The sequence below is a fragment of the Girardinichthys multiradiatus genome, chromosome 2, assembly GCF_021462225.1.
Source record: "Girardinichthys multiradiatus isolate DD_20200921_A chromosome 2, DD_fGirMul_XY1, whole genome shotgun sequence".
NCBI classification, from domain to species: Eukaryota; Metazoa; Chordata; class Actinopteri; order Cyprinodontiformes; family Goodeidae; genus Girardinichthys; species Girardinichthys multiradiatus.
Genome location: NC_061795.1, coordinates 6,627,628 through 6,751,581, shown reverse-complemented (window position 1 = coordinate 6,751,581; position 123,954 = coordinate 6,627,628). Strand labels below are relative to the sequence as shown.

General features: G+C 41.4%; 3 protein-coding genes across 8 annotated transcripts; 2 read left to right on the top strand and 1 right to left on the bottom strand.

Moving 5' to 3' along the window:
- Window positions 1-11,478: 11,478 nt before the first annotated feature.
- Window positions 11,479-81,441, bottom strand: LOC124883948 (GRAM domain-containing protein 4-like). 2 transcript variants are annotated; one of them, XM_047391451.1, is made up of 20 exons: window positions 81,306-81,441; window positions 68,842-69,078; window positions 68,646-68,751; window positions 64,270-64,390; window positions 64,127-64,194; window positions 63,890-64,022; window positions 63,771-63,796; window positions 63,386-63,477; window positions 54,736-54,827; window positions 52,879-52,927; window positions 52,654-52,725; window positions 51,746-51,789; window positions 51,499-51,608; window positions 37,301-37,455; window positions 34,196-34,343; window positions 33,955-34,048; window positions 33,693-33,783; window positions 32,286-32,354; window positions 29,540-29,647; window positions 11,479-11,744 (listed from the first exon to the last, which is right to left on the bottom strand). In XM_047391451.1, the coding sequence occupies exons 2-19, from the start codon at window positions 69,025-69,027 to the stop codon at window positions 29,540-29,542; spliced, it is 1,764 nt and encodes a 587-aa protein (XP_047247407.1). In that variant the 5' UTR covers window positions 69,028-69,078; window positions 81,306-81,441; the 3' UTR covers window positions 11,479-11,744. The 2 variants fall into 2 exon arrangements, with proteins under 2 accessions (XP_047247407.1, XP_047247415.1); XM_047391459.1 differs by lacking the exon at window positions 11,479-11,744 and having other exon boundaries at window positions 28,417-29,647.
- Window positions 81,442-81,569: 128 nt separating this feature from the next.
- Window positions 81,570-95,050, top strand: LOC124883959 (cytosolic 5'-nucleotidase 1B). 3 transcript variants are annotated; one of them, XM_047391491.1, is made up of 7 exons: window positions 81,604-81,740; window positions 84,818-84,861; window positions 85,688-85,801; window positions 90,592-90,727; window positions 90,828-90,950; window positions 91,172-91,302; window positions 93,449-95,050. In XM_047391491.1, the coding sequence occupies exons 2-7, from the start codon at window positions 84,835-84,837 to the stop codon at window positions 93,695-93,697; spliced, it is 780 nt and encodes a 259-aa protein (XP_047247447.1). In that variant the 5' UTR covers window positions 81,604-81,740; window positions 84,818-84,834; the 3' UTR covers window positions 93,698-95,050. The 3 variants fall into 3 exon arrangements, with proteins under 3 accessions (XP_047247438.1, XP_047247428.1, XP_047247447.1); XM_047391482.1 differs by lacking the exon at window positions 84,818-84,861 and having other exon boundaries at window positions 81,570-81,740; window positions 93,452-95,050; XM_047391472.1 differs by lacking the exon at window positions 84,818-84,861 and having other exon boundaries at window positions 81,570-81,740.
- A 4,484-nt stretch (window positions 95,051-99,534) lies between these two features.
- Window positions 99,535-120,276, top strand: rfwd3 (ring finger and WD repeat domain 3). Of its 3 annotated transcripts, none has more exons than XM_047354249.1 (14): window positions 99,535-99,706; window positions 99,880-99,946; window positions 108,762-109,051; window positions 109,138-109,391; window positions 109,517-109,581; window positions 112,763-112,960; window positions 113,071-113,162; window positions 114,377-114,491; window positions 114,729-114,972; window positions 115,518-115,668; window positions 116,309-116,485; window positions 116,635-116,849; window positions 118,014-118,228; window positions 118,923-120,276. In XM_047354249.1, the coding sequence occupies exons 3-14, from the start codon at window positions 108,762-108,764 to the stop codon at window positions 119,064-119,066; spliced, it is 2,160 nt and encodes a 719-aa protein (XP_047210205.1). In that variant the 5' UTR covers window positions 99,535-99,706; window positions 99,880-99,946; the 3' UTR covers window positions 119,067-120,276. The 3 variants fall into 3 exon arrangements, with proteins under 3 accessions (XP_047210205.1, XP_047210197.1, XP_047210189.1); XM_047354241.1 differs by having other exon boundaries at window positions 99,880-99,968; XM_047354233.1 differs by lacking the exon at window positions 99,880-99,946.
- Window positions 120,277-123,954: the final 3,678 nt, after the last annotated feature.

Sequence of the window (123,954 nt, the reverse complement as noted above, 5' to 3'; positions counted from 1 at the left end):
AGAATCTTCGTGTTAATTTTGACCAGGTCATTTAAATCCCATATTAAACAGGATTCTAGGATCTTCTTCTTTCACCTCCAGAATATTGACAAAATTAAAAATATCCTATTCAGGAGTGATGCTGAAAAACTAGTCCATGCATTTGTTACTTTAAGGCTGGACTATTGTAATTCTTTACTATCAGGATGTCCACAAAATGCAGGTAAAAGCCTTCAGCTGATTCAAAATGCTGCAGCAAGAGTTCTGATGAAAATTAAAAAGAGAGATCATATTTCCAATATTTTAGTTTCCCTTCATTGGCTCCCTGTTAAATCCAGAATAGAATTTAAAATTCTCCTCCTCACACATAAAGCCCTTAATGATCTAGCTCCATCATACATCAGAGATCTGACTGGTCCATATATTCCTAACAGGGCACTTCGTTCTCACACTGCAGGTTTACTGGTGTTTCCTAGAGTCTCTAGAAGTAGAATTGGAGGCAGATCCTTTAGTTATCAGGCTCCTCTCCTGTGGAACCAGCTCCCAGTTTTCGTCCGTGAGGCAGTTTACTGAAGGAAACTGCAGGTTAACGGTGTTATCTGCTAAGCTGCTGCTGCCAACAACTTAATGTTCTCTTTCAATAGATGATACACTTTGCCCTGTCTTTCAGTGTTTTTCCCTGTCTCTCTGGTAGACATAGCTATTGGCTGAGCTTTTACTGTGACTAACTGTATGTGCTCCCTTTCATACTGTAGACTTGAAAACTGGCTCAGTTTATTTGCTTAGCTAGGTTTCTCTCCTATATGAAGTCACTTCAGGAGCTACTACTACTGTTAACTGTTCTTCAACATGGAAAGTACTCATGAATCAGTGCTTCTGTGTTACTTTGCCATGGCAGATGGCCACTCACACTGACCCAGGTTGTGGTTCTGGTGGACGTTTTTTTCTGTTAAAGAGGAGTTTTCCTTTCGGCTGTCACTGCCTGCATCCTTATTATGAGGGATTGCTGCAAAGTAAACAACACAATGCAAGTCACTGTTCACCGTTTCTACATGCTCGTCCAGAAGTGAATTCTGCAAGTCAAATACTTGATGCAATCTGCTGAATTTCCTTAGATAGAACACACACGAACAGAGCAGTCATGTGTGAATAGGGTGAAGAGGACAGGGCTATCAGTAGGGCAGATGTGGGTTTCTGTATCCTCAACACCTGGGGCCTGTTGGTGAGGAAGTTGCTGATCCAGAAGACAAGTGGTGCAGATAAACCTAGGCTGTGGAGCTTCATGGCCAGCATGTCAGGAAGGATGGTGTTGAAGGCTGAGCTGAAGTCCACAAATAGCATCCTAACATAGATGTTAGGGTGCTGCAGATAGTCAGGGCCATGTGAAGAGCTGGCGAGACAGCATCCTCTGTGGAGCGTTTCTCCCAGTAGGCGAACTGCAGGCTGTCCAGGCCACCAGGGAAAGCGTCCTTGATGTACTTCAGGAGGATCCATTCAAAGCACTTCATGCTGGTCGCTCTGCTTATAGGCTGTGATGGATCTGAAGCCTCACAAACATGCGTGTGTTGTCGTTGTTGAAGTGCTCCTCAATGTGCCGCTTGTACCTTTGCTTAGCCTGCTGGATTCCCCTTCTCAGTTCTCTCCGGGCCCAGCTATAGGACAGTTGGTCACCTGATCTGTAAGCTGCATCTTAAGGTCTTAGCAAGGTCCACACTGTGCTGTCTACCCATGATTTCTGGTTAGGAAAAACCCAGATTGTTTTGTGGGCAGGGCAGCATCAGTGCAAAGTGAATATAGGACAGCACAGATGATGTGTGTTCCATCAGATCAGCATCTTCTATAAACACTCCCCAGTCTCTGTGCTCAAAGCAGTCTTGTAAGGCTGAGCAGGCATCTTCAGACCAAACCTGGATGGTTTGGATTATGGGATTGGTTTTGCAGATTGAAGGTTTGTAGGCAGGATTCAGGTCCACAGAGATGTGATCTGACATTCCCAAGTGATGAGCTGCTGCAGCTTGGATGGAAGGATGTTTCAGTAGCTGGTGTAAAGTACTGTGCTCTCTGGTTGGAAACTTTATAAATTTGTGGAATTTGGGGCACACAGCTTTTAATTCCACATGATTAGTCTCCAGCGACAATCACAGGTGCCTCTGGATTATTGTTCAATTGGCTGTTGATGAGGCTGTAGAGCTCCTCCAGGGCTAGCTTAGCATTAGGTCTAGGTGGTATGTTGGCTGCTATGATTATAACAGAGCTGAGGTCTCTAACCAGTTTAAATGGTCTGTACTTCACTGCCAGATATTCTAAATTGGGGGAGCAGAAAGTTCTCATTGTTTTTGTAGCTTTGCACCAAGAGTTGTGAATGTACAGTGCCAAACCTCCATCTTTGATCTTCTCTGCAGCTGTAGTTCTATCAGCCTGGAAGAAAGCGCGGCCCGCCAGCTCCACCGCAGCATCGGGGATGTTATTGTCCAACCAAGTCTCGGTGAAGATCGCCACACAGCTGTCTATCATACGTGAGACGATCCTCAGTCAAATCTCGTCCAGTTTGTTGGCAAGCAATCTAACGTTAGCCAGGAGGACACTGGGAAGAGCTGGTCTGTATGGGTTAGCCTTTAGCCTAGCTCAGTTTTGGGAGCCTGTAAAGTCCCGCTAGTTCCAGCGGTTCAGCCATTCCATACTGGAACAATGCTTGGAGGGGTTAAAACACGAAAAAAATCACACAAACGAACAAAAAGAGCCAAGAGCCTCAAGCTGCTACAGTAACCCGCCACATATGGCTATCTAGTAGTTTGCTTGCTCGTACTTTATGTTTTTCTTTGTCTATTTCCACTGTACTTTGCTGCTGTACTGTTGATACTTTCCCCAGAGAGCAACTCCAAAGTATCAGGCAGTCCTCTCTGGGCAGATTTTTATTGGTCCAGAGAGTTTTTCTGAAATCCTGGTTTGAAGACTTTTACCTTCAAGTCAGCGCTACAGAGCGCTGTCTGCTAAAACCAGCTGCCACAGAGACAGTTTCTTCCCCCAGGCTGTTTCTCTGATGAACACTTGACAGTCAGAGTTCCAGAACAATACCATGCATACTTGGACTGATCTCACGTTATATTCTATTGTAAAGTCAACTGTTTATATATGTACATTAAAAAATGTTTCTTTATTATTGAGAGCAAAGTGTACTGGAGTCAAATTCCTTGTTTGTCTGAACAAACTTGGCAATAAAGCTGATTCTGATTCTGATAACCCATCTAGACACGGGAAGCACTGAAGTACTTTGTGGCATGTTGCAATAAATCATAATCATCAAAGATATTCTTTATTGAGGGCAAAGTGTACCGAGTCAAATTCCTTGTTTGTCTGTACAATTAGCAATAAAGCTAATTCTGATTTTGAAACGTTGCAGCTCTCTGTCAAGCAATGCCAGGACTGCATACTATATTCCCGTCTATCCACCTGGCTAATGTCCACTCCCTGGTAAGCGCTCCTTCTCATCACAAGAACTCTGACTTCTCTGGATCTCCCACCCTCTGTTTCCCTGAAACCTGGCTCGGTAAACATATGCTAGACCGACCGAGTCAGTTTTAACCTCTGCTTTTATATAAACAGAGGTTGGTGTACTGATTTCACATAGTTAAAAAAACATGTAGTCCTCACCTGTAGTAATTTTTATAAAATGTAAACTTTTTATTTATTGAAGGAGTTCTCCTTGTTTGTTCTGGACAATGTTTACATCCCACCAACGGCTTGCACATCAGAGGCTGAAAAATACTTTGCTAAGCTGATAACAGAAATGGAGAGAAAAACAGCCAGACTCTCTTATCATTGTTCTTGTTTAAAAGCACAAACGTCTCAAATTAACCGCTAAAATACAAACAGCATGTAACGTGTCCCACCAGGGATGAAAACACAATGGGCCACTGTTATACATTCATAAAAGAATCATACCGTTCAGTTTTATGCTGCTTTAGGACTCTCTGATTACTGCTTCATCTCATTCCAACATGTAGGCAAAAACTATAAACCTCTAAGCCTGTGGTTCAGACTGTTTGGAAGTGGGCTGATGAATCAAAGGAGATGTTAGAGGCCTGCTTTTGGCTGCAAAGATTGGAGTGTTTTTAAAGCTGCGGTCATGGACCTAAATGGATTTACTGATACATGACATTATACACCCGTTTTTGTAAGAACATGTGTGTAGTCCAAGACCTTTCGCACATACAACAACAATGTTAAACCATGTTTTACTTCGCATCTGAGAAAGATGTGTCTGACCAAAGAAGAGGCTCAACAGAGTGACCAGGTACAGTGACCAGGCACTGTATAAGCAGGCACGAAACAAACTTACCAAGATCAAGACAGCTAAAAATATATACAGCGAAAAGATAAAAAGCAGCTTCTCAGCTAGCATGCCTCTTCAGTTTGGAGGAGCTTGAAAACCATTAAGAGCTACAGGAGCCTGTACCCCCACACTGTGATTACCCCGCAACTGGCTAAGAACTCAACAGCTTCTTTTGCAGCGTACACTAAAGATCATTGAGGAAAGCGTCAGGACTCGATGGTATTCCCCCTCCCTGCCTAAAACTCTGCACTGAACACCTGGCCTCCATCTTCCCTCAGATCTTTTATAAGTCTCTGGAGCTGTGTGATGTTCCCTCCTGCTTCAAATGCTCCACCATCATCCCGGTCTATAAAACAAATCACCATCATGGCATTAAATGAATCCAGACCTGTTGCCCTGACGTCTGTTGTCACAAAATCCTTTGGGTATCTTGTTTTGATGCGTTTGAAGGCTCCTTGCTGGAAATAAAAGCTACAGTTTACGGGAACTTTCTATATCTGATGGGGCCGACCCATATGGCTGGCATGGCCTGGCTCAGGGATGGCTGTTAAATACTTGACCAAAGGAAGTCAACTCCCTCTGAAAAGCTACGGTTGAAAGGACCACAGTGTAGTGAGACCTGGAACTGGCGACGCACAGTTCCTCCTGGTTTCCCTCTGTAACACTGAGGCCAGCTCTGTGCAGAGTTCCAAAATAATTGTCTTGGGCAATCTAAACCGGCTGATAAGCCATGCATCATGTGCCAGCAGGTCTGTACAATCTCTGCAAAAGACGCTCCCTCCGACTTCCTTCGGCGATGTCCTCCAGCTGAGCCAAAGCTGCCATCGTTCCACAATTACACTGACTTTATGCAGCTATTTATGGACATGTGGTTGTCTACAGCTTCTCAACCGTCACATCAAACCTGTGTTGGGGCCATCCATTTTCGTCGCACATTTTGACGTACGCAGCTCAACAGACGTCGCAGCTCTGACGTCACTGGAAGTATAAATCGGCTGAGATGCAGAGTCTCGGGGCCATTTCTGCCTGTCGCAGGACAGCGTGTAGGAGGCGCATTTCTGGTGAGACAAGAGCTTGCAGGCGAACTTTTGCTCCACAAGGCCATTCTCGGAAGAGCTTGAAAGCTGGAAATCTGTCTGATACGAGAATATCAGAGGATTTATTTGCTGATCGAAGACCGCGCCACAACCGGCGCAGGTGAAAAACCTACAGAGGTTTTATGTCCAAGGAGAAGAGTTTCCTCCTTGTGTATGCAGTCGACTAAAGGTTCTTCATCTTTTCCCCTCGTGGACGGATGAGAAGTTACCATTTTTTTTTTCTTAATTCGATCACGGACGCATGATCCCTTCCCTCCTTTTCTTCAGACCTGATCCATCCTCAACCGGTGGAGAGCAGAAATCAACTTCAAAGTAATTTCGTTCTTTTCATATTAAACCGGATAGGTGCATTTAGAGGTCTGGGCAGGATGAAGCAGTTAAGGTGATGTAGGATCACCTGTAGTTAATCTAAGGTATTAACTTGTTGCATGCAATACTGATTGAATTATGTTTTGCTGAGCTGTATTTTTATTTGCTGCGCAAGCGCTGCTGAATCGTGCGTGGTTAATGTTTTGTCCGGCTGATCCCAAATCAGCCAGGAGTTAGAAGTTGGACTTTTAAAGGTTTTTCATTCAAGGGAGCTGCGGTCTGGGCCTCACCCAACCACTCTTTGTTCCAGTTTTATTGCTGGACATTTTCCACTGGGTTCCCGCCTCAAGAATTTTATGACCCTTTGTCAAGATTTGGGGCGATCGGCGGGTCGTGGCTAAAGGGGCGTGGCCCCACTGTTTCATCAGCTGATTGCTGCGATCGAGACATCAACACGACAGGAGGATTTCTTTCTATTTAACCCAAATTACACAATTTGTCCATAAACTGCTGGTTTGATCTTCATAGACACTAAATGCATATATATATTTTTCTTTTATCATTATTGTTAGGTAGTCATTGTTATTCCCTTTGTGTAGAACGGTGCTTGTTAGTTAGGTGAAGGTTTTGGACCAGAATAATGGTATATCAGGATTATTTGGCTTTAATAAATCTTCAAATATAAAATTAAGAGAAGTGTTTATTTCGTGCAAGAGTGATTTATCTGTCAAAACAAGGTCGAATTTCCCAACCTTCATTGAAGCGGTTGAATAAACAGTGACAGTTTGTGGTTTTGGTTAATAATTTGTAATTATTAAAGAGCTTTGAGCCCATAATCACACAAAGAAAAAAATCAAAACTTTTTTTCTAAATGAATTGCAAAACACCATCAAAATCCTTCAGAAAATTCTAGGAGAAGCCCCAGGTTTACTCATCCATATCTTCACTATAACTGCAGCAAATTTGGATGGAATCAGTTGAAGCATATTTGTTCCACAAAGGTTTTAGTAGCCAAAACTGTGCCGAATGCGTTTTTCATCTTACAAAAGGGAATCTGGTCAAATAAAAGTGCTAATTTCCACTGTAGGACTTCTTCTGCATATGACATAACCTTTGGTCATGACATTTACCCTGTATATCTTAAATGTACAATAGGGCACAGCATAAAATTAATATAATGAAAATAAATCAAACAAAATTGGATCCTTTTATCCTTTTAACTGGAAACATTTCATTGAAAAAAAAAGAATTAGCACTGAAAAACATTGCAAACAAATGTGCAGAAACAACTATCAATAAAAAACTATACAAACAAATGTGCAAAAAAAAAAGCCAACTACTAAGTTGGTGACCACAGGAAATACATGCCAGCGCAAATAGGAATTATTATGTTCCGGATGGTGCTTGCACTAAAAAACAGCTTCAACAGGGTCAGTGGTGACCATGATTTTGTGGTGTCAAGTCTAGGTCCTGGACAATGCCTCTGGGTAAATGTAGGAACTTGTGCCTCAATGTCAGGCTCACCTGGAGAGTGACACTTGTCCTCGTTGTCATCACCAGGTCCAGAGGTAGCCTGACTCACCCGCCTCGAGAGTTGTTGTTGGCTTGGATGAGCTGCTCCTTGTCCTTGGGACAGAAGCTACCTTGCATTTCATGGGCCTTGAGGCACTATGTAGCTGAAGGGCAGGTGGCTCATACTCCTCATCTTCTTCGTTTTCTGCACCATCGTCACTGCAGAAAGATATAAAACTAAATTTATCTAATTGACTTAGCTTAGGAACACAATGGCAACACTGTAATGACATATTATGTTTATTTTGTAACCATAATAGTTTGAAGAATAAACTTCTCACCTTGAAGAAAAGGATATAGCCTCAACCCAGTAGAAGGCTGGGTTCTTTCAGTGCCAGATGTTCCTGCCTCCTCCTGGCTGTATAAATATAGATAATAAATAATTTCCTACTGTACAAAAAATAAGAAATTAACATACAAAAAAATGTACAAAAAATAAGAAATTAACATACAAAGAAATGTACAAAAAATAAGAAATTAACATACAAAGAAATGTACAAAAAATAAGAAATTAACATACAAAAGCAATGACGTAATTCTGTGTGAATCAGTCACAAATAAAAATACCGATGCTTCACACAACAGTAGTTACAAATGTAAAAAACGGTAGAGCGTTGTTGAAATAGCTGACATGTAATGTAAAGTTGCTGGAAATAAAAAGCAACATTATAACTTACTAGTGAACCAGGTCCCGAAGAAGTTTCTCATCTTCATCCACTACAAAATCCAAGTTCCTGTCCGAAGAATCTTCTACTTCGAGGTCACTTCCCTGCAAAACTGTTTCCATTGCGTAAAACAAGCTGTGCGTAAAGCAAAAGTTACTCCCAGATTTATAACCTCAGTTACGCACTGGAATTACGTGACCTGAAATCGTCATACGAAGACGTGCAGAGATGCAACATCAACAAGAGAAATGTTCATGGCCTACTTCTGTGAAGAGGGAGCACTGCCATGGCAGCATATGGAGTAGTCATGTCCTCCACAGGATGGACCCACAACGGCTCTTTTAAGAGCCACTCATGAAAATCTGAGCCTAGAGCCCAGTATCTATATTTACTCATTTATTTTGTGTAGCGGACTCAATACTGAACTAACTGAATGATTACAATGTAGAAATTATTTTAGCTTCATTAAACAATCGACTTCTTGTATCTGATAGCCCTGCTGCAGCTTCTTCTGGCTCTTCTGGGTGGTTGTACCCAGCGGTGTACATGTTACTGGCGGTTTCACGCGGAGTGATTAAGGGGTCGAGAAAGGACAGAACCGCCAGGTACTTCCACCTCTGTGCTGTCCCTGCTGCTGCACCACTCTTTTTTCTGTCCTTCTCCGTCTCCCTCAGGCTCTTCCACCATTTTCTGCACATTTCCTCTGAATAAACACATTGATTTGTCAGCAAGAAACTAGTAGTGGTTGAACATTGCTGGACAGATTTTGCTAGCTAAGAGCCGGGGAAATATTTACCGTGATCAAAGTTTTATTAACTTGCCCGAGATCCCGATCTCCTCACTAATTCTCCAACAAGCAAGGTCCTTCCTATTTTTGTCTCTGTAATGGTAGCTGGAGTTGTCAGAAAATAACTGGATGGGCACAAACGTCCAGACGCGCGTCCACCATTGAGTTTGCAGGAAAACCAGACTGCCCTGATGCTCAAATCGCTTTTGTTCTGAACGCAGCATAATACAGTGTGGGATTCCATACTTTCCATTGGTACCAAAAAAGACGGGATGGGGAAAAAGCATATATGTTTCTTGTAGCATTTTACGTGTAGACTCAGAAATGAATGAAGGAACCCTAAGCATCATATTGTATGTAAAACCAAAAGTATTTGTAAAAAACTAATTTGATGACTTGTTTTTATCAACATTAAAGCCTCCTCCTCCAAGGTGCTGAACATGTTATACTTACTTTTACAGAAGACCTCTGCTTATATCGGTACCGGTATACTCAGGCCTAAAGGTTGTTTTAAAGCCTTTAGCCTAAAAAAGTGATATATGAACAAAAACTAGATCATATTGGAGCATGAAATGAGTTAATTTTAACTATCCCTTTGTGAGATTGAAAACATTTGAAGCCAGTAGAAATCATGGAGAACCATGCAAGATCAAGAGAGGTAAGAAATTCAGGGTCCTGTTTGTTACTACTAAACGAAACGTCAGAAGTATGATGTAGAAGAGAGTGATTTCTCTCTAAGGTCACATTGTAATCTAATTAACGTGGGTCAAAAACGTATTGTGATTTTAACATGAAAACACAAAGAGGCATGAACAGTTCCTAAACACTACGGAAAAGTTGTCCCTACATAGTGGTTGGTGGTAGTATAATGCTGAGATACTCTCCACCTTGGGCATGAAGACTGGTCAGAAAGGAAGGACCAGTGAAGCCAAACACAGAGATCTTAAAAGAAACTATGCTCCGATCCCTTCTAATGCAAATAATATATCTGGGCAGACCTATAGAAGTCAATCTAAAATTTGACAATTTATAAAGGCTTTGAAACCAAGCTACTGTTGAGGTAGGAAAACTTTACTGGCCGTCAGTTAACTCTTACATTACTCCTCACCTCTCCCCAACTCTTTTATTTGGCACCCAAAGGACAATCCTCAGTCAGAGATCAGTTGTACGTTTCCACAAGTTTATAAAAAAAACAATCTGAATTCAAAGTGGGGACACACACTTACACTGTTACCTGGAAACGTCTGTGTGTTGTCCGTTTTGGAGGGGCCACAAATACCTTTATATACCCCTCGCTGCTATGCAGTACACATACACAATCATTCTATCTGTAAATATCTCCCCAGCAACCATATAACCTCATATCCAAATAAGGAGTACTTCTGGTCCTTCTCCTATAACAAACTTATCGTGTCTGGCTCCAGCCCTGTCTCTTTCCCAATTTATGACCTTGCCCTCTCTGTGCGCTGTTCTCCCCTGTCTTCTTCTCCCCCATCGGTGATTCCTTGTCCTTCACTAATTTATGACGTTGGACTCTCTACTTCCCTCCCTAAGGACCTTGCACTTTCTATGCTTCACTCCCTAAGCTTGACCCCCCTATGCTCTATGTACACATGCCAGTTACACACAGAGATAGTTAATATTACACACATAGTTTATATTCTACAATCCCCCTTTTGAACTCTAATAAAAGAGTTCACAATCTAAAATGTCCTTCTAAAAATAAATAGAATTAAGTAAAAATATTACTGTACTACCTGTAAAAGAGCAAAACATTAAAAAACATGCATACATCATATTATGCGTCCATGAATTCACACTCTGAGTCCTCATCCACACAAAGTTAAATCATAACCTGAAAAAGATACAGAAACATCAAAATGTAATATAAAATATAAAATGTCCGCCAAACGGTGTCTTCTGGGGTGGGAGGGAAGTTCCACCACTCCCAGTGAGAGAAACTCAATCATTCCGCCTCTTCTTCTGTCTTTGGGTTCAGTGAGGTGTCAACATTTACACACAGTATTTAAAGAGTATGTGGGTGTTATCTCAACTTAAAAGAGGTTATGCTTTATGGCCCTGAGCCGTCCTCGGGTACCCCTAGAGGGTCCTCCTCTAACACAGATGTTCTGAAGAAAGAGAGGTAACCTAAAGGTCATACACTTTGGAACACCTTAGAGCACTTAATACAAGAATTTCCATTACAATTCCTTTCTTCTGGTACTGAAAACAAATTATAACAATGGAAATGAACACATTTCAAATTTGTACCATAATGATAGATATCAAGCAATAAACATGAAAGTTAGATAAAAGCATCTGAGATTTCCTTCTCAGTCAGTTTCGCTGTCAAAGTGGGAGAAAAGATTTTGGCTGACCCTTGCTGTCCAGGCAAAGGAGCCTAATAGCCACCAAATGTTAAGAAATTAAGGAGAATAAGCATCATGGCGCATGTTTGACTGTCTCTGTTGCAGACGTCGCCAGTCCATCATCCAGGGAAAGGTTATGTGCAAATGTGTAGAGGTCTTCCCTGTATGTTTCCTATGTGTCTCTCACTGTGGTGTGTGTGCAGTGAGGCAAATGACCTTATGATTTCTAACTTTCAGGCAATGCGATGGCCTTAAGTAGATTCTGAAATAACGTTGCACTGTCCAAGAGATTATTGTGCCCTTGTAAGAACAGTGTTCTTCAGCCACCTCTTCAATCACTCGCCAGTGATCAGCTTACAGTTCTTTGTCTTGTGGTGGTCCGCTGTCCTCACACCTTTCAGGCCGTGGATGATCCAGTTGGAAGATGACTTGTGTCGTGTAAGCCAGATGAAGCTGGGGAGCTTTCCTGCAGCTTTCCTGGGTGTCTAGTAGAATCTGATATGGGCCTTTCCAGCGCCTGTGGCTTCCAGTGTTTTCTCCTAGATTCTCTGAGCAGAGTCCAGTCGCCAGGGATAAAGGACTGGAGGGTGGAAGTGGCTGTTCCTGGTAATGCAGCTTTCACTGTCTGTGAAACTTGAGAAAACACAGTGGGCAGGTTTTGACATTAAACAACATCCTATCTTCCCACAGATATGTGGAAGAAAATGATCTTGGCAATAACTCCATGTTAATTTATTCTGACATTCCCCCCTTCTGGCGCAGGGTCCAACCCCTGCGACAATCCAGCAAAAAGTTTAAACAAGAATGTTCTAGTAACCAAGATCACATTACATAGCACCAAAGAAATTAATTCTGACATAACTACAGGTCCTTCTCAAAATATTAGCATATTGAGATAAAGTTCATTATTTTCCATAATGTCATGATGAAAATTTAACATTCATATATTTTAGATTCATTGCACACTAACTGAAATATTTCAGGTCTTTTATTGTCTTAATACGGATGATTCTGACATACAGCTCATGAAAACCCAAAATTCCTATCTCACAAAATTAGCATATCATTAAAAGGGTCTCTAAACAAGCTATGAACCTAATCCTTTGAATCAACGAGTTAACTCTAAACACCTGCAAAAGATTCCTGAGGCCTTTAAAACTCCCAGCCTGGTTCATCACTCAAAACCCCAATCATGGGTAAGACTGCCGACCTGACTGCTGTCCAGAAGGCCACTATTGACACCCTCAAGCAAGAGGGTAAGACACAGAAAGAAATTTCTGAACGAATAGGCTGTTCCCAGAGTGCTGTATCAAGGCACCTCAGTGGGAAGTCTGTGGGAAGGAAAAAGTGTGTCAGAAAACGCTGCACAACGAGAAGAGGTGACCGGACCCTGAGGAAGATTGTGGAAAATGGCCGATTCCAGACCTTGGGGGACCTGCGGAAGCAGTGGACTGAGTCTGGAGTAGAAACATCCAGAGCCACCGTGCACAGGCGTGTGCAGGAAATGGGCTACAGGTGCCGCATTCCCCAGGTCAAGCCACTTTTGAACCAGAAACAGCGGCAGAAGCGCCTGACCTGGGCTAAGGAGAAGCAGCACTGGACTGTTGCTCAGTGGTCCAAAGTACTATTTTCGGATGAAAGCAAATTCTGCATGTCATTCGGAAATCAAGGTGCCAGAGTGTGGAGGAAGACTGGGGAGAAGGAAATGCCAAAATGCCAGAAGTCCAGTGTCAAGTACCCACTGTCAGTGATGGTCTGGGGTGCCTTGTCAGCTGCTGGTGTTGGTCCACTGTGTTTTATCAAGGGCAGGGTCAATGCAGCTAGCTATCAGGAGATTTTGGAGCACTTCATGCTTCCATCTGCTGAAAAGCTTTATGGAGATGAAGATTTCATTTTTCAGCACGACCTGGCACCTGCTCACAGTGCCAAAACCACTGGTAAATGGTTTACTGACCATGGTATCACTGTGCTCAATTGGCCTGCCAACTCTCCTGACCTGAACCCCATAGAGAATCTGTGGGATATTGTGAAGAGAACGTTGAGAGACTCAAGACCCAACACTCTGGATGAGCTAAAGGCCGCTATCGAAGCATCCTGGGCCTCCATAAGACCTCAGCAGTGCCACAGGCTGATTGCCTCCATGCCACGCCGCATTGAAGCAGTCATTTCTGCAAAAGGATTCCCGACCAAGTATTGAGTGCATAACTGTACATGATTATTTGAAGGTTGACGTTTTTTGTATTAAAAACACTTTTCTTTTATTGGTCGGATGAAATATGCTAATTTTGTGAGATAGGAATTTTGGGTTTTCATGAGCTGTATGCCAAAATCATCCGTATTAAGACAATAAAAGACCTGAAATATTTCAGTTAGTGTGCAATGAATCTAAAATATATGAATGTTAAATTTTCATCATGACATTATGGAAAATAATGAACTTTATCACAATATGCTAATATTTTGAGAAGGACCTGTATGTGTCTCTATGAATTTAATGAAAGCCACATAAATAAAATCCAGATGTTTTTAACTGCAACTCAGTTCCATTAACAACAAAACACAAACTTCAGTCGTTATACAGTTCATCAATATTTCACTTAGAAATAAGTCACACATCTTCCTGATTTGTCTTGCATGAAGATAAGTTTTAGATTAATGTAAATCTAATGTAATTCTGATGCATACACTCTACAAATTTAATCTAATAAATAATTTCTGTCAAGTATGAAATCATAACTCTGATTCTTTATCAAAAATATATTCCTTACTTTTGGCATATCTTGAACTGTCAGTTAGCTTAATGGCACCAGGGAAAACTTTCAATCTAATAAATCACCAGTGATTCTGTATGCAAAACTAATTCTTCAAACTAGTGTAAACTATTTCATTAACCTTTTAATAGTAAAACACATAAATCTAAAAGTCATGCTACATCCTTAATTATTATACAAAAAAAAAACAAACATGTTTTTAAGGCAACAATCACTACAAGCATTTTGATTCTATTGTCTCTTAAACAGTGATAAGGGATAAGGGAGGTGCTGAGCGTTACCATGACAACAAAGGCATGAACCAACCTGGTAGGTGGGCGGAGTCAGGCAGAACTAACCTATGATGGACAGCCTATGGGTGGACCCACAGTTTCTTCATTCCAACCCATCTTAGTATACCTTAAACTGCAAAACTGTTAACATATCTACCTCAGAAACAAGCTGCTTCTTAACTCTCTTGAAAACTCAAAGTTTTAATCAATCTAGGATTTAGAAACATTATTCTAAACATGGATTATTGTTTCATGCAACATATAAACATACATTAATTCCAACAAACACAAAGACAAAAAATCAAAGACAGAGAAATGGCCAAATTTGAAGCTTCAAGAATTAAAATAAATTTTTAACAATCTCTTTTCAGAATATGTTTTCTCAACCATCTCTTTTAATGCTGTAATTGATCAATTTTGTTATGACAATCTTCAGGATCGTTTTTTTTTTTTAAATGAGTGCACATAGTCCAAAAAGATCTCAAAGTATTTAGAAGCACAGCAACATTTTCTCTAAAATGAATCCAAATTCACTGATGCTGAAACCTTTTGCTAATTATTTGTACTGTAACTCTATAATAATAATAACTACAATCCTGAGAGTTATTGTCATAATTCTCTTTTTGTTTTGCTCAATTTGATCGCAGCTGCATTCAAGAATTTCTCTGCTCAGGTTAAATGCAAAGAAGTATTTTAAGCCGGCGTTGACATTTTTATGGTCTACCCAAACAAAACAAAAACTGCAGTGTTTGACTTAATCAGAAATTAAGATAATAAACTTGACTCCAAACTGGACTTTTTCCACATAGTGTTTCAAAGGGAAGACATAATTTTCCTTAATTTGGCTATTTACATTTTGAGAGTTGGGGAGAAAATTATTACTAGAACCCCTCTTTAATAATCCAAATGCTGATAAATGTTCCAATATTTTATGATTTAGTAATCTGAAATTACCTTGCGTACCGTTGTATTGCTAGTTATTCTTTTAATCTTTAAACCCTAAGAAATCAAGCAAGGAACCTTTATTTCTTTTCCTAAAATGAAGGATTTTCTTTATCCCGTTATAAAAATCCTAACCTTGATTCCAAAACAAAACTCTTCAACCCCAATCTGTGTTCCCCAGATTAGAAATTTTGAGTATTATTGCATTTCAAAGCCACCAAATGACTGGAACCCATCATTGGCTTAGATCTGTTTTAATAGGTAATCGATTTACCTTTAATTAAGTATTATAATTTTATGGACCCAAAATCTATGGCTCACGGGCTTCAGGAGTCCAGAAACCACAGGTTGAGTACTACTGCATTGAACAATGATGTTAACTTTCTGCAGACTGAAGAGAGGAGTGGCTAAATAATACCAGACCTGTTAGTGTATTATTTCTGCTTGGACAATAATCAGATTTAAAATCACTAGTTCACAGCTCCTAATTTACCTCAGATCATATTTGCTCCTAACCCAGTTCATAAGAAGCTTCAGACAACATTATGCTAAAAAAACAACACAAAAATACAGATCTGTTAAAATAAAGAAAAAACATGCTTTAAAAAAACTTGGTACTGTGTTGGAAAATAACTCCATGGTCCTGAAGACCTTTTCTATGCAGAGTCTTTTATGGAACATGAGATTAGTTTAATTTTTGTGTGGTACCACTGTCCAATCAGGTTCTTTCTTACCTTCAAAAATAACCCAATTTTTCCCATTCTCATTTTAAAGATTTGTTTTACCAAGGAAAATGTGTTTAACAAAACCAATTACTCTCAAAGTTTTAAAAGTTTTAGCTGGTTATATCTTAGAAAACAAGTGTTTTAATATTTCTGTGCAGCACAGAACTGATTAGGTTTCCTTTCCTTCCCCATAGGGAAAGAAACTGCAGAACCAAGCCTTTCGTAGTTTTTGTCAGGATCTGATATAAGGTACAGTATAAATCAACACGCTGCATGAATCAGAAGAGGGGAGAAAAAAATTAATATAACCTCTTCCCAGCAGCTGCTGTGAAAAACAATGAATTTGTACTTTCCACAAGCGTCAGTTAGCACTTGCGGACAAAATTGCACCAAACTGTAAGTACTGTGTCAGCGACTGTATGAAGACCATCTGCAGTAAAACTAAGACTGTTTTAATGAGGTCTCTAACCATTAGATTTATGGGATACAAACTCTGACAACAGAAAATAATACCTGAAAGAGACCCCATCAGGTTTTACGCATGCGCTGGGTTTTAAAAATGCTCCTTTATGAGATCTGTCCTGAGAATAACATAGAAAACACATGGTTACTGCTGAGTTTTGGAGATGTAACTTTCTCTGCTTTTTAATAACTTTTAATAACTATAATAATTGACCGTGAATATTCCACGATGAAAGAGAACTTGCTTCTCTAAAAGAATTAACTGGAAAGTATCAAATGAGTTAAGTTATCACCATTTTGAAGATACTTTTCTAACCCTAAAATAATATTTTAACCCGTTATATCTGTCAACGTCAGGCCAGCGTGTCACATGAGCAGCGGTTAATAAGCGTTCTTCGTTGCAGAAAATAGGAAAACATTTATGCAAATGTGTGTGTGTTTGTACGTTACCCCCATCAGTTTCTTAATCGCTCCAGAGTCAGACTGTCAGGCACACAGTCCTCTATCAGTCCAAAAAACACCCCAGGCCCTTCAGGTCTGTTGGTGAGACATTAAATCCTTCTTGTCCATTTTTAACTTCGCGAGGAGGGAGAAAGAACTTTGCTCTGGCCTGTTTCTCTTCTGCCCGCATAAGATGTGCTTTCAATATAAATCCAGTGGATCGCTCTTCTGGCTCTGGCAAACAGCATGGATTGTTGTCCATCTCAGTGGGGCCAGACTACTTCTGAGTTTCGTTCTCGTGGAAACTCACACTGTGATTTACAACAAGCAGGAAGGCAGACAGGCAGGCAGGCTCTCTCTTTCAGGCCGTGCTGAAGAAGCGTTGAGTAGCCATGGGAAGGGCAGGTTTCTAAAGTCCAGACTCAAAAACGCAGATGTTGCACTCAAATCCCATACATGTGTGTATGTGTGTGTGTGAGAGGCAGATGAGAAATTTAGTATAGGTTCAGATTTTGCACACAGAAATATTATCAGTCAGTCAGTCAGTTGTCCACCATAACATGCACTATACTCCTTTCTTTTCCGACTGATCGCAATATTTAAGACAAACAAAACTTCCTGCAGGAAAGTTTTAACTCTTTAACACCTTAATTGATGCACTTTGTGCTTTTTAATCTTTTTCTTATGTTTCTTATTTTTCTCATTTCCATCCATCAACTGTTTTACTTGAAACTCTTTAAACTATTTAACTTATTTACCCTAAAATGTCCACTCTGTGAAAAACCAAACTTATCTTCCCAAATTAAAGCATATTTAACACAATCACGCAGAGGGCCTTAAACCCTTCCACTCAGCGGGATTTTTCAATCTCTCCTGGTCCAACCGCTATGATGCCAAACCCGGTTTGACACCTAGGAATCAACCCTCCGTTGACTCCCTGGAATTCCTTTTCCTTAATCTTATTACAGTTTCACCATTTAAGTATCTCAACTGTCTTCCCTCACCTGCCAGTACAGGGTCTCAGGGTCCTATTCCTGGCCACTTTGAGGCGTCCCAATCCCTCGGGGAGGCTCTTACTAACCCCAGCCTAAATACCACAGTCCTCGTCAGGACTGAGTTTGGATTGCCAAATCCAGAACTTATTTACTTCAACACCGTCACCATTTAAGTTTCTTCGGTGAAAAGTATGTTATAGCCTCAACATTCAAGTATCTCGGCTAAAATTTATCTTGTCTCAATCAACAAATATTTTTACGCACTATATCATTTCTTTACCGTAATCCATTATTTCAACCAACAAATATTTTACCCAAAACTGATCAAGACTGTAAATTTAAGAGAAAACAGATATCTATTCCACAACACCACCTACACTATTAGCAGGCAAAAGGAGAATAAATATAGATCTCCTTACCTTTTATTTTGGGTCGACCCTGTGGTGTTGTAGAACGACGTCCGCCTCGTAGTCAATTAATTATCCTTTAGTCCTTTTTCACGGCACCAATTGTTGAGGTAGGAAAACTTTACTGGCCGTCAGTTAACTCTTACATTACTCCTCACCTCTCCCCAACTCTTTTATTTGGCACCCAAAGGACAATCCTCAGTCAGAGATCAGTTGTACGTTTCCACAAGTTTATAAAAAAACCAATCTGAATTCAGAGAGGGGACATCACACTTACACTGGTACCTGGAAATGTCTGTGTTGTCCGTTTTGGAGGGGCCACAATATCTTTATATACCCTTCGCTGCTATGCAGTACAAATACACAATCATTCTATCTGTAAATATCTCCCCAGCAACCATATAACCTCATATCCAAATAAGGAGTACTTCTGGTCCTTCTCCTATAACAAACTTATCGTGTCTGGCTCCAGCCCTGTCTCTTTCCCAATTTATGACCTTGCCCTCTCTGTGCGCTGTTCTCCCCTGTCTTCTTCTCCCCCATTGGTGATTCCTTGTCCTTCACTAATTTATGACTTTGGACTCTCTACTTCCCTCCCTAAGGACCTTGCACTTTCTATGCTTCACTCCCTAAGCTTGACCCCCCTATGCTCTATGTACACATGCCAGTTACACAGAGATAGTTAATATTACACACATAAATAGTTTATATTCCACACTACAGAGTGAGGAATTTCAAAACAGAAATGTAAGGAATGGGGATAATTTTCCGAGTTGTTCATTTTTGACAAAATGTAGGGTGAAGAATTATGAATAAACAGTTAAAATGCACAGAGGCGCAGTTGGTAGCACTGTTGCCTTGCAGCAAGAAGGTCCTGGGTTCGATTCCTGGATCTTTCTGCATGGAGTTTGCATGTTCTCCTCGTGTGTTGCCCTGCAAGAATGTCGACCTGTCCAGGGTGTACCCCACCTCCCGCCCATATGGAGATAGGCACCAGCTTCCCCACGACCCACTATGGAATAAGCGGTAGAGAATGACTGACTGACTGACAGTTAAAATCTTAATTGTGAAAAAATTAAATTTTCATTAATCATAAGTTGGTAATGTACATTTTATATTAGGATTTCTACCATAATGAGGGGGCACTATGGAGCAGGGAGCCAACATGGACGACTATACAGAGGCCCTGTGCGGCCAGGCACAAAACTCAACAAAAAGTCCACTTCGTGTGATCCAGTAGAAACAAAATGATGTGCAATCAAGGTAGAATACATATTTCAAAATGAGGTCTTGAGATGCCAATAGTTGACATGGCAGCAGGCCATTAGTAAAATATTCCAGGATGTCCCCTCATTGGCTGAAGCTGCAAGTTATCAGTTATCTTTCATCCTGGAAAGAAAGCACGAAACCCTAGTAACACCAGGTTTAACAACACAATGATGTTCAAGGTCACGTTAGCAGACACTTTTACTTTTTCTATTACCATGCTCCCTAAATATGTGGTTTATATGTTCAGTCTTTCTTCTTTTTTGTTGTTTTCAACATTTCTAGGACATTACATACACATTTTGTATTGAAGCTACAGTAAATTGAACCCAATATCAATAGTGACACCAACAAGCAGCAGCAGAACTGCACCACAAACGAACGACAGCACACAGTCTGTGTAGAATATCCATTTTTACTTAAATACAAAAATGCACAACACATTTTGACCACAAAAAACTTAATTACAAAACTTTTCAATATTACTTTATATAAACCCCAAACCATGAGACAAAGACATGTTTGCAGAAGTTACCTTAAAAAGACAACATTAAAGTCTAACATACAGCACACAAAAAAGTGCAGTAAGTTTTAACACTAAACCAGGACGTCTGAGACAAACGTCTCAATGAGGCAACAAGGCGTTCAAGTAAAAACTGGCATCTATTTTGCAAAAATGAAGATCTTTTACCCAAAAACCAAACAAAGGAAATTAAAACTTAACAAAACAAACAAAGACATAAAGCATAGAGATATACCTATACTTTGGGCTTCATGTATAGTATTGATTCATGCATGTTTTGGTAAGTAGATGTTCTTATCAGAAACTAGTAATAAAAAAGTAGAAAAGTGGTGATTTTCTTTGAGTTTTTAAACAAAAAATATTGAACTGAAATACAAGCAGTTTTTTCTCTTTTTTTGTGTTAGAAAGAGAAGAGCAGAAATTACAATTTGGTTGGATATTTTTTCCAGTTTGAATTAAAGACTAAGTCACTACAAAGTAGTCGCCAAAAATGTCCTCTTTTATCATTTTCAAAAAGGAACCCAATCCTGCAAACATCGCGTTATGCAGCTGTAGGAGCTGCTGTTTGATCGGTTCAAAAGTGTTGCCTTTTAATGTACTTTGCTTCTGCATGTTTGTGTGTGGATGGTATAAGAAACAAAGTTGTCATTTATAGTTGCCATTTTAGTAGTACTTTTAATTCTTCATTGGCTGTTTCTGATGACATAATCTACCTAAACTTCCACATACCAGTACTATTAGGAGATTTTTGTTATTTTAAGTTTTACTCCAAAAGGCATTAGAATGTGCAGCAAATTTTAATACGTAAATATATTTAGGACAAAACGAATAGAACTAATAATATTCAGCAAGTTTGGCCCAAATTGGGCCATCATCAACAACAACAATTATCCCAAGGAAATAGAATGGCTGAAAAAAAGTCAAGGAGTTGGACAGTCAAAGTCAAGACTTTCTGTCACCACTGTTTATTGTTTTTGTATCATGCGTCTTAGTTTTTAGACAAGTTCTCAGATTTCTAATCTAATTTAGTGTTAAATACTGATCAGATTATTGTAGTGGAGGATTGTGGCATTCATGTCAACACTGAAAGTGATGGCATAAATGTAGCCTTAAATGCTAGCCTACTTTATTGGCTTTGCTCCATAGAGCTACACACTTTTGTCTTCATACTTTGTACCTTGTGCTGACATATGGCTTCGAGAATGAACAAATAAATGAATTTCCTCATAACCCTGTCCTGTCTGACGATTTTGACTAACCTTTGCATTTAATCCAACTGAGTAACCCCCCCCAAAAGAAAATGTCATTATAGTAGATCTTTACCTGACAATGCTGTAACACCTTTTAAAGAATCTGTTCCATTTTTTTATTTGCTCACTTTTACAGAAAACACAGCAGAGGGCAGCCATTTCATTTCTAACCTTTCACAAAATGATGTTCATTTTCATATTGTTACTTCCTTTATTGCGTGTGGCTTTAGACAATGGAGCTCCATTGAAAAAGGAGGTAATTATTCATAGAAGGCCCGTCTCCCTGGTTTAATTCAGAGCTGTGTACTTGAAAGGACAACAATAGTAAATTGGCGATATTCCTAAGTTTCTTTTTAGTACAGTTGCCAAACTTATACAGTCATAGCTCTGTTAAAGCTACTGTTTCAGTTAAAAGTGTTAAGCTGATCCAAAACACTGCAGCAAGAGTTCTGATAAAAATGAAGATTTCTCCCATTTTAGCTTCCCTTCATTGGCTCCAGATGAAGGGAATATCTAGTTGTATCCAGAAAAGAATTTTAAATTCTCCTTCTCACATATGAACCCCTAAAAATCAAGCTCCATCATAAATCAGAGATTTGATGTTCCATATGTTCCTAACGGTGTACTTCAGTCAGATTGTAGGTCTACTTGTGGTGCCTAGAGTTTCTAAAAGTAGAATGGGATGGAAATCTCTTAGGTATCAGGCTTCTCTCCTGTGAAACCAGTTCCTAGTTTTATTTAAAACTTTCCTCTAAGAGTGCCTTGTGTTATCTCTGTAGTTATGCTACACATTATATATATATATATATATCTATATATACATATATATATATATATCTATATATATATATATATATATATATATAGATATATATATATCTATAGATATATATATCTATATATATATATATATATATATATATCTATCTATATATATATATATATACATATACATACACACACAATACTAACAAAAGGATGGGATTATTTGGCTTTCAGGAAATTTCAAGATGAACCTAAAAAGCCTTTACAGGTGAACTTAATGTGACCTCTAATGTGTCTCTAGACTTTTCAATGAACGTCCAGCTGTTCAATGTTTTAGTACAGAAGTGGATATCCTTTGGCCACATCTAACACTGATGACCGCTTCACGATTCAAAGCCGTTTACATTGGTGTTGTCTGCATGCTAGATGACCTGCAAGCATACCTGACCACACCACCACGCACAGGCATCATTATCTTGGCTGTACCAGGGAGCATTTATGCTGGACGTGGGCTGTTCTCTGATGAAAGTTGATTCAGGCAGATCAAAAATGACGGCCGCCAACAATGTTAGAGACATCAAGGAGAGCGCTATGCATCATCCAGTGGTGTCACCAGACGAACCTTTGGTGGTGTTACAGTGGGGGCAGGGTTGTCTAGTCAATAAAAACTGCCCTACGTTTTGTGAATGGTAAAGTGACAAGCCCATACTACCTGAATAACATCAATAATCCTTCATTGTGCCTCTGCATGAATACCACAGGCCTAATTTCATCTTCATGGATGAAAAAGCTCAGCCACATCACGGTTGCTTCATTAGGGGATGGCTGCTGGAGACTTGGGTACATAGAATGGAGTGGCCTGCACTTTATTCAGACTAGAATCCTATTGAAAACCTATGGGATCAGCTGAGTCACCATCTAGAGGCTTGTAACTCTGTATCCCAGAACCTCAATGACCTTAGGACCGCCCTTCAAGAAGAGTGGGAAGCCATGCCTCAGCAGACAGCAAGTCGACTTGTGAACAGCACGAGACGTTGATTTCAAGCTGTAATTGATGCACAAGGGCCATGATGCGTTACTGAAACATTGACATTTTTTGCAGTAGTATACCCACAACTGTTGTTGGCTTTTGTTTCTGTAGATTGTTTGACATGAGGAAATCAACATTGCATGCTTCAACTCAAATGCCCTACTTTCATGATATAACTGTACAGTGAACTTATAACATTTCATATAAATTTTACCTGAAAGCCAAAGTCCCTAGCTTTTGGTGAGTAGTGTGTATGTACGTATGTGTATGTGTGTGTGTATATATATATATATAAATATATATAGATAGATTCAAAATAAATACTGTAAATGTAGGAAATACCAAGATACATTTTACACTACATTTGTTTTAAAGCTTAATATCTAATATGATAAAATAAAAATTAAGTACATAGCTGACTTGCACAGACGATACCTGTTCAGAACTCAAACAGTTATAATGCATCACTAAAAAATACATGAACTTACTGTGTGGCTTAGCTTCAACAGTACAAATGAGAACAGTATTATAAAAACATACAAATGAGCTTAGAACACATTTTACTACCTATTGGTGGCAACAAAATTCGTTGCCTGCATTGTTATTAAGAGAGGAAATGAACGACCAGTCTTTGTTTTAGCAGCAGAGACCAGGTCACTCCATGGCAAGGTTTTACTACAATATTGAAACCAAAGACCAAAGGATTATAAAGAGGATTACATTGATAGAATTACTAAAACATCACTCTGTGTTAATTACTGGAGAAGGTAGACCTTTACCTTAACTTCACTGTAGCTTGCTTGTTTTCTAAAAATACAGGTCCTTCTCAAAATATTAGCATATTGTGATAAAGTTCATTATTTTCCATAATGTCATGATGAAAATTTAACATTCATATATTTTAGATTCATTGCACACTAACTGAAATATTTCAGGTCTTTTATTGTCTTAATACGGATGATTTTGGCATACACCTCATGAAAACCCAAAATTTCTATCTCACAAAATTAGCATATTTCATCCGACCAATAAAAGAAAAGTGTTTTTAATACAAAAAACGTCAACCTTCAAATAATCATGTACAGTTATGCACTCAATACTTGGTCGGGAATCCTTTGGCAGAAATGACTGCTTCAATGCGGCGTGGCATGGAGGCAATCAGCCTGTGGCACTGCTGAGGTCTTATGGAGGCCCAGGATGTTTCGATAGCGGCCTTTAGCTCATCCAGAGTGTTGGGTCTTGAGTCTCTCAACGTTCTCTTCACAATATCCCACAGATTCTCTATGGGGTTCAGGTCAGGAGAGTTGGCAGGCCAATTGAGCACAGTGATACCATGGTCAGTAAACCATTTACCAGTGGTTTTGGCACTGTGAGCAGGTGCCAGGTCGTGCTGAAAAATGAAATCTTCATCTCCATAAAGCTTTTCAGCAGATGGAAGCATGAAGTGCTCCAAAATCTCCTGATAGCTAGCTGCATTGACCCTGCCCTTGATAAAACACAGTGGACCAACACCAGCAGCTGACACGGCACCCCAGACCATCACTGACTGTGGGTACTTGACACTGGACTTCTGGCATTTTGGCATTTCCTTCTCCCCAGTCTTCCTCCAGACTCTGGCACCTTGATTTCCGAATGACATGCAGAATTTGCTTTCATCCGAAAAAAGTACTTTGGACCACTGAGCAACAGTCCAGTGCTGCTTCTCTGTAGCCCAGGTCTGGCGCTTCTGCCGCTGTTTCTGGTTCCAAAGTGGCTTGACCTGGGGAATGTGGCACCTGTAGCCCATTTCCTGCACACGCCTGTGCACGGTGGCTCTGGATGTTTCTACTCCAGACTCAGTCCACTGCTTCCGCAGGTCCCCCAAGGTCTGGAATCGGCCCTTCTCCACAATCTTCCTCAGGGTCCGGTCACCTCTTCTCGTTGTGCAGCGTTTTCTGCCACACTTTTTCCTTCCCACAGACTTCCCACTGAGGTGCCTTGATACAGCACTCTGGGAACAGCCTATTCGTTCAGAAATTTCTTTTTGTGTCTTACCCTCTTGCTTGAGGGTGTCAATAGTGGCCTTCTGGACAGCAGTCAGGTCGGCAGTCTTACCCATGATTGGGGTTTTGAGTGATGAACCAGGCTGGGAGTTTTAAAGGCCTCAGGAATCTTTTGCAGGTGTTTAGAGTTAACTCATTGATTCAGATTATTAGGTTCATAGCTCGTTTAGAGACCCTTTTAATGATATGCTAATTTTGTGAGATAGGAATTTTGGGTTTTCATGAGCTGTATGCCAAAATAATCCGTATTAAGACAATAAAAGACCTGAAATATTTCAGTTAGTGTGCAATGAATCTAAAATATATGAATGTTAAATTTTCATCATGACATTATGGAAAATAATGAACTTTATCACAATATGCTAATATTTTGAGAAGGACCTGTATAGAACATTGCTTATGGTGTCATTTTGGAACTGAAGTCTGTTATCTTGAGTGGATGTAACTGGATCTCTGAGATTAAACAGTCTGATCTTTTTAAGATGGGATGATCCTAATTTTCAATGTTTTCTTTAAAAATATTAATACGTTTTTGCTAAAGTTCTAATACAACCTCAATGAGTTCCTCAAATCATTCAGAGCTCTTCGACTCCTTTGATTATTAAACGTAATAAAGAAGCTGAAAAACAGGCTAATGTGGTGAGTACTGTGTTTTGCATGCACAGATGTCTCCACAAACCATAGACGTTAATCCATTTCTGATTTCTGCAGAAAAATGCCTAAATGTAATCAGTTTACAGGGTTTACTTATCTTTTTTGGCTCATAGTGCTAACACACTCACATTTGTGCTCCCTGTGAAAAATAGAAATAACATTCATTGTCCCTCAGTGGGGAAATTCAGGATGTTTACAGGAACTAATGTTTTCTGTTTATTGTTTCAGTTCATTAACAACCACAAAAATAAACAGCTGCCTTAGGTGGCAAATGCTATTACTCAAACCTGGTGGCAAATGGGCATCCCCTCCAATCAATGCTTTAAAGTCATTTATTGGTCAAAGTGATGTTATCCCTGAACGCAACACTTTTATATGTGTGTAAAACCGACTGCATATTGAACTCTTTGATTTATAAATGAACTAAAATTCAAGAAAACTATTCTTTCTAGTTTCTATAGTGCCCACCATTGGTAAATCTTGGCATTAAGGGAATAAAAGAAAACATAACAATATAAAAACATTCTTGTTAATCATTTTGGTACAAACATACAGCTGGAAATACAGAGTGGAAATAAGTCTTGATCAAGGTAATTGAAATTACAACATCTGTAAGTAGTAACGTGATTCAGCAGTCTGATATGCTGCAATGGGCTTTTACTAAAGGTTTTCTCAAAGCGTGGGGCATGCCTCCTAAGTGTGGTGCCATGTCATGACGGGAGGGCACGACCTTCTTTATAGTTATTATTTTGTTTCTTTTTTTCTTTCTTTTTTTCTTTTTTCCATAGTAATGACGCACAAAGAGCCATGTGACATCAGATCCAGAAAAGGCTGGTATTACACATTTTGATTAAGTTAAGGCTGCTGGAGCAGTCAGGTTTTTTTTTTTTTTTTTTGTAGTTCACACTCTGCTTCCTTATTAAAAAAACAAACAACAAACAGTCCTGAAAAAAAGAACGGAAAAGTTGGTTTGCTTTTTTGGCAAACAAAAGTGGGAGAAAAGAAAATAAATGATACAGAATATAATAAACCATTTTTGTGTTGCTTAACTAAAATAAAACCTGACATATGTTTTTAGCAAATTACTGCCACTTTCTCAGCAAAGAATAAATCCTTATTTCAGTTTTCTAACTTAATACTTATTTTCTTGGTTTGAGGTTTTCTACACAGGTAACCTGGTCTTAGTTTCCAGACAAATCGGTTTTAAACAAACGAGATTTGATGTTAAAAGATTTTCTGTAGGTGTTATATGAATACAGTCAAATGTAAAATATAAAAAATATCACATCTACCACTATATATTGATGATGATTTTAATCAAAATTTGTGCATCCACTCCATCGATAAAAAATATTTTTTTATAAAATAGGTTTTATGAATTAGTTGGGTTTCTTTGCACTACAAATTAACTTTTTGGTTCTTTAATGGTTCCATTTTTTCATTATTAAATTTTATCAAATGAAAACTGTATTGATTGACATTATTGTTCTTATATTATTTTGTTCTATACCTTAACTTGAACTGTAGCCATTTTTCCAGTCTTGTTGTGGGGGAGTTGATTTGGTGTCACTTGTTCATGTAAAGCATAATGGGTTACAGAAATATGGTAGATATATGGTGCATCCAGAAGGTATTTACAGCACTTTTAACACAGTTTGCTATCTTCGAGGCTTTTTGCAAAATGGATAAAAAGGTTTTTTCAGCAAAACTCTACACAAAACACCTCAAAAAGATAACCTAGTGTCAAAATAAGGTGAGATCTATAATCCATGCAACATTTAGTAACTGCTCAAAGTTAACTCAATAAAAGTTACAATAAATGTCCTTATGTGTAATCCATGCAATAATTATTAAAATACACAGTTGAAGCAGTAGGGAGTGAAACAAGCATGTTCTCATATTCTGGAGCTGAGAGACTGGAGAGGCCTGTGTGGAGCCACATATTATCTGTCTTATCTTTTGCAGAAGTATAAACAACAAGTATCCAATGATGTATGATGATTTTACATTCTTTCACATGTATTAAATGAAATTAGTAATCTTTGATTAACAAGTTAAAAGATGTATGATTGAAATATGGTTAAGAACTGAGAATTAGAGTAAAAAACATTAAGGTTTGACATTCTCAATCAGCTATATATGAAAGAGATATAACGTTAATCATTTGTGAAGCATAAATAAAAAGAATGGAGTGATTGTTTTGCAACTGTGTTTTAAAGCAAATGCAGAAAGTTGAAGAATGGAATGTGTAATACTGTGTAAAGTTTAAAACTGAGCAGATTAGGGAAAGAACTGTAGGATGACTAGGAGTGACGAGAGCCAGCTGCATGCTGACAGTGAACATTTTGAAGGCAAACGAGAGGAAGGAAGGATGCGACTACAGACCAGCGTGGCTATTATCGGCATCTCCAAGGCTGAGAAACAGAATCAGTAGGTCACAGTGACCATGACTAAAGTATTGAGCAATAATCAAGAAGCTGAGCTGAATAGGTTGCGCAATAACTGAGAAGCCTAATAAGGGGCTGACTGATGAAAGCATCAACCACCATAAAAGCAATGCTGAAGGAGGTTGTTTCCTCGCAGAAGACAAGCGAACAAGATCGGACGGAGAAAAGAAGCTTAGATGGAAAAGGAACAGAGACACAGCCCCACTGATCGACTGCATTAAAAAAGAGGATCAACCCGTGGACCCAGAAAGGACTGTGCCTCAAGATTAAGAATCTGATTTCATCTAAAGCCTTTTTATCCAGACAACAGAAGTGAACTTAATCGGTGAACAGCTGATTGCTCTAAGTTTCAGGCTTCTGGAAGTCCTGAATCAACTTCTTAACTAATTTGAATATTAGACTGAACTTAACTGCAATGTTAAGTTGCAGTTAAGTTCTAGGATTAAATTGGAATCTGTCTGTGATTGGACTGAACTGTAAGGTGCTTTGGGATGGCATTTCTTGTGAAATGGCACTATATAAATAAACTGAATTGAATTGAATCTGGTGTGAATTTTAACAAAAATATTTGAAATATATTCATACAGAAAAATGTTGACGTGTTCAATACTTATTTTACCTATTGTTTATTGTGCAGCTCTGTAAACAGAAAATTTGATCTAGCCCTTATGTCAAAATTATCGAGGCTCTTTTCTGGTCAAAGTTGTGAGGGTTAATGCAAAAGGCTATGACAGTGTATGTTAAAGCAAGAATAAATCAGGTTCAGCTATTAAAGGACCAGCATTTTAAGGGATTATTTTTACAAATTTTGCTTCTGAATTTTGCGATGAAACAAAACTTGTGTTCTAGAAAACCTTTAGCCTGTTGTTACCAGCTCAACTAGTATTAGACAATAGCTCCTAAGAAATGACTGATTGCATTGACTAAAACGTCTGAACCCCTAATGGTTTCAAACATTTACCATTAAAAAAAAAAGAAAACGGAAAAAAAGAAAAACACACCCTAATGTTAGTTATTTAGATTTTCACCAGAAACTGAATATTATAAACATCAGACCAGCAGTTAAATTAAAAGAACAGCATGTGTTTCAACATGCAGAGAGAAATGGTTCCAGGCCTTGCAGTAAGGCTGCCATCTTGTAAAGGAGATTGTGAAGCTGAATTTGAAAACCCCAGCATTATCACCTGCTGTATTATCATCACCCACTTGCTCAGCTACACTCACCTTTTATGTGTAGTATGCAATCAAAATTATGAGGCCCTGCTGAACCAGACTGAACAGAAAGCTTCTGTTTCTTATGGACAAGCCTCCAACAGTGGTGAATTTACAGGCTAAGAATCCACAGTTTCATAAACTACTTTAAAAGTAAAACGTACAGGACAGAGGACAGCACACTGGATCCTCAACAGTATGTTGAAGGCGGTCTCTAATAGTACCTATGTCTCTGGATTTCTGGCTCCAGCCTTTTCAACCATCTTTGTTCGCTGGGAGAAGATGGCATCGAATGCTTCGTCTCTGTGCATCATTGCACCGAACACCATTGGCTGTAAAGATACACGCAGCACAGGAGCATCAGATTCTACTTAAACATACATATATTTTTATGAAACTGACATAACTAAAAATAATCCTTAACTATATTCTCTTTAGTCTCATCTGTTCTGTAAATATTATATATAGGATGAATTTTTATAGCTTTTCTCAGCATCTCTGCAAAAGGAAGTACAACGATCTGAGGCCACCAACAAATACATACAGGCAGAGCCTTGGAAAAGCATTCAGACCCCTTGAATCTTTTTTAACCAAAAACCTCAGCGTATTTTATTTATTTTACGTGATAGACCAACACAAAGCGATGCATTGGTGTGAAGTGAAAGGTTGGAAGGATTCATGGTTTTGAAATTTTATAACAGAACAATTTTAAAAATTGCATCATGCATTTGTTTTCTGCCCCTTTTACTCTGATATCTCTAGAAAATCCAGTCAGCCAATTAGTATATTATTGTGTAATTTAACCTGAATCTAACTGCTGCTGTTATGGTTCTGGTCTCAGAGGTTTGTTAGAAAACATTAGTGAATAAACAGCATCATGAAGACCAAGGAACACAGCAGACAGGTCAGGGAGAACATTGCAGTTTAAAGCTGGGTTGCATTCTAAAACAATATCCTAAGATTTGAACATCTTCCAGAGGTTTGTTTAATCAATCATCTGTATATGGAAAGACGATGGACCAACTGCAGACCTACCAAGACAGACGTCCACCTAAACTGACTGGACTAGGACAGCATTAATCAGAGAAGCAGCCAAAAGGCCCATAGTAACTGTGGGGGAGCAGCACACATCTACAGCTCATGTGGGAGAATCTTTTGGAAGGCTATTAGTTGTGCACTCCACCAATCTGTCTTTTATGGAAGAGTGTCAAGGAGAAAACCTGAAGAAGTCTCGTGGACAATTTGCTGCAATCTTTGGCTGCAGAAAAACATGCAGTAAGTCTTTGTTCAGGACAAATTCAACTTTCAGGATCTGACAGTTATTGAGTATTAATCTGTGTTTCTAACTGTGCAATAACAGTTTAAACGGCAAAGCAAAAAACAAACCAATCTGATCAGAATTTTCAAGCTAGATTCCATGATCAAAAGGACTCATTAAGACTTCAGTTTACCATTTTAGTTCACAATTTGTGTCCAATTAATTTTAATGATCATTTATCCTAAATGTGTTTGTCAACATTTCTCTTAACAACTTTGAATGATACAAAGAAACATGTTTCTTTCTTAGTTTACCTTGTGTAAATAGAAAACAGAACAACATAGTCCCATGTCCAGATTAGCTGACTCTGATCCGCTGTCTGTACCTGACATTGTCTCAAATGTCTGACATTAATTACAGCTCTGAGTGACATTATGTAATTGATTTGGTTCAGTGTCCTTCAGGTGTTTGCTGAACAATTAATTAGCTTGGCAACTTGACACATAAAGAGCAAACGTATTACTTTAGCTCCAAGCATTTACTCAAAAGCAGAATCCAAATCTACTCTGTGAAATTGTTTCTCAGTCCTTGAAAGGTCCGCACAACTGCGAGCAAAAAGATACATTTCCTTTAAAAACTAGTTTATAAAATGGAAAACTCAGCCATCCCACATTTTAGCAGTACAAACGTAGCATAATTGTTTGATTTTGATTTGGTTATTGTTGTGGGATGGCTAACCTTTAATGAACTAACCTTAAACTTTTATTAATATCTTTAAAACAGAAGCGGCACAAATGAACCTTTTTTAGAGCAGAAACATTTGACACCAGTTTTGGTTAAATGTGATAAGGTAAGGAGCAACTAAACTAGGGCATGTAAGAAACACAGCAGACACGTGGAAGAAGGTGATTTGCTTAGAAGAACAAAACCTACATGCAAAATGCAGCTTCCCCTCAGTGAAACAGTAGGGGGAGCATTATGCTATGGGGATGATTTTCTACAGTAGGGAAACCACTCAGGGCTATATACTAGCCAATCCTGAAACATAACCAGGCAGAGCTAAAACAGAATATTAACATCAAAACATATCCATGTGTTACAATGACCCCTTTTAAGTCGAGACCTAAATCCAACTGAAAATTTGTGACAGGGTATGAAAACTCACAGATGCTCTGCATCTATTCCTACTGAGACTGAGCTGTTTTGTGAAGAATGGAGACCTGCAGCAGAAACTGCAGTGAAAGCTGTTTCTACTGAATACTTAGTCAGGGGGAAGAAAATAAATGTACACCACAATTTTGGGAATTTTATTTGTTTCCTCCCACTTCACTATTATGCACTACATTGTGTTGGTCTTTCACAAAAAAATCTAAAAAGTAATATTGACATTGCACAATATTTGGGCAACGTTAAATTTTGTTTAATCATAGCATTTTCTGTCACCTTTACCAGGTTGCACAAAGGATTTTGATCCAATACAGAATTATTTACCATCACCTTTATACTTATTTTCCATAAACACATACAAACTGATGATTGGAAACTTCATAAATTATTTTAATCTTACTTTTTAAATGTGTATATTGTATAGTCTACAGTTAGCCACCTTACATTTCAGCCACTTTAGCAAAGAAGGCTTGAGTTTTCTAAACTATAGAAATTAGCAAAACTATCAATCTGGACTGAAAACATGAGAAAAACTGCACTCTTACCTTTAGGGTGGAAGGTGTTGCTATGGAGATTCCCATCCCTGAACCAGGCAACACTGATAAAACCTTGTACTGTGTGGTAAAGAGTTGAAAATAAATCACTAATTCAGTCATTCTCCTGTGTTAATACACACACGCACACACATACATTATATATATACATGTATACATATATACATATACATATATATATACACACACACAAACACACACACACACATATATATATATATACATATATATATTAAACCAAAAGTATTCACTCGCCCATCTAATTAATTTAAATCAGGTGTTCCAATTTCTTCCATGGCCACAGGTGTATAAAATTACGCAACTAGTCATGCAGACTTTTTCTGCAAACATTTCTGAAAGACTGGGTCGGTCTCAGGAGCTCAGTGAATTCCGGCATGGTACTGTGATGCCACTAGGATGCCACCTATGCAACAAGTCCAGTCGTAAAATTTCCTCGCTCCTAAATATTCCACTGTCAACTGTGGGGGGCTGGTCCAAAACAGTGAAAGTGATTGGGAACGACAGCAGCTCAGCCTTGAAGTGATAGACCAAGTATATTTACAGAGAGGGGGCAGAGGAGGCTGATGCTCATAGTGCGCACAGATCGGCAACTTTCTGCAGTCGATCGATATAGACCTCCAAACATATGGCCTCTAGATTCGCCCAAGAACAGTGCATAGAAAGCTTCACGAAATGGGTTTCCACGGCAGCTGCATTCAAGCCATATATCATCAAATGCAATGCAAAGCATCAGATGCATTGGAGTAAAGCATGCCGCCACTCTAGAGTAGTGGAGTCGTGTTCTATGACATCACAAATGTGCTTCTGAAAGAATGGCCAAAAATTCCCATGAACACGCTCCTAAACCTTCTGGATAGCCTTCATAGAAGAGTTGAAGCACTTATAGTTGCAAGGGATGGACCAACGTTATATTGAACCCTTTGGATTAACAATGAGATGTCACTTAAGTTCATATGCCAGTTAAGGCAGGTGAGCAAATACTGTTGGCAATATAGTGCATTTATCTAAAAAACAATTAATAAAAAACAATATTTTAAAAAAAACTCCCGTTCAACCGTACACCATGTCAAAAGGTGGGTGTCCCATAGAAACTGTGGTAACAGAGCTTCCAGCATTGTTATATGATTCACTATTATGCTGAAAATAAAATCAATTTAAGTGACATGAATGTTTTGACAGAGGTGTCAGGGGGTGGGAAAAAATGTGTATTAGGATTACTTTGTATATGTTACATTTAAAATTTGATTATTTTTCAGTGATACAATAATTGATCAAAAATTATATAAACTGAAAAGCATAGTGAAAAAAAAATCACTAGAAAGGACTTACAAACAACAATTATTTATCAACTGCACCAAACCTTCAACAAACACCTACTTTCTGGATTTCAGTGATTTCAGTCAGTTTGATGACTTTGTTCCTCTTTGAGGATCCAGACCTTGAGCTGGAGCTCTCGAAACACAGGTAGCTGTAAATTAAGAGTACACTAATTAAAGCTCCTTTTACAAATAACATGATCATTTCTGTCAAATTATCAGATTTTGTTTGCATATACAAAGGTTAGACAGCATTTTTCTGAATAATGACAGCAAGTAATGAGAGATATAACAAAGTGACTCAAACAAAGGGAGGGGTTTACTTCTCTGTGACAAAAAGGACTCCATGACGGATGTAGTCTGTAGGTGTCTTCCTGTCTCTGTTGATGAGGCAGCAGCGCCAGCCGTTCTCACACACTAAAAAATGAAACAGCAAATACAACACTTCTCAAAGCACCATTAACATTATCTGCTGTACTAATATGTTAGGTGCTGAACAATCAGTTCAATAAAAACATTGTTTCTGTACAAATCTAGCCCTCCTGCAGCAGTTCTGAGTCTTACCTGCCAGAGGGCGCTCACTCTCTGGAAGGCTAAAGACCTCATGAAAAGCCCCTCTCTTAGTGCTGTAGTATCGCCCTCCGTCCTCATCTCGGCTGCCAGCTAGAGGAGCAGCAGCAGGAACGCTCCCTCGACTCCCCACCGTTGCAACCTAAACAGAAGAGAGGGGCATAGCAGCGACTCAATTAGCAGATGTTCTCTAAACTCTTTCAGTAGGGTGTTGGTTATAGATTCTGATCTTTTCTGCCATTTTTTGCCTCCTCCAACTTTCTAACCACACTAGTAGCATTAAAATGTATAGCTCAGAACAATCACTTATTAAAAGAATTATAAAATCTGTTTCTTGGATATGTAGTTTTAAAAATCACATTGAGTATTTTCTGTGTTAGGAAGGACTGCATTTTGGAGTTATAAAAAATTAATTTGCCTTCAGGGTTGAAAGTGCAAGTCACCAATCTAAACATGTTGATTTAAGAAACAGCAATTAGGAACAGTTAGCAAACATCCTGGTAGCAGCAGGTTATGTGTGAGATATTAACCTGCTTGAAAACCACAAACTGGAATTTTTATTCGGTTTTCATGAGCATAAATTAAAGTTTTAGTGCTCTTCAGGTCATTTTAAAAGGACTAGTAATTTAATACATCTAAAGAAATCAAGATTCGATGCTCTAAGTTAGCAGCTAAATGCTAAGCTACGCCGTTAGTCCGCTTCGAAAATTAAATAAATAAATAAACCTTTCACACAAATAGAATTTTAAGGGTGGCTGTCTTTGAAATGACACAGGGCTTAACTATATTTTATTTTATGTAATCTGGATCTTTAGCAAGGCTAATATAGGAGGAAATTTGCTTTTGTAAAAATAAAAAAAGGAACTAGCAAGGTGGGCAAGGAAGAAAAGGCTACAGTCTAAGCACTATATATGGGGACTGCTCAAATGTATTTGGTGAGGGGAGACAGTGCCTTGCAAAAATATTCAGTTCCCTTGAGCTTTTTCACATTTTACCACATTACAGCCATATACTTTAATGTGTTTTATTTTGCTTTTAATGTCAAACATAGTATTGCTGAATCCTGAAGTGGCATAGAATAAAATAGAATAATCTTTGCTCCTGGAAAAACATTAAATGAAATGGTGGCATCTTCATGATGTGGGGTCATTTTTCTTCAGCCGGAACAGGGAAGCTGGTTGTAGTTTAACGGTGGATGAATGGACCTAAATCCAGGACAATCCTGGAAGAAAACCTTTTATATGCTGCAAAAGACTAGAGATTGGGGAGGAGGTTTAACTTCCAGCAGGACAACGACCTGACAAAGACAGCCAGAGATGCAAGGGAATGGTTGACGTAGATCAAAGAATATGGATGTCCCAAGATCCAGACCAAAATCTAACTGATTTGAAAATAGATGTTCTCTGATGCTCTGCAGTTAATCTCAATTTGACTGAGCTTGAGCTACTTCGCTTAAAGCAATGGGCGAACGCCTTGTGATAGACTGGGGACAAGGGTGTACCCTGCCTCTTACCCAATGACCACTGTAGATAGTCACCAGGTACCCTGTGACCCTGAAACACGTGGGTATAGAGGGAAGATAGGTGGATGAATGGATGGATGGACAGACGGATGGAGGCAATTGTGGCTCAGGTGGTAGGGGGTGGTTTTCAGCTGGTGGTTTGCCGCTCCATTCGTCTCAATCATTGTGTCCTTGGGCAAGACACTTCACCGGTCTTCCCTGGTGGTGCCGATTGTATGGCAGCCCTACTTCTGTCAGTCGTACCCAGGGCAGTTGTGGCTACAATGTAAAAACCACTGTCAGTGTGTAAATGGGTGGATGACTGATTGCAAGGTCAAGCGCTTTGGAGTCCTGGAACTTGATAAAGTGCTATACAAATACAATGGAAAAGACATACCTTTCTAGAATTGTGCCCCTCAGGGTGGCAGCATGTTAGAGTAGCTCTGTTATTTTGGTTCTTATATCTTGAAAACTCAAATTCTTCCTTTTGTGGATGAAGACAGATTTTTTTAAATGATTAACTACCTGACAAACAAAACACAGTTTGTGGTCTGTTTGGGAACTGGTGGACTGCTTTGTGGCAAGGTGTAGAAACAATCATCTCATCTTGAACGTAAATAAAACAAAAGGAGATGATTGTATATTTTAAGAGAAACAACACTATTTCCGTCATGGGAGAAGAAGTGGAGGTGTTGAAGGAGTATAAATACCTCAATGTTCACCTGGACAACAGACTGGAGTGGAGATGCAACTGTGAAGCCGTCTACAAGAAGGGACAGAGCAGACTGTACTTCTTGAGGAAGCTTAGGACCTTCAGTGTTTCCAGCAAGATGCTGCATATCCACTTTAAGTCTAATGTGAAGAGTGTGATCTCTTCTACCATCATCTGCTGGGGTAGCAGCACAGAGCAAGGGACTGAACAAGCTGATAAAGAAGACTGGCTCTGTTCTGGGGACTCCTCTGGAACCTCTGAAGATCATTGTACAAAGAAGGATTATTCCAAAAATAAAGAACATTATGGAGAATCCTGAGCATCCTCTTCATGAGACTGTTGTACAACAAAGTGTCTTCAGTCAGAGGCAGGTAAATATAAATGTTAGCCACTCATAACATGGAAAGCCATGTATCAATTTTGTTTAATTGTTTATGATTTTATTGTGAAAACAAAATTGACAAAGTTGTTTGAATGCTTCTGCAAGGCACATCTACAGCTCACACTCATTGTCTCTACAGCACAAAGCTGCTTGTGCATCTGCACTGCAGCTCACATGGACAGTTACTGAGGACTTTAGAAAGGTAGTATCTGCTGCTGATGTGTACCTACAGCACACTCGGACCTCTACAATATGACTGTACAGCACACACAGCTGATCCTACCTGTTCACACTCAGACAGCTGAGAGAGAAGAATAAAAAAAAAAACAGAGGTGAAAGAAGCTGTCCAGTCTGTGCTGGCTTCCCATGCAGCAGAAAGGACAGAAGATCACAATGCACATTTTCTTCCTCATGTGATGTTATTTCTACTTGTAGACCAAAGTAGACCCAGTGATGCTACCTGGAAGGTGGCATGTGTGAATTTTTTTTATACTTCGGACTAACCCGCCTGCTCAGCGTGGTGTTGCTGCGCTCCTTCAGCTGCAGGTCGGTAGGTAAATTGGTCCAGATGATGTAGGGGGTGTCAAAGCGCTGCCGTAGCTTGGGGCAACTTTTTAAGATGAAGTCAATGATGAAGAACTTGATACCTGCATAAACACCTGAGGAACAGAAAGATAAAAATCACACATACTCAGCAGTATGAAAAATTACTCCAGCAGATAAAACATTGTTTAACAACACTGTTTGATAAATTTGGTATTATGTCTGGCATACTGTAGGAAATATGATCTGACTGTTAAGGAACAACAGCAAGGTGTTTAAGAGCATGCAGTCATAACTTATGTTTTTGGTGCACATTGTGAACTATAATGAATGTGTGCAAACTTGAGTAAAATTTTGATAATTATTGGTCATGCTATTGTTGGCTGAATTTCTTTGTTAATCTGCGTATACAAAGTGGTGATTCAGAAGAAAACTGTCTCAGATAAGTGTCTCAGCTTTGTTTTAAGCTGTATAACAGTTGGATACGGTCCAAAACAATCTCCACAAACGAGGTGATCCAAAGGCATCCAATGACCAACTGGCTCCTTTTAACAGTAGTGTAGTTTCCCTTAGATGTTCAAGCCCCTTACTTCATTTGTAATTAAGAGGGACGCACAGAGCAATTAGCTGGTGACCAGAACTGGCCGATTTTCAACTTGCTTGGCTTTGATAAAAAAAAACATTAAATTTTTTCCAATCAGTGAATGCACCTAACCAAGTGCTACCAGGTCACACAGAGTGTGGCTCTGGGACTGCAAGACACCAGGGTGGCTACACATGGCTATCACTGACATCTTGATGTACAGAAAGCTCCTGCAATCACTCAAAATTTTAAAACATATAGTGTTAAAAATTGTGCAACACTGATGCTCTTTATGGGAAGAGTCAGAGCAGACTTTACCTGCTAAGGAGACTGAGATCTTTTAAGGGCAGGAAATGCTCCTTAAGACCATTTTTGACTCTGTCATGGCTGTATCCATCTTCTATGGTGTAGTATGTCTGAGCAGCAGTTTATCTACAGCTGAGAGGAAGCGGTTAGATAAGCTCATCGAAAGGGCCAGGATCCAGGACCTAGTGCAGGTGGTGGGAGGCAGAAAGACTCCAGCAAAACTAACATCACTGTCTCCCAGCTCTTGCATGAAGCTGTTGCAGTACTGGAGAGCTCCTTCTGTGACAGACAGCTGCATCAAATATTGAGATTACTCAGTATTGTTGTACGCAGATCTAATGGCCTATTAAAGGAAGTAAAGGAGCTGAAGACCACAATTACACAGATCTGAGGAATGAAATCTTGGAACAAAGAATTGAGGATGTGGAGCAGTACTTTCGTGTCTCAATATTAATTGGTCAGATACCAAACACCTGAGCTGAGTCAGGGCTGGCGAGGAGGCTCCATCTTAAGAACTTGATACATTAGAACAACAAATTTTTTAGTAATTTACCACTAAAAAGATTTATCCAGAGATAGTATGTTTCAGATCTTCCACATAATGATAATAAAGCTAAGTCAATAACTGTAATGTAGTTTGCTAAGAAGCACAGGGCTGATGTCTTGAGACAGCATAAGAAGCTTAAAGGCACTAGAGCTTATAGCTTAATTGACACAGAAAGATATTGGCCATACATTCAGAAAGCAAAACTTAATATAAGCAATGGGAGAGGAATGAAAAAGTGTTTATGAAGCTAAATAGATACCAAAACCAGAATCATACTATGCTGGTTTCTTCAAAGAATTGTAGACGATAATGGCTGTGGGAAAAAATTATCTTCAGTTGCTGTCGGTATCTGTACATGCTCAAATATTTCTCCTGAAATCTGTAATCATCTCCACAGTTTTTTTTTCACAGAAAAGATGATTGTTGATTGCTTCCACACCATGCCACAAAGGGGTCCACAAGCTCTCTACTCAGCTACTTGACCATCTCTGATCCACCCCAAGACTGCAGAGTCATCAGAGTATTTCTGCAGATGACAGAAGTCTGTCTTGTACTGGAAGTCTGAGGTGTACAGAGTGAAAAGGAATGGTGAGAGTACAGTCCTCTGTGGTGCTCTTGTGGTGCTGACTACCTGGTTGGACACATGACCCTTTAGTCTCTCTTTAATCTCTCAAACAACTGTGGTCCGTTTCTCAGGCAGTCTTTGATCCAGGACATTGTGGAGGACTCCACCCGAGTCTTCTGGAGTTTCTAACAAAGCGAATCAGGTTGAATTGTGTTAAATGCACTAGAGAAATCAATTAACATAATCCTCACACCCCAAGGGGTTATCAAGGCCAAGGCCGCCATCAGCATCCCCAACAACCTCAGCCATACCTGAACTGGGGCTACCGCTCCCAGATGAAAAGACTGGAGCAGGGACCGAATCCGGTCCAATCGCACTGCGGTGAGCCTGCCAGTATGGCCACCAAATCCAGGGCGAATGGCAGGACTGCAAACTAATAAGCCTTTCCTCGAAAGGGTACAGTTCCGGATGGATGGGAACATGGAAATATGCGTCTCTTAAATCTATTGAAGAGAACCACTCTTCTGGGCGGATAGCCTGAAGAACGTCGCGGGTGCAAAGCATCCGAAAAGGCAGAACTTTCAAGAAACTGATTCAGACAGCCGAGGGCCAGCCCTGGCCGAAGGGAAGCATACTTCAAATAACATCCGTCGGCCTGCACATGTGGAGATACGATGACCATGGCCCTTTTGTCCAGAAGTGGCTGAATTTCCTGCCACAAGACCTTGACCCCCGATGGAGGTGGGGGCCAATGGTGGAACTGCGGCCTCTAACCTTGGGATATGGTTGTAAATTCCTAATCATCTTGGCAATGCGCCTCCCAGTAGGCCAGGTGCCACTCTGAAAATCTGCCCGCCCATGGCCCTTCGGCTGCGTTCTGGTGCCTGTTCTGGCCATGGGGTGGGGGGTTCTGTGCAGCTGCGACTGCGCCAAGTCTCCAAGGCCTGACTGGACTGCCGACAACCTTCCAGAGCCCTCTCAGCCTCGGGCCCGTACAGCTGGCCCAGCAGCTGCTGGCCTGGCAGACTCCGCAGGGTCTGACTGCAGTCGTCAGATACAGGAGCCTGCTCCAGCCAGACCTGACATCGCATGACCACCAAGTTGGCCAACAGACGACCCAGTTCCTTTGACATCAGTCCAAAAGCCTGCAAGGCTGCATTATTGGTGTCACCCAACGCCGCCCCATCCCTGGCTGCAGCATCTGAGACTGGGCCAGCAGAAGCATGGATAGGGAATTGCCGATACAAGCCATAAGAGCTGCAATGTCGTAGGCTTGGCACAGAAAGCTGTCGGTCACCCGGCATTGGGCGCTCGGACAGCGGCCTTTCCCCTTTAATACATCATTTGGGGAAAGAACCATTGATGCGATGCAGTGATCTGCCGGGGGCATGCGGTCAAGCCCACGGACCCCCAGATTGTGCATGGAGGCCAGGGTTCTCACATCCCTGCCATGGTGAGAGAATGTCCTTGGATCCATCCAGCAGCGCTATTCTTCCAAGAAAACCAGCAACAGTGGCACCTTCAAATGGAGGGGACATTGGGACAAGGTGGAAAAAAGGATTGCCAGTGGGACGGGCTACCGGTGCATCATCCAGCCCTGTTTTCTACCGGAGCAGCCATAATGACTCGCAACAGGCAAGGCTCTTCCCCCAGGTCGGCCCTCATCAAACTCCTAAGGGAAGTTGACTTCATTGACTTCCATACTCTGTGGCTCAGCCTCTCGACCCCAAAGGGTCTGAAACTAAGAATTATAGGCCCTCACAGACATGATGTCGTCCAGATCGCCACCCGACTCCCAGGCATCCTCCTGGGGGGCAGGCAGTGTGGCTGGAGATCACTTGGGACATAGCTTGTGGCCATCCATGAAGAGGAGCCCCACAAGAAGTGCACGCCAACATCCTCCGTTTACCAGCCCAACCAGTAAGACTGAGCGAGAACTTTAATTAAACCGAAAAACGCAAATCAGTGTGCCACCAATAACTACCCCAGCTAGGTAATCTGAGCGAGAACTGTGGCAGCCACAGAGCGCAGTCAGAACATCCAGCCACTTACCTTATCTTACCAGCTATCACTCTTGACCGGCTAGAGAAAGAAGCAAGCCGTATCAATGCTGGAAGCGGATGAGCCGTCCACCGCCGGACGCTCTAGCACCTCCAAACACAAAGAAAACAGCGCAAAAAAAACATATAGCCAAGAACAACCTTACATAGCAACAAAAGAGCTTTCCGACAGATAAGTCACAGGCAGGATGACGGCAGACAGCACAGAAACATGCGCTTGACTCTATTAGACCTGCAGAAACCACAAGGTTCCAAAACACGGACTTATGGAGCAATCAACTTGCGAAGCACATCAAGTTGGCAGCGAGAGGTTTAAAGTGACCAGACGTAGCCTCCCAGGCGCTACTTATAGACGCAGCACCCAGGTAGGCTACTCGTCATGTACGTGACTTTGTTTACATAAAACCTCGACCTGCGCAGAGCGCAAGGGACATATCAACTTTGCTTATTACCAGTGACAGTCAGGAAGAATGAAGCAGAACTATCCTTTATTTATTTTTGCAGTTTGAACTATTATATGGTTAAAACTGCGAGGATGTATTAGAAGCAGCAATGCTAGCTCAAAATGGACAGTTTTTGCCTTTTGTTTAGGAATTATCAGACCCCTCAATAATGAATTAGACTAATTCCACTTGCTTACCATATGCAGAAGCAGTATATACCCATTGTTATGCAAAAATTCCTTTCTTACGTCATGAACAAAAACAAAATGTAAATCTCATGAAGTACCAGTATTGTGAGCTGCTTGTTAGGAACACTTGTACATTATCGAGTGCACTGTTTGTGTCAGATCCTGGAATCATGTTACCTCATGTAACCACGCCAGACTGTGTTTGAAATGTTCAAGTATTCACAATGTGTGTAAATTTTCTTGTGATTTAAGTCAGCGCATATGTTTGTGTATTGAAGCCTCAATAAAATCCAGATCACATATCTGCTGATGAATGTTCTTGTATTGATGTGAACGTTTCAAACAAATTACTATAAGCAAATGAAATGAATGAATTGTAGTAGGAGGAACTAAAAACCACATTCCATAAAAGCTAGCAACTGGGGTACAGCACTGGTGGTGTAGGGGGTTAAGTGCGTGATTATATGGAGACCATAGTCCCCAAGGCTGTCCCAGGTTCGAGTCCCAGCCCCGCAACATTTGCCACATGTCTTTCCCTCGCTCTCCATCCCCATTTCCTGTCTAATTACTGTCAAAAAATACTGGGGAAAATAAAGGCTACTAGTGGGGGTTAAAAAATAATAATAAAAAAGCTAGCAACCCATACTAGTAACATACTGTGACATTTAATGGAGAGCTCCTAATATTACTGCCAAATAAACACTAATAAAATTTTCAGAGCCACAATTACGTATCTGTGTGTGCTCTACTGGGAAACATACTGTATGTGGAACCTCTCAACAAAGGTAAGCAAACAAATCAGGAAAATAATCAAGTCACATTCAGACAAACACATTTCAGGTACCTACAGGGACTGAAATGTGTCAGTCTGGGAACCGGCAATACTCTGTTGGGAAGGATGGAGAGAATCGCATTGAACAGCAAAAGCAGTGCATAAAGAAAAATGTTTCTGGAGTATTGATCCCAATTAAGTCCTTGACCTAAAGGCCAGGGATAAGTATCCTTAAGAGGCAACCAACAAGCAAGGTTCATAATAAAATGAAGAGCGTCAGCGTTTGTTATGAAAGGTAAGTTTATAACAGCAGAGAAGCACAATATTTGAAAATATATAGTTATAGCAACATCCAGCAATGTTAATGTATGTTGTCCCAATACTGTACAGCCCTATATAGCAGCGTGTATATGACTTAAGTGAACATGCAACATGTCTGCCATCTAAACATTGTAGATGGGAAACTGCATTACATATACAAGAGCAGAAGGGATCTCAAAGAACACCTTGCCAAGGTAGTCGGCACAGCTGAAGAGGCCAGTAATCTGTTTGAGCTCCACGCCACTGACTTGGAGGACACTTCAGGTGGGGAAAAACCCCCACTGCCATCGACAACACTACTACTGGCCTGGAGGAAAAGGGCAAACATTAAAGAGAGGGAGGAGTACAAACCCATAGAGGTAAGAAGAAGGTGAATCACACCAGATTAGACATTCAGCATAATGCAAATAACTGGCCCTCTTAACCAGCCATTCCCCTTTTCACAGGTGAAACAGCCCTTGGAATTAGCGGGGATGGATCTTGTGGGTGAACTCACTGTAACCAATGGTAGCAACCAATATGTTTGTGTAATGGTACACTATTTCACCAAATGGGCAAAGGCCTACCCATTAAAAACAAAAACAGCAGCTGAGGTCACCAGTTGTATAATTTATTGCTTTTATAAATTTGGTGCAGAAGGCTGCTAACAGACCAGGGTTCAGAGTTTGTGAACAAGGCACAGTAGTGACTTTTTTCCCCAAAGGAAGGTACAGTAACGACAATTATTCGCAAAGACAGTGGCTATAGCAGTGCTGACATGTTATGTCATACGCTCATAGGTCAACTATGGGCTGTGTCAGAATTCAATATAAAGTGGAGTTTATGCTCATCGTACCACCCCCAAACTAATGGGCTTGTAGAAAACCTGAAAGGCACAATCCAAAGATTATTCAAAAATGTTTGTCATCAAAAAACATTCTGCAGATGTGGTCAATTGCTGGATACATACAGTGAGGAAAATAAGTATTTGAACACCTTGCGACTTTGCAAGTTCTCCCACTTAGAAATCATGGAGGGGTCTGAAATTTTCATCTTAGGTGCATGTCCACTGTGAGAGACATAATCTAAAAAAAATAAATAAATAATCCGAAATCAAAATGTTTGATTTTTTAATAATTTATTTGTGTTACTGCTGCAAATACGTATTTGAATACCTGCCAATCAGCAAAAATTCTGGCCATCAAAGACCTGTTAGTCCGCCTCTAAAAAGTCCACCTCCACTCCACTTATTATTCTAAATTAGTAGCACCTGTTTGAGGTCGTTGTCAATCTCCCTCGGACTGGGGCTCCATGCAAGATCTCACCTCGTGGCGTATCAATGATCCTAAGAAAGGTGATGAATCAGGAGCTGGTCAGTGACCTAAAGAGAGCAGGCACCACTGTTTCCAAGGTTACTGTGGGTAATACACTAAGACATCATAGTTTAAAGTCATGCATGGCACGGAAGGTTCCCCTGCTTAAATCAGCACACATCCAGGCCCGTCTTCAGTTTGCCAATGACCATTTGGATGATCCAGAGGAGTCATGGGAGAAAGTTCTGTGGTGAGATGAGACCAAAATAGATCTTTTTGGTCTTAATTCCACTCGCTGTGTTTTGAGGACGAAGAATGATGATTACCATCCCAAAAACACCATCTCTACTGTGAAGCATGGGGGTGGAAGCATCATGCTTTGCGTTTTTTTTTCTGCACATGGGACCGGACGACTGCACTGTATTAAGGAGACGAGAACCGGGAGAACTTGTAAAGTCACAGGGTGTTCAAATACTTATTTTCCTTACTGTATGTCTGACCCTTTGCATTCTGAACATTAAGGTCACTGAACAAACTTGTAGCAGAACACCCGCACAAATGGGATGAAGTGCTACAAGCTACAATGTTTGCCCTGTGGACCAAACATGTGACAACAAAGCACTCCCCATATTATGATGTTTGGCAGGGAGGGCAGATATACATCAGAAATCCTAATGGAGTATGAGGTAAGGTGTTATCACATCCTACTTGGTTGAGGCATTATTGCATTACTACACAATGCTGTGTCCTTCCTCACAGGTCTTAAAGTTGGGTTCATCGGAGGCACTGGGCATATGCTTAAATGAGCAGGTCACCACATATCCGGAGGTGCCCGTCAACATCAGGAAAAGCCAGGACCAGGTCAGACAGCGGAAGTGGCAGTAACATGTGACACCTTCACTGTCAATGCATTAGCGGCATCGGGAAGGCTGTTTGCTGGGTGGGCTTTTCTGTTAAATCTAACAATTACATTTTAATGACCTTGCAAGGTATATGAAATGAATTGTTAAATGTGATTTACAGTTTTCAGAAATAAGCCTCGACATTAGTTTGCGCTAAAAAGTTGTTAAGTGTTCAGAGTCCCAACAGATTAACTTGTGAATCAGATTCAGCTTTATTGCCTAATTTGTGGATAAAAACAAGGAATTTGGCTTCCGTACCACTTTGTTCTCAATGAAGACCTTTTTTATTTTGCAAATATAAATAATAATAATAATTAATAAATAAATACCCCTCCTTGAACCGCCACCTTAACGTGGTGGAGGGGTTTGAGTGCTCAAATGATCCTAGTGGCTATGTTGTCTGGGGCCGAAATGCCCCTGGTAGGGTCTCCCATAGCAAACAGGCTCTAGGTGACAAAGAGTGGTTCACGAATCCCTCATGAAGAATAAAATATCGAGGCACGTGACATCGCCCGGTACGGCGGAGCCGGGGTCCCACCCTGGAGCCAGGCCTGGGGCAGGGACTCGTCGGAGAGCGCCTGGTGGCCGGGTTGCTCCTCGCGGGACCCGGCCGGGCCAAGCCCGAACGAGAGACGCGAGGCCATCCCCCAGTGGGCCCACCACCTGCAGGGGGAACCGTGAGGGACTGGTGCAAAGAGGATTGGGTGGCGGACGAAGGTGGAGACCTCAGCAGCCCGATCCCCGGATGCTTAGGCACGTCTAGGGACGTGGAATGTCACCTCGCTGGGGGGGAAGGAGCCTGAGTTTGTGCGGGAAGTCGAGAGATATTGACTAGAAATAGTCGGGCTCGCCTCCATGCACAGCGTGAGCTCTGAAACCCATCTCCTTGGGAGGGGTTGGACTTTCTTCTACTCTGGAGTGGCCCACGGGGAAAGGCGGCGGACTGGTGTGGGTTTGCTTGTTGCCCCCCAGCTCAGCCGTCTCGTGTTGGGGTTTACCCCAGTGGATGAGAGGGTTGTATCCCTGCGCCTTCGGGTTGGGGAGAGGTCTCTGACTATCATTTCAGCCTACGGGCCGAGTGATAGTGCAGAGTACCCGGCCTTCTTGGCGTCCCTGTCGGGGGTGCTGGATAGGGCCCCTCCCGGGGACTCCATTATTCTGCTGGGGGACTTCAACGCCCACACGGGGAACGACAGTGACACCTGGAGAGGCGTGATCGGGAGGAATGGCCTCCCCGATCTGAATCCGAGTGGTGTTTTGTTATTGGACTTCTGTGCTAGTCACGGATTGTCCATAATGAACACCATGTTCAAACATAAGGATGTCCATCTGTGCACTTGGCACCAGGACACCCTAGGCAGGAGGTCAATGATCGACTTTGTTGTCGTATCATCAGACCTTCGGCCACATGTTTTGGACACTCGGGTGAAGAGAGGGGCTGAGCTGTCCACTGATCACCACCTGGTGGTGAGTTGGATCCGCTGGGGGAGGAGGAAGCCGGACAGACTTGGCAGGCCCAAGCACATAGTGAGGGTCTGCTGGGAACGCCTGGCGGAGCCCTCGGCCAGGGATGTATTCAACTCCCACCTCCGGGAGAGCTTCGACCAGATCCCGGGGGATGTTGGAGACAGAGTCCGAGTGGACCATGTTCTCCGCATCTATTGTCGATGCTGTTGCCCGTAGCTGCGGCCGTAAGGTCTGCGATACCTGTCGCGGCGGCAATCCCAGAACCCGGTGGTGGACACCGGCAGTAAGGGATGCTGTTAAGCTGAAGAAGGAGTCCTATCGGCTGTGGTTGGCTTGTGGGACTCCTGAGGCGGCTGACGGGTACCGTGAGGCCAAGCGTGCTGCGGCCCGGGCTGTGGCATAGGCAAAAACTCGGGCCTGGGAGGAGTTCGGTGAGGCCATGGAGAAGGACTACCGGTTGGCCTCGAAGCGATTCTGGCAAATCGTCCGGCGCCTCAGGAGGGGGAAGCAGTGCTTCGCCAACACTGTTTATAGTGGGGGCGGGAGACTGCTGACCTCGACTGAGGACATTATCGGGCGGTGGAAGGAGTACTTCGAGGAGCTCCTCAATCCTGCCATCACGCATTCCGTGGTGGAAACAGAGGCTGGGGACTCGGGGTTGGACTCTTTCATCACCCAAGGCTGAAGTCCCCGAGGTGGTTAAAAAGCTCCACGGTGGCAAGGCTTCGGGGGTGGATGAGATCCGCCCTGAGTACCTCAAGTCTCTGGATGTTGTAGGGCTGTCATGGTTGACACGCCTCTTCAACATTGCGTGGCAGTCGGGGACAGTGCCTCCGGACTGGCAGACTGGGGTGGTGGTCCCCCTTCTTATGAAGGGGGACCAGAGGGTGTGTTCCAACTACAGGGGGATCACACTCCTCAGCCTCCCTGGTAAGGCCTACGCCAGGGTATTGGAGAGGAGAGTCCGACCGATAGTCGAACCTCGGCTTCAGGAAGAGCAGTGTGGTTTTCGTCCCGGCCCTGGAACACTGGACCAGCTCTATACCCTCTACAGGGTGCTCGAGGGTTCATGGGAGTTTGCCCAACCGGTTCATATGTGTTTTGTGGACCGGGAGAAGGCATTCGACTGTGTCCCTCGTGATGCCCTGTGGGGGGTGCTCCAGGAGTATGGAATCGGGGGCCCTTTATTAGGGGCCATCCGGTCCCTTTACAAGCGGAGCAGGAGTTTGGTCCGCATTGCCGGCACTAAGTCGGACCTGTTCCCAGTGCATGTTGGACTCCGGCAGGGCCGCCCTTTGTCACCGGTCCTGTTCATAACTTTTATGGACAGGATTTCTAGACGCAGCCAAGGGCCGGAGGGGGTCTGCTTTGGGGACCAGTGGATTTTGTCTCTTCTTTTTGCGGATGACGTGGTCCTGCTGACCCCCTCTACCCAAGACCTACAGCATGCGCTGTGGCGGTTCGCAGCCGAGTGTGAAGCGGCTTGGATGAGGATCAGCTCCTCCAAGTCCGAGGCCATGGTACTCGACCGGAAAAGGGTTGCTTGTCCTCTTCAGGTTGGAGGGGAGTTCCTGCCTCAAGTGGAGGAGTTTAAGTATCTCGGGGTCTTGTTCACGAGTGAGGGAAGAATGGAGCGGGAGATCGACAGACGGATCGGTGCGGCTGCCAGTCCGTTGTGGTGAAGAGAGAGCTGAGCCGAAAAGCAAAGCTCTCAATTTACCGGTCGGTCTACGTTCCTACCCTCACCTATGGCCATGAACTTTGGGTCATGACCAAAAGAACGAGATCCCGGATACAAGTGGCTGAAATTAGCTTCCTCCGTAGGGTGGCCGGGCACTCCCTTAGAGATAGGGTGAGGAGCGTGGCCATCCGGGAGGGGCTCGGAGTAGAGCCGCTGCTCCTCCACATCGAGAGGAGCCAGTTGAGGTGGCTCGGGCATCTATACCGGATGCCTCCTGGACGCCTTCCTCGGGAGGTGTTCCAGGCACGTCCCACCGGGAGGAGGCCCAGGACACGGCCCAGGACACGCTGGAGGGACTATGTCTCTCGGCTGGCCTGGGAATGCCTTGGGCTCCCCCTGGAGGAACTGGAGGAGGTGTCTGGAGAGAGGGACGTCTGGGTGTCTCTGCTGAGTCTGCTGCCCCTGCGACCCGGTCCCGGATAAGCGGAAGACGACGAGTACGAGTACGATAAATAAATATCTTTAAGTACATGTATATATAAAATATGTCTTATATTCTAGGTTCTTCAAAGTAGCCACCTTTTGCTTTGATTACTGCTACGCATGGTTGGGACCATCAGTTGTGTTGTATATATAAGACATATTTTCAGTTGTTTCACACTTTTTTGTTCAGTATATAATTCCACATGTGTTAATTCATAGTTTTGATGCCTTCAGTGTGAAGCTACAATATTCATAGTAAAAGACATGTTAAATGGGATTTAAAACAGATAAACTTGGATTCCTTTAGCTTAACAGTGGGAATTGGTATTGTCACCCAGGTCCGCAAAATCATTGGAATAAACTGAACATCTTGCTTCGAACATACGACCTATGCATTCATGTTCATATTGCTCTGCTCTACGGATTAGACTGTCCGCACTGACAGAAAGCCATCTTCCCTTCCTGTGATTGTTTCTCAATTGTTGGCGCTCTGGGAAACAAACCCAGATCAAATGGTGAGTCAAATTTTCAAACAGACTCCACTGATCATGAATATTTTTGGGAGAATATCTTACTTTCAGTGGTCAATTTGTGTGAACATACAGGCATAATTCTAATGGTACTTAATATAGGAATAGTTTTTTTAGTTTTGCACCTCATGACTGAATATTAGGGTCACTTGGATGAGCAGAATTGAGTGAAGTAAGTTTTTGTAGTTTACCTGTTTAAACTTAAAATTGCAAGAAAATGTGTCAATAAAGTGAAAATAAAAAAGACCTGTAGCAGTCATGTCTTCCGTAAATGAGCTGTTCATTTCATGACAAAACTTCCCCGCTTTCAACATAATTACAATATGGAAACTTGTAATTATTTGTAATTATTATTTATAATTATTACAGATCTATCCCCACGCATATAAAAAATGCTTGGAGCCCCAGACCGAAGGTCTGCAAGATCTCACCTCGTGGGTGATCATGATCAATGATCATGAGGAAGGTGAGGGATCAGCCCAAAACTACACAGGAGAACCTTGTTAATGACCTGAAGGTAGCTGGGATCCCAGTCTCAAAGGTTACCACTGGTAACACACTACACCGTCATGGATTAAAATCCTGCAGCATTCACAAGGTCCAACTGCTCAAGCCAGCGCATGTCCAGGCCCATCTGAAGTTTGCCAATGACCATCTGGATGATCCAGAGGAGGAATGGGAGAAGGTCATGTGGTCTGATGAGATAAAAATAGAGCTTTTTGGTCTAAACTCCACTCGCCGTGTTTGGAGGAAGAAGAAGGATGAGTACAACCCCAAGAACACCATCCCTACTGTGAAGCATGGAGGTGGAAACATCATTCTTTGGGGATGCCTTTCTGCAAAGGGGACGGGATGACTCCACCGTATTGAGGGGAGGATGGATGGTGTCATGTATCGGGAGATCTTAGCCAACAACCTCCTTCACTCAGTAAGGGCATTGAAGATGGGTCATGGCTGGGTCTTCCAGCATGACAACGACCCAAAGCACACAGCCAGGACAACTAAGGAGAGGCTCTGAAAGAAGCATCTCAAGGTCCTGGAGTAGCCTAGCCAGTTTCCAGACCTGTACCCAGTTAAAGCTCATTGTTCCCCATTGTATGGGGGAGTGGGCCAGAATCTCTGCCTCAGTGTGCAAACCGGGCCAAGAACTACAGAAAACGTCTGACCTCTTTATTTTTTAACTAAGGCTTCTGTCCCAAATGTTAGGTTACAATTTTCTATTGTTTCAAATACTAATTTCTTGCAGCAGAATTTAAATTACTTACTTAAATACTATATAATGGGATTTTCGGGATTTTTTTCAGACCATCTGTCACAGTTGAAGCATACCTATGATGAAAATTACAAACCTCTCCATTATTTGTAAGTGGGAAAATTTGCAAAATTGATGGTTTATCACATACTTGTTTTCCCCAATGTATAGGATATTAAGGGCAGTTTAAAATGTCAACTCTGTTATTATTTTATCTTCATTTGAAAAAGAGGAGAAAAAACTTTTTCTACAGTAATTAATCTCTCCTGCAGTGGCCCTGTGTCGTCTTTTCTCCAAACAGAAATATATGATGAAAGCTGAGGGCAGGAGGTCTAGATACAGTTTTTCAGTGTTCTTGTAGTTCTCTAGAATTTAAGATGGATAAAATGTGTATCAGAGATCATAAATCTGTGTATCGCTTGTTTTGCTGTTCTAAGACCGAAGGCATACACCATTCATAGAACCTTGTTTCCACAGCCAGTATCTGGGACCTGATTCTTTGGGTCACCTCCTACTTCATGACTGAAAAATAAAAAGCTTTGTAATCTGGCTCATCTCCCTCTTTTTCCCCACACAGATTGTTGCAGGACCTTCACTACTGCTGACACAGGTCCAAATCCTCTGTCCACTTCTGCTTCTATTGTCAAAACCCATGACAGAATATTTGAACTTCTTTAGTTTGTGCTAGCTAACATATGTTTCACATTCTTTTCTGAATTTCACTGTAGACTGCTGTTCCTAACAAGTGAGTGTCTCTAATAATGTACCTATGATGAAGCCCAGCAGCTGGTAAGGCAATAGGCATGAGGAGATGAAGGCCACCCACAGTCCCACGTAGAGCTTCTGAGTCAACTCTGGCTGGACCCACATGAACAGACTATAGAGACACATGCGCGCGCGCACACACACACACACACACAAACACACACACACACATTCAGTGTATTACACAACTCTGCTTATCAACTATTACTTCAGTCTAATGAGAATCAGTGTGTGTGCAGCAAAACTCACTTTTTTATCTTCTCAAGGATGTTGGCCATCTTTCCAAAAAGATTCTGGGTGGATGTTAGGAAAACAACAGTTACTGTAAGATCAAAATGCACTGGGAAATTGGCTTTTGACTATGATCAGAAAAATGTCCGCTTGATCGGCCCAAACTGGCTGGTCACAAACTCAAAAATCAGATCTTTTTCTGATCGGTGAACAGACCATGCATAAGTGCGATTGTGTAGCGTTGGTAACACTTCTTGGTGTGATCTGCTTTTGATTCGAGAAAATAACTCAAAACAAAGTATTTTACCATCAGTGAGGTTTTAAAATTAAGTTAGAGGAAGTACAGCAATGAAAGTACCTTTTAAAAAAAACTATTTTGTACAACACACCGAGACCTTCTGCAGTCAGTTCAGGCTGAGAGAGAACAAAACTTAAACCAGATAATAGGAAGGCTAAGTGGAGAACAGCGAGGGAGCTTTGTTATTTGTTTGAGCTCTCAAACTCAATAACAGAACATGTTGGATTTAGAAATGTTGGCATTCTTTAGAAAACAAAAGATTTACATTGTTTAGAGAATACACGTGAAAACTGGAGTTTTAACAGTGCCAATTACTAATATAGAATAATACAGATAGTTTAAAAATTGTAAATAGTAAAATCCTGTTTTCCATTGAATACTCTCTCAAAAATGGTGTGACGTAGCCTCTGCTCCCAAATTAAAGTAATAATAAAAGCAGAGCTAGAGAAATATTGTGATTGCTGTTGTTATATCTTCCTATGTCATAGACCTTAAAGAGAAATAAAACATTTTCCAAATTCGGTATTGGCAGATCAGGGAACTGGAGATTGGATATCGCCTACCAATTGGGGATAGGTGCAATCTTTTGAATCTGACCTGCAGCATTTGTTAGTTCATCTTCTCTCACCTGAGCTTTCTGAGCAACATCCAGAACCAGCTGGAACTTCTCAGATACAGTCAAGTCTTCTTTTGTTGGTTCCTTAAAAATGAGAGAGCTGTAAGCAATGTGCCATCCTCGATAATTAACATTTAATCAACAACATCTCATCACTCATTATACATCATGTCTCTGTAGATAGCAATATGCTTTTTGATAAAGGTGTGCCTGATAGAGTAAAGCAAAATTCCTCACCAATGGCTCAAACACTTCGGGTACGATGCTCCACTGGATCCTCCAGCCTCTGAGAGCAATTTATCAGAAGAACGCACAATTAAACAAGAAGCCCCTTCAAGCTAATATGAAAATGGTGTCACACTGTTGGATTTTAAAAGTATTTTGTCAATTCAAACAGTGTGCCATGTAAAACATTGGTCAGCAAAACGATCAGACTCTTTCTGGATGATTCCAAGGCGTTCCCTTTCTATAAGTGATATACAGTTCCTCCAGCAACAGGATCTAGGTCTGCCCTATGGTCTCCTCCCATTGGAACATGTCTGGAAAACCTCAAAATGAAAGCACCCAGAACCAACTCATCGGACTCCTTTTGATGCATAGAAGCAGGAGCTCTTTAACGCTGACTTGCCACCCTACAGAGAAAGTTAATTTCAGCTGCTTGTGTCTGAGATTTCGTTCTTTTAGTCATGACCCTTATTTCAGGACTACAGGTGAGAGTTGGAACATAGACAGACCTTTTTGGCTCAGTTACTTCTTCATACCAACAGATCACAGCAACAGCTACATCACAGTAGGCGAAACCCCGTAACATCTGTCCCACCCCATCATCACTTATAAACAAGACATCAAGATAGGCAGAGACAGAAGGAGTAATCCACCTTAACAAAAGAGTTAACACGGATATGAGGTCAGGAGCTAATATAATAAACACATAATTAAATGATTACTATTAAATATACCAATGATAATACACAGACTCAATAAATTAGAATATTATTGAAAAATTTATTTATATCAATAATTCAGTTGACTAAGTGAAGCACGTTATAGAGATTAATTCCACATAGACTGATGTTTTAAGCCTTTATTTGTATGTGTGTGTATGTACAATAAACTGAGACACCGTTCAGCATAATCAATGTTTAAAAGCTGTTTAAAGGTTATTTTGAACATTTACTCTTAATCTGACAAACAGGCCTGATCAAAGCCCATAATTTATTGAATATAACTGGACAGTAAAGGATACCAACTAATGACTCTGTAAGGTCAAAAATTCAAGTTACCATAAACAGCTGTAAATAATGACTGTTTATATAAAAGTGATGTATTTGGTAATTAAAGCTATTAAATATTCATTTATTCATTTTCTACCGCTTATTCCATAGTGGGTCAGGGGGGAGCTGCTGCCTATTTCCAGCATTCTATGGGCGAGAGACGGGGTACACCCTGGACAGGTCGCCAGTGCAACACAAGAGACATACAGGACAAACAACCATGCACACACTCATTCACACCTAACAGTCATGTTTTTGGACTGCTGGAGGAAGCCGGAGTACCTAGAGAGAACCCACACATGCACGGGGAGAACATTCAAACTCTATGCAGAAAGAGCCCTGGCTGGGAGTCGATGTGTTATTTCGATCTATGAAATAGGAGTTTGGAATAATCTATGTATTTGTCTAAGTTCCCTGAGTCTGTCTCCTGGTTACCTGTACTGGTGTTATTAACCTGACCTGTCCCTGCTGTGTGTTCTTAGGTAGCCTGGATAATGTTGACTGACAGGTTGGAGAGAAGAGCATCAGTTTTATAAGTTTGATCTTTAATAAATAACTCAGAGTTGGGAAAGTTACCATACATTTGTGTGTATTTATGGAAGTGTTCTAACTCCCTGTGGTTAAATTCAAAACAAACAAAAAATGATCACTACAGTGTAATTACTTTTTACCAGGACTTCATTTGATATCTTTTGCAACTGTTGAAGCAACAGGTTGGCTCTGAAGGAGCTTAGTTTGCAATTTAACAAACAGTTTGGTTTTTGTCTGAGTCAGCTTTTAAATACTGTATGAGAGTGGTTGTATGTGCTGGGAAACTCACCTGGAAATGAGATGATTTAACGAAAGGCGGAGAATTGCGAGGAACAGGAACATGGGGATGGCCCAGCCATGCCACGCTGCATACATGTACACCTGTCAACACACACAGCAAGTGTCTCTGTCTTACAAGCTCTATAAACCGACAGTCAATCATCAGGAACATCTGTCTTTATTTACTCTTAACTATTCACCAACTGGAATTGTACGATCAATTGACTTCAACTGTACTGTCTTATACTGTAATTAGAGTGGAGTTCTACTGTATGTGGTTGGATCTGGATCCGACCACATACAGTAGAATGAGACTGAATTGAATTTGAACCAAGATAAATTCCATATGACTGGATATGAACTGGACCTGTTTGTCCTGGCCGTGGAGAAGAATCCCTATAGCATGATCCTGCTACCACAGCATAGATAGTGTGTTCAGGGTCATGTGAAGTGTTAGTTTTGTATGAGGGAATTAAAATGCCAAAAGTCAAGAGTTTACATTTTCAAGTTAAGAGCAGGATTTCATATCTTTGCATTGAAAACTTGTAATACTTGCACTCTTCTGCTTTGTTTCAAATATATTCGGTTCTCCCTCAAATCTTTGTTTCCACGCTAAAATTTAATGCTTCATCCTTTTAATAAACCAACTTGGATTGAATTGTATATTTTCAACATAAGTTATTCTTAAATGTCCTGAATAGAATTACAATTCAAGGAAACGGCCTGGCTAACTAGTGTCACATTGGCAGACAACTTGTCAAATACATGAAACATGTATTATATAAATTTTTCAGGGTAATACACATTATTCTTTTTATTATTTTAGGATACATTCCATTTATAGTCATGTGAGTCTCTTCTGTGATTCCTCAAAGCAAAATGCTGATGTTTTGTTTTCTGAAACTAATGCTTTATTTCTTACTTTTTGGGGCACATTTTCTTCTTTGTTGGTGAGGTCTGGAGAAAATACAGGAGCTAGTTTCTGGCCATTTATTCTCTTTCAGCTCTCATCTCCAGGCTTCGGTTCCTGTGCTGGACCTTTGTTGGATCCAGCAGCTTTTCTATTTCTGTTAATGCAGGCTGTCTTTAATAAAAAGGTTTAATGTTATGTTTTTTACAGTCTGACGATGATGTCCAGATGCTGTAACAGTTAAACCAACCTTATCCTAGTGGCCTTCATCCTACTTCTGAAATGGAGCGGATTTACTGCCCTACAAAAGTTTAGACAGGTTCAGCGTGTGCTGTGCTTGAAGTTTGAAAATGAAAGTCATATCATATGTCTATCTTATGTGTTTACATTGTTGGGACCACAGCCATGGATTGCAACATGAAAACTCTGGACTTTACTGGAACTTTCAAAATAAATTGCATTTAACCGACTTCAACAACTGACGAAGGGAGGGGGACAGCGGACTTACCATGATGCCTCTGTTCTTATAAACCCCCGCCCTTCCAATGGTCCGATTGCTTCCATGACGGTAACGACCTGGAAATAGGGGAGGCACAGCACGCTAATGCCTCTTTGCTGGCAAACAGACATAAACTCTTCAAACCCGATCCAAGGGTGTCATACGATCATCGATCATATGCACTGAGTTAAGTACGGATTAATTACTGTTTGTGTACCCGGTATTCATTCATATAAAAGGGAAATTAAGGTATAAGCATTGCTTGACTTTCTCTCTGACGCCTGCAGAAGCAAACGGTTTTCCAGAGAATTCCCTGCAGAGACAATGTCTCTACGAAGCCGAGTGGAGCGGAGGACAACAGAGGTCGCATCCCGTGGTAACGTGCAGTGTGGTCAGCGGACAGAACGGGCCGCCCAGCCACCGCTCCGGATGTTTTCAAACGAAGTTTGAAAAAAGCTCTGTGAACAAAGGGTTAGCTGGCAGAGTAATAGAGAGTTATTTAGGATGAAATGATCTAAACGCTTTTCATTTTATAAAGTTTGGTTTTGTTTGTCCCCTCCTTGAACCGCCACCTGAACGTGGTGGAGGGGATTGAGTGCTCGAATGATCCCAGAGGCTATGTTGTCTGGGGCTTACATGGCCCTGGTAGGGTCTCCAATGGCAAACAGGCTCTAGGTGACGGGTTAGACAAAGAGCGGTTCAAGAACCCCTCATGACGACTACAAAATCGAGGCACGTGATGTCGCCCGGTACGGCGGAGCCGGGGTCCCATACTGGAGCCAGGCCTGGGGACGGGACTCATCAGAGAGCACCTGGTGGCCGGGTTGCTCCTCGCGGGACCCGGCCGGGCCAAGCCCGAACGAGAGACGCGAGACCATCCCCCAGTGGGCCCACCACCTACAGGGGGAACTATGAGGGACCGGTGCAAAGAGGATGGGCGGCGGACGAAGGTGGAGATCTCGGCGGCCCGATCACGGATGCTTAGTCTGGCTCTAGGGACGTGGAATGTCACCTCGCTGGGGGGCAAGGAGCCTGAGCTGGTGCGGGAGGTCGAGAGATATCGACTAGAAATAGTCAGGCTCGCCTCCACGCACAGCGTGGGCTCTGGAACCCATCTCGTCGAGAGGGGCTGGACTTTCTTCTACTCTAGAGTGGCCCACGGGGAGAGGCGGCGGGCTGGGGTAGGTTTGCTTGTCGCCACCCAGCTCAGCCGTCTCGTGTTGGGGTTTACCCCAGTGGATGAGAGGGTCGCATCCCTGCGCCTTCAGGTTGGGGAGAGGTCTCTCACTATCATTTCAGCCTACGGGCCGAGTGGTAGTACCCGGCCTTCTTGGTGTCCCTGTCGGGGGTGCTGGATAGTGCCCCTCCTGGGGACTCCATTATTCTGCTGGGGGACTTCAACGCCCACGTGGGAAATGACAGTGACACCTGGAGAGGCGTGATCGGGAGGAATGGCCTCCCCGATCTGAATCCGAGTGGTGTTTTGTTATTGGACTTCTGTGCTAGTCACGGATTGTTCATAATGAACACCATGTTCAAACATAAGGGTGTCCATCTGTGCACTTGGCACCAGGATACCCTAGGCAGGAGGTCAATGATCGACTTTGTTGTCGTATCATCAGACCTTCGGCCACATGTTTTGGACATTCGGGTGAAGAGAGGGGCTGAGCTGTCCACTGATCACCACCTGGTGGTGAGTTGGATCCGCTGGGGGAGGAGAAAGCCGGACAGACTTGGCAGGCTCAAGTGCATAGTGAGGGTCTGCTGGAAACGTCTGGCGGACCCCTTGGCCAGGGATGTATTCAACTCTCACCTCCGGGAGAGCTTCGACCAGATCCCGGAGGATGTTGGAGACAGAGTCCGAGTGGACCATGTTCTCCGCATCTATTGTCAATGCTGCTGCCCGTAGCTGCGGCTGTAAGGTCTGCGGTGCCTGTCGCGGCGGCAATCCCAGAACCCGGTGGTGGACACCGGCAGTAAGGGACGCTGTCAAGCTGAAGAAGGAGTCCTATCGGCTGTGGTTGGCTTGTGGGACTCCTGAGGCGGCTGACGGGTACCGTGGGGCCAAGCGTGCCGCGGCCCGGACGGTGGCAGAGGCAAAAACTCGGACCTGGGAGGAGTTTGGTGAGGCCATGGAGAAGGACAACCTGTTGGCCCCGAAGCGATTCTGGCAAACCGTCCGGCGCCTCAGGAGGGGGAAGCAGTGCTTCGCCAACACTGTTTACAGTGGGGGTGGGGAGCTGCTGACCTCGACTGGGGACATTATCGGCCGGTGGAAGAAGTACTTCGAGGATCTCCTCAATCCTGCCATCACGCATTCCCTGGTGGAAACTGAGGCTGGGGACTCGGGGTTGGACTCTTTCATCACCCAGGCTGAAGTCACCGAGGTGGTTAAAAAGCTCCGCGGTGGAGGGGCTTCGGGGTTGGATAAGATCCGCCCTGAGTACCTCAAGTCTTTGGATGTTGTGGGGCTGTCATGGTCTTCAACATTGCGTGGCGGACGGGGACAGTGCCTTTGGATTGGCAGACGAAGGGGGGACTGGAGGGTGTGATCCAACTACAGGGGGATCACACTCCTCAGCCTCCCTGGTAAGGCCTACGCCAGGGTATTGGAGAGGAGAGTCCGGCCGATAGTCGAACCCAGGCTTCAGGAGGAGCAGTGTGGTTTTCGTCCTGGCCATGGAACACTGGACCAGCTCTATACCCTCTACAGGGTACTCGATGTTTCATGGGAGTTTTCCCAACCGGTCCACATGTGTTTTGTGGACCTGGAGAAAGCATTCGACTGTGTCCCTCGTGATGCCCTGTGGGCGGTGCTCCAGGAGTATGGAATTGGGGGCCCTTTACTAGGGGCCATCCGAACTCTGTACATGCGGAGCAGGAGTTTGGTTCGCATTACCGGCACTAAGTCGGACCTGTTCCTGGTGCATGTTGGACTCCGGCAGGGCTGCCCTTTGTCACTGGTCCTGTTCATAACTTTTAAGGACCAGATTTATAGGCGCACCCAAGGGCCGGAGGGGGTCTGGTTTGGGGACCAGAGGATTTCGTCTCTTCTTTTTGCAGATGACGTGGTCCTGCTGGCCCCCTCTAGCCAAGACCTACAGCATGCACTGGGGCGGTTCGCAGCCGAGTGTGAAGCGGCTGGGATGAGGATCAGCTCCTCCAAATCCGAGGCCATGGTTCTCGACTGGAAAAGGGTGGCTTGTCCTCTTCAGGTTGGAGGGGAGTTCCTGCCTCAAGTGGAGGAGTTTAAGTATCTCGGGGTCTTGTTCACGATGAGGGAAGAATGGAGCGGGAGATCGACAGACGGATCGGTGCGGCTGCCACAGTAATGGGGGCGCTGTGCCGGTCCGTTGTGGTGAAGAGAGAGCTGAGCCGAAAAGCGAAGCTCTCGATTTACCGGTCAGTCTACGTTCCTACCCTCACCTATGGCCATGAACTTTGGGTCATGACCGAAAGAATGAGATCCCGGATACAAGCGATACAAATGAGCTTGGTCCGTAGGGTGGCCGGGCACTCCCTTAGAGATAGGGTGAGGAGCTCGGCCATCCAGGAGGGGAGGGGCTCGGAGTAGAGCCGCTACTCCTCCACATCGAGAGGAGCCAGTTGAGGTGGCTCGGGCATCTATACCGGATGCCTCCTGGACGCCTTCCTCGGGAGGTGTTCCAGGCACGTCCCACCGGGAGGAGGCCCAGGGGACGGCCCAGGACACGGTGGAGGGACTATGTCTCTCGGTTGGCCTGGGAACTCCTTGGGCCCCCCCCCCCCCCGGAGGAGCTGGAGGAGGTGTCTGGGGAGAGGGACATCTGGGCGTCTCTGCTGAGTCTGCTGCCCCCACGACCCGGTCCCGGATAAAGCGGAAGACAACGAGTACGAGGGTTTTGTTTGTGTTGAACTCAGCTATCTTGGCGCTAGCAGGTTATCTGTAGCACACGTGCTCAGCTTTGTGGTCTGTGTTTGTGGGTTTTTAAAGTTAAGACAAACTTTATTTAAAGGGTGATTTTAAACAAAGAAGATCAGCCATAACGCGCCGTCCGCGCTTATGCATTTTAACCCTTATTGACGGTATTTTTAAAGGTGTGTGTTTGATTCTGGTGCTAAGCTATCAGCTTCTTTTGTTAGCTTTAACAGCTAAAAGGTAAGGACACGTGCTTGCCTGCTAAAGAATATTTTCCCAGAAAGGTTGTTAGTTTTCAAGCTAGTAAATAATTGTCCCTAAACATTATTTTACTAAATCTGATAACTAAGTAAACACCATTAAGCCCCATTTCTCCAGAAAGATTTGGCTCTTTTCCAAAATACTTCCTTAAATATTTTACCATCCCCTTAAGAATATTTCTTTGAATATTATTTTAATAAGTAAAGGCAGCTAATGAGACACTGTTAAGAATTAGTCATCCAAAAGGTTGGTTTTATTTCAGCAGATCATTCTTTAAAACATTTTGATAAAATATTTTATCTGATCTCGCATTGTGAATGGTTGTCTAAATGTTTGCTGATTATTGCTTAAGTTAGTTCCAAGACCAACTTATCTTCACTTCCAGATTCTTCAAGATAATCCTTGGTTCTCAAACATAAACATTGCATGGTAATGTTGCATCACTCTTTTGGTCATGATTTCAAATCATCTTTAATGAACTTGTTTATATTGTACATAGCCCATTAGTCTTCGTGCTTGGTAGTTTAGTTGGATTGTTTTAGCATAGTAAAGAGTTTGTTGATTGAAATATGTTTGACTTTGTGTTGACTTATGTTGTGGAAAATTATTTTAGTGCTCTGAACTTTTCTTTACCTCTCTCCTCTCTGACCTCTGTGTTTTGGTTTCTCAAGAGCAACTGGGCTCTAAATTCAGTTTTATGGTTAACACTCCCTGAAGTGTTGTATCTAAAGGGATGGTAGATGGGTGCTCTCATAAATAACCTGGTTACCTCTGACCCGGGTTGGGGTCTATAGACCATATTTCTAAACTCTTTCAAGTTGAGATAACACCATCATTCTGGTATAAATACTGTTTGTGACATAAAACCCTAAACTTTAGTTTATGTTCTAAACGCTTTTTATTTAGTATTTTTGTATACTTCATAATCTAAAATAAAGTATCCAACAGATTCTGATCTGCCATCAGCTTTAACATAAAGTTTGTCTGCAGTGAGTCTAAGGTGTCCCAGAAAAACCAAAGTGAGCTTTTGTATTTTGTTTTCTGCTTCCTCTCTGATATTTTATGTGACACCTCCAAACACTCATATGCAGGACTTCAGCTTTGTTACCAGGAACATACCAGTAGAAAAGACCTGTGCATTCCATATAAAGACAGGGGGTTCTGTAGCTTCTGAATGAGATCCCACTTCCCTGAACATCACAGCTGGACACTGGTAAGAAATCTGCAGCCTTTAAAGATTTTTCTAAAGTTTTACGAAGAACCCAGATGAACAAATCCTGTCCATTCTACCAATCCTAGCTACTATAGTACATGTAGCCAACATGTTGCCCTCTGCTTGTTAGATGCTATAAAAATCCATAAACTCCGTAAATGGTAATGGTAAATGGCCTGAACTTTTATAGCGCTGTATAAAGTCCCTAGAGACTCCAGAGGAGTTTTTACTTCAATCAGTCATTCACCCATTCATACACATATTCACACACTGACTGTGGTGAGCTATATTGTAGCCAAAGCTGCCCTGGGGCAGATTGACAGAAGTGAGGCTGCCAACAACAGGTGCCACCGAGCTCTCCGGCCACCATCAGCGGACAAGGTGTGTTAAGTGTCTTGCTCAAAACTCCTACCACCTGAGAAAAACCGCCCCAGAAAAATAAATTAGATTTATTTTAATTGGCTACATCATCAACATATAGGTAAAATGAGGAACAGCCGTTTAAAATGAGCTTGGCAGATATTCAGTGACATCCTAATATCCAGTAGACGGGCAGTGCCAGAAGACAAACTGTAACAATCTATTGCCATATGAACACACCCACTAGAAGGAAACAAGTGCACCACAAAGGAGGCTGTGACCCCACAGTTGCACACTGCCATTGTATTGCTTGGAACGGTTGCTGGATAATGACACCACTTCAATGTAAGAGAGCAAAAATAATTCCCAAGCAGGGATACAGACCTGTGAGCACAGTTTTGATCCGTGCAGAGAGCAAGATTGAAGAAGAAGGCAAGCAGGAGGAGAAAATATCTGTGCAAGAAGCATTAAATCTGAGCGTTGCAACAAAGATTTGAGGGAGAACAGAATATATTTGAAAGATGTTTTAAGTGCAAGCATTACACGTTTTGAATGGAAAAATATTAACTCCTGCTCTTAATTTGAAAATGTAATCTATGAAATGTAATGTAAAGTTTTTTTACACTTTAATTCCCCTATAGTTTTGCCATACTCATGGGATGAGTGGGGCAAAAAGTAGTTTCATCTGCCATCAGATCGCCGTTTCCAATTACAGGTCCTTCTCAAAATATTAGCATATTGTGATAAAGTTCATTATTTTCCATAATGTCATGATGAAAATTTAACATTCATATATTTTAGATTCATTGCACACTAAATGAAATATTTCAGGTCTTTTATTGTCTTAATACGGATGATTTTGGCATACAGCTCATGAAAACCCAAAATTCCTATCTCACAAAATTAGCATATCATTAAAAGTGTCTCTAAACGAGCTATGAACCTAATCATCTGAATCAACGAGTTAACTCTAAACACCTGCAAAAGATTCCTGAGGCCTTTAAAACTCGCAGCCTGGTTCATCACTGCAATGAATCTAAAATATATGAATGTTTAATTTTCATCATGACATTATGGAAAATAATGAACTTTATCACAATATGCTAATATTTTGAGAAGGACCTGTATTTGTTAGGTTCCCTACAAGGCTTGTGGAGACCTTTAAATTGAACTTCTTTTGGCTTTCTTCTTGCCACTCTTCTCTTCCATATTAGCGGGAACAGTGGAGTTCACAAATAATAGTTGTCCTGTCAATAGATTCTCCCACCTGAGCTATAAATCTCTGCTGCTCCTTTAGAGTTAACTTGGGATTCTTGGCAGTTTTTCCACCAATGGATTCTAGGTTATACATTTTCATATAGTGTCAGTTTTGCATTAGACAATTACTTATGACCTTTCTCTTAACCAAAGAAAATACCTATGACTTCATCTATTTCATTTCTGGTCCCTGCTGTGATTAATTGGTGGGTGTGTGTGGTGTGTTTAGAGGAACAGAGATCTTGTCTGTGTGTGGACCTACAATGAAGGCAATGGCAGACGTGTACACCGAGTACCAGCTGGATAAAGCAGACAGGTTCCTCATGAAGTTTGTCACAGGTCTGAAACCTCGTTCTAAAAATGCAAGGCCAGACAGAACTGCATATTAGACTCATTTGTCTTGCTATTGCTTTTTGTAGAAATAATATAAAGATTAGCAAAGCAATTAGGGGATCATGTAACTGAAAGTACACAAAATGTCCCGTGCCTGGAGTCCCTCAGGGATCCACTATTGGAATTCTAATATTTGATATTTTTACATATCAGTAAACACAAGATTAATCCTTCCCTAAAAAAATAATACTCTATTGTACTCCTAAACATCTGCAGATGACATTACATACAAGATAAGAGACAACAATACTCACTGAGACGTCTCATGTTTTCAGTCAGCCTGGGGAACAGATACAACAGATTAATTGTGGTTAATTAGAACCACACTGCACTAAATGGTCTTCTCAAAGACATGTCTATCATTTTTCCTTACCTCCTGGCACTAAGCGGCTCCTCTGCCTCCACAGTTGTCTCCTCTGGTTGGAAACGGAAGTCTTCAATATAACCCCCAAAACGATCATAAAGCCATTTGAGGAAGCTGTTTGATAGAGTCTCTTTCTGTTTTTCTGAAGAAAGATGTTTGATTAAATGATATAAGATTAATAGAGATTTCTATTTTTTCCCCGACTTAAAACAATAAAAAGACAAAAAAAGGAGGGAGCATTCTGACCTGTACTGCTGCTTACAGAAGGTTGAGGGGATGGAGGTTTAGGTGTCTGAGATGGTGAATCCTCAAGTCTGTGAGAAGATAAATATAATGCCAGTCCATAAATAAGGAAATATCAGATTAGGAAGTCTTTCTTAACAACCCACCCTGATTTTATGGCATCGTTGACCTTCTGTTCCAGCTCAATGCGTCTGGATCGCTCCTTCTCCAGTTCCTGTTTAAGTGAATCTATATGGGACTCATCCCTTAGCTTCTTCAGCTCCTCCTCTGAAAGAGTGAATTTGCATAATAATGATAAAGCCCTACTCCAGGAAAACCATTTTCCACACATTGTATAACTGATGAGCAACAGTAATTATTAATGATACACTAATGAAAAGTGAGGTACCATGTGTCTCATGTAAAATGGAGAGTGTACCTCCAGGAAACCTGAAGAGGAAAACCTGATTTATCCCCCAGTAAGACTTTATAAGCAAATTTCATGCGCTGTGAAGAACAGATGGACTGAGAAGCTAACAAGTTAAAAGTACAAGTTAGTTATCTGGAAAAATTAAGTACACAACATGATTCAACACAGTGTAGAGCCATCTTTAGTAGCAGTAACTCTTAGTAGTCTATGTCAGTATGACAATATCATTTTCTAGTAAAGTTGTGGAGGAATATTTACAAAATTCTTTGAAGTTTGTCAACATTGATTTGCACACCACTATCTTAAAGCTGCAGTAGGCAACTTTTGTAAAAAAATATTTTTTATCTATTCTTTAAAACTGTCACTATGTCCTGACAGTAAAATATGAGACAGAAAATCTATGAAAAAAATCAAGGTCCTCTGGCTTCTCCCAGTGGTCTTACTGTCATTTGCAGAAATACACCGCTCCCAGTCAGAAAAAGCTAATCAGAGCCAAGCATCATTCACGCTTGTGTACACGCTCCTCTCACCCTCCCACACACAGCAAGTAGGCTACCATCGATCAAGTTCAAGATTGTCAGTGTGTTAATGGCTGTGTTAATGGCGATGTGCTAATGATTGATGAAAACTATGAATTAACACATGTGGAATTATATACTGAACAAAAATGTGTGAAACAACTGAAAATATGTCTTATATTCTAGGTTCTTCAAAGTAGCCACCTTTTGCTTTGATTACTGCTCCGCACACTCTTGGCATTCTGTTGTTGAGCTTCAAGAGGTAGTCACCTGAAATGGTTTTCACTTCACAGGTGTGCCCTGTCAGGTTTAATAAGTGGGATTTCAAGCCTTATAAATGAGGTTGGGACCATCAGTTGTGTTGTGCAGGAGGTGGATACAGTACACAGCTGATAGTCTTACTGAATAGACAGTTAGAATTTGTATTATGGCAAGAAAAAATCAGCTAAGTAAAGAAAAATGAGTGGCCATCATTACTTTAAGAAATGAAGGTCAGTCAGTCCGAACAATTGGGAAAACTTTGAAAGTGTCCCCAAGTGCAGTCGCAAAAACCATCAAGCGCTACAAAGAAACTGGCTCACATGAGGACCGCCCGTGAAAGGAAGAACAAGAGTCACCTCTGCTGCGGACGATAAGTTCATCCGAGTCACCAGCCTCAGAAATCGCAGGTTAACAGCAGCTCAGATTAGAGAACAGGTCAATGCCACACAGAGTTCTAGCACCAGACACATCTCTAGAACAACTGTTAAGAGGAGACTGTGTGAATCAGGCCTTCATGGTAAAATAGCTGCTAGGAAACCATTGCTGAGGACAGGCAACAAGCAGAAGAGACTTGTTTGGGCTAAAGAACACAAGGAATGGACATTAGACCAGTGGAAATCTGTGCTTTGGTCTGATGAGTCCAAGTTTGAGATCTTTGGTTCCAACCACCGTGTCTTTGTGCGGCGCAGAAGAGGTGAACGGATGGACTCTACATGCCTGATTCTCACTGTGAAGCATGGAGGAGGAGGTGTGATGGTCTGGGGGTGCTTTGTTGCTGACACTGTTGGGTATTTATTCAAAATTGAAGGCATACTGAACCAGCATGGCTACCACACCATCTTGCAGCGGCATGCTATTCCATCCGGTTTGCATTTAGTTGGACCATCATTTATTTTTCAACAGGACAATGACCCCAAACACACCTCCAGGCTGTGTAAGGGCTATTTGACCAAGAAGGAGAGTGATGGGGTGCTGCGCCAGATGACCTGGCCTCCACAGTCACCGGACCTGAACCCAATCGAGATGGGTTGGAGTGAGCTGGACCGCAGAGTGAAGGCAAATGGGCCAACAAGTGCTAAGCATCTCTGGGAACTCCTTCAAGACTGTTGGAAAACCATTTCAGGTGACTACCTCTTGAAGCTCATCAACAGAATGCCAAGAGTGTGCGGAGCAGTAATCAAAGCAAAAGGTGGCTACTTACCTAGAATATAAGACATATTTTCAGTTGTTTCACACTTTTATGTTCAGTATATAATTCCACATGTGTTAATTCATAGTTTTGATGCCTTCAGTGTGAAGCTACAATATTCATAGTCATGAAAATAAAGAAAACTCTTTGAATGAGGTGTGTCCAAACCTGTGGTCTGTACTGTATATACACATACATACATACATGCAGTACATACATACACACACACACTATATATATATATATATATATATATATATATATATATATATATATATATATATATATATATATGGTGTGATTATCCTACTTTACTGTGTTTTTTCTTTATACTTAGACATCTTCGCACTGAAAGTAGCAACTTTATAAACACATCTTATCTGTTTTCATAAGTCTGTGGAGGCTTGTGGAGCTCTGTAACAGAGACTGCTGAGTTTCTGATCACCTTACTAAAAGATCTTTCTGACATTCTGACAAGGGCAACTGATTCTCAGCAACAGGATGACTGTTAGAGATAACCAATGCCCTCATTTCTTAGTGAATCTAATGGGCTGCAGGAATTATCGTGCTTTCATACTTGCCTTCTTCAGTCAATCATTTTAAAATAAAGGTTATCAAATTCTTCAGTCTGCTCTGAAATCCACAAAGAGCAACAAACTCAATACACACTTTTTGTCAATAAGGTTTGTTTAATATAGAAACATTAGATCATTGTGGTCTCAGTGTATTATGTCCTGCAACAAAACTGCAAAGGAGAAGAGGAATAATGCAGCACAGAAAAGTGATAGGCTGAGTTAAGAAGTTTATATAAGCCCAACACAAATTAAAGAAGAACCAATCAATGCATTATTTAGGATAATGTGTGTGTGTGTGTGTGTGTGTCAGGGCGTCTCAAAGCCAATGAGGGCTGGAGTGTTATAAATAGTTGTTGGAGCATTACATAAAGAAGGCAGACAGATATTGACAGATTACCCAGCATGCAATTGTATTGTGGGATGATTTTCTGTGATGTGATCTGATCACTGAGGCAGCAGAATTTGTACAAAACAATTCCTTCACAGCTTGAAAAGAAACTTGATTAATTTTTTTTTGTCCACATGTGTTGTGATTTGTTAGTAAAATACAGCAATTGATTGATGACAAATTGTAAAATGGGGGGGGGGTACCATTTTAAATGAGACCTCATAAGGACATACAAATCAAAAATGCATATACAGACCCTGGAAAAGGTTTTTAAAGTCCTAAAACTTTTAAAACATTTATTTAGTTTCAACCACAAACTTCAATGTACTTTGTGGAGATTGTATGTGTCAGACACACACAAATTACTGCATAATTGTGATGTGGAAGGAAATGTTTTCAAAATGTTCGATGTTCAATTAAATACAAAATCTGAAAAGTGTGGCATGCATTTGTCTTCAGCTTTGCATGTATGGAGACAGATATTGTTGCCCATTCTTCTTTGCAAAATGGTGTTAGTTAACTCAGATTGGAGGAGGAACATTTGTGCAATTTTCAGGTCTCATCCTATATTCTCAATTGGATTTAGGTCTGGACTTTGACTAGGCCACCCTAATACATGAATCTGCTTTGATGTAAACCATTCCATGATAGCTCTGGCTGTATGTTTAACATGGTTGTTCTGCTGGAAGGTGAACCTCCTCTCAAGTGTTCTGCATCCTCTGACAGGTTTTCTTCCAGGATTATCCTGGATTTAGCTCCATTTTCACATCAACTCTGACCAACTTCCCTGTCCCTACTAAAGAGAAGCATCCCCACAGCATGATGCTGCCAACATTTTTATGACTGAACAGTCTGGTGTTTGTTGGTCTTCAAGATGCTATCTAGTCAATAACAAAATGGGACGAAAAACAATACAGCTGCTGTATTTTTATTGAGATTAAAATACACACAGGTGTTTGACCTCTGAAGGCAAATGGTTGCTCTGGATTTCATCCAGAGGTGTTAGAGGAAAGGGTGCTTTATACATATAAATTCCACAGTTTCTGGCATTTTTTGTATATTTTATCTTCCATTTCACAATTCTGAAATGACTGTCAGAAAAATCCCAATAAAATACACTGAAGTTTGTTTCAAGGGTATGAATACTTCTGCAAGGCTCATTATATTGCACAGTATACTCACGTAAGAAGTGTTTTTCTAACAAAGCAATTTCTAGGAGACCTTTAACCTCATTCAGATCAGTCTTTGGCTCTTCTTGGAGACCTGCAGAAAATGATCCAGGACCAGCCTGTGGCACACACAACACAAAATAAGCAACATGACTGATGAAAGACTGTATCATCTTTGAATCAAAGTGATTTTCACTGTGTTCCTGCACCTGGGTGTCAATGTGCTGCTCTCCCTCGGGTTCTCTTAGCTCTTCCGCCTCTTTGACAGAGATGCGGGGTTTCATCACAACGTCCTCACTGCATTCTGTGTCCGATGTGTTGGGCGACTCGGCTGGGTCAAGGAACTCATCCCGCCTCTGGCCTCGGAACCGGATTCTGTCGAGACGCTTTAGCATGATGGCCCCGGCCCAGAACAATTCTGGTCTCTACCTCAACATGACGAATGCCTGAGCAGCCAAAACAAGGAGGAGAGGCCAACAAGACAGCTTCAGAAAGAGGAGCACTTTTCAACTCAGTATCTTGAAGCTTGGACCTACAATGCAGTGAAAGAGTATTTCACTTCCCTTACGGCTTTCTTCTGTTTTTGCTTTTTTGCACACTGAAATGAGTCAGACGATTAGAAACTTTAGGGATTTTAGGAAACAAAAAGCTGTCCAAACAAAACAGGTCCACTCACGCCAAAACCTGGTTATGCCAATTTTAAGTTGGCATCATCTCAATAGGATTTGAATTACTGGATTTGTTAATGAATTTGTTATTACTGTGGTAGCTTGTTGTATGTGGAAAGCCACCACCAGCTCCTCAGTTTTGCATTGATCAGGAGGTGTTTTAGGAGGCTGAAGGCTCTTCTTACATCCAACTACTTATGAAATCTATTTATCCAAGGAAAGTCTGATCTCAACACATTGGCCCTCATACATAAGGACTTGAACACACAGTGGAGAAAGAAACGTCAGACTCTGTTCAAATTCAATTCAAATTCAAAAATACTTTATTAATCCCAAAGGGAAATTAAATGTTGTTGTAGCTCATTATGAGGGTTTCTTCAAAGAGCCGTTGTAGATGCTGATGGCTGTGGGCAGGAAGGATCTCCTGTAGCGCTCCGTCTTACAGCAGATCTGAAGAAGCCTCTAACTGAAGACACTCTGTTGTTGTAGGACAGTCTCATGAAGAGGATGCTCAGGGTTCTCCATAATGTTCTTCATTTTATGAAGAATCCTTCTTTGCACAATGATCTCCAGAGGTTCTAGAGGAGTCCCCAGAACAGAGCCAGCCTTCTTTATCAGCTTGTTGAGCTTTTTTAAGTCCCTGGCTCTGATGCTGCTTCCCCAGCAGACGATGGCAGAAGAGATCACACTTTCCACAACAGACTTATAGAAGATATGCAGCCTCTTGCTGGAAACATTGAAGGTCATAAGCTTCCTCAAGAAGTACAGTATGTCCCTTCTTGTAAATGGCTTCACAGTTGCATCTCCACTCCAGTCTGTTGTCCAGATGAACACCGAGGTATTTATACTCCTCCACCACCTCCACTTCTTCTCCCATGATATAAATAGTTTTTGACTTATTCCTGTTTCTCTTGAAATCTACAATCATCTCCTTTGTTTTAGTCATGTTCAAAATGAGATGATTGTTTCCACACCATGCCACAAAGCAGTCCACCACCTTCCTGTACTCAGCTTCTTGTTCATCTCTGATCCACCCGACTGCAGAATCATCCGAGTATTTCTGCAGATGACAGGAGTCTGTCTTGTACTGGAAGTCTGAGGTGTACAGAGTGAAAAGGAATGGTGAGAGTACAGTCCCCTGTGGTGCTCCTGTGCTGCTGACTACCTGGTTAGACTCATAACCCTTCAGTCTCACAAACTGTGGTCTGTTTGTCAGGTAGTCTTTGATCCAGGAGATTGTTGATGCCTCTACCTGAGTCTTCTGGAGTTTCTGACAAAGCAAATCAGGTTGGATTGTATTAAATGCACTGTAGAAATCAAAGAACATGATCCTCACAGTGCTGCTGGCTTTGTCCAGATGACAGTGGGTTTGTTGAAGCAGGTGTATGATGGCATCTTCAACTCCAACTCCACAGCGATAAGCAAACAGAAGGGGGTCCTGATGGTTTACTGTTTGCTTACTCAGGTGGGCCAACAGGAGTCTCTCTAGCACCTTCATGATGTGGGATGTCAGGGCAACAAGTCTATAGTCATTGAGGACTGATGGGTGAGTTTTCTTTGGTACCGGAACAAGACAGGAGGTCTTCCACAACACCGGAACCTTCTTCTGGGCCAGGCTAAGGTTGAAGAGGTGCTGCAGAATACCACAGAGCTGTTCTGCACAGCCCTTCAGGACTCTAGGGCTGACATGATCTGGACCTGCAGCCTTATTCCAATTCAGTCTCTCCAGTTGCATCTTCACTTGACTTCTTGAGACACACAGGTGGAAGGGGGAAGCAAAGGAAGCATCAGCATCTTCTGATATGGTTGAAGGCAAACATGTAGAAGCAGAAGGGTCTAGGGCTGAGGTGGAAGATAAAACATTTGAGGTGTTACTGGACAGCTGTGGGTCCTGTGGGTCAAAGGAGGGTGGGATGTTTGTTTGGCTGTGAGCAGGAGAAGAGGATGCGAAGCTTGTTTCTGAACTGAACCTATTGAAGAATGTGTTTAGTTCATGGCTCTGTCCAGACCTTCATCGGTCCGATCATCCCTCTGCCTGAAACCCGTGATCTTCTTCATCCCTGTCCACACATCTCTGGTATTGTTTTGCTGGAGCTTGCTCTCCAGCTTCCTCTTGCACACCTCCTTGCTGTCTCTTATCATGACTTTAAGTTGCTTCTGTATACTCCTCAATAATTCTCTGTCTCCCTCTCTGAAGGCTCTTTTTTTCTTGTTAAGCAGGTCCTTCAGGTGTGGGAACATTATCATGTTTGATCAGAGAGAGGGGGGGGGGTGTTTCACTTCGGCTCTCTGGGATCAAACTGGGTTGAATTTACTGTGAGGCAAAATGTCAAAGGACTTGAAGACAGTCTGATGAAATAGAAGAAGGTCACCTCACAGCTGTGTCTGGAGGAATGAAGGTGTGGTTACCCTTAAAGTCCACAGAGTTGTCTGACAGGTCTTGTTGACACAATGATTCCTGTCTGAACAAGACCCAACAGAAGCCACTTTCAGACATGCACACCTTTCTATTAAGTGAATGGGAGGCAGTTCCTTTAGTTATCAAGCTCCTCTCCTGTGGAACCAGCTCCCAGTTTTAGTTTGTGAGGCAGACACCCTGTCTACTTTTAAGGCTAGGCTTAAAACCTTCCTTTTTGATAAAGCTTATAGTTGGAGTGGCACCTTAATATTCTCCTTCTACAGATAATACATGTGGCCCAGTCTTTCAGTGTTTAACCCTGTCTCTCTGCTAGACATAGCTACTGGCTGAGGTTCTACTGTGACTAACTGTATGTGCTCTCTTTCATCCTCTAAACTTGAAAACTGGCTCAGAGTTCATCTGCTTAGCTGTCTTTCTCTCCTAGATGAAGCCTCTAAAGGAGCTACTGCTGCCATTAATGTTCAACTTTTCTTTAAAATCTGCATTGTTTGATAGCTAGGGTCAATTTGGAATGTATGTAATTCACTTGGAATATGTCTGTATGAATAGACTGAATCGATTTTTTTCTATTTTAAAGTGCCTACAAAGCACAATATAAATAAACTGCATTAAATTGCCTTTACAAACTGATAAAACTACTTATGGTACACAGGTTATTTTCAAAGCATATTGGGATATTATAACTTTCGACGAATACCTATGAGGCAAAAACAAATTTCACTCTTAGAAGACACTATTGACCTTTCTTTGTTAAAGCAGTGTGAAAGTAAAACAGAACCGTATAAACGGAATTAGAAATCCAGAATTAATCATTTTATATCACATTTTTAGTGCTTCAAATTAATGTGGCCTGACCTGGATAAGCAGCAGAAAAGTCAATGGATTAACCTATTTACAGGATGATTATGATTTATTGCAACATGCCACAAAGTACTTCAGTGCTTCCCGTGTCTAGATGGGTTATCAGAATCAGAATCTGCTTTATTGCCAAGTTTGTTCAGACAAACAAGGAATTTGACTCCAGTACACTTTGCTCTCAATAATAAAGAACATTTTTTTAATGTGCATATATAAACAATTGACTTTACAATAGATTATAACGTGAGATCCGTCCAAGTATGAATGATGTTGTTCTGGAACTCTGACTGTCAGGTGTTCATCAGAGAAACAGCCTGGGGGAAGAAACTGTCTCTGTGATAGCTGGTTTTAGCAGACAGCGCTCTGTAGTGCCACCTGATGGTAAAAGCCTAAACAGTTTGTGTGCAGGGTGTGTGGGGTCTGCAGAGATTTTAGTCTACCGTTTCCTGACCCTAGACCTGTATAAGTCCTGGATAGAGGGAAGGTCAGCCCTGATGATTCTCTCTGCAGACCTGATTGTTCATTGCAGTCTACAGGTCCTTCTCAAAATATTAGCATATTGTGATAAAGTTCATTATTTTCCATAATGTAATGATGAAAATTTAACATTCATATATTTTAGATTCATTGCACACTAACTGAAATATTTCAGGTCTTTTATTGTCTTAATACAGATGATTTTGGCATACAGCTCATGAAAACCCAAAATTCCTATCTCACAAAATTAGCATATTTCATCCGACCAATAAAAGAAAAGTGTTTTTAATACAAAAAACGTCAACCTTCAACTAATCATGTACAGTTATGCACTCAATACTTGGTCGGGAATCCTTTTGCAGAAATGACTGCTTCAATGCGGCGTGGCATGGAGGCAATCACTGCTGAGGTCTTATGGAGGCCCAGGATGCTTCGATAGCGGCCTTTAGCTCATCCAGAGTGTTGGGTCTTGAGTCTCTCAACGTTCTCTTCACAATATCCCACAGATTATCTATGGGGTTCAGGTCAGGAGAGTTGGCAGGCCAATTGAGCACAGTGATACCATGGTCAGTAAACCATTTATCAGTGGTTTTGGCACTGTGAGCAGGTGCCAGGTCGTGCTGAAAAATGAAATCTTCATCTCCATAAAGCTTTTCAGCAGATGGAAGCATGAAGTGCTCCAAAATCTCCTGATAGCTAGCTGCATTGACCCTGCCCTTGATAAAACACAGTGGACCAACACCAGCAGCTGACACGGCACCCCAGACCATCACTGACAGTGGGTACTCGACACTGGACTTCTGGCATTTTGGCATTTCCTTCTCCCCAGTCTTCCTCCAGACTCTGGCACCTTGATTTCCGAATGACATGCAGAATTTGCTTTCATTCGAAAAAAGTACTTTGGACCACTTAGCAACAGTCCAGTGCTGCTTCTCTGTAGCCCAGGTCAGGCGCTTCTGCCGCTGTTTCTTGTTTCAAAAGTGGCTTGACCTGGGGAATGCGGCACCTGTAGCCCATTTCCTGCACACGCCTGTGCACGGTGGCTCTGGATGTTTCTACTCCAGACTCAGTCCACTGCTTCCGCAGGTCCCCCAAGGTCTGGAATCGGCCCTTCTCCACAATCTTCCTCAGGGTCCGGTCACCTCTTCTCGTTGTGCAGCGTTTTCTGCCACACTTTTTCCTTCCCACAGACTTCCCACTGAGGTGCATTGATACAGCACTCTGGGAACAGCCTATTCGTTCAGAAATTTCTTTCTGTGTCTTACCTTCTTGCTTGAGGGTGTCAATAGTGGCCTTCTGGACAGCAGTCAGGTCGGCAGTCTTACCCATGATTGGGGTTTTGAGTGATGAACCAGGCTGGGAGTTTTAAAGGCCTCAGGAATCTTTTGCAGGTGTTTAGAGTTAACTCGTTGATTCAGATGATTAGGTTCATAGCTCGTTTAGAGACCCTTTTAATGATATGCTAATTTTGTGAGATAGGAATTTTGGGTTTTCATGAGCTGTATGCCACAATCATCCGTATTAAGACAATAAAAGACCTGAAATATTTCAGTTAGTGTGCAATGAATCTAAAATATATGAATGTTAAATTTTCATCATGACATCATGGAAAATAATTAACTTTATCACAATATGCTAATATTTTGAGAAGGACCTGTAGACCTGTCCTGTTTGGTGGATGAGCCAAACCACACAGAGACGGACGAAGACAGGACAGACTGAATTATGGCAGTGCAGAAGATGACCAGCAGCTCCTGTGGAAGGTTGAACTTCTTGAGTTGCCTCAGGAAGTACAGTCTCTGCTGGCCTTCTTCTGAACATTGTCTGTGTGTGAGGACCATCTCAGGTTTCGAGAAATGGTGATTCCTAGGAACCAGAAGTGGTCCACAGCAGACACAGTGTTGCTGAGGATGGTAAGGGGGTATGTGGGGGTGGTGTTCTCTGAAAGTCCACCATTATCTCTACAGTCTTGAGTGGGTTAAGTTCCAGGTGGTTCTGATCACACCAGTGTACCAGCCGATCCACCTCCTGTCTGTATGCAGACTCATCACCGTCCTGGATCAGACCAATGACAGTGGTGTAATCTGCAAACTTCAGGAGGTTCACAGACGTGTCCGCTGAGGTGCAGCCATTTGTGTAGAGGAAGAAGAGGAGCGGGGAGAGGACACACCCCTAGGGGGCACCAGTGCTGATGGTCCTTGCGCAGGATAAGATGCTCCCAGCCTCACCCGCTGCTGCCGGTCCTTCATGAAGCTGGGGATTCACTGACAGGTGGAGGCCGGGACATGTCTGGGTTGATGGTGTTGAAGTGGAGTGTTTGAAGCAAGAGGGAACCTCATACAGCCCCAGTGACTTGTTGAAGATCTCAGTGAAGATGGGTGCCAGTAGTTCGGCACAGGCTCTCAGGCATGATGGGGAGACATTATCAGGGCCTTCTTTGTTTTCAGGTGCTGAAAGATCCAATTTACATCTTCCTCTGAGATCCTTAGTGCAGGCAGGGGGTCTGAGGGTAGGGGGGTGGCTGGTGTATGGCAAAGATTTGTGTCGAATGGGATGTGGAGAAGTTGGGTTGAGTTGTGAACTGGTGCTTTACATACCTGCAGTAGAACCCATTTAACTGATTTGCCAGGTGATGATCCTGCTCAGGGTTGGGGGAAGGTCTCCTGTAGCCAGTCAGGTTTTTCAAATCATTCTAAATAGCAGAAGCATCTCCACGTCAGAAGCTTTTCTTTAGCTTCTCACTGTATTTTCTCTTCCCGGCTTTGGTCAGTTTATTCCTGGCCTGGTTATACAGGCCCCAGTCCCCAATGCTGTGAGCCTCTTCCTTATCCCTGCGCAGCTGCCTCAGATGTGAAGGTTTACTGTTGTTGTATGTGCAGAAGGTCATGGTCTGCACACACGTCCTCACAGAAACTGATGTATGATGTCACCACATCAGGAAGTTGGTTTTAATCAGTGGCTGAAGTTTCAAAAACAGCGCAATCTGTGCAGTCAAAGTGGGCCTGTAACATCTGCTTTGACTTATCAGTCCAAACCACAGGTTTGGAAGCTTTTAGTGTCTGCCTATAGGTTGGGATGAGGTGGACCAGAGAGTGGTCAGAAAGTCCCAAAGCTGCCCTGGCGACAGCATAAAATGCATCCTTTAAATTTGTATAGCACTGGTCCATGGTGTTTTTATCCCTGGTGGGACACTTAACGTGCTGTCTGTATTTGGGAAGTTCATTGGGGTGGTTTGCACTGTTAAAATTCCCAAGAACAATGATGAGAGAATCTAGAAGTTTTTTCTCCACGTCTGTATTCAGTTCAGCAAGTTGTTTTTCAGCATCTGAAGTGGAGCCATGAGGTGGTACGTAAGCGCCAACCAGTACAAACGAGGAGAATTCCCCCGGTGAATAAACGGTTTACAGTTTATGAGAAATAACTCCAGGTCAGGACTGCACGTCTTCTTCAACACTTGCGGTCCGCTCTAAACAGCTGAAAGCCCAGTATTAGAAGTGTGCTGTTGGAGCTTCTCTTCCCTCTCCACTGTTTGAGGCGGTATAGCCCATAGAGAGCCATCGCTCCGCTGGCCAAAACCACCGTGAAGCTGGCATCAATAAATGATGGTGAAAAAATGCCAAGAGAAGACTGTTTGATGTTTAGAAGATCCTCTCTGTTGAATGACACCACCAAATGGTAGCAGAAAACACCACCAAAACATGGAGAAATCATAAGAACAAAGCTTTAAACTTTAAGATTTAAACCAGCGCTAGGCTGGTTTAAATCTTATCTGTCTGACAGATTCCAGTTTGTTCATGTAAATGATAAATCATCTTTAAACTCCAGGATTAATTGTGGAGAACCCTGTGGTACTCCACAATTAATCCTGTGGTACTCCAGGATTAATTGTGGAGTACCACAGGGTTCAGTACCTGGGCCAATTCTCTTTACTATGTATATGCTTCCAATAGGTCAAATTATCAGGCAGCATAGGATAAATATTCACTGTTACGCTGATGATACTCAGCTTTACTTATCCATAAATCCTGATGAGCCCAACCAGTTAGACTATAAGCATGTCTTGAAGATATAAAAACTTGGATGACTTAAAATTTTTTGCTTCTAAATTCATACAAGACAGAAGTTGTCGTCTTTGGACCGGAGTCTTTAAAAAAGAAACTGCTTAGTCAATCACTTAACCTGGATGGCATTAAAGTGACCTCCGGTAATAAAGTAAAAAACCTTGGCGTTATTTTTGACCAGGACATGTCATTTGAATCCCATATTAAATAGGTTTCTAGGATTTCCTTCTTTCACCTCCGGAACATTGCCAAAATTAGAAATATCCTATCCAGGAGTGACGCTGAAAAACTAGTCCATGCATTTGTTACTTCAAGGCTGGACTATTGTAATTCTTTACTATCAGGATGTCCACAAAATACAGTTAAAAGCCTTCAGCTGATTCAGAATGCTGCAGCAAGAGTTCTGATGAAAATTAAAAAGAGAGATCATATTTCTCCTATTTTAGCTTCCCTTCATTGGCTCCCTGTTAAATCCAGAATAGAATTTAAATGTCTCCTCCTCACATATAAATCCCTTAATGATCTAGCTCCATCATACATCAAAGATCTGATTGTTCCATATGTTCCTAACAGAGCACTTTGTTCTCAGAATGCAGGTGTACTAGTGGTTCCTAGAGTCTCTAGAAGTAGAATGGGAGGTAGATCCTTTAGTTCCCAGGCTCCTCTCCTGTGGAACCAGCTCCCAGTTTTAGCCCGTGAGGCAGACACCCTGTCTACTTTTAAGGCTAGTCTTAAAACTTTCCTTTTTGGTAAAGCTTATAGTTCAAGTGGCTTAGTTTATCAGGGAGCCTTCCTCCCTCCCTGTTGGTTGGAATAAGGGGGAGTCAGGTTTAGCCTAAACCGGCTCAGTTATGGTTGAGGTGCAAACACACCCTCCATTTCTGCTACCTGTATGACCCCTTCTCTTTTCCAATGGTTATAATCAGTCTGACAGAGAGAGGTATCCCAATCCTTGTGGTTTTTAGTATAACAATGACCATCATTGGGACCCTTTGTAGGGTTCCTTGAGACGACATTGTTGTAAATAAGCGCCGTTTAACTAAATAATCTGAACTGAAACTATCTGTGTAGTAATGCTGCTATAGGCTGCTATAGGCTGCTAGATGACATAACGACCACTTTCACTCTCTTCGCTACATTCTCACACTACTCTCCAATTTTGCATTATTTCAGCTTTTAACCTTGTTCTCTCTATTCTCTTCCTAGAAGAGCCACCTGGCCTGGCTCTGTGTCTACCTGTGACACCTTTCTGGAGAGGGGAATCGTCCGAGCTTCTGCTGGCAACAACTTAATGCTCACCCTCTACCGATGATCCGCATAGCCCTGTCTTTTAGTGTTTAACCCTTTCTCTCTCTTAGACATGGCGACTGACTGAGCTTAACTGTAACAAACTCCATGTGCTCTCTTTCAGACTCTAACCTTGAAAACTGGCTCAGAGTTTATCTGTTCTTTCTTTCTAGGTGAAACGACTAAAGGAGCTACATCCATCAGCATTTACTTTTCCTTCCCATAGAAAGTACTCCTGGATCAGTGCTTCTGTGTTCTTTTTGTGTCTCTGCTCTGTTCTCTCAAACTTCCAGTCGGTCGTGGCAGATGGCCGCTCACACTGAGCCTGGTTCTACTGGAGGTTTCTTCCTGTTAAAAGGGAGTTTTTCCTCTCCGCTGTCGCTACATGCATGCTCAGTATGAGGGATTGCTGCAAAGTCAACGCCAGTGACTGTCCACTGTCTCTACATGCTCATCCGGGAGGAGGGAATGCTGCAAGTCACTGACTGGATGCAATCTGCTGGGTTTCCTTAGATAGAAAAACTTTTTATCCAATTTGAATAAGAAGCTAACTCTGACTGCACTGTTCAATGGTTAGGATTAATTGGAATGTATGTACCTGACTGTTGTGAAGTGCCTTGAGACAACATGTGTTGTGAATTGGCGCTATATAAATAAAACTAAATTGAAAGCTCCGAGGTTGCCATCAGCGGCGTCATCTTGCCATTTTATGCTACAATAAAAAGTGTGGTGATTAAAAAAAACCTTTGTGTTCAGGTCTGACCCTAAACAAAAAGGAAATTCTGTCTTTTTGAACAGTTCATTTGCTACATGTATTGGGGCTCCCCATCAGAGACCCCTGTCAGAAGGCCCATCTTCTCCTTGGAGGGAGACTGACAGTTGCATATCTAATAAAACAGCTAAAATAAATGAAATTTTCTTAAAAGTTCTGCATTCAGAAAGTGAGCCATCTTACAAATGTGAAATCTGTTGCTCGTTTGGATGTGGAAGACGGGGAGGCTCCAAAGCAGGTCACCAGAATCACAGATGAGAGTATCATCACTACCTGACTGAACCGGCACAATCTAAAACACCGAAACCACCTCGCCCATAGCAGGTTCACCCAGCTCCACAGGACTTGGGAGAAATTCCTCTTCTCAGATTTAATCACCATCACTTTAATAGGTTTTATTTTTAGCTTGATTATTTGTTTATTGGTACAAAACTTAAGCAGGATGAAGAGACATAATGGTTGGAAATCAGGAAAAGTTTAATCCAAGTATAATTCTGTCATAATTGTTCCTCAGTGTTTGTTTAATAAATGTAAAATTTATGCTTTCAAAGCCATAACTAAAGGAATTACGCATAAAAATGTTGATGTAACAACTCTCAGTTGTAAATGCATTGAAGAATCTTCCTTTAATTTTAAATCATATGTTTGGCAGCATTTTGGCAAATCAGAAGAAAAAAATGGAACAGTGTGAGGGAATGATATGAAATATCTGAAAGGACTGTCAGAATAGAACGTCTGGCAACATAAAGTTAACATCTGCTTTCTGTCCATGCTAAAGGGCTATTTCCCAGCATTTTAATCAGCCTGTACTGCAGTTAATTCTTTCTAGGTTAAAATCTCAAATATTCTGATCAGATTAAATTGATTAAATCTGAACTGGATATTTGTTCTTTGAAAGTGATGAAACCTTCATCCTATTTGTAAAAACCACAAAAGGTGGACTGGTAAATGTTTTTTTTTTTTTTTTTTATCATAAGGAAAACCCTAGAATTTGACAAACATAAAAAAAAACATAAAAAACTATTAAAAAAACGAATAAAAGAAGTATATGGACGAGTCAAACTTGGATTGGGTTGTCCTAGACTAGATATTCTTTAAACACAGTTTCTAATTTGAGATGTTTTGAAGACAAAAACTAAAGAAAAGATGGGCATTTATAGTTATCCATAGTGCTCTGGTTAAACATCTTTGCTCTGGCTCAAGGTCGGTTCACCCCTAGTTTGTTCTTACACATTGTCATTACATCCCTTCCTAATCCAGTTTCATTCCAGTAAACAAACCATTTCCTATCCAAGTGCATAAATCATTACATATTAGTTTGTTTTTCTTTTTAGTTCCTTTGTAAATCACAGAAAGAGTAATAAAAAGTTCAAATGTCGCATATCGTTTAACAGTATATAATTTTCTGAAAGTTTTGCATTACACACTATTTCCATGGATACAGTTGTGATCCATTATCGGGCCACCTCAATGAGAAAATAGGCCGGGATCAACTCTAAAATTCACTATATTGTCAAAAGTATTGGGTCACACCACCAAATAATTGAGTCCTGGTGTTCCAACCACTTCCATGGCTGCAGGTGTATAAAGGTTGGTGAGGAGAAACGTGACTGGGCTGCACAGAGTCCTGACCTCAACCTTCTTGAACACCTTTGGGATGAATGAGAGCGGAGGCAGCAGTTCTGGTTTTCTCATCTAACTATGAACACACTCCTAAACCTTGAGGAAGATGTTTAAACAATAGTTAAAGTTGCTGTTGCTGGCAACAATGGGTCCATCAACAAAGTGGACCTTATAAGATGTCATCAAAGTTCATGTACATGTAAAAGTGGACAGACAAATACTATTGGCAATACAATGCATCTATTTTAAAAAAACAAGTTTTTTTAGATGAAAACGAACACTATATTAGCAGGTCATTTTTTTTACTGTTTTTCTTTGCGTCACCTGAATGCCACCTCCCATTTAACCCAGTCAAAGCCAATCAGCTGCAGGCGACCTAAGCCTTAAAGAAGGAGCCGAAGGAGCCCAGCCCCTCCCCAGGGTCCGGGTTGGAGACACCCGAAAAGGAACCGACACAGAATTATGGTAGAGAAGATAGGTTAGAATAAGGAGCGGATACAGTTCTTACCGGGAAGCCGAAGATAAAATAAACTTTCCCACTCTCTAGGGATTTCCAAGCCCACTGAAAACCAGGTCAGAGCCGCTGCTTAGTCCCTCAGAGCCAGAACAAGAACCGCTCCGGACCTGGAGCTGTCCCTCTGCCCCGAAAAAAATTCAATTGTGTGTTTTTGTGAATACAGCCGAGCTGTGCTCTTCCACCTGACACAATAATCACTGTTGTGGGCGGTGCGAGCGGCGGTTGTTTCATCAGGAAGTGACGTAATCACGCAGTTCTTAAAGTGAACGTGCTTCAGGCGGAACCAAAACAAGAGACCCTCGAGCAGAATAACTGGGTTGTTGATTTATATGGTGCTGGAAGGATCAAGAGTGAAGCAACAACAGCCGTGAGGTCCTACAGAGTTTCAGCATGGTCTCTACGGTCCAGAACACCGACGTGAAGCAGGTACGGCTCACTTTGCCCTTTGAAGAATAAACGTGTCCGATCTCTGCGAGAGTATGGCAAAATGTTCATAAATTAACGCTCTCACCGGGATTTGTGTTTTGTTTTTAAACATTTCCTTCACGTTCAAACTCAGCAATACTGAATAAATGAATGCTAAATCAGCTGACGGCTTAGTTAGCTACTAAATAGTGAAGGAGCGAAAGAAACCACTGCACCCCCACCCCATTGCTCCACCATTTAGCTATAAAGGCATTGAAGGCTAATATGGCTAATAATATGTTGAAACACTATTTATTTTAGTATAGAATGATCCTTTATTTGTCAGTAGGAGGGTACAATTTCAGTTATCAGTTATTTGTATCAAAATCAAATTGACAGGCAAATTGCAAATGCAATGCAGGGTGGCACACTAAAGATAACCAATTATGATAACTTAAAATAACTGCACAACTGAATTAAAAGGTAAATGAACTTAACTTATATAGCACCTTTACAGTTATACCAACCACTCAAAGCGCTTTACACTGAAGCCACATTCACCTACTTTCACCTACATTCCCACATTCACCTACTCATGAAAAAGACTTTGTGTTGTCTAATGGGTTGGATGTACTTGCTTTGGAAATCTGTGGTATTCATTTATCAGATCACCCGTCTGTGGTATTTTAATATCAGGCTTCATTAATAATTGTGGGTCCTCTGCACACAGTGTGTGTCTTAATCCTTTAATCTCAGAGCACTTTTACACAATCTTTAAAAGACTCTGTTCTTTGGGACCTGCAGCTTTACTCTGAAATGAATGTTGTGGAGCTTTTAAAGTTATAACTTCACCTGCTCTGATACTCTGTTGCTCCTCTACAATGCCATGGTTAAATAAAACCCCTTACTCTCTCAGACATCAGTGCGGATGTGCCAAAGTGGAAAAAGGACAAACTTCAGGTATTTCTAGAAATATTAAGCAACTGTTTGTCAAAGTACCAAAGGGCTGTAAGGACTACTAAGACTGCTTTTCTGCCCGACCAACATAGTTCTAACCAACAGCCATAGACTTTAGGTTTTGCTTATTTTTATTTCATCATCTTCTAGACTGCCATCATTCAGTCTGTCCTGTCTTCGTCCATCTCAGTGTGGTTTGGCTCATCCACCAAACAGGACAGGTCTAGATTGCACAGAACAATCAGGGCTGCAGATAGAATCATCAAGGCTGACCTTCCCTCTATCCAGGACTTATACAGGTCTAGTGTGAGGAAAAGGACAGCTAACATCTCTGCAGACCCAACACACCCTGCACACAAACTGTTTAGGCTTTTACCATCAGGTGGACAGTTTATTCCCCCAGATTGTTTCTCTGATGAACGCCTGACAGTCAGAGTTCCAGAGCAATAGCATGCATACTTGGAGTGATCTCACATTATATTCCATTGTAAAGTCAATTGTGTATGTATGTACAAAGATATTCTTTATTATTTAGAGCTAAGTGTACCAGAGTCAAATTCCTTGCTTGTCTGTACAAACTTGGCAATAAAGCTGATTCTGATTTCAATTGTAAATCTGTGTTACTCATCATTCTGGGGCTTTCTTTTCTCTGTGTGAAAAGTTTCTACAATTCTTTATTGAAATTCTTTATTTCTGCTCTGAGTCTCATCATCTTATCAGGATAAAGTTCCCTCATCATCTCCCTCTTGCTCAGCTGTTCTTCAGCAATTTAAGCCTGTGATGTTCTCTGCTTTAAAGCTGTATGCCCCTCGCCTGTTTAAATGTTTTTGGTCAATGTGTCCTTGCTTACTAAGTCTCTATCAAGTCTCTATCTAAGCATGCTGTTGTGCAGCCTCTTTTGAAAAAGAACCTCAAACCAACTGTTCTCTCCTACTATAGGCCTGTATCTAAACTACCTTTTCACTCCAGAGTTTTAAAGTAAGTGGTTTTTAAACAACTCCAACATTTTTAGAAACCAATGACATTAGTGGGGAGTTTCAGACAGAGACAGAGAGCTTTCGGGAGTTTTTAACAACATTTAACAACAGTCTTTTGAGGGGTTTGGACTTCTTAGCAGCCTTTGATACCATAGATCACAATATTCTCTTATTCTGATTGGAACATGTTGTTGGTATTAAAGGTACAGCTCTGTCCAGGTTCTAGTTCTACTTCACGTGCCGGAGATTTTCTGTCAATCTAGGGGATTATTCTTCAGCAGCGCATCTCCATTTTAGGGGTCCATATTGGGACCATTGCTGTTTGTTGTGTACATGTTGCTGCTCTTTAGTAATTCTTCCTCATTGAGACTCCATTACACCTACACCAGAAAGAGAAGATGTTAAACTATACTCCAGGTTCTAAATTATTTTGATATGTCAAGTAAAACCTAAGTTATACATGTGTCCCTAAGAGAAAGGCAGATTGAAATGCAGAAGTGTGAATACTGCCTCCTGGTGTACAAAACTGAATGACACACCCTGTGTGGCTGACAAAAGGAGTGCCACTCTTGTCTTGAAGTGGAAATAATTTGTGGTGTCTTGCTGTGACTGCTGTCACAACCTGGCTTGTGGGATCATAACAAAAACGAAACAGGAGACACACAAATAACAGCAGTGATTTAAATGAGTAAATGTGCAGATGTTGTATTGTGTAAAATGAGCAAAGTCAAGCAAAACATAACCAAAGCAAACCAAAACTAACCCAAACCAAACACCTGGACTGTCTGCCATGGGGAGAGCAAGGACAGCCACAGGTATGAGGAGCAGGCAGATTTAAATGGATAGGGAATATTGGGCCCCAGTGTTCCCAGTCATATGAAGGCAGGCATGGACAGAGAGGTTAAAGGTCAGTCCACAACTTGACAGGAGGAGCTTGATCTGAAGGCAGCTTGGACCAAGGTCAACTAGAACACACTTTGTTATATAACTACAGTATAACAGATGTAATCTTGAAGCCTTCTGCTATAGATGGCACATGTACAGAGCCATCTTAGGTTTCTTAGGAAACATCTAACTGACTCAAAAGGCTCCAGAGAAATTTCTGAGATCAGATTAGATCAAAATCCAGCTCTCTGTCATCAACTTGACCCCCTTTGTTTACAGGAAGAGAATTGCTGAAAATGACCCAAAGAACACCATGCATGAAGGTGACAGTTTTCTACCAACTTCCCTCAGGTAGACCACTAAACATGGGTCGGACTGGGACCTCTTATAATTACTCAACTCAAGACACACCACAAGAAAACAACGTAGTGTCTAACGAAGATGGTACTAATGTCACAGGGTGACCTAGCCAGTCTCCAAATCTCTGTTTATAAATAACTTTAAGATGAAACTGAAGCTTTGAGTTCCCAAGCAGCCTTAAGGAAAGCTAAAGGATTTAGAAATGTTCTCCTAGAAGCAGTGATCCCAAACTTTACCTGAGATGTGCATAAACCTGGTGACCAACTAAAGGGAATATCTTAATGCTGTGTTTGCCAGGGATTCACAGACTAAAAGTAGCATCACAGACTTCTTAACACAGAGATAAGTTAAACTTTATCATCCCCTAGGGGGAAATGAAATAGTTTTAGCAGCAGGATGGGTTAAAGGTGCACATCTAGTAAAGTAATATTAGAGAGAATAAATAAAAAATTAAAACAAAATTATTAATAAAGAGTGAACAAAATTACAATTACAATATAGAACAGAATTATTTAAATATTAACAGACTGTAGAATGGTTTAAAAAAAAGCATTTTTTTTCTAAATCATGTTTTGCTTAGTTATGAAATACCAGTTTCATTCTATAACATGCATTAAATTTGCATTAAATTTGATATAATGCTTTCTATCTGGATTTTTCATTAATATTGTGTCTCTTCACACTAAAATAAAACTACCATAAATTAGGAACTTTTCCTTTGTAATGAAGCAAACAAATCCAGCTTGTATTTTGAGTCTGACTTTACGGTTCTGTTTTTGTTCCCTGCAGAAAGATGTGGGCCAGGCAGTGGTTGTCGCGGTGTCCTTTGCTGCAGTTTTTGAAGCAGAACCTGGGGATGCCAGAAGTGGTTACAGGTTAGGTGTGGCTCTTCCATTGCTGCAGGTGAGAGGTCATTAACTCTCTCATTTAATCATGCTAACTATAATTGTTTCAGTAGTTTTCCTCTGAGGGAGTTACGACTGGTGTGAGTTCAGAATAAACTTTATACTTCTATTTTGACTCAATCTATCATATACAAGCCTACTGACCTGAATAAGCATTTAAGCATGACATCTGGATTTATGTTCACATGGAAAAAAGTCCCCTACACAGTTTTATTCTCTTCTCAATAACTTTGCTAAATGTTGCAGGGATTTCTTTTTAAGACCAAATTATGTAATTTAGTTTAGTTTCCATAGACTCATCCTGGGTCATTTGGGACCTTTTTTAATGATTCGTTTGAACTACAAACAAATTATTAAACACAGTAATAGGTTGCCCAAGTGTGACATTTTAGATTTCCTATATTCTACACAGAAACAAAACTATAGTACAGACTCAGATATATGCAGTGCATATGGAAAGTATTTATACCCTGCACTTTTTCCACATTTTGTTACTTCTTTTTAAACTGACCTAAGAGCAGTTCTCTACTAAGAACTCTACTCAAATAGTCTATGATGACAAACTGATGGCATGATTTCTGACATACTTTTAAATGTACTAAAATGTAAACATATAAAAATAATAGTTATGAAAGTATTCACAGCCATGGCTTGATATTTTTTGTTGAAGCACGTTTAGCAGCAATCACAGCCTTCTTGCGAATGTCTAAAAGCTTGGCTCACCTGCTTTGGGGTATTTTTTTTTTTTTTTTACCATTTTTCTCTGCAGATCCTCTCAAGCTCAGTCAGGTTGGATGGGCAGCGTCTCTAGCCGAGAAAGGGCGATAGTTATTGTATATTTCAAAAAGAGTCGAGTTTTTCAAGATCCTGGTACGGCATCAGTCCATTAATCCTGGAAATGTTCTTCAGATGATAGAAGACGGACTTAGTGATTGTTTTTATGTGCCTCTGAAGGTTGAGGTCTGAGTCCGTTACTACACAAAGATTTCTGGCCTGATCTGTGGTTTCTAGCTGCAGTCACTGAAGCTGTGTGCTGACTCTTGATCGCTCATCCTTTGGTCCAAAAATAATGACTTCAGAATTCTTTTTATTCAACTGAAGAAAATTATGAGACAAACACGTATTGATTTGTTCTATGCATCTAGCCATGGCTAGAATAGGTTCATAGTCACCTGGTGACACTGTAACGTAGTGCTGTGTATCATCTGCGTAGTTATGGTAACTTATCTTGTTTATGATATGAGCTAGGGAGAGCATGTTTATGAAACCAAAGTAAATGTATGTAAAAAAGTTATTAAAGTATTTTTGTTGAGACAAGAACATTTGGCTTTAACCGAATAAAATAGGAACTGAATTTGTTAGAAATTCTAAGTAATTTAACACTTTATCACCCAAGCTTAAAAATATCTGCCTGGCATGTCTTTCTAATTTTACTATAAAATGGGCAGAAAAGGTCCTGTTAGTAAGTGCTTTGGTTCATTCTTCCAGAAGACCTAAATATCAAAATCTGGTACGATTTTACAATATACTGTATATTAAAACAGTGTACTAAAACTTTGAAACAAAGAAAAATGATACTTTATTTTACTGCTTTAGTGAAAATAAAACATTGTAGTTGAACATAAAAAAACTTTTGTACCATAAATTAAAAAATTAGACTGCTGATGCTCAACAAAGAGCTTAAAAAAAGCATGTGCTACAAAATCAGTAAACTTTATCGACAACTTCAGTATTTTCTGGAAAAGAAGGCATCTTATCAAGAAAGATGAATTTTATCTTAAGTCTGGAGTAAAACTCCTCACTTCCTACATTTTTTTTATTCTGTGAACCACACGACGGCAGCCTCCACTATGCAAAGGGGAGGGCAAGAGAACACACACCTAATAAGACCAATCTCTGAAGGACAACCGCAGCCTGCTAAGATAAGGCTGAACTATGGAGAAAAATGACCCAGAGAGAGACCTCTACATCATTGCAACCAGTAGAATCTCCTCTGACTCTAACAAGATGAGTGGACCCCCCCGACCCTGCCCACATCTCCTGACTCAGGGCAGACAGTTTTATGTTGACTGGCACAATGACTAGACGAAGGCAAGCAGCAGCTTACCGTTTCCATTGATGAACCTATTTTGGGGGACTAAAGATTGGACGGGCCGGTGGACGGGAACCTGTGCAGACAGGAATTGTGAGGGAATCACCACTATGTTGTCAGTTCAAGATCTGCAAGACCATGGCAGATGACATAAAATAGGCAGAAAAAGGTCCTGTTAGTACCTAACAAGTAGATTTAATCAGGACTGTCTGGTCTTGAAAACCTGTTCAGCTGTGTTATACAGATGGACCCTGTCCTGACTCCTGCAGAGTTTCATCAGGCTCTAAAGCTAATATCAGTCGGGCAGATTCTTCTGAGTTTTTAGGGGGAAAAAAAACTTTAGTTACTTGTTCATCAGTTATTATATATAATTATTGATTAAACAGTTATTCTGTTGATATCATTTAACATGTAGTGTGTCAAAAGATGTATTACAATCAGTTGGCAAAGAAACAACCTTGCAGCAAAACACATTCTAACCAAAACTTGCTAACCAGCTGTGCTTAATTAAAGCTGGTGACCAAATTATTAGTTATTACAGAGTTCTGTTATTAAGAAACAGCTCTAAAAATGTCCTCAAAAGCATTAAAAGTCGCCATTAACTGGAAACACTCAAGTAAATGTTACTGGCAGGGCTATTTTGTGTTGATTTTTTTTTTAACAACTGTACTCGGGTGGGTTTTAAAATAATGTAACAAAATGTGGAAAAAGTGAAGACTGTGACTTGCTTTTTGTAGTCATACACACAGCTGGATACTTATTTAAACTGGTTGGTTTCCTGGCACACACCTTACTTTTAAGAAGAATCTACAAATCTTCAGTGGAACTGAGGTGGAGGCTTTGAGAAGTTGAGAAGGCAGCTCCAGAAGCTTTAATGTTATGCTGCTTAGAACGATCCAAAACCAGATTTGATGTCTTTTTGGGATCATTGTCTTGTTTGAACACCCAGTTGTATCCAAGTATCAACCATCTAGCTGTTAAATTGAGCTGTAATTGAAACAAATATTAGATGGTAGTTCCTCTTTGTGAGGTGCACTGGTACCACAGCCCTGCTGAATGATGCTACCACCTCACTGATTTACATTTAGTTTTCTTTTTCAAAGTTTTTCTCAAAGCCAGTTTAAGTTCTCCAAACATTATTCTTGTCCATGATATTGTAAAACACACTTCACTGTTGACAATGATACTGGTGTTCCAGTAGTTTCTGGTTTCCATGCCTGGTGGTTACTGATGTGTTCCTGAACACCATAACAAATTTCCTTCCATCTATGGGGGGAAATTTATGTCTCCTTCCAGGCCTTGTAAAGTGGTACTTGCAATATGAGTTGTAAGTTCAACAAATATGGTCCAACAAATTATTTTTATGCTGAGAAAGAGAAATAGAATGAGAATCACTAACAAGAAGTTATTATGCTTTGACCTTGTCTTGTTAGGAGACAACCTAGAACCTTCAGCACCACCTTGGGTGAACATATGTATATATACTAGAGCCTGTATGTATAATCCTAACTCAAATCCTGATCAAATCTGTGTAACAAGTTGCTGTTTTAAAAAAAATCGAGTTGTTTGTTGCATCCATAATAGGTGCACGTAAACTTCTGACTGGCGCTGTAGGTGTGGATTTATTTCCTTTGTACAGACTGATGTAACATGACCTCAGAGCTACAGTGCCATGAAAAAGTATTTAACCCCCTTACAGATTTATTTTAGTCTTGCTTTTTCGTTACTCTAAAATGTTTCAGATTATCAAACAAAGTCTAATATCAGACCAAGATCACCTGAGTAAATACAATGAGCTGTTTTGGAATGTTTTTCATGCATTAGGGGAAGAAAGTTAACCAACGAACCTACCTCTTTGTGAAAATATTAGTGTTCTGGTTCAGTGTTACTAGCCAAAAACAGACCTAATCACTGACAGACCTGGAGAATTAAGAAACTACTAAAATAGAACTTGCCTGACACCATGAAGTAGGCAAAAATATCTCAATAAGCACCACATCGTGTTCAGAGCTAAAGAGATTCAAGAACAGATAAAATCAAAGTCCTTGACATCTATCAGCCTGGAAAAGGTTACAGAGTCATTTGTAAAGCTTTGGGACTCCAGAGAACCACGGTGCGAACCAGTATCCAAAAGTTGAGAAAACATGGAACAGCGCAGGACCTTTCCAGGGGGGGCCAACATACCAAAACTAGTCCAAGAGGTTGTCAACGACTCACCCAGGAGGTTATAAAATAACCCAGGACAATCTAAAGCTCGGCTGGCCTCGCTGCCTCAGTTAAGGTCAGAGCTAATGATTCAACAATATGAAAGCGAGACCGGGCATAAATGGCCTCCAAGGTCAGAACTACTGCTGACCCAAAATAACACAAAGGCCCATCTCACATTTACCAAAACCATGTTGATGATCCCGGATTCATTTTAGAAAATGTTCTGTGGACGAGACAAAAGCGGAACCTTTTGGAAGGTGTGTTACTAACACAGCATTTCAGAAACAGACCATCATACTGGCAGTCAAACATGGTGGCGGTAGTGTGAGGGTATGGGGCTGCTTGCTTCTTCAGGACCTTGACAACCACTAGTTTGTACCCAAAAAAAAAACAAAAGAAATCTGTTAGGGAGCATATACATTTTTTACAGCAGTGTACACATGAAATAAAAATACTGACAGACTGAGACAATATTTGGTTTTCCTCAGGTTCTGCAGAAGGTAAACGAGCGTCTTCTAGAAGAGAATCCCGCTGAGCATCAGCTGTTTGACATCATCTTGATCACGACTGACAGCTGGCAGCAGCAGCAGAGCTTCAGCATCATTAACAGCACCAGACGTCATGGTAGTCTAACCTCGGCCTCCTGGTGATGGAGTACTCTCTTCATCTACACGGCAACCCTTCACTGACTTCATGTTATCATGTTTTTGTTGCTCTGTTGTAGGCCTAGAAGTCAGCAGGTTTTGCTTTTCCAAAGAGGAGGACTTCATCGAGAGTTTAATGCAAAATAATGTTCAGCTCTTCTTAACAACCGATGGAAATGAAGCATTGCAGGCAACACAGCAGGGTCAGGGAGTTTCTTGTTTGGCATTTTGTTATAACGTTTTACTTGTTAAGACATTTCCAAAAGCCATTTTGGAACTGTAGAGTGCACCTCCAATCACCTCTCATCTGTAACATCTGTAACAGCTGTTATAACACTGAACTTTAGAACTTTCTGGTAATCCATTTGTCAGTGTAATCAGGAGCCTGAACGTGCTGTTATCATCTTGCTTATGATTGGTCCAGGTGTTCCCTCAGCACTGCTGGATAAGAACTTGGCTTCCTGTCCATCAGAACAGCTCAGAGTGTTATTCTGTGAGGACGCCATCATCCAGCCCCATGCAGGTTCAACAGCAGCAAGCAAAAAATCTGCTCAGGTGCGAACATCAACAAGTATCTTTTCCCACGCCTTGAATAATTACTGAAACCCGATTAACTTTTTCATATTTCCATATTATAACCACAAAAGTCTATGCATTTAATGCTGTCTGACAAACCTCTGATGCCTTCACACATCAGCTGTGAAAGCACTGTTTCTTTAGGGGTATTAGAGTAATTGTAACTCATTTTAAATTTAAATCGGTTTTTATTTGTTAACGTTTTTGAAAATCGTGTTTTGTTTTCCTTACACTGAAATTACTTTCCGTTTTGTATTGGTCTGTCTCATAAAATCCCAGTAGTTTGTGGTTGTAATGTGAGAAAATGTGAAAAAGTTCAAAGGGGTGTGAGTAGGCACTGTACAGTGGTTGGATAATGAAACTGAAACACCTGTCATTTTAGTGTGGGAGGTTTCATGGCTAAATTGGACCAGAGTTTAAAGAGGTAGAGAATGAGAGTAGACAGTTGGTAGTGTTGCCAGTAGTGCTTATCTTATATTATTTAAATGTATTTGGACATATTTGCACATCCTGAACACTGTACCAGGTTTTTAAAACATGTTTGCATATCCTTGTTAATGATTTTCACGTGCAGTTGTTCAAACATAAAAATGTTACACTACATTAAAGGAAATGCTTATTTTATTTAAAGATTATCTTTAAAAGTGGTGGTAGGTACTTATTGCAGTTGTAATACATACTTGGCCTGCGTGTTATTAGTTTTGCATGTTGACATATTTGGACTGGCGCACATTTTACTTGATCATCTATCCTTTTCCACATCATGTCCCATAATGTCTAAGAGAATTGAGTTTTTTTTAAATCCAGTTAATAATGCTTATTTTAATTTGTTCTTCCAGTTTGTATTAATATATATATATATATATATATATATATGCACATACATACAGGGATTGGACAATGAAACTGAAACACCTGTCATTTAGTAAGAGCAAAGTTTTGCTCAAAATATTGAAATGCACACAACATTATGGGTGACATACCAGAGTTCAAAAGACGACAAATTGTTGGTGCACGTCTTGCTGGTGCATCTGTGACCAAGACAGCAAGTCTTTGTGATGTATCAAGAGCCACGGTATCCAGGGTAATGTCAGCATACCACCAAGCAGGACGAACCACATCCAACAGGATTAACTGTGGACGCAAGAGGAAGCTGTCTGAAAGGGATGTTCAGGTGCTAACCCGGATTGTATCCAAAAAACATAAAACCACGGCTGCCCAGATCACGGCAGAATTAAATGTGCACCTCAACTCTCCTGTTTCCACCAGAACTGTCCGTCGGGACCTCCACAGGGTCAATATACACGGCCGGGCTGCTATAGCCAAACCTTTGGTCACTCGTGCCAATGCCAAACATCAGTTTCAATGGTGCAAGGAGCGCAAATCTTGGGCTGTGGACAATGTGAAACATGTATTGTTCTCTGATGAGTCCACCTTTACTGTTTTCCCCACATCCAGGAGAGTTACGGTGTGGAGAAGTCCCAAAGAAGCGTACCACCCAGACTGTTGCATGCCCAGAGTGAAGCATGCGGGTGGATCAGTGATGGTTTGGGCTGCCATATCATGGTATTCCCTTGGCCCAATACTTGTGCTAGATGGGCGAGTCACTGCCAAGGACTACCGAACCATTCTTGAGAACCATGTGCATCCAATGGTTCAAACATTGTATCCTGAAGGCGGTGCCGTGTATCAGGATGACAATGCACCAATACACACAGCAAGACTGGTGAAAGATTGGTTTGATGAACATGAAAGTGAAGCTGAACATCTCCCATGGCCTGCACAGTCACCAGATCTAAATATTATTGAGTCACTTTGGGGTGTTTTGGAGGAGCGAGTCAGGAAACGTTTTCCTCCACCAGTATCACGTAGTGACCTGGCCACTATCCTGCAAGAAGAATGGCTTAAAATCCCTCTGACCACTGTGCAGGACTTGTATATGTCATTCCCAAGACGAATTGACGCTGTATTGGCCGCAAAAGGAGGCCCTACACCATACTAATAAATTATTGTGGTCTAAAACCAGGTGTTTCAGTTTCATTGTCCAACCCCTGTAAGTTATCTTTAGTAGGTCTACACTGATAACTGAGATTTAAACAATATTTGATTTTTTCTTTTGTCTCAGCAGAGCTTTTTAGCTCAACTAGGCCAGATTCGGCAGAAGTTTGGTATGTTCAACAGCCCTGTCTGCTTCACTCTGGTTACATCACGTGGTGGCAAAGACAGCTGCTGTAGCACCCTAAAGTCACTGCGGGCCCTCGGCGTAAGCGTGGACGAAGCATACTGCCTGGGTGGGGCCCCACGTGGCCCCTTCCTGTCACTACTTCGACCTCACTTACTGCTCAGCGATGGATTCACTCAGCTGGACGGTTGACTGCTTCAGCATTTGGACCTTACAAAAACTGAAGATGCCATAATCCTTACCAGCTCTGTGTGTTTTGCAGGAACTTTTTGTGAATACCACTTAATTCAATATGAGACAGTCAGTGAAACACAGAAGGGTATACAAATACAAAGCAGCTTCAACACAGCTGAACATTCTTTGTGCAGTGTTACTTGGCAAAACCTAAAGCTCCACTCAGGTTTTCCAAGAGGTGGTTGTGATGCTACAATGTCAACTCAGAATTTCAGTTTTAGACTCTGCATAAAATACTAATTACTGCAAAAATGTTTAATGACTTCACTTCATTCAGTGAAACAGCTGGTGTGTCTGTTTGTGGTCTAAGAAAGCTGTTGCAGATAGTTACAGGAAGCTCTTAAACTTCACACTTGATTGGTTTAAATGAAATGAGAAAGGTTTGTTTTGTTATCATATACAAATGCAGAATAATGAGCTACATCCAACAGCAGCGGTTTAACCAACTGCTTGGTAAATTAAATCGAGTTTCTAAGGATATTTATCACATTCAATCTAATATTGCTGTAGGCAAATTTCCTTATTGTTATCCTCACGGGATAATTGCCCAAGTCATTTATAATATGGGAATTATGCTATGAGGATAACATTAGAATGAAATTTACAACTAATTTCATACATGATGTGTGATCTTTATGGAAGTTGGCAGAAATTCACCACATATACATTTTCTAACTACAAGTCTGGTTCTTACAAAAAGGTTGTTAAAATGTAAGAAAAAATGTGTTAAAATGTTGTTTAATGTTCTAATGTAAATAAACTGGGGCCTGTTTCAATAACCAATAACTTAATTTATCCTTCATTTTGTTTTATTAAAGCAATCACACTTCAGTTACCATGGTGACTTAGTCTGGGGAGTTAGCCTGGTCAGGAGCACGCTAACAGCCAGGTTTAGTTAATCCTGGACGGTGTAGGGCAGTGGTCTTCGTCTTCAGTCCTCCAGAGCCGGTGTTGTGAATGTTTTAGGTTTGTTCCTGCTCCACCACATCTGATTCTAATGGCTGATTCACCTCCTCAGTATGCCATCAAGGTCTGCAGAGGCTTACTAATTAAACATTCATTATGTTCAGTTCAGTTCAGTTAAACCAGGACCAACAGCCCCTGAAGCCTGACTTTGGACCAGTCGGTCTGTTTAGAAATTACTTTTTAGAGTTTTCTAAAATGCTTCATTTTTATTCAATCTGATGTATAATTTACTGTGTTTGTATCTAGCGTTAAAGTATGGCTGTATACCCAAGTCCACAAACTACAGATTTGACCTGTAATAATAAATTTGTTGAGATGTAATAAATTCAATATATATTGAAAAAATTTGTTTCACGTTACAATTATTCACCTACTTTAGATGCAGGAGGGATGTCTGGACTTGTTCCCTCCTGGACCTGTTGCCCCCACAACCTAAACTCTGATATGCAGAAGATGTTGGATGGATATATGCACAATGAATGAAGATGCATTCATGCTGAGAGGAGTTTCTGAGATAAAGGAATCACAGTACATCTATGTTTTCTGAAGTTCCCTGTGGACTCTAGGTTAAAAGCAAATCTGATTTAGAGCTGTGAACTAGTGATTGCCACCCTTAAATCTGATTATTGTCCATGCCAGAAATAATACACTGTGAAATAATGCATAAGCCTGAATATATTAATGCATTTAATCGCCGTAGAAAGTTGGCATCGTTGTTTAAGCAGTGTGTCAGTGAAGAGACTTGAAATAAATCAATAAAGGTAGGCCATTTAATTGAGACATTAAAAATAAGGGGTCGCACAGTGGCACAGTTGGTAGCACTGTTGCCATGCAGCAAGAAGGTCCTGGGTTTGACTCCCGGCCGTGAGTCTTTCTGCATGGAGTTTGCATGTTCTCCCCGTGTGCGTGGGTTCTCTCCGGGTACTCCGGCTTCCTGCCACAGTCTAAAGACATGCCTGTTAGGTTAATTGGTCACTCTAAATTGACCTTAGGTGTATGAATGAGTGTGTGCATGGTTGTTTGTGTGTTGCCCTGCGATGGACTGGCGACCCGTCCAGGGTGTACCCCGCTTCCCACCCATAAACTGCTGGAGATAGGCACCAACCTCCCAGCGACCCACTATGAAAGAAGCGGTATAGAAGATGACTGACTGACATTAAAAATAAAAATGAAATATTACACATTCACAGAACATTCTAAGCAACAATAGGCTCTGGCTTTGAAATGTATTACTCAAAAATGGATAATGCTATGATTTATAAACTTTAGCATGGGAACATTTTGAAAATCAGGTTAAATCAGTGTTTCAGTTTTAGGGTTTAAATGTTAAAAGAATACCCAGGACTATAAAACATAATTTCAAACAACTGATTAAAAATTTGAGCATTTGTCACCCTTGTTTAATTTCTGGCTAAACTGCACTGCAGTGCAGTTTTTTTTTGTTATAATGTTTGGGTATACCATATGCCATCATAAAATAATTGTCTGCATTTAACCTGAGCAGAGAAATTCTTAAATATATCTGGGATCAAATTAAACTTAACAAAAGAGAATTATAACAGAAACTTTCAGACATATATTTGCTGTTATTACAGAGTTTAAGCATTCCAGCATTCCAGCATTCCAAAGCTTTCTGCGATGCTAGATGGAGTCTGTAGAGCGATCAACACTCAGACTGAATTGTTAAGAGAGCAGAATCATAAGCTGGACATGATTCTTGAACAGAATCACAGCCTGGCAGCGGTTGGACTCTGAGGTTAAAGGATATAATCTTGGAGAAGTTGTACGCTCCAGATCTGCGGAAAATACCAGAAATTTGGCTATTTGGGTTCGCAGTTGAGACATACCTGTAAAACTCTTAAGGTAGTTGGAAATTCACTACTGCCTGAACCACAACATTTATTGTTTTTCTAAATCTGGCGCCCCAATGTGGCCTTGGCAACTTCTGCTAACTGGCCATCAAAAAAATATCTCCTGGATGTTATATAAACACGACGCTCTTCCCCAGCACTCCCCTACCAGCTGTGTGCTGATAAGATTATGCGACCGATTGATAAAACTTCCACCTCTCTTCTCAAGGACAATGGTGCTTCTATCAGTGTTGACAGTCTAATTCTTGAAAACACACTCAGATTTACATTCACACCCTCAAGATTCCACCGTACACTTGCTGAATCTTTACTTATGTGTGTGTTGCTTACCCCTGCTGAGGTTTTTTTGTACTATTTCAGACTCTATTCTTAGCAGAATAGAGTCTGAAATATGATTTTATTTCCCTCCTATCTTACTTTACCTAAATGTGTGATTTCATTACTTTTGATAGATTTTACCAGCGAAAACCAAACATTATTAATAACTTGGACTTTAGCTGCTCTTACACCAATGACCCAGCTTTCTAAATTAGATTACTTAGTTCAACTTCAGCACCAGTAAAATCAATATATTATTAGCACCTGAAAATGTGGATTAAAGCTGTTTTGTACCAGTGACTCAGCTTCACTAGTTAGAATTCAGTGGAATGATGAGACTTCTCAGCACAAGATGCTTTCCCCTACATAGAGGACTTAATGATATAATTACCTCTTTAGAAAGATTGGTTTAGAACAAGCTCTTACCAGTAAAACCCAAAAGGATTATTAATGTTATCTGTATCATTGTAATGTTGGCCAGAGATTTTTAGATTTCTCAGAAGGATTCATAGATTTTTAGATTCCTTAGCATTTGATTTGTTTTTCTGTGTTCTTTGTGATTGTATTGTAATTGTATGTACAGCGCTTTGAGTGTCTTGTTACTGAAAAGCGCTATATAAATAAACTTACCTTACCTTACCTTTTCTTTCCATTTCTAAAAGATTTCTAAGTATCCGCCAACTACCTCTGGAAACGTTTTGCAGTTACACGGACCAAGTAACAGCTATATAGTTTTGGACTTTTGTTGTCTGTACTCTAACATCTATGGTGAGGAGGCAAGATGGCGGATTGAGAAGAAGTCCTTCATAAAGCGTGTGTGTAACAGACCTCTAGTTTATGTTGACTGATTTTTTTACACTTTCAAAGCTTAAGTTTCACTAATGTCCAAGGAACAAGAAAAACAAGACACAAACTCCAAAAGAAGACACAAAGACAGCAAAAATTTTGGGCTGCAAAGGACCGTGACTGTGTGTCGGATGTGGAGACTGGAGGGGGCTGACGACAAAAATGCCCACATATAATTATGTATAAAAAACATCAACAGTCTAACAGCTGCTGGGAGGAAGGATCTATAAAAACGCTTTGTGCACCTAGGATGCAGCAGTCTTCCACTGAAGGAGCAGTTCCGCAAAAGCTTCATGCAGTGATGTTATTTTTGCTGGAGTCCTTCTGAATGTTGAAAGCAGTTCCTCCTGCCATGATTTCACTGATAATAACATGTAACATGATAACACCTGTTACTTCAAAATACCCACATTTGATTGTAAATGGCTGTGACGTCATAGACCGAACTAAAATAATAAATTCAATATGCTTTTCCTCAACCCTGAGAAGAAAACATTTTAAAGATTATAATAATATCGGAACTAAATATATATTTTTCCAACTCTTACAAAAAGTATAATAAATCCATTTAGAAACCAGGAGTTAAATATGTACTTGTTATGAGTTTTTGTAAAAGAAATTTAATGCAAATACCAGTTTCTGTGTGTCTTGTGACTGAGATATTGAAACATCCCAACATAATTTTTTCATTGCAATATTATAAATCTTTCTTGGAAGGGTTTTCAAAAATGCATCTCATACAAAAAGTCTGTTCTACTGTTAATTATATATATGATAAAAGTTGGTCTTCTAACAGGGGATAAAGAATCAAACTACGGAAATAAGAATTTAATCGTCCAGGCTAACTTTATTCACAAGTGCAGTTTTATGGACCACCCCCATTTTCAAAATTTTTTGAGTGAAAAAAATTCTATTTTGGGAAGTGCTAAATTCTTGCAACAATAAAAAAAAAACCAGTCATTATACCAATATGTTAATAATTTTGTTTAAGAATGAAAAGTTCTGTTGTAATAATTTATCTTTTTTCCTTTTTTTCATCACATTATGCCATTTTCTGTGCCTTGTTATGCTGTTTTGTATATGATTTATATTTAAAAAATTGATATAAAAAAACTCACATCTATAGAACACCAGGGGGGTTCTGAGTGCCCCTGAATGAACCAAGAAAAAATAAATATTCAATTCACATGGGTGCTGGAACATAAGGGGGTTGAGGGAAATGAACGCGTGGATAGACTGGCCAAGAAGCCATTAAGTAAAAACAGAAATTAAAGTGATAATTAAAGATAACATAAATAAAATACGGCAGGATAGATGGAACACAGAAGAGAAAAGAAGGCATTGCACCTGAGAAGCATAATTTACAAAGGGAGGTAATCACAAGAAGGGAGCGGTGTGATGAAGAGGCAAGAGGAAGCATGGATAACTGGTTTGAGGACTGGGCACATGAGTCTAAATAGTGGGTTAGAGATTATAGGGAAACATCCTTCAGAGATCTGTGCACATTGTGAAGAAATAGAAAAGGTTGAGCATGTTCTGGTAGAATGCAGAAATATGAAAGAGAAAATGAGAAGGGCAGACTTCCAATAACAGTTATCAACATATCAAGTGGGCTTTATTCACATTTTATGGTAAAATGAAAACGATTCTAAAGCATACACAACTAGATAAAATAATTTAGTAAGGTTTTTTTTTTTAACCCCAAATGCTGTTAATATTGAGTGGATCACACCTCAGCCCGGCAGATGGCGGTAATAAACTGCGATTGTAAACCGTCAATAAATAAACCGAAAAAGAAGAGCTCCCTGAGCCGGGAGATTCGACTCCTGACCTGCGTGCTTTTATTGTTGTATGAACTGCAAATAACTCATAAACCCACAATAACCCGATCCGCTAAAATCCAACCGCTGTTAGCCATGCGGTTAAGTTGTGCAGTTATCGGGAGCTGGACCAGCTGCTGTTAACGGTGAGTGTTTGCCTCTTACTGTAATACTTTTGCTAACAGCTACGCTACGACAGTTAATGCTAGCTTATTAACTAGCTGAAGCAACAAGAAGGATGTTTTTTTTTTAACACTCATGCTCTATTAACTCTACAGTAACATTGGCTGTTACGTAACGCCTGTGTTTAACGTTATAGAGGACGCAACATTTACGACATTGTTCGATGATGGACTTCTACCATCACAAGTCCTTGGTAGTATGAGGTAAAGCTTTCACAGATTTCAGGTAAAAATATAAAGAAAATGACATAGACATATTTAACTAAAGTGCAATGTGAAGCAGATGTGCCTGTTTAAAGTCCAACTCAAAAAAGTTTAAATTGAAGCAACGTTTTGCTTGTTGAGCTTGTAGGCCTCGTTAGACCGCTGTGTTTATTTCAGAGCTGAGACGCAGAGCACAGCGCCAACAGCGGGGAGCCCAACTAAGTGGATCAACTAAAGGTCAAGTTCTGGATGATTTCCGGGTTGTCTGCGGATGGTTCCGTTTATGGAGCATTTGTGTTGTTTAATTAGCTACCTATCAAACAGCTTGGCTGTTTATGGCTTTGACATTTAATTAGAGATGTAAAGAGTAGGTTTCTTTAATTTTTCTACCATCCGAATGGGGAGAGTTCTGGTAAACAGTCTACACTTGTTACCGGCCCAATATTTATCCACTTAAATACATGTACATGACGTTTTTTTTAATCCCAATTGTATATTTACTAAAAAAAATAGAAACAGAATATTCTTTTTTGTCATTATGCATACACAGGAACATATGCATAGCGACATTTTGTGATTGGCAATAAAGTATTGTAAATAGTGCAATAAAGCAAAGTATGTGTATAGCAACGACCAGCAGGATACAGTATTAGAGTACAGTAAGTAATGTGCAGCGTAACGTTGGGCAAAATACATTGTCCTGCCTTGGTGGGGGGTTGTCTAAAATTCTAACTAGTGATGGTTGGACAGCTCTTGGGAAGAAGCTCTCTTTGAGTCTGTTAGTCTGTATTCTGATGGTTCTGTGCCATTTTCCTGAAGGCAGTGGTACAATGGGCTGTGGGCAGGTTGGGAGCAGTGTTCCTGGATCTCAGCTGCTAGCCGAGGGCCTCAGTAGGCTATAATGATTTTTTTTTTTATCAGGGGTGCACCAAATGTATCGATCAGACCCAATTTCCTTTATTTTTGGAGGTCAGTGATTGGCTGATACTTTCATGTGAAATCGATCTTATCTACTTGGCTAACCTATTGTGGAAGTTTTGGGTTTTTTTCAAACAAAACTGGCACAAACACAACAATGAGAGACTAAAGGAACTGCATTGCTGTAAACGTTTCATTTTTATTTGAGAACACTACCTCTTGTGCAGTTAAATAAGTTTGTATTGTTCAATGTTTTGGAATAAACTTTGAAGGTGTTTTGTGACCTTATAACACCTAAAAGTGTCAGTTATGGGGGGGAAAAATTGATATTGGCCAAAATCGGAATCGGCAGGTCAGGCTTTTTAAAAATTTGTGATTGGCCGGAAAACTGCGACCGGTTTTCTGTCGAATGAGAAATTTTTTTTCATATCACTGCAATTTGTTTTGTTTTTTTACCAAACGGGAGTTGCATTTAAATCAGTCGTCACAGTTCTTTCTTTGGCTGAGGGGCATTGCTATCAACTTTATAATGCTGTGATCCGTTAGAGGGTCACTGGAATCTAAGTGGTAAAGTTATATCTTGCTGCTGAATTAGCTATTAACCAATAATCTGTTCTGGATGTTGCTTGACCGTTTAATTTTTCCAGTTATATTGTCTTCGATTCTTGTGTTGTTCTCTTCAGAAACCAGTGAGCATGTTTTGGTTCATAAGAGCTCCCGTTATATGATCTGGATGACTGTGATTATGCCTGTTGGCCATCTGTGTGACCACTCATCTGGTGTTGGGTTAAAGTCTCTCCTATTAGTATGTGTTCTGTTAAATATTAGATTTATAATTCCTTGTTAAAAGTTGTAATTCCATACAGTAGGTTATTTTTCTCTTCATTAGCATACTTACTAGAAATTGACTGACATCAAAGGAATATTTTCAGTTTTAAGAATACATGCTGCCCATCAGCATCTGTTTAAACAATTATTTCCCAACAACATCCATTAAAGCATTTTGCTGTATCTGCTGATCTATTTGAACCATGGAGTCTATTGAAGAAAAATGGTACTGGATTTTTTTATGGCGAAGAGGGTTAATATATCGATGTTTTCAGCCAGTTTCCCCATTTTGTGACTCAAATCAGTTCATCGTCTCTGTCTACTCAGGAGCTATTTTGCAAAGCAGTCTATTGATTTCAGTTCTTACTTTTTTAATAGCATTTTCTTTTTTCCCCTAAGACCGTAAGACCATCTTTTATTACATCTTTCAGATCCTAATAGGTGACTCTTCCTTGTTCCAGTATTTCTGCTTGTTTCTCCCAGCATTTGACTTTAGTTGTATGTCTTCTCAGTTCTCTGTTTGTTGGAAGTTCAGTGGTTTTTTTTGGCGGTGTTTTCTTTGGCTTCATCATGTTGCAGGTTGTGTCAAGATGAAACATTGAGTAGATGGAGCATCAGAGTCGACAATATATTACATTTCGGGGCTGTTGTTGTCGGGCGCACCTGGACAAGTGTTCAGTATGCCATTGCAATTGAAGGTGTGTTACCATTGGTCATTGCTGTTGGCTATTGCAGCACACTGCTTAGCTGCCCTCATTGATGGAGTTCTCTAAACGAGGCAACAAAGTATACATATTCTAGAATTGCGCCGCGCAATTCTAGAAGCTTGGAGGATTTTTCTTAATACTTTCTATTTTTGGACATTTGTTATGATGCATTGCCATGGCAACGAGGTTGTTTCTTACAACCGGGAGCAGCTGATTAATATATCAAAAGCTCAAATAATACTTCAGCTACAACCCCAAATCCCTGATGAGTTGAAAAGGAGACGCCGTGGATGCAGAGCAGGAGCTAAGAGAAGAGAGAGGAGGAAGTTCAAACCATCTCTTCCGTCGATTTTGATGGGCAATGTGAGATCGTTGGGAAACAAGTTGGATGAACTCCAAGCCCTACAAAGGACCCAGCCAGAGTACCGGGCATGCAGTATCATGTGTTTTACTGAGACATGGCTGCAGGATCATATCCCCGACTCCAGCATCTCTCTGCCGGGCTTTTTAACCATACGAGCAGACAGAGATTTAAAGAGGAGCAGCAAATGTAAAGGAGGTGGACTGGCAGTACTTGTGAACAACAGATGGTGTAATCCAGGACATGTAACTGTGAAGTGTCATCTCTGCAGTCCAGATATTGAACTGTTGGCAGTAAGTTTTCATCCATATTATTTACCCAGAGTTCACCAGTGTTATTTTGGCAACAGTTTACGTTCCACCTTCCGCTGTTGCCGACACTGCATGTGATGCCATCAGCTCAGTTGTTGCTAAGCTACAGACACAAAACCCCAATGCTTTTGTGGCAATTTCTGGTGATATTAACCATGCTTCACTCTCTGCTACACTTCCAACATTTCAACAGTTTGTCAGCTACTCTACCAGAGAAAACAAAACATTGGATTTGTTGTATGCAAATGTCAAGACTCATACATCTCTACAGCAAGACCTCCTCTAGGCAAATCAGATCACAATCTTGTTTTTCTCTGCTCGAAATATAAGCCCCTTGTTCAGAGGCAACCTGTAATAAAGAGGACTGTGAGAAAAGGGTCACAGGAAGCTGAAGAAGCTCTGCAAGGTTGCTTTGAGGCTACAGACTGGGACGCACTGTGCCAGCCACATGGAGAGGACATCAATGCCATGACTGAGTGTGTAACCGACTATATAAACTTCTGTGTGGATAACATCATCCCCACCAGAACCGTGAGATGCTTCCCCAATAACAAACCTTGGATCACCAATGACCTGAAGGACCTGCTTAACAAGAAAAAAAGAGCCTTCAGAGAGGGAGACAGAGAATTATTGAGGATTATACAGAAGCAACTTAAAGTCAAGATAAGAGACAGCAAGGAGGTGTACAAGAAGAAGCTGGAGAGCAAGCTCCAGCAAAACAATATCAGAGATGTGTGGACAGGGATGAAGAAGATCACAGGCTTCAAGCAGAAGGATGATCAGACCAATGGAGGTCTGGACAGAGCCAATGAACTGAACACATTCTTCAATAGGTTCAGTTCAGAAACAAGCTTCGCATCCTCCTCTCCTGCTCACAGCCAAACAGACATTCCATCTTCCTTTGACCCACAGGACCCACAGCTGTCCAGTAAAATCTCACATTTTTTATCTTCCACCTCAGCCCTAGACCCTTCTGCTTCTACATGTTTGCCTTCAACCATATCAGAAGATGCTGATGCTGCCTTTGCTTCCACCTGTGTGTCTCAAGAAGTCAGGTGAAGAGACAACTGGAGAGACTGAATAGGAATAAGGCTGCAGGTCCAGATCATGTCAGCCCTAGAGTCCTGAAGGCCTGTGCAGAGCAGCTCTGTGGGATTCTGCAGCACCTCTTCAACCTTAGCCTGGCCCAGAAGAAGGTTCCGGTGTTGTGGAAGACCTCCTGTCTTGTTCCGGTACCAAAGAAAACTCACCCATCAGTCCTCAATGACTATAGACCTGTTGCCCTGACATCTCACATCATGAAGGTCCTAGAGAGACTCCTGTTGGCCCACCTGAGTAAGCAAACAGTAAACCATCAGGACCCCCTTCAGTTTGCTTATCGCTGTGGAGTTGGAGTTGAAGATGCCATCATACACCTGCTTCAACAAACCCACTGTCATCTGGACAAAGCCAGCAGCACTGTGAGGATCATGTTCTTTGATTTCTCCAGTGCATTTAATACAATCCAACCTGATTTGCTTTGTCAAAAACTCCAGAAGACTCAGGTGGAGGCCTCAACAATCTCCTGGATCAAAGACTACCTGACAAACAGACCACAGTTTGTGAGACTGAAGGGTTGTGAGTCTAACCAGGTAGTCAGCAGCACAGGAGCACCACAGGGGACTGTACTCTCACCATTCCTTTTCACTCTGTACACCTCAGACTTCCAGTACAAGACAGACTCCTGTCATCTGCAGAAATACTCAGATGATTCTGCAGTTGTGGTGTGGATCAGAGATGGACAAGAAGCTGAGTACAGGAAGTTGGTGGACCGCTTTGTGGCATGGTGTGGAAACAATCATCTCATTTTGAATGTGACTAAAACAAAGGAGATGATTGTAGATTTCAAGAGAAACAGGAATAAGTCAAAAACTATTTATATCATGGGAGAAGAAGTGGAGGTGGTGGAGGAGTATAAATACCTCGGTGTTCATCTGGACAACAGACTAGAGTGGAGATGCAACTGTGAAGCCATCTACAAGAAGGGACAGACTGTACTTCTTGAGGAAGCTTAGGTCCTTTAGTGTTTGCAGAAAGATGCTGCATATCTTCTATAAGTCTGTTGTGGAGAGTGATCTCTTCTACCATCATCTGCTGGGGAAGCAGCATCAGAGTCAGGGACTTAAAAAAGCTCAACAAGCTGATACAAAAAGGCTGGTTCTGTTCTGGGGACTCCTCTGGAACCTCTGGAGATCATTGTGGAAAGACGGATTCTTCATAAAATGAAGAACATTATGGAGAACCCTGAGCATCCTCTTCATGAGACTGTCCTACAACAACAGAGTGTCTTCAGTCAGAGGCTTCTTCAGATCTGATGTAAGACGGAGCGCTACAGGAGATCCTTCCTGCTCACAGCCATCAGCATCTACAACGACTCTTTGAAGAAACCTTCATAATGAGTTACAACAACATTTAATTTCCCTTCGGGATTAATAAAGTATTTTTGAATTGAATTGAATTTGAATAGAATTTTTGAATTGAATAAGCAGATTGGGCATACAGATGGAATTAGTTTGATTACAGATGCTTCTTGCAGGAGTTAGTCATTGAGGTTGGCGTTGTTTCAGATCAACAGCTGCTGGGAACCGCCCAACACAGTGTCTCATTAATTGACCTGGACTAAATCAAACAGAACTCAGAGGGTTGGTCATCCTGGTAAACTGAAGCTTATTCATAAATAAAGTTAAAAAAAGAAATTGCATATTATAAGGAAAAACTGGCTCTGTTCATGCAGTTTGTAAAATGGTTATAATATAAGACGCAAATGAAAGTGAGAATATGCAAGGTTAGAGCTGCAGTTCTGGTTTTCTCCTTCAACTATGAAGAAGCTCCTAAACCTTGTGGAAGATGTTTACAGAATAGTTAAAGTTGCTTTTGCTGGCAACATGGTGTCCATTAACAAACTGGACATCAAAAGTTTATGTACATGTAAAAGTAGACAAATGCTTGTTACATCTGCAAGTCCACATCCACATAAAACAATACAGAAAGTCTCAGCCTTACTGGCAAGTTAAAGTTATGATTGGCTAAAATTCGAAGGATCTACCAGTTAATGTTGGAAGGTTTAATATGTTCACATCTGAATTGATTGTGACCTTTACTCAGCACATCCATGTGTTTATGAGTGACCTCAGCTAGCAGTGAGGTGAGGAAGACTTAATGTTTTATTGTTTGCACAGTTGTCACGAGGAGCTACTGCAGTTTGTTTGCCATTGCTTGACTGATCTGAGCATGTGTCGGAGCTCATTTGTCCTCCAACATGGTCGTCACACCCGTGGGGGGTCTGGCTGTTTTAACACCCTCACCTTTCCCATAGCGGTGTCCCACAGTTCCAGTCTGTTTGCTTCATGTTGCGCTCACTGTATTTCTCCATTCCCCCCATTCACCACACCCCTCCCTCCCATTCCTGTCCCCCTCCCTCTCCTGTTGCTCGTTGAAACCTGACACTGGCTGCTGATTGGCTGTCCCGCCTCAGGTTCCCGCTGTCTTGTTTGTCTGATCTTATTTTGAGTTCTTGCTGAGGATAAATCGACACAGAAGTAGCTTAATGCTAACATATTGTTTCTCAGGACGTGCTAGCATATGTTTGCCAGAAAAAGCAATCTCTCTGTCAGATTCATGACATTGTCAAGATTTTAATTATCTTGTTTTGTCACTTAGTATAATTAAGATGCAGAAAAGAAATGGCAAGACAAGACTGACAACTTTTTTCAAGAGAAATCCTGTGAGTGATATTATTGTAAAAAGCTAAAAGCCTATTTAGATGAATAAATGACATATTTTTCGATTAAACTTTTTGTGTAAGTATTTAAAGGGGACATATGATGCAAAATTTACTTTTTTAGTCCTTATAAAGCATTTTGTTGTGTACTTGGAGTCTGTAGGAGTGCAGAAAAGTTTAATTAAGCCCCTCCAGTTGTTGCGTAGATATCTTTGTATTCTGTTTGGGTCATGTTATTCAATGCATTCAGTTTTTTCTATCATCTGTTAGGGTTTTTGAACTCTTAACAGAACAGCCAAACAAGGTCATGAACTTCCATCAACCAATGTCACATATCTGCCATTTTTATTTTACGCTGCGATTTTGTAGTCCAAGCTCAAGTATGCAGATGCTGCAAGTGGATAAGTCTATATGTTTGGTTGTTGGGTGTATTAACCCACACAATTTATTACACCGTCCCCTAGCATCAGAAGCTCTTTGAAATGCCTGGTTAAATGTTATTTTTCATGTAAATGTTCCCACATCAGTCTTGAGCCCAATCTTTACCTCTGCACCCTTCTGATTTAGGATAGACAGCTGCTGGAGGCATCTGTTTCAGAGAGAACACATGAAGGCTCAGAGGTCAGCATTTAAATAAATGCAGGTTTACACTACATTATTTAACATTCATAAGTATTTTTTATGAAACTGCAACAAATCTCGTGGAAAAGTTAGTGAGATGATGTTAAGATAAAAAGATAAAACATACAGCCCATAAGAATCTCACACCCACAGACAAGCAACATCCCCCACACCTCTAAAATGCTTGCTACACCCCTGCCCTCAAACAACTACACACACACACATCTCACTTAGCTTTTTCTTGTTCAGTCCATATTTTTGTGAGACCAGCAACAACACTGTGATCAACTGGAGAAAACCTGATCTTTAACTTATTTATTGGTTGGCCTTTAGTTTTAGTAGGAATGTTTGGTTATAGTTGACTTTTCTCGTCTTCGTCTTGGTTTTTATAAAATGTAACAAAAATATCTACAAACTGTGTTTCTTCATATTTCTTCCTAACAATCAGGCAGCAGAAAGAACCCAGGAAGGAGCTGAATTAAAGCTAGCACTAATTGTTGGATTTTTCTGTTTATGGCAGGAGAAACTCTGAATTAAAATGTTATGGCTGTTTGTACAAATAGTAACACTAAGGCTATGTTCACACAGCAGGCAAATGTGACTCATATCCCACTTTTTTCATGGCAGACAGAACCGCCCAATTTGGATTGACTTTGCCTCATGAAAATCCAAGTTGTGCCACTTCCATATGTGGCTGTAAATTGAAGACGTATCCGATTGTTTTCATAGCGTCCACAGTCAGAACAGTCATGTTGCATTTTATCCAACTGTAATGTCATGGTCATTGAGTTCAGTTTAAACCATGAAGCTTGTTTTTTATTCATCGCTGTAATCGGGTTGTGGGCTTTGTTTATTCCGTCATAGAAGCAATATAACATAGTGTCTGCATTATGTGTTAGAGTAGGCCTGATGCACTTATTTGATTGACCCAGTAGTTCAGGTGGCTGAAAGACCAATGCAGAATGGAATGACTTAAGTTTACGCAGGCCCACGTTGTTAACCAAGTCAACACCATTAGGTGCTGGTGGTGCTGCCTAGTGTGTCTACAAGAAATATCTCTTGGTCTGCTGACCTTCATTCACTATGTTGACTTGCTGTTAGATGGTCCGACAGCCGCCTATAACCATGTTGCTCCACCTATGTTGTCTGTTGCCATTTTAGACATGCCAGCTCCCTACAAACCCAGTCATCTACATATCTAAGCTGGTCTGGATGTGGACCAAATTATGTCCAAATCCAACCATTAAGCTGGTTCTCAACTTATACTGGTTTATCTGTTATCATTATTTATTTCTCCTACTCTGTACAGATGGAGGCCATGGAGATAGACTCACCTCGGGTCCTGCAGGATGGTAATGGTGGGCAGCCAGAAGCTGTGATTGCAGCTGAGGATGTCAACGTGCCACACGTCATTTCAGATTCAGGCAGCAGCACTGAGGTGGATGAGGATGAAGATGAAGATGACAGCAGTGGAGCACAGCAGACAGGTCAGGCACCTCTCAGGCTTCCTGCCACTTGGGCCTTCAGTCAGCGGTCTGTGGATGGAGCTTCAGCTGTTCCTTCAGCAACTCAAGGGGTCCCGATAAGGAGAACACTCAGGTGGTGAACTTTACAAGCATTCTTCCCCCAGCTGTTGTGCTTTGTCCAAAGCATAATTGTAGTGTGAACGTGTGTTTGTGCTCCAGGCAGGGTCTCAGGGTTCATTACCCTAGCCAGACTACAGCACCTTCCAGAGGGTTCCCGGACTTCCTGCTCCGAGCACCAGCTGCCAATACAGCTCAGCCAGAGTCGGGCAGCACCACTGAGGCCAGTGAGTCTGAGGAGGAAACTGAAGAAAACCCAGCTGTTGGGGTGGAGGCCTCTGAACCTCCATCATCTGCTGGTCCTTCTCCTAATACCTCCATCCAACACTCTCAACAACAAGAAGCAAGAGCACCCAGTAAGCCTGGCAGAAATTCCCATCTGATGCTGTTTACTAGCATGTTTTGTGCTAAGTTGTGTCATGTTCTGTTTCTCCATCCTCATCTATGTTTCTGTGAAATGTTTGTGTGACTTTGTTTTCAGGCCGTACAGACGCTGCTTCAGCTGGAGGAAGTGGAAGGTCAGGCTCTCATATCCAGGACCTCCAGGTACTTTTGTCTTGTCCCCTTTGCAGAAAAGCATTCCCAAATAATGATGTTTCCACCTCCAGGCTTCACGGTAGGGATGGTGTTCTTTGGGTTGTACTCATCCTTCTTCTTCCTCCAAACACGGCGAGTGGCGTTTAGACCAAAAAGCTCTACTTTTCTCATCAGACCCCAAGACCTTCTCCCATTCCTCCTCTGGATCATCCAGATGGTCATTGGCAAACTTCAGGTGGGCCTAAATATGCTCTGGCTTGAGCAGGAGGACCTTGCGTGCGCTGCAGGATTTAATCCATGGCGGCATAGTGTGTTACTAATGGTCTTTGAGACTGTGGTCCCAGCTCTCTTCAGGTCATGACTAGGTTCTGCAGTCTAGTTCTGGGCTGATTCCTCACCTTCCTCATGAACATTGATGCCCCACGAGGTGAGATCTTACATGGAGCCCCAGGATGAGGGAGATAGACAGTCATCTTAACCTTCTTCCATTTTCTTATAATTGTACCAACAGTTGTTGCTAATGATGTGTCCAGTGTGCCGATGCTTCAGAGCATGTGTTGAGTAAATCCGGGCAGACTTTTTGTGAAGCGCGTATCGAGGCTTGTGGTGACGTACCATGGCCGTACCACCTGACTGATTCAGGAACTAGTTCACTGGTTTGCGTGTGACTCCAAGTATAAGGGGCAGCACAACGCTGCTGATTCTCAGTCACGTTTAGTTGTCTTAGGATCGTATTGCGTGTGCATTAGCAATCTGTTTCAATGTTTTTTTTTCCTTTGGAATCAGCAAGAAAGATGAAATTATTGGAACAAATAGAAATATATTTATCACAACTTGTATAAAATCGCTCCCCAGGATCATCTGCAGTTGCTGGTAGTCTAGTGATTAAGAGTTGGCTCTTGCACCTATGTTATCTGGGGTCCATTCCCAGTTAGGGAACATATTTTTATAAATCTATCTTGGAAAAAGGTTTTAATCTCAAAGAGGCTTCACCTGGTCAAATAAAGACCGTTATTATAATCATTCTGCCTATTTTACATTTATTTATAAGTCGAGCAATTGGATGGAAAGCCTCAGCGCTTCAAGAGGCTTCATCTCGCCATCACTAGTTGTTGTCTTCTCACCAAGCTGCTTGGTTATTTTCCTGTAGACCATCCCAGCCTTGTGCAGGTCTACTGTTTTATCCCTGATGACCTTACACAACTTTCTGGTCTTGGCCATTGTGGAGAGGTTGGAGTTTGTTTGACTGAGTGTGTGGACAGGTGTCTTTTATACAGATAACAAATTAATACAGGTAATGAGTGGAGAACAGGAGGGCTGCTTAAAGAAGAACTAACAGGCCTGTGAGAGCCTGGATTCTTACCGAATATTAAGTTTTGTTCTTCTGATACATCAAATACTTATATAATGCAATGAAATGCTAATTAATTACTTAAAAATTACACAATGTGATTTTTCTGGATTTTTGTTTTAGATTCCGTCACTCACAGTTGAAGAGAACCTATGATAAAAATGAAAGACTTCTACATGCTTTGAAAGTGGGGAAACCTGTGAAATCGGCAGCGTATCAAATATTTATTTTTAAATATGCAATAGCCATATACAGAATGTTGAAAAAAGAAGAGAAGAAAAAAAAGAACAAGACATGTTGTATTAAATAGGTGTATATATTCAAGAGGTGGGTAGAGGTATGAACCTGCGGTGACCCACACCTTTACCAAACACACTTTCACACAATGATCTGCAAATCCCATTCAACCTATATGCAACTGAACACACTACAAAGACAACATATTTAATGTTCAAAGTGATAAAGTTTTTTTTTTTTTGCATGTATTAACTCATTTAGAGTTTGATGCTCGCAACACGTTCCAACAAAGCTAGGACAGGAGCATGATAACCACGGTGTTCCATCACCTTTCCTTTTAACATCACTGAATAAGCGTTTGGGAACTGAGGACTGATTATTGAAGCTTTGTAGTCGTAATTCTTTCCCATTCTTGCTTAATGTACAACTTCGGTAGCTCAACAGTTCGGGTTCTCCGTTGTCATATTTTGCGCCACATATTTTCAATGGAACGTAGGTCTGGACTAAAGGCAGGCCGGTCCAGTGACCGCTCTCCTTTTACTACGAAGCCATGATGTTGTAACATGTTGCTTGGATGGCAGCAGATGTTGTTCCAAAATCTGTATATACCTTTTAGCATTAATGGTGCCTTGACAGATGTGCATGTTACCCATGCCATGGGCACTAACATACCCCCATACCATCACAGATGCTGGCTTTTGAACCTTGCCCTAATAACAATCCAGATGGTCCTTTTTCCTCTTTGGCCCAGAAGGTTTCCCAAATAATTTGCAATGCGGACTCATCACACCACAGCACACTTTTCCACTTCGCGCCCATCCATCTCAGATAAACTCGGGCCCAGAGAAGCCGGCGGCGTTTCTGGCCGTTGTTGATATATGGAGTTGGTTTGCATGATAGAGTTTTAACTTGTACTGGTAGATGTAGCGATGATGTGTTAAGTGACAGTGGTTTTCAGGACTGTTCCTGAGCTCACGTGATAATATCTGTTACAAAATGATGTCGGCTTTTAATGCAGTGCCAGTGAGGGGTTGAAGGTCACGGGCATTCAATGCAGGTTTTCAGCCTTGCCACTGATGTGCAGAGATTTCTCCACATTATCTGAATCTTTTGATGGTATTATGGACTGTAGATATCGTTCTTAGCTAGGTCAGGCGCTGCTAATCCATGGTACAGAGATTAATGTGCTGTGAGCATACATGCAGTTGTAAAACAACTATCCTGTTGGGGTCCACCTGTGGATCTGTCAGCAGGTCAGCAAACAGACAGGTGTTCTTCCTATAGTTGTGGCTCATATGTCTTAACAGTCTCACCGTTTTGTTCATCTCTCTTTATATGCCTTTTGTTTGAAATTGATGGTAATGAATTTATTTTATTGTTGTTTTGGCTGTAATTTTAGAACATTTTAGTTAACTCTGGTTTCTAAAGGTACTTTAATAATAATTAGATTTGTAATGAAGCTTGGGACACACTTGAGGAATGCCACCACTACATAATATGAATGGCAGAAGTTGTGCAGAAGGTTTATTGCACATAACCACACCACAGTTTGACCTGCCTGCACCACTGGACCTCCAGTAACTATTATAATGTGACCTCCAGCTGACCCCTGCAGCCCCGTCTTCAGTCCAGCCATCCCACGGTGGGGAAAGTGAAGGCGATACCTGCACCATCTGCTTTGAGGTGTGGACGACAGCAGGCGAACACAGGCTGTCTGCTCTGCGCTGTGGACACCTTTTCGGCAACATCTGCATTCGGCGCTGGCTCAAGGCTCAGGGCTCGGCTGCTAAATGTCCACAGGTGAGCAAGGCCACTGTACTTTTAACAGAAAGTGTATCAGTGCCATAATGATAAAACTGCAAGCTTTGGTTTTTCCAGCATTTATGTTTTTCTTTTCCGTTTGTTTTCAGTGCAACAAGAAAGCAAAGCATTCAGACATTGTGCTGCTGTATGCTCCGAAGCTGAGAGCCCTGGACAACTCGGAGCAGGAGGGCTTAAAGAGGTAAATATTCACCTCTTTTCCTTCAGTGCTAACACAGAGAACGCGTCAGTAAAAGACGAATGAGGGTCACAGTAGCTTCTTTCCTCATAAACTCACAGACGTGTCAACTCTGAGCTCCACCTGACCATTCATTGATCACAAATGGAGACATAAACTCCAGCACAGCTATGACTTTACAAAGCAAGCCGGCATTGCAAAAGGACAGGAGGTTACTTTCAATGCAGTAATGGTGGAGGAACATGGTGTAGCATTGCTGTTGTCAGACAATCAATCTGATTTCTGAGTGTCATTTATGCTTGAAGGATCTGCTTCAAGTCAGCTGATGTGGATCTGTGACCATCTCCCCTGGTAAGTCGGGGTCCCTAAAGGCTGTTAGAGTCGCGCTTCAGGGTGAATCCACTGCGGTGTGAGCCTGAACAAGCGCTGTAGGAGTTCTCACTGATGTTGCTGCAGTATTCTCTGAAAACACAGGGTAGTATGCTAGATAACCAGTGGAAATGTAGTCAAAGTGAGAAGAAGTGCTTAAAATGGCTGATGCCACTATCAGAAACATTTCTTATCAAAGTCATTCTGTTTCTTGCAAACAATGAAGAGGAAAAAGCTTTTTGACCTCTTCGTAAGGGTTCTAAATCTGGACCTAGATACAATTTCAGACTCTATATAAAAAAGGTAGAAAAACTTTAAATACTGGTAATGCATACAGTCTAACAGTCTTTGTTGTTTTTATTTTCTGTTACTCTCTTCCTTTCGTTCATGAAGAAGTAATTCATTTGTTTGTGAAATGTTTGCACCTTCAGCTTCGTTGATTCTGAATGGAGTACAGTGCACGCACGCGGTCCACGCCAAGTTACAACAGTTCAGAGCTGCACGACCAGGTGCCGCAACAGCGTGCGGCTCGAATGCATCACTGTTGGCGCGCGCACCTTCACGCCCTGTTCAATGCGTCAAGTATAAACCTAGCTTAACCGGTCCCGAAAAAACAAGGAGATGGTTTAAAAATTGTGCTTTAATGCAGATTTGAAGTTTTGATTAGCATCCAGCCATCATTGTTTCTTTTGCCTCATTCAGTCTCTGATTTGTCTTCTTCCTCCTTGCTACCCAACAATATGTTTGATGTGCATAAGGAATATTGTGTGCGTGTCTGTGTGTCAGTTTTTTTTTTGTTCTTTTATGGCATGTTGAATATCTGTCTGTGTGTGTGTGTGTGTGTTCAGATCTCTGGATCAGGAGCAAACTCTGAGGAGGAAGGCTGAACTGGAGTCAGCGGAGTACAAACTCAAGCTTCAGGTTGTCACCAGCAAATATGGACAGGCTCAGCAGGAGCTGCAGGTATCACTGGCAGCTTCTAGTCTCTTCAGTTTTTTAAATTGTGCAGATAACTGAAAACATATCAACATGTGCTCCATGTTTTAGATTCTAGAAAGAAGCAACAGACCTTTTTCAAGTTGTCTGCCTAACCCAGGACATTATTTACCTCACTGTGTTTTTAACTTGTTAAATAAAACTCATAGTTGAGTATTTTTAGCATGTTTTCCAATCTGTCCATCTATGTGCATGTTTTTGTAGGAGCTGAAGGCCTTGATGGCCCAGACTGCCAGAAGCTCGGCTCCCCTCTCATCCTCTTCCTCCTCTTCATTCTCCCCTCTGTTTAGCCTGTCTCAGAGGGTGGATGGCTCCAGGACAGCACAGTACAGCTTTTCTAAGGCAGTGCTGGTGTCTCAGGCTGGTGGCTGCAGAGTTCTGTCCTACTGTGAACCTCTGTGCTGCCTGCTGGCCTCACAGCCCTCCCCTCACGCTACACTAGTGCCTGGTAACATACAGTCTTATTTCTAGTTGGTGTTCATTAAGAGTCATTATTACAGAACTTTTATCACTGCATCTGCTTCTCATCTCTGTCATAGAGAATCTAAATAAAATAGAATAATTAAATGCAGCGACATTTTGGGTTCCTGTCAGTGTGACTTTGGCTATATTAGCACTGAGAGAACAGATACAGTTTTAGAAGAACTATGAGAATAAACTGCTGTGCCCTGCACTGCCTTAGCCAGATGCAGTGCAACGCAACCTTAAAAGTCAGAATGGTTGCTTGGCCAACTCTGCTGTGTGATATCCTCAGAGGAGACACTACTTCAACAATCCCCACCAGACAATTGTGGTTCGTTGTATATGTTTAACATGTAAACAATATATATTGCCCTGCTACAAGTGGAATAAATCTTACATTCCTAATGTGTGAATGCAGCTTGCTGCTTTTCCTAATTGTTTGCCCCTGGGATCAACATGCAGAGCATAGAAACAGGCCTGAGGAGTTACATGGAACTCACCTGAAGTCACTTTTCTCCTCCGTCTGCTCAGGTTGTGGAGTGAAGAAGGTGAGCCTGGTGAACATGAAAGCTAGTCAGTATGTCCCCATCCACAGCAAACAGATACGAGGTCTGTCCTTCAGCAGGGAGAACAACAGTCTGCTGCTGTCTGCCTCGCTGGACAACACAGTTAAACTGACCAGGTATGAACATGTAGGACTGTCACTACGGTACTATACAAATCATTTCACAAAGAAACATTAAAATCTATTAGAAACCTTCTCTCGTTGCCATTAAATCCATCAGGCCTGTTTATAGGCTGTTCAGGTCTTCATTCTAGATGAGGAGCAATCAATATGGTGCGGTCAAACTACAACCTATGGAAATCTTCGCAACAGCTTTATGAAGTCTCGCAAATGTTTAGCTACCTTTATTATGATGTAATAATTGACCTAAAAACGAGTTTGATGAAAGATGCTCTGCATGATACTGAAGGTTTTTGTGTTGGCCAGTGAAGAGCATCAGCACGTAGAACTCTCCAAATGGAAACCATGGACACAACTTTACAACCAGCAGTCCTAAATCAGAGGTGCATGCTCTCTCCTTTTTGTAACATGTCCAGCAGTACACTATCTGCTGTGAAGACATTGCTCTGAACTCTTCTACTGTACATGTAGTAGTAGACTAGTCCTGAGGCTTTATTTGAACCAGTAGGAACAGGAAATGTGAGGGAAACCCTGATAGAGACTACATCTGAATCTGCTGCAGCAGGCTTCCTGTATGGGTCATAACATTCAGAAACCTCCCTCTTTTTGTCTTTAATCATAAATGCTTGCTTTGCAGTTTGCTTACCAACACGGTGGTGCAGACCTATAAAACGGATAAACCAGTATGGAGCTGCTGCTGGTCTTTGGACAACAGTAACTACATCTACGCTGGTCTAAGCAACGGCTCTGTGCTCGTTTATGACACCAGAGATACTAGCACACACATCCAGGAGCTTGCACCTCTTCGCTCCAGGTAAAAACTCTCTAAACGGCTTGACAAGCATTGCAACTCTGTATCCAGCGACTGATGTTGCTGACGGATCAATAGAGTTTCGCATCTGCACGTTAGGACCCAACCTATTGTCAGTTAGGTCTAACATCCTGAAACTCTGGTGCTTCTAGGTGTCCAGTAGCATCTTTGGGCTACATCCCTCGGATGGCTTCTAGCTCTTTCCCCTGTGGTGGACTGATTGCTGGCTCACTGGAGGGGGCTTGTTTCTGGGAGCAGGTGAATGAGACCACCTACACACCCCATATTCTGCCTCTAGAGAGTGGTGGCTGCACAGACATCCAGGTGGAGACTGAGAGCAGACACTGTCTGGTCACATACCGGCCGGGTAAGACCTTGTTTCTGCGATTGTAATTATTAGACAGTTCTGCTAGTACCCAAGACGCAACTGAACAAAAGACAGTTATTACAAATGAAAAGACAAATGTAGACAGTCTACGGTCAGGCTGTTAAGCCTCTTTAAGTCGTTTAGTTATGGGCTGGTCCAGAAGCTGTACAGTTATTGAATGAGGAATGATTACAGTTCAGTTTATTTATATATAAGGTGCCAATTTACAACAGATGCTTCGAAGAAATTTACTATAAAAAAAAGATCCTATTTATGAATCAATGCAGTTTAGTTTTTTTTTTTTGCAATTTTCTTTAAATTGTCAGAGGTATTGCATACAATGAAGACATCGCCATAGTTTACAGTAAAGTGGCTATTCAAATATAATTTTAAACCATCTCAACTTTGATGTCCCTCTTTGGTTATCTCCTCCCCCTTCTTTCAACATTGTCATTTATATATAAAGAAAACATTTTCTTTCTTAAACATACATACTTATCTGCCTACGTATTTGTGGCGATAAAAGAAGACGGGGAAGGTTATGGATAACCGTTTACGTTAATTGAACATTACAACAAGAATATACGTTTTTAAAAACAATCAAGTTCAGTTTTAATATTCAAATTGGTTGAAGAGCTTTCTGAGGAGATCCAGCAGAATACATCTAGTCATTGACGTGCAGCCTTCACTCCTCCTGGACAAGCATGGAGCAATAGTGACAAGGAAAACTCTCCTTTTAACAGGAAGAAACCTGCAGCAGTACCAGAACCTGGCGGCCAGGACCTGTTGGGGGTTTGAGAAAATAAAGCATACACACAAGAAACCCCCACAGAAGCACTGATCCAGGAATACTTTCTATATTTAAGAAAGTAAATGTTAATGGCTGTAGTAGATCCTTTAGTGGCTTTTAGGACATGAATGCAGTTAAGCAGATAAACTCTGAGCCAGTTTTCAGGTTTATAGGATGAAAGAGGGAACATACAGTTGGTATGTCTTGGAGAGACAGGGTTAAACGCCTCAAAGACAGGGCCAACAGTATGCATGGTTACCCTGAATGTAGAAATATGCAATGGCTTTGTTGTGTCCTCAATTCTCGATGTACCCTTCAGCTACGGTCAAATCACTGCATTCAGCTCTGCTCAGTAAATGCTGTAAATTCTGCAGGACGCTCCCATCAGACTGTACGATGCGTCCTGATGGAACTGACCGTTGGCCCTCTGCAGGACCCCAGTCAGCAGCCCAGCTGCTCCTGCTCCCCTCTGCAGACATTCAGCGCCGGCTCATCCTGCAAACTGCTCACCAAGAACACGGTCTTCAGGAATCCAGATGGACGTGGGATGCTGGTCTGTGCTGGGGACGAGGCCTCCAACTCCACCATGGTAGTTCCTTTGTTTGTGTGTGTGTGTGTGTGTGTGTGTGTGTGTTCCTGTCTTGGCATCACAGTGAGATTTCACCATCAAATTGACGACCGTTTGTACCAAATTGAAGACATTTTGCTGGTCCTCACGACCTATTTTGCTAACAGTTAGGTTTAGGACTAAGGTGTGAATTGAGTTTAGGTTAAGGTTAGGGTTAGGTAAGCACTGGTAATAGTTAGGTTTAGGGTTATTGTCAGGGTTAGGGCATAGAAAGGGTTGAAAATGACTGGAAATCAATGGGAGTCAACAGATGGTCCTCACTACATATAGCAAAACAAGAGTGTGTATGTGCACGCGCGTGCTTGTGCTCTGCATGCAAATAACATAATTGGCTAGTTGGGTGTACTTTAATTGCCCTCTCTGGCCACACCGAAAATACAATTGATCCCCAAATAATCCCCACCCCTAGCAGATTGAGATTTAAAGTCATTTTCATTCAGCCAAGCAGTTCTTTTCTGGCTAAAAATGAGATGGGTATCTCTTACATAATAAGGCAATTGACATTATTGTTGTTTTGTTTATTTACAACTGAACAAAAAGTGTCAAAGATTCTTCATACCCCTCTCAATAATCAATGGAAAATCCTTTATTAGATTTTACAGCAACCAAGCACTTCTCATAATTGTCTGTCTGTCTTGGTTCTACTCTTCCTCAGGTGTGGGATGCGGGAAGCGGCTCTCTGCTTCAGAGGCTTCCAGCTGACCTCCCGGTGTTGGACATCAGCCCCTTTTCTGTGAATGGAGAGAACTTCCTGGCTTCTCTTACAGAGAAGATGCTGAAACTTTACAAGTGGGAGTGAAGGAGGACATCTAGGTAGAAATGTGGGACGTTACATGCCACTGGATATCTCCTCAGATAAACAACTGATCATTGGCTGATATGAGTGGGAACACTTTTGCTATTCCTGTTTGTTTGTTGTTTTTTTTGTTTTTTGTTCAGTTAAAACCGAAGATTTATGTTTGTGTGATAACGTGGTTTTTACGTAAAAGAAATGTCTCTGTAATTAGTGTGAAAGCAGCACACACATCCTCAGTGAGTCTCCTGCAGAGTTCAGTTTTAGCTCCTCAGCTGCAGACACGCTTGTGGATTATGTTTTCATGTTCCGGATCTAATGAAGGTGAAAGGTTTGTAATCTACGTAATCTATGTTACTGTCCAGATTACAGTAGAACCACACAGAATCGGAGACATGTCCATCAGTTACCATCAGGTTCTGCAACATCTCCTTTGCAGTTGATCTATCTAACAAGTCTCAGAGCTACAGAAGCTGCTCTGATTCAGTCAAGATGCCTGGTGTTTTGTGTTCCAGTGTCGTAATATAAGTAAGGTTGGTTTATCTGCAGCTGACTTGTGCGTCATTTCACTAATCACAGCAGTACAAATTATGAATAGGTCGACTTGAGTCCAATATAAGCAGTTTCAAACTTTCTGTTTATCTTCAAAGCAGCTGCAGAAGCCCAGATGACATTTCTAAGGCTAGCTACTGTTGGAGATGTCTGTGCGTTAGTCGACCTCCAGGATCTAAGTGCAAATTTTGGCTTTATTTGGCTGGCAGCATCACCACACAAAGAAATTGTTCTTTGGTTTTGATACTGATTGGACCTTTCTGCTCTGCTCAAATCTTTGAAGAGTTAGAGAAAGTGAACATGAACATTAAAAGCTATTTTTAGTTCTACGTGCCACTTGAGCAGTCAAACTGGAAGAGAAAGATCCATCTAGATAATGTCAACATGCAGATTAAATACACTTTCTTTAGACGTGATTGTTGTTTGATCTTTAACAGATCATTAAAGTTAACTAGACTAAGATTCATTGCAAATGTTTTTTTCTTCACACATATTTCCATCAAATGTCATGACCTGTTCTCAGAAACTTTAAGTGCCAAAGTAATTCCACTCTTTCACCCTTCTGTTTTTAGGAATGTTATATGTATATACTATATATAATCTATATTTCTTACCAGCTGTTTGTGTACAACTTCTGAGTTAATAAACAGATTGTTTTTTTTTTTATTCTGTTTTTAAAATGGTCTAATTTGATGTGTTGTGTGAAATTGGTGTTGGGAAATGTTACCACTGATTTAAATTCAGGACCCACCCACCTAGTCAATCCTGTCCATCCCCTCAACATAACTACGGCTGTACTATAGCATCATGAGATCTTGTGATCTGTAGATCATATCTTTAGATGTGAAATTACCACTAACAGGTTAGTATGTTTTAAGTTGTTTCAAACCACAGCATGTTATCTGCAGATAAGTCTTCAGTTCCATGGTGGGGCCAAAGGCCTGGACATGGGTAATTTCTGGTGGGCACATTACATAAAACACACCAATGGTTGTTAGCCCACTGTTTTCTCCCTCAGGTTGATGTAGTTTACAAATCTACCTTTATGCTTGAAAAGGTTTGCCTTTATTAATAAGGTCTGATTAAAAATGATAAGATCACTTCCGCCATACACTGACAGGTGACGTCTCTGACAAGGGGTAACTGTCAAAATTGGCTACTTAGAAGTTGAAAATTCTCTGCCAAACAATGGTGTCCTGGCAAATTTGGCACGATCAGGATCATGGACAGACCTTCCTCCCTCAGCCTGGCTGGAGTGGGATAAAAGGGGGCTACTGGAGGGAAGACATAATGCAGAGATGCTGGCCAGATGTGTTTAGAAGCATCCATCCCTAGTGGAGATTCCTTGTCCTCGGGGACAGGCACAGTTGAGACTGAGCATTTTCTTCTGCCTGACCAAACCTAACCCTGAACTGGTTCACTGCCTTGGGGTATAGTCTCCAATCTGTAAATTGAGTTGCCCCTGGATAACCAGTCTGCACTGTCACTCAGGGCTCTGGGTACCAGAGTTGCTTTCAGTGACAGATTTTAGAAACTATCAGTTTGTATGCCAGCATGTTTAAGCAGTTGGACTTCAGTCTCCCTACCTGTGACAACATCTGAGCCACTGGGCAAAGGGAGAAAGTGTTTCAGAGTCAGATATACAGGTCCTTCTCAAAAAATTAGCATATTGTGATAAAGTTCATTATTTTCTATAATGTCATGATGAAAATTTAACATTCATATATTTTAGATTCATTGCACACTAACTGAAATATTTCAGGTCTTTTATTGACTTAATACGGATGATTTTGGCATACAGCTCATGAAAACCCAAAATTTCTATCTCACAAAATTAGCATATTATTAAAAGGGTCTCTAAACGAGCTATGAACCTAATCATCTGAATCAACGAGTTAACTCTAAACACCTGCAAAAGATTCCTGAGGCCTTTAAAACTCCCAGCCTGGTTCATCACTCAAAACCCCAATCATGGGTAAGACTGCCGACCTGACTGCTGTCCAGAAGGCCACTATTGACACCCTCAAGCAAGAGGGTAAGACACAGAAAGAAATTTCTGAACAAATTGGCTGTTCCCAGAGTGCTGTATCAAGGCACCTCAGTGGGAAGTCTGTGGGAAGGAAAAAGTGTGGCAGAAAACGCTGCACAACGAGAAGAGGTGACCGGACCCTGAGGAAGATTGTGGAGAAGCGCCAATTCCAGACCTTGGGGGACCTGCGGAAGCAGTGGACTGAGTCTGGAGTAGAAACATCCAGAGCCACCGTGCACAGGCGTGTGCAGGAAATGGGCTACAGGTGCCGCATTCCCCAGACCTGGGCTACAGAGAAGCAGCACTGGACTGTTGCTCAGTGGTCCAAAGTACTTTTTTCGGATGAAAGCAAATTCTGCATGTCATTCAGAAATCAATGTGCCAGAGTCTGGAGGAAGACTGGGGAGAAGGAAATGCCAAAATGCCAGAAGTCCAGTGTCAAGTACCCACAGTCAGTGATGGTCTGGGGTGCCGTGTCAGCTGCTGGTGTTGGTCCACTGTGTTTTATCAAGGGCAGGGTCAATGCAGCTAGCTATCAGAAGATTTTGGAGCACTTCATGCTTCCATCTGCTGAAAAGCTTTATGGAGATGAAGATTTCGTTTTTTAGCACGACCTGGCACCTGCTCACAGTGCCAAAACCACTGGTAAATGGTTTACTGACCATGGTATCACTGTGCTCAATTGGCCTGCCAACTCTCCTGACCTGAACCCCATAGAGAATCTGTGGGATATTGTGAAGAGAACGTTGAGAGACTCAAGACCCAACACTCTGGATGAGCTAAAGGCCGCTTTCGAAGCATCCTGGGCCTCCATAAGACCTCAGCAGTGCCACAGGCTGATTGCCTCCATGCCACGCCGCATTGAAGCAGTCATTTCTGCAAAAGGATTCCTGACCAAGTATTGAGTGCATAACTGTACATGATTATTTGAAGGTTGACGTTTGTTGTATTAAAAACACTTTTCTTTTATTGGTCGGATGAAATATGCTAATTTTGTGAGATAGGAATTTTGGGTTTTCATGAGCTGTATGCCAAAATCATCCGTATTAAGACAATAAAAGACCTGAAATATTTCAGTTAGTGTGCAATGAATCTAAAATATATGAATGTTAAATTTTCATCATTACATTATAGAAAATAATGAACTTTATCACAATATGCTAATTTTTTGAGAAGGACCTGTACAGTCATCATCTCTGTGATTGGAGAGAACGGAAGCCCCCCATTTGCCCGATACAGATGCCCCCTTCTCAGTAGTGGGGTGGGTGATGTGGGTTTCCGTGATGTGGAAAACAGACTGAATTTAACAAATGCAAGATTTTATATATATATATACATCCATACAGCCTCCATAAGAGGTTTAAGTTTGCTGCAAGATCAGGCTGAGTGTGGTACACCATGATTAGCATCAGCTCCCCCTACTTATGTGATCAAAATAAGGAACAGTATAAACCTTATCATCTCTGAAGCAGAAGGCCACAAAGAGTAAACTCAGATCCTGAAAAAAGAAGTGGGCCAGTTCTTACACAGGCCTATAGTGGTCATGTTGATAATCTGGTTCTGGGAGGAGCTAATGGGATCTGTTGAGATGAAGCATCTCTTATTTCTTTAGCTTTAGCCAGAATTTTACCTGACTTACAAAAACAGATCAGAGATTTCACTGTTTGGGTGATCAGAATAAGTTGGGAAAAACTGAAAGAACAAGTACAGTCGTTTGAGAGCAGAAGGAAGAAACCACAGAGACCTTTCAGACAGATGAAGGATGCTTTATACTTAGAAAGAGAAAGCTAAAGGAAAGTTTGTCAGAAAGAAGCAAAAAGTAGGGAAGGATCAGTGTGTGAGATGTGAGTATAGCAAAAGACTGCTCATGCAGAATTAAGAAAAGAGGAGACATAGAACTCAGAATAGGAGAAGGCAGGAGGTCCAGATAACCCAGAAAAGTTGTTTTTTTGGTTCTAATGATAAAGCGTAAGGTCCTACAGTCATACTATTGTTGGATAACAGACACATTGTGCAGTTTTTGGTTGATTCAGGTAGATCTATGTTAGTTCTCAGTATAAATTGTCCTATGACGTTTTCTCTGTCCACTCACTCTCTGTGCACCATCGGCAACACTGGCCTAATGCAAAATAATTCTAATACAAGTGGGTAAAAGTTACATAACAAAATTGTGTTTTTGAAAGTCTAAGTTCTGGCCATCAAACTTCTGTGGCCGTGACTTAATGTACAATTTCAATATTCAATTTGATAGTGTGTAACTTTGATCCCCTGGAGGACAGACAGACTGTGTGTGGTGCATGGCACAGTGACTCC

Coding starts and splice junctions, on each gene's coding strand:
- rfwd3 (XM_047354233.1), top strand. CDS start 108,762: ATGGAGGCCATGGAGATAGACTCACCTCGGGTCCTGCAGGATGGTAAT. Junction 109,392..109,516: donor ACAAGAAGCAAGAGCACCCA/GTAAGCCTGGCA, acceptor CTTTGTTTTCAG/GCCGTACAGACGCTGCTTCA. Junction 112,961..113,070: donor CGGCTGCTAAATGTCCACAG/GTGAGCAAGGCC, acceptor GTTTGTTTTCAG/TGCAACAAGAAAGCAAAGCA.
- LOC124883959 (XM_047391472.1), top strand. CDS start 81,705: ATGGTCTCTACGGTCCAGAACACCGACGTGAAGCAG. Junction 81,741..85,687: donor AGAACACCGACGTGAAGCAG/GTACGGCTCACT, acceptor TGTTCCCTGCAG/AAAGATGTGGGCCAGGCAGT. Junction 91,303..93,448: donor CAAGCAAAAAATCTGCTCAG/GTGCGAACATCA, acceptor CTTTTGTCTCAG/CAGAGCTTTTTAGCTCAACT.
- LOC124883948 (XM_047391451.1), bottom strand. CDS start 69,027: ATGCTAAAGCGTCTCGACAGAATCCGGTTCCGAGGCCAGAGGCGGGAT. Junction 63,478..63,770: donor TGAAAACATGAGACGTCTCA/GTGAGTATTGTT, acceptor TTGCATTTTTAG/AACGAGGTTTCAGACCTGTG. Junction 51,790..52,653: donor ATGTTGCTCAGAAAGCTCAG/GTGAGAGAAGAT, acceptor ACATCCACCCAG/AATCTTTTTGGAAAGATGGC.